This window comes from Haemaphysalis longicornis, unplaced genomic scaffold, assembly GCF_048455015.1.
Source record: "Haemaphysalis longicornis isolate Haplotype H1 unplaced genomic scaffold, Haemaphysalis longicornis Haplotype H1 scaffold_6, whole genome shotgun sequence".
Classification (NCBI taxonomy): Eukaryota; Metazoa; Arthropoda; class Arachnida; order Ixodida; family Ixodidae; genus Haemaphysalis; species Haemaphysalis longicornis.
In genome coordinates this window covers 110408870-110553048 of record NW_027526407.1, presented here as the reverse complement: position 1 = coordinate 110553048, position 144179 = coordinate 110408870, and the positions used below count along the sequence as shown (strand labels likewise).

The window sequence follows — 144179 nt, the reverse complement described above, 5'->3', positions numbered from 1 at the left end:
ATCTCGACGGAGGGCTTTTCCAGAAGTTGTTCACGTAGCCAGGATGAAGCTGTACCACTCATGGTGAGCGCCGACACCCGTTCAATAGACTTGATGGACTTCCGGCTACTGAAGTTACAATCTCCCTCCTGGAGGAGTGCCAAAGACGCCTCCAAGACTGTGAAGGACTGTCAGAACTATAGTAGAAATTGTGTTGTGTTTAGAGCCTTCCTTTTCATTGTTTCCACTTTTCTTTCGCATCGAGTCGATGCTTTTTGAAGGGGGGGGGCTAGTGCCACAGACACTATGAACGGTAACTATCCCCGCAAGGGTATGCGCCGACTACTCGCAAACCGCCATGGCCACTAGGCGGAGCCAGTGACTTGGCTAGAGGAAGAAGACGCTTTGCCTGCTTGCTCGCTACCTCCTGTGGGCTCGATTCTAATTAAAACTAGTCTCCTGTTTGGCAACCATCTGACCCTCTCGTGACAACATATATATAAATAATTATATATATATATATATATATATATATATATATATATATATATATATATATATATATATATATATATATATATATATATATATATATATATATATATATATATATATATATATATGTTTATATATGTGTGTGTTAACCACTTTCTTTTCGACTCAAAAAATTATTCAATTGTTTCTATGACCCACCACAACCTCCGCTTTGCTTTCCGAGGCTTTCTTGACTGCCGACCCTTATTTTCTGTCTTATGTCACGGAGCCCCTCATTTCCCATTTTCTGATTCCCTACATGCTTAGCGAGGGCCTCTGTTCTGGCAGTCTTGGTGCCAAAGGGAGCTTAAGAGGGTTCAACGCTGGTCGACCACTCTCGACATGTCGTAGACACCCGAGTCACGGCCCGGGGGTTAAAAAGAAGGTCCCCTTCACCCCGAGTAGTCCCAGTGGCGCTGGCTACTACCCCCACGTGCAGGAAACATAAATACCCGACATAAATACCCGAGAAAGTGCTGGGGAAACAGCCCCGCCGGTAGCGTAGTGGTTATCGCACCAGACCGGTATTCTGGAGGTCGTGGGTGCGGAAATCACACGGCGAGCATTTTGTCCCCACTTTCTTTTCGAATCAAAAAATATTTCACCTCTTTCTATGACCCAGCACAACGTCCCCTTTGCTTTCCTAGGTTTTCTTGACTGCCAACCCTTATTTTCTGTCTTATTTCACGGAGCCCCTCATTTCCCATTATGTACCACGGGTGCACTGATGTATGTATATACATATATATATATATATATATATATATATATATATATATATATATATATATATATATATATATATATATATATATATATATATATATATATATATACATACATCAGTGCACCCGTGGTACATAGTTACACGCATGTATGTGTATATTTGATCGGCCACGGGCGTGTATTGTGAATACTTGTAAATGTTCCTCCATATGTATTCAGCAATGTCTGTCATTGCCAGAATATCAAGACGACTTTATTGTTTTGAACGTGTTCGTACGCAGATGCCGATACTTTGTCATTAAACCGGAATTTGTGCGTTCTATTGTACGCGTAACTAATGCCCTTCAGTAATTAGTGCACTATGCATGCGGAATTTGTGTATTTGTGTTCCTGTATGTGCGGAGCGTCTGTATGTGTGTGTTTGTGTGCGTTCATCTCAGCATATACACTGTATTTTTATAGTTACTGCTTCTCGCGAGCCGTGTCCGTATTTTTATTGTTTCTTACTGGTCGCCAGTACGTTTAGTCCGCCACCCAAGAAGGCTTATTTTGTTCCTAGAGAGTTCTGTTGCTCGGCGGTCTCAAATCAATCAATCAATCAATCAATCGATCAATCAATCAATCAATCAATCAATCAATCAATCAATCAATCAATCAATCAATCAATCAATCAATCAATCAATGAATCAATCAATAAATCAATCCATCAATCAATCAATCAACCAATCAATCAATCAACAACCATCCAAACAACCAACGAATCACTCACTCAATCAATTATTCAATCAGTCAATCAATCACTCACTAAATAAACAAATACATAAATAAATCAATCAGTACAGGCAAAGTGTTTTGTGACATGCTTGCGTACATGCTTTGTGATATGCTTGTGTAGGAAAGGCGTACAGCTGTAATACGTTGTTCCTTCATGCAATTTTACACGCATTGATTCCGAATGCTTCTGAGTGTGTTACTTTCGGGATGGGTGGAAATTCATGTTTCTACTCACAACCGTTTGAAGGCGCGAGGCCCTTTACCTGCCAGATATAATTTTGAAGCTATTGCGAGAGGATGACTTCTCTGTCAGGCCACATGCAGTCGTCGCTCGGTGTCCCAGCGAACACTCGGAAAACTGTGCTGTCTCTCTCCCGGCGTCTCGCATTTTGCGGCATATCCAACGATGATTTGTTCCTGAATTCGCTGTGTTTGAAAACTGCGGTGGTAAAAGAGCAAGAATTGACAACACGCAGCGTTGAGTAAGCAGTAAAGCTTTTTTTCAGAAACGGCGCAAAATAGCGTATTTACTCGCGTTATGATCGCACCTTTTTAAAAAAAAAATTGGTGCAAATTTATGTGTGTGTTCGTTACGCGTGGTAAATATTTTGCGAAAAATGTTTGAGCACAGAAAGGGCAAGCAAGTTGCGCGTCAAAAGTTTTACTGTAGGTCTCATGAACATAAGAAAAATAATAAACAACAACTTAAAACACTTCCGCACACCTTCGCCAGCCGCTTTGCAAAGTGACGCAAAATGCAGTGTTTTCATAAATTACGGAACGCGGCGGTGCGGAGCTTGCTCCGGTGTGACAACATGGCGACCTGTAAGTGGCTGCCGCATTGTGCGGTACATCAAAAGAGACATAGGAAGCGACGGAGCCAGCTGAGCGCATTTCATTTCTTTGTCTTCTGAGCACATTATGTGCATTTAGTGATTTTCTTCCTCGTCAATACTGAACGCCTGCTTGCCGATATCACTAATATCAGAAAGTCTGCCGCAATAACCTAGCCAATTTGACTTTGAAAGGGAAGGAAACAGAGGTACGCATGATCATCGTCAGCTGGACTTGGCATACATACCACATTCTGCTGCGGCAAGTTCAGGGTGTGTTCATTGCGCGGGAAATTAAAAAAAAATCTAAATTTTACGACAAACTTCAGGGGCGCGATCATTATGCCAGTGCGGTCATTATGCGAGTAAATACGGTAAATCGACAAAGAAATAGAAGACATACACTGCAGACGAATGGAGAAAACACTGCGCTAGCACAATGATATGTTTGAGCACTGTAGGCACTTATACTCACGGAATTCAAATTGTGAGGCATTACGATGAACGTCCTTGATTAGTATATTTCCTGACGCCATGCTCACCCACCATCCTCCTACTTTCTTTTTTACGTAGAAATCGTGTACTTTCTACTTGCACGGCGATTTTCAAACTTTAGACACGTGCATATTTTTACATTTGGGTTATCACCGCAATTCACGCGGATGCACTGAAAGATTGGTGCCCGCTCTTCTTTTAAGGTAATGTTCAAGAGCAGACAAAGTGGCATTAAAGCAGGGGCTCATTTCACAAATTTTGTACTTCAAACGCGTGAATAGAAAGCCGTAAACTACATTCAACGCCCTCGTATCTTTCTATGAACTTGTTTATGGAGTTAAAAATAGACACCTTTGTTGATTTTGTTGAGATAGGTGTGAGCGGAAAATCTCCGTGTCCCATTCGTCTTCTTGACCAGCACGACGAGTCATGCCCAATGAGTCGTCTTTGTTTTGAATAACGCAGGGCTCAATGAACGAAATGTGGCATGAAACCGTGAACGTTCCTCTGGAATCACGACTGCAAATACGTATTTCAAGGTTGAGTGTGTTGCAGAGTTTGTTGTGCGTGTTCAGTATTGCATTTGTACAAGAGCAAAACACGAGAAACCCCTTCAGTGTTGGTCGGGGACAAGTGCAACGTTATGAGCCGTGCACAATTTATGCAATTTTGGGAGGAATTAGTCAGAGGTTTTAGGTCTGTGCACATTCAGCTCAAGACGAGATGCAGGTCATTGTTAATCGCAGTTCCAATCGTACGAGGGAAAGCGACACGTCGCATGAGGAGCATATCGGGTTTGAGCACATCGGCGATAGTAGAAAATTGAGGTAAGTCTCAGCAGTGATGGGTGGCAAATGGGTAGAAGCTCGGGTGGTAATAGCTCATAGGGACGAGGCCCGTGTTCTACAGTCAATAAATGCTGCAGGTTCGCAGCTTTAACACGGGCCGGGAATCTCTTCTTGAGGGCGGGCGTAAAAGACTGCGAACTGTACCATTATGTGAGGGTCAATTGCCACGCGACTGGTGCACACTGAACAAATAGCAGTGCCGTGTTCATTTATTCACGCAGAACGCTCCACGACGTGGGTTTGGGTATCTTGTGGAGACGGCAGAGAAGGAGAAAACTAATTACGAATATATAGGATCCTGTGTTTATACTGCTGTAACAGGCAAATCGTCGTTTACGACGTACGGTAATTATGTTTCTTCGGAATAATAAGCATATCGTATTACGCCGGTTCGGAAAGCGAGCCTTACATGCGTTGCTCTTTTATTTAGTTATTCGAAGAAAATTGAGCCTAGCCGGGCATCTGGGAGGTGTGATGATGTTGTGAAGAGGGACTTTGGCAACGTTGGAGGAATTGTCACTGTTTCGCGCGGCTTCCTAAAGTGTTTGATATCACATAGTGTGGGTTTCAGGAGTGCCATGAAAGCCACCTGGAGAGTATTTAGAATATTAATAATACAAAACCAATGATAATAAACGGGGTGCCTCTTTTAGGACGACGAAAACGAGCAGTTGTAACAGCACCTCGTACAATGGCTACCTTGGAATATTAGAAATAAACGGGCTTCTCGTCCCGGGTACGCCAGTAACCAGTTTCAGCTTTGCAATTTTCCTGTACACAAAATCATGAATGCCAGGTTTGTTCTACACCTAGTTGCGAATATCCTTGTATATTTTCAGGATATTTGTATACATAGCTCCCATTACTTGGCACGCGTATCTTGTGCGGTTCATCCGAAAGATTACGTTTGCATGAGATTCACATTTGGTAAGATTCTCCTTTGTACGAAGATATTGCCACGCTGTGAGGTAGTATGGAGAAGTGGAGGGCCATCTGGCGTTTCTGGCCGCATGGAATCGCTTATATTGTTTGCAATGACGGTTACAGTGGCAGAAATTGTGTGAATGAGAAGATGAAAGGCACTGCTGACCATTTTTTGTAGCAAGTGGTCCATTTTATCTTACTCCTCCTTGTTTTTGTCAGCTATCCAAAACGAGACGAATGCGCGAGCTTTTTTCTGGCCGAGAGTGTCGTCTGAGAGGCTGGCCGAACGTCTCCGTAGCTTCTTTTTACACACCTTCCAGCTAAGTCCTTTTTGCGTATTTATTACTTGTCATGCTCGTCAGGAAAACGATCAGATTCGCCAGCAAGAAATTTTGAATTGAGCTGTATTGAGTGTTGATACGGTCGCACTGAACCACACGTGCACAACGAAGTCCTCTCTGGGGCACAACGCGCCACAGCCAGGAGAATGAAAGAGTAAGACGAAGAGTGTAATCAGTGCGTTCTCTGAATAAGAAGGTTTGGTGTACAGCCGATGGAGGGCATACTTAAAAGCTCCGTTGCAAATATTGGCTGAACTGGTGAGTAACAAGGGAGCACGACTGCTTTAATTCAACCAAAAATGTTTTAGGACGACGCGAGGACGATTCGGGGCAGTGCAAATTTAAAACGCCTACTAAACTGATGAGTCGGCTGTCTCATAAGACAGACGATCACACAGAGTCCTTATTGTGCTTTGTCCAGAGCCAGATGTGCCAAGCGGTCATGGCTGTCCCGGCATCGCCGCCTTTGAGGCTGACTTCAAGGCGCACTTTGCAATGTATCAAGGTTGATAATAGAAAAAATATATTCCCATTGAACATTGATTGATGGGATACATACTTCAGAATGTTGTAATATTTGATAGGGTACTGTGTTACCAAGAACGTGTGGTGAATACAGGCAGCACAATATTTCCTTTTCTTACGACGTCTGACGGGCGGTATACGCATTGTTAGGTATGAGGTAGAGTACCGTCGCTACGGGAATGAGCAAAGGGTACAAAATCGGCCATACTGATCGAATTTGAGTGAATTGTGTTTATGCGCCGTCGCTGAATTATTGCGTTAGTGTGGTGGGACGTAACTGCATCTGATACACACACATTCTTTCTTCAAGAAATACAGCATAGTATATTGCAGCACAAGTTTCACTGCGATACAGTATATAAGTGGCGTTTTTTTTAAACGAGATATTCCACCTAGAGCGTAATGTACAAAAAGCGAACGTTTTTTTTTGCAAGACCTCAAAGCAACATTGTCAAAACAGTTTGGTTTTCTTTACTTTTTGCGTTCACCTTTTCGTCGACGTGTGCGGACAGATATTTATCCGATAGCTTAATACCGTCTGAAGTCATAATACGCCTGCTCTGAAAAAAAAAAATTTCTGATCCCACCCTCGAAACACTCCGAATATTCATGCAAAGCCAACTGTGATTTAGCAAATGAATTTTGCCCATTTTGATCCGTGGCGCTGCAGGACCTGGCTCGGTTTAGATACAAAAGTCTGCGTACAAGTTTACTTTGCGTTATCTCATCTATTTTGTTGCCATCTTTTTCTAGGAGAACGTTGCCTAGTTCCTCTTGCCACTGCAGTGTTACGCGACTCAGTTCCGGTGTTTGGAATTGGCTCATCTTGAAACCAAAACGCCTTATACGTCGGACTCCCCCACCCACCCCCAAGAGATTTCATTGTGGTGGCACCACTTTACTCGGCCCCGCTAGAGCTTTCATTTTTGCAACCGCGGACCCAAATTCCACAACTTCTATCACAACTGTTTCTCCCCTAGCCACCACCCATTCCTCTTTCACAAGTTCAACAATCGGCTGATGTCGGTGGTAGCGCCGTTATCAGATGACTGCGGACAATCAACAGAAGGTGGAAGGAGCGCAAACAATGAAGCCTATATAACTATGCCAGGTAATCCTAAATTAGTGGCCAGCGCGAACTGCAGACTTCTCGGTCACGGCGCATATCTGCTCCGTGTCGGGAAGTGATCGCGTGATCAGCGGACACAATGCAGCATGAGCTATCCTGCTACTATCTTGCTAGCGCATCGTCACCGCCACCTACCATGTTGTTGCAAACCGCTATCGAAACTATACCCCTCCCACACCCCAACCCCGCGAAAAAGTCACTTGGTTAGGATAAGCAGGCAAAGATTACCAGTGTCTGCCAAAAGTGTGAAAGGGAGGGAGCGATATAGATGCGCCAAATGCTCCGACGCCAGGTGGTCTGACCAGTTAGGTGCCTGACAAGCGGGTCCTGCGGTCTCAGTATGCTCCCTCCCCGCACACTTTCGCCACCTTTTCGGCCGCCGCTTACTTGCTTCCTTCGCTCGCATGTTTACGACGCTGACGCCATCACCATTGCAACCACCAGACTACAGTCGTTGCCGGCAAAGTGCCTGAACACTGAAAATGAGGCAGCCGCTTCCGAACCAGAAGCTGCCGTCGTTTCCGGCTCACATTCCACCTCCCCCAGTGGCTACTAATCCCTTCTTGATGGGGAACAACTATCGCGCACGGAACGACAACGTGGGCCAAGATTAGTTGCTCAGCGGTAAGGTTTTTTGGAGCCACATCTGTCACGGTGTTCTTCACAACTCAGCGAGCGCACACAAGCGGTGGTAGGTTTATGCGTGCAGGGATTTGAAGTGGACCAAAAACGGGTTGGATATTTCGGGGGAAGGGGGTGTGCCCGCTAAGCTGTAGGTTTCGTGTCCTTACTGATAACATGTAAGCATTGCAGGCGGGAGGTATCAACGGGGCCGTCAAACAGCCGAATTCGACCAGTCCGATGTCATCAGTGGTCAAGTGGATTGGGCTGTGTGTTACACCGGCAATGAGATTCCTATGACTTTGGAGCGAACATACAGCTGTATGGTTGTCCGATGGAATAAGCTTGCGTCTTTCAGTTTCATTCAGCTGACTGGCTATGACGTATGCTCAACCGCAAATTACAAACACATGTATATAATTTTCTGCACTCAGCGGACTGCTTCCACATTAGGAGTTTGACCTTCTTCAGAGTGGAACGGCGGTACATTTTATTGTTTGAGCACGGGCGCAAAAATCCCCTACCACTATGGGGAAAGAACAGCATGCCGCAACTGGAAGCTTTCCAAACTCAAGGTAAATGCCAAACGCCGCAACGCATAGTGAGAACTCTTTGCTTAGCGGGAAGGTTTACTACACTGCAATTGTGCTTTCTACTGTTTTAAAGATACCGTTCAACCATAGTCCCCCATACAGAGATAAGTAAATTTTATTCGAAGTTTCCTCTTCCAAGCAATTCTCTATATCTGAACTGCTTCGACCTTGCGGGTATTGGCTTCATAGTGCCAGAGAGCCAGTCTCAATTCTGAGAACGTGAGGAGCGTAATGTTTCTTCACTGCACCTACGATTATCATAATCGTGAAAACATTGGTTTCGTGACGTGCATTTCATGTGGACTACAGACATCACTAAGCGTCTCAACGCTGGCTCTAAAGATATGTCCTAAACATAATTTTGGTTTGACAAACTTAAGAGCAATGATGTACTGATGTTTCTATATTCTTTTTTTAACAGAGGGAGGTGTGGCGATTCATGAGAAATTACTATATCAAGATGAACATTACACGTGCGGAGTAATTCTTCTCACATTAAAAAAGTGTACTGGTAAGTTCGATGTGTAATACAACTGGACTATTTCCTCCATTCACCGTGTAGGCACAGATATTATTTTATGGGGCACAAATATTTTTTTATTTTTTATTTTAATTAAGCACAGAGTAGAAATCAAACCATGGACACAATCTTGCGAGTCGTTGTATCGTATTACCAGTTTCCAAAATATCTGCAAATCAAACATACCGAGCAAACGTTTATGTAAAGTGGGACCTTATGGCCTCTCTGGTACTCTGGTTCACAAACATTGTTCTGTAATAGCACCAGGACAAAATAAATAATTTTCCGACGTCATTTTGCAGGCTTCCCTCAGAAATAGGAGAGTGTTAAATGATCTTTCTATGTACAGAGCAACAAACACTATTGTGGCTAGCGAGGTGTCCTACCATTATGTATTATCGCTCAATAAAGCCTCAGAATGCTAACTCCTCCTAATGCTAGTATTTGACTGCTTCCGAAACTTAATAGGTGTATCTCTACTTGTTTGTTTTGGGTGAAACACCGCATACTCTAAAAACACCGCCTATAGAAATGTTAAATACTATAGGACTACTGATTTGATGCGGGGAACAAGGTTTTATTTCTAAAGGTGGGGAAAGGCCACGTTTTATATTCCTATTTCTATTCCTATAGTGTGTTTGGCGGTATAAACAAATTGTGCAGTTTCTTCAAGGATGACCCATCCAGTGCGGATTTGAATTAAGGTGTCTGATAGGAAGCAACAAATTGTGGCATTTCTTGCGACTATATATAAAATTTATGGCATCGTTTATTGGTGCAAACTTGTGTACGCAATTAGTTATTAATGTGTATGGCCTTGACGTGAAGCCTTTGGAAGAATATAATTATTTGACCTGGCTAGCTACCCTGGGTATCCGTAATAGGATGATAATATACGGATAAATATTTTCGCCACGTCAACCGGTAGAATTTAAAAAGGACCGCATTTATAATCTTTTTTGGACTGAAGCGGGAAGAGAAAACATAATTGGGTTTCAAAGTATATATGAATCCCACATGGTTTCATTTTGTATTTTGACATCTGCTCACGGTGTTCCAGGTGGAACGAAATCCGTGTGCGAGCTGCGAGTGAGGTCGAAAATACGTCCACCGGTACCAACCAAAGACTGCAGCTATGCATTTGAAGTAAAATGTCAACGACCATATATACAACTTTACGAAGACACCTGCCCCAAGAAATAAAGATTGAAATCTCAAGATCTCCTTGTTACATTTGCCACAGTTTCGCGCGGTGCTACCAAGAAAATGCAAAAAAAACCCTTGAGAATGCGAATTACCAGTCACGAGAAAGTGGCATTTTTATGCGCGGCTTCCGCCTGCAGTAGGAGAGCGATTGAGACAGATGAATAAACCAAAACAGTAACAACCGCGAGATTTATATGTCAACAGTGAGGGCATTGTACAAGCAGAATCAGATAAACTTAATAACATACACATAAATTTTGAAAAGTAACAGAGAGTGAACCGTTACAGAATTTGTAGAAACGAGGAGTCCCCAAAAACAAAACATTTCAAAGTGCAAAATAAGAAAGAGAAAATTTGTTGCCCAGTTAAGACCCTAAAATTCTGGTATGTTAATGCTATGTTCATTGGCTTGGTCAATTTCGTACAGCTGTCTCGGAGGTGAAGGTGGCTACCTGGGAAATGTTGAAGTTTTTTTGGATTGCCTATGCGATTAAAATCACGGCAGCTCAGCTACGCGGGTGCATTTGTGGCTCTTCAAATACACGGGCCGACAATTACGGTTTACGTACAGAGATCGAGACGGCTTGGTGTCAGCATGAGCATAACATTTATAGCTTCGCTAACGCAGACAATAAAAGATATTCGCCGCCTTCGCAATGCAGATTACAAACCCGAGGAAACAGCGGAGCTTGTAGCCTTCAGAACCATTAACTGGGTTGTTTAAAATCAGCCATTCTAAGCGGTAGATCGGACACAGACTGCGCCAAACGCACACCGTGTCCCGCAGCAAGGAGAACACCTGCACGTTCAAGCCAATGTCATCACCACGTGCAGCCAACCCTGGACGCGTGCCTCCCCACGCGAACATATGCGCTTTGACGCACTCCGCACACCTTCTCGTCTGCTCCTTGCCTAGAAGGAACTTCGCCTCATAATTATTGTCCTACCATTTCCCTCCTTTCCAGGTTACTGCGCTGAGTTTAGAGGGATGCTCTGCTATGCCGCGAAAGCGAACATCTGCGCAGCGAAGTGACTTGCCCACACCTGCTCCTCGGCCTTTTAAAGCAATGCTATCTGGTCTACCAGCCAACGGTTCTTTCGTGGCGTGAGGGGCAACAAACTCCCAAATCGGTGCAGGTGGGGGCGCGGGCGAGGACAATTGGAGGGAGGGTTTCTTTCGCAGACAACACTGTAGATGGCGCGATGAATTTCTTTAGCGTTCCTCGCGCATACGTGCCTGCTCGGAGACGACTGCGTTGGCGGTACGGGTTTGTCGTCTGCTTTAACGATGATTGTTTTAGGCCTGTTTTGCCGAAGCTTAACATTCATTGAGCGCTGCCTTGCACGGTTGAATTACTTGTTCAACAGCTCCTCGAGGTTAGCTCGAGCCCGACTGAATGAAGGAGTCTTACGGCAAACATACGTTAGGATTGATTTGCAGTGCGGGAAAACAAAATGCACAAACCACATACACAAATCTCGCCGCTGGAGGAAGGCTATGTTTTGAGCACTGCTTTTCACAAATTGGACTCTGTTTTTGAATTCGTGGATGCCAATTCGGTTGTGTAAACGGGTAATATAGAAAGTTTAAACTGGTTGTGATAAATAGCGATTATATAAATTCCTTCAGCTTTCCCTCTCTATTTTGTTGAAACGTGCGTCTCCTTCCAGATTGAAAATTAGGCCGCCTTAATAGAAGTGCTGAACTTTTCTTGTGGCCTTCAGGTGAGCGTCCACCAGGGCTGCGGAAGTCACCATTTGCATTCGTGTGCCTTGGTGGCACCGGGCACGTACCGGCACAAAGGATAAGCGACTCCCCTGCCTGGCGCTCGTTCGTGATGTGGGTCAACAATGCTTACCACGTTCACCCGGCTTGTAAGAGAAATTGCCCATAAGAAATAGAGCAGCTCCAAACAGGCACGGCCTTTTTACGGTGGCAAGCCTCGCCCATTGCTAGGCCAGTGCCATTGCTGATTCTCTACCACAGCTCAACCGGTGCAGCCCTCACCGCAAGTCCTTTTCCGAAAGGTTGCAAATCTGTTTTGCCAACTTCCTTTAGGTATAGTGGTCTATCGACGAGAGGCCTTGGGGCCTATCGACTTTGGACAGGCTACCCACATCGCGTCTTACGTTTCATGATGTGCTTGGCCACTGGTAGTATGAAACTGGTAGTATGGGGTGCAGCGATGGCGTAGAGGTAGAGCATCCACCTCGCGTGCAGAAGGACCGTGGCTCGAATTCCGGTGCTGGACAATTCCCACCGGATTAAAAAAAAGAAAAAAATCCGCGCATTGATGGAATTGCACAAAGGGGCTTGGTGTGCGGCCTGACCCCGGCGACCATTGCCGGCAATTCACTCCCTCACCAGAGAAGGATTGGCCACCCTGGTGTAGTAACGGCCACAAGCTCCCATGAATACGTCAATTAACCCTCGGCCCTCAGTCCCCAGAGGCTGCGAAGACAATGACCACGGCGGCGGTCAGACCTGTGATGCAGCAGGGAGTGCTAAGAATCCCTGGATCCGGATAGGCCGCCAATGGAATCTGAACCTGGCAACGCGTAACGCGCGAACCTTATGTAGCGAAGCGAGTCTAGAGGTGTTGTTTAGCGAGGGCTTAGCGAGGTTAGGAGGGCAGGAGAGGCATTTACGGTGCTGAAAAATGAACACGTTCTATGTTACCGGGGTCTAGAGGACAGAAGAGAACTGGGAGTGGGATTTCTAGTCAATAAAAGCATAGCTGGCAACATAGAAGAATACTATAGCAATTACGAAATGGCAGCAGCTCTTGTAATTAGGCCCAATAAGATGTACAAGCTCAAGGTGGTGCAGGGCTACGCCCCACATCCAGCTACGACGACCATGTAGTGGAACGCCTCTATGAAGATGTGGAATCGGCAATGGCTAAAGTAAAAACACAGTATACCGTAGTTATGGGGGACTTCAATGCTAAAGTAGGCAAGAATCAGGCTGGAGACAAGGCAGTTGGGAACTATGGTCTGGGCTGTAGGAAAAGCAGGTGGGACCTACTAGTTGAGTTTGCTGAACGGAATAACCTACGTGTAATGAATACTTTCTTCTGTAAACGGGAGAGTCGGAAGTGGACCTTGAGGAGCCCGAATGGGGAGCATAAAAATGAAATAGGCCTCATAATATGCGATAACCCTGGCGTCATGCAGGATGTGGAAGTGCTCGGAAGGATAAGGTGTAGTGACCACCGTATGGTAAGATCTCGAATTAGGCTAGATTTGAAGAGGAACCGCAACAAGCTAGTACGAAAGAAGCCTCTAAATGAGTTATCAGTAAGACGTAAAGCAGAAGAATTCCGGATTTCGCTGCAGAACCGGTATTCAACTCTTAACAATGAAGCCGAGCTTACGACCCAGGAAGCCAGCGACAGCCTTATACGCATTATCAAGGAGTGTGCAGTAGAAGTCGGGGGCACTATGGCTAGACAGGATACAGGTAAACCTTCACAGGAGACGAAATATCTAATTAGGAAATGGCAGACCATGACAATCTCTACCGCAGCTGACAGACTAGAACTAGCGGAGCTTTCGAAGTTAATCAATAGCGTAAGACAGCTGACATACGGAAGTATAATATAGACAGGATCGAATATGCTGTAAAGAATGGAGGTAGCCTGAAAGCAGTGAAGAGGCGTCTTGGCGCGGGGAAAATTGAGATGTATGCACTTAAAGATAAGCAAGGCAATGTCATCGCAAAAAGGGATAAAATAGTCACAGTGGCCGAGCAGTTCTATAGGGACCTGTACAGTAGCCGGGACATCCGGGATAATGCCGAACGAGACTGTAGTTCAGAGGAGATAGACATCCCACCAGTAACGACCGAAGAAATAAGGAAGGCTTTGAAAGAAATGAAAGGGGGCAAAGCACCTGGTGAGGATCAGAGAACAGCACACCTCTTAAAGGATGGCGGAGAAATTGTACTTGAAAAACTGGCAAACCTGTATACGCAATGCCTAATGACCGCAGGTGTACCGGAATCTTGGAAGAACGCGAACATCATCCTAATCAATAAGAATGGCGACATCAAGCACTTGAAAAATGACAGGCCGAGCAGCTTACTGTCAGTCGTCTACAAGGTACTTACCAAGGTAATCGCTTACAGAATTTCTGCAACCTTAAATTTCAGTCTACCTAATTATATCTACCTAATCTACCTAATTCAGTCTACCTAATTTCAGTCTTTTGTAAAGGTTATTCAACAATGGACGATATTCACACGATCATTCAGGTGATAGAGAAGTGGGCTGAGTCTTCTGAACCCCTATATACAGGGTGTCCCAGCTATCATGCACCAAGTTTTAAAAAAAGAGTAATGGCGTAACTCGAAGAAAACCTATTGGATAATGTTTTCAGTGCTGTGAAAAAGCGGTGACTAATTTTTTCGTTAATGAGACTTAACTAATTATTTCTAATTAATTATTTAACTCGATAATTACTGTCCTAATCACTGAAGTGTCAATGAGGCATTTGTAGGTATCGACAAAGGGGCATCTAACTGCGGTATTTTCAGCGACGAACTAATTGAGTACTCATTTATTCTGACTGATAAAGAAAACCCGCGAAATATGAAAAATACCACGTGATGGCGCATCCGCGCGCATTGTAAAGCAGCGTCCCCAAATAAGCTGATTCAAAGCAACGGCTTCCGGTGTTACCCACCGGAAGAGACAGCGCATCACCTTAATAAGGCGCGTGTGCAGATAAGGCACAAACTCGGTGGCGATTTCTTCTTTCTTTCTTTTGTTTATTTCATTCTGGCTAACTCAGAGGTAGCCTGTTTGAGGGCGTTGCTTTACGATGCGCGCGGACGCGCCGTCACGTGGTATTTTTCATATTTCGCGGGTTTTCTTTATTAGCCAGAATAAATGTGTACGTAATTAGTTCGTCGCGGAAAATACCGCAGTTAATTGCCTCTCGTGGGTACCTACAAGTGCCTCATTGACACTTTAGTGATTAGAGCAGTACTTCGCGAGTTAGATAGTTAATTACAAATTATTAATTAAGTCTAATTAACGAAAAAACTACTGTCCGCTTCTCCGCAATACTGCAAACATTATCCATTAGGTTTTCGTCGAGTTACGCCATTACCCTTTTTTAAAATCTTGGTGCATGATAGCTAGGACACCCTGTATAGCCTTCATAGATTATGAGAAAGCATTTGACTCGGTCGAAACCCTAGCAGTCATTCAGGCATTATGGAACCAGGGGGTAGATGAGCATACTAGAGGCTATGTACAATGGGTGCACAGCTACCATATTCCTCCATAAGGAGAGCAGTAAAATACCTATAAGGAAGGGTGACAGACAAGCAGACACAATCTCTCCAATGTTATTCACATCATGTTGTGGTAAAGTGGGGGATTTTACTGTTGGGAAAGCGCGGGAAAGTGTAACTGACGGGCGGGACCGACGACGAGAAGGAAGAAGAAGGGGCACGCGAAGGGAGAACGAGAGAGGAAACAAACGAGGCTGCTCGATCAGTGGTTCGGGCCTGCGTCTTGGACCTCCAGGACGGCGAGAAGACACGGCGTACCTCTCGTCATTGTTCCGGAGGAGTGCTCAAACAGCCCTGGTGCCCACTTGCCTCGCGGCGTAGGCCCGAGGAACTCCTCCCCCTCAGCAGTCTCGGCCAGTCACCGACGCTGACATCCGAGCCAGGGCCGGGGTTTGGTGAGACGCCGCGAGGACATTCTCCAGAGACTTGTGTTGTGCCGAACTCCCCGGGTGGGTGTGCTAAGTCCTGAGAACGATTCGCTAGTCTTTCGTTTGTGGTCTTGTTTACGTGCCTGAAATACAAGTGCTGACAACGTGCAACGGAGCGAGTCCTACGTCTGGCGCGAGATTCCTGTTGGACCTCTGATCATTACACATGTTTACAAGAAGTATTCAGAACGTTGGATTGGGAACAGGTGGGAGTAAGGGTTAATGGAGAATACCTCAGTAACCTAAGATTTGCTGATGACGTTGCCTTGCTAAGTAAGTGGTGGGCGAATTGCAAAGCATGCTTTCCGCACTAGATGAACAGAGTAGAACCGTGGGCCTGAAAATAATTATGCAGAAAACAAAAGTAATGATCAATAACCTCGGGACAGCACAGCGGTTTTAGATAGGTGGCGAGGCAGTGGAAGTGGTAAGCGAATATATCTACTTCGGCCAAGTTGTGACCCCAGATCCCAACCATGAGGCAGAGATAATTAGAAGGCTAAGAATTTGGTGGGGTGCTTGTGCTAGACTTTCTCAGATAATGAATAGCAGCCTACCAATGCCGCTGAAGAAGAACGTGTACGACAGCTGCTACTTACCGGTACTTACGAACGGGGCAGAAATCTGGAGGCTCACTAAGAGGGTTCAACTTAAATTAGGAACGACTCAGCGTGCAATTGAGCGCAAAATGATAGGTGTAACATTAAAGGACAAGACAAGCGGCTATTTATGGAATACCCCATAGAAACTCCGCGTAGCTTGCTTAGCCAATAGGAGGCGACTGCCGTGCGAAATTTCTGACGGTAATTTTGACGGTTGCCGGGATCCCCAAACATCCCCCTCGCGAGGGGCACGATCAAATGCAGCGCATTTCCGGGGGCGCACGACGTTAAGTAGTTTGCGTTACGTTAATGTTGTTGCACTTGTGGCAACTGCTGATGAGAGAGCGCTCTTCAGCAGTAATTTGAATGAGTCAACGATATAAGGCGCGTTCGTAGCGTCCCATTCTGTGTCGGCTTTGTGGCGCAGTGGGTATAGCACCATGTACATTGCATTCCGCCCGCAGGGTCGAGGGATCGAAACCGGGCGACGGATAGTATTTTTTTATATAGTAGGGAGGGGTGCGGACTACGGGCGTCAACGCGGGTGACATCGTGAGTTACTGAAATGCTCTGCATTTATTTAAAAGAGCGTAGTGGGTCAGGGAACGAACGCGTGTTAAGGATATACTAGTAGAAATTAAGAAGAAGGAATAGGCGTGGGCAGGGCTTGTAATGCGAAGGCAAGATAACCGTTGGTCATTAAGGGTAACAGAGTGGATCCCTAGAGAAGGCAAGCGTTGCAGGGGGCGGCAGAACGTTAGATGGGCAGATGAGATCAAGAAGGTTGCGGGGATAAATTGGTCACAGTTGGCACAGGACCGAGGTAATTGGAGAATATTGGGAAAGGCATATGCCCTGTAGTGGGCGTAGATAGGCTGATGATGAATGAATGAATGAATGAATGAATGAATGAATGAATGAATGAATGAATGAATGAATGAATGAATGAATGAGTATTAAAACATGGCTTCACGTGCAACAAAAACCTTCCTTTGTTTCCTGCGCCGGTCAGACCTAGTTAACATTCTTTACCCGTGCCATTTATTGGTGCGACATGTGCTACAAGACCGTGTTCATCACCTTTCCACTCTCAAGCTGGACATTTGCGTCCTAGTGAACATTGCGGGGTTGTGCTCAGCATGACTGCTACGCTAGCGCTGAACGACCCATAAACTCCGCGGTTTTGTGAACTCTGCTCAAATTCAAAGCGAACATTTCGCCAGTGGTATTACCAGTACTTATATTTTTACCCCAACTTTCTCCGGCCCACTGGCATCTCACTTGCAAGGTGCAACGTCTTTTTACCCTGGAAAAATGGTTGCGCTCTTGTGAATTTCCGGTCCAAAAGTTATGATTTTGCTGGGTGTTCTTGCCATTTACGTCGATACATTCACTGTTAGACTTACCATCTCTCGGAATATTCTAAAATAGGTTTTACAAGACCCAATGATTTTCGGTGCGGTTTACCTTTACTAAGAGAGATAACATCAATAATGATATCCGCGTTTGTTTTTGCAGATTTGATTGATGGCATCTCCTGTACTGACTCAGACCGATGCTTGCAACATTACACCGTCCAAAATGGACAATTTTTCTGGTATGAGAAATACTGAGTTATGTAAACTATCTTTGATATTTTTAAAAACAGATTGAGGAGAATGAGGAGCATTGCATTGCAGGTAATGTAGATGTCCAGATAAATACTTCATTAGCCATCCAAAAAACAGGTTTTGCTGTTCAATATATTCCAAGTTCATACAATTTATTCCAGCACCATCCAATATCCAAACGTCATCTAGTTTAAAACAGGCGTGAGATATTCGAATTCAAGTACCAACCATATTATTGTCGGCACAATACAAAATATTCCCAGTACCAGCAGGGTAGGCATGACTGTTTTTTTTTTTCGAAAATTCTAGCAGCTTTACGGCAAAGCTTTGAGCGTCTTGTGACCATTTCGGCATGTATGAGTGCGTCTTGCACCCGATGAGCATGGATACAAACTATGAAGGCCTAAAATTGCAACAGGAATGTTTTGACTACCGTGGCACTGGATGAAACACAAGAGCCATTTCTTTGAGGAAGGTTGAGATGGCCATTTTTTTTAAAGGCCGGCAGGAAAACTGTCCCAAAGGCATTACAGTGCGCAATAAAGATAGTTGTAATGCTTAGGGACACGAAACGAGCAATATGGATTAGCGAGAAAACTCGAGTAGGAAATACCACAGGTCTAATTCGGAAGAGAAACAGACTTGGTCTGCATAGGACTACAACAAACTGATAACAGGTGGACTACGAGGGCAGCTAAGTGGGCACTGAGAGGCTCGAGTAGAAGAAGGGGCGGACCATCAACTTTGGGAAGGGACGAAATAAGAAAATTCGGAGCCAAACGCCGTACAAAACTGGCAGCGCTCTACAAAAACGGGTGGAGTTCAATGGCAGATGCCTTCGTCTTCTAGCCCCCAAAACAAGCTGAGGATGATGATAATGAATAACACTTCAGTGACTTTAGTTCAACAATCATAAAATATAGCGATCTAATTTCGCGTGTTCCAAAGGAGTCTAGGAAAATAACCATACAAGTTAATTACGTGGTTGGTTGAAATTAAGGTATGACTGCACTGCTGGAACAACCCAAAAAGACACTCGGTACATTAGTAGTTTTATTCAGACCTTAGGGCCGTAAATACTTCCTAAACACCTCACCACTATCACCAGCACCCCACGATTCAGATTTGACCGAGGTATGATATGCAAGATATAAAATAAGCATATTTGATTGAAGTGTTTTCATGACACAGGATCCAGATGACGGATGCGGTCATAATGACTGTAAGTCGTCCATCTGAAATTTCTCATTAAGTGGGACTTCCACATTACAGCAGAAGTTTTTAATGTGTCGAAGAAGAACAATTTCAGCAGTCCTATGAAATCTCATGAGTTGTTGAGGTGCCCTTTGTAGCGGCATAGTGAACGTGCTTGCACATGCTTCATGTTGATTACAGCGCGAACAATAGAAGAATTACGCCTGTGATCTGCTGTACCGTCACTGCGGCTTATGTGCTGTATTTTGCCTCTTTTGTGGCATTCACAATCACGGACCGACGGTATGTTTTTCACCTGCGATCACACGCAGTAGTGCTTCTCAACGTCCGCAAAAACTCCGAAGGAACATCTTCGGTTAAATTTAAAAGAGAAAGCTATATGAGGCGGTCAGAAACCCATCTTGGGTCATGGCCAAAGCCGCGACTCGCCCCGTCAATGGAATGAAGTGCTGTCAGAAAAGAAGCAACTAGGCTGCCAGGATTGCATTCAGGGATTGCTGCGACGATTCTTCCAAGACTTTGTTGAGAACGACCCAGTGTACATTGTCGGCAATAATCTGGTGGATCATTCATTGAGAGCAGGATGTTTAATTCCTATTTGGTGCTCGTCACTAGTTTTATAGCCGGAGATACCCTATCATCAGAAAAAAAAAACTCCAATCACACCGCACATGACAATAGGCCTTATCAATGTAGTGGCGCTACACCATCTTTTGCTCATTCTCGAGCGATTTCCGTTAGAGGTAGGCGGAATTGCGGTAAGTAGGCGGAATGGCTGCCGAATATGGCATGACTGCGTCTGCAGTGATTCTGCGTACTCACGGCCTATTGTCTTGACTTCATGGCTGTTTCTCTCGGCCGACGTTAGAAAGGAACAACTGGCACTGAAAAAAATGGCTCCGATTTGCGCTCAGTAGGTAGTTTCAAAGCAAAGCTTTAAACGACACCCACAACAAATGCCGACGCGACGCCACTTGAATTCACACACGTGGCACTAAAAAGAGTGGAACTAAAGCCTCTACCAGCTGTTACCGAGAATTCGTTTGGCGCCGTCCACAACTTAGCAGCAGCGTCGCCCACGGCCAGGCTATAGCCGCGGACGCCGCCGCTGTAGGCCCGCCTTGAGTCGAGAGAAAGAAAACGGAGGGAAGCGCCTTTTAAAGGGTGAGACAGCGGATTATAGGCATCCTGATCTTCTAGCTTGGGGCTACACCACCGAGCGACAAAAGCTCAGACACCCAAACAATTCGGCATGTGAGCTCAGTGATTACCATTTATACCTATTTAAACCCGCCGCGGTGGCTCAGCGGCTAAGGCGTTGCGCTGCTGAGCACAAGGTCGGGGGTTCGATTCCCAGCCGCGGCGGCTGCTTTTCTGATTGAGGCGAAAAGCAAAAACGCCCGTGTGTACGAGATTTCGGCGCACGATAAAGATCCCCAGGTGGTCAAAATTAATCCGGAGCCCTCCACTACGGTGCGCCTCATCGCCCGCGTTGCGTCGGCGCGTTAAACGCTACAATCAATCAATCAATTATACCGATTTAAACTAGTCATTTTAGTAAGTTTGAAAATTGCGACAAATTTGAGGGAACTTTTACAATCGCAATTTTTCAGAACCAGTTGCCTCTTTCGCCTTTTGTAAAACCTCTTAAAACACAAGTGCAGTGGTGTGCACCAATTTGAAAAACGGATTCCCATTTGTGGCAAGCAGTGCGCAAGAGGTTGCGTTTGTGTAGTGTCAAGATGTGAGTATAACGTTTGTACATTTTGTTATCCTGCTCTGCACACCAATCCCTAACGTATGATTGCCACACGACCACTTAATTTTGTATGCTGCGGGATACCCTTGAAGCGCGCTCGAGCGAGTCAATCAAGCCGTGCAAAGGCAGTGCGCGATTGACGCGCAGCTGCGCCAACACAGCTCCAAAACAACTCTTGCTGAGGCAGACGATAAAGCCGTACCGAAGATGCCGTCACCGCCGAGCAGGCCCTTCCACGTGGGGTATGGTGGGTAAATTCACCGCGCCACCTGCAGCGTGCTCCGTGAGCGAAACCCTCCGGCTTCGCTTCCTCCCACCCCGCCGCCAGCTCCGCCGCGATGGGAGTTTTGTTTTCTCTCACACGACAAAAGAACCGTTGGTTGGTAGAGCTAGAAAGCTTCGTTTGAAAAACATAGATTCAGCATGCAAATAATACATAATTTAAGAATAGTGTTTTATCAAAGCCTCTTCCCTGCGTATTGTTACGCGAGAAGACGATTTTTGCACAATGGCAGGCAGACAGCTCTCCTGGTCACAGTATGTTTTTGACTCTATGTTAAGCTCTCCGCATAAGAGTTTTTTGCAGAAAAACAATGAAACGCCAACGTTTCGTACAATATTTTAAAAGCTCTTGCTAGAGAGCTCTCCATTTCAAATGTCAGCACAGCCCAAATTGTTGAGGACGTCAGCGCGGTGCCGACTTAAAACTTCTCATCAAGATGCTTGGCATAAACATCAATATGGCTACATTTATTTCAGTATCAGACTGTAGCACCACAAATAAACGCGGTGCTTTATAAAATAATTTGCACAAGACTATCGTGCACGCACGGAGTGAAGCAGTTTACAATCACCTTTTGTCATGCTTTCTGAGACCCAGTCTGGCCTCAACAAAACCATGGCAGTCATTGAGATTACTTCCCCGAGCTTGAGTAACTTGTTTAGCCAGCACGGGTATCACGTGAGTTAGCGACGGTGAGAATAGTCGAGAGAAAAAACCTGGCAGTCCAGGCAAAGTACCGTAAGTAAAAAAAATGGCTGCAGAATGAGGGAGTTATGTTGTAGCGCTACTCGACCGCTCAGGCCCAATCGGTTGCGTGGTGCGTATGATCAGTGTTTTGGCACAGAAAAGATGGGTTGGTGGGTGTAAAACCTGCTACGGGCACCAAAGAAGAAATTTAAACACCCTCAACCAAATCTTGACCCACGTCATCCTTCCCAAGAGTATTGCCTACAAAGTAGACAGGGCCGAATTCACAGATTTCCGTAATGAATCTTCTCCGCAAGCCCATGAACACGACCCCAACGGCGAAGCTGTCTTCATCTTTAAAAGTGGTCCTGCCCATTCACGGGCTGATGTGGCAGCTTTGGCCATGATCCGAAACAGAATCTGAATGAAATAATGAGTGGAAGACTCAATGTAGGAATTTATTGTCGTCCGCCAAAGCAAGAACAGTCAAGCAGCACGCGTACTTTGTCTCTCCAAGGACTGACACCGGCATATCGGCTGCTGTGTGTGTAGACGAGGCGGATAAAAGACATGCATATAACAGCGAAGAACGAGTGGGCGATGATAAATATGAACATATATACAAGTATAAACACTGTAGGAAAAAGGCACACACATTCACACCTACACGAACACACGACCACACTTCAGTTCAAACAGGGAGGGTACGCTAGGGTACGGTAGGAGTCCCTAGACAGTCAAGAAGGAACCAAAGCACGCATGCTCTTGAACCGCGCTGTAATAAAACTTTCCAGACAAGAGAAGATCACACACAAGGACGTGAAGAAGCGCGATTTATCAACAGGTGTATTTTTCATAACAGACACAAATATACATAAATAAACACTGGTGCAAATTAAGATTATAAATGAATAACAAGAAAATACCAACCAGTCAAAAACACCCCTCTCGTTTCACCACCCCTGCGCATGCGTAAGCAATTCTACCTTGGTATTTGTGAGGGTAACGGATGGCATACTTATGCCAGCGTCTATTTTAATGATGGCGAAGGCTTAGACGCTTGGTATGCCGTCAATCACACTTCTACATTCTACAATACCAGGTAACAGCATTCTACAATAACAGTTAACCAGGGCGCACATCATTCCAGTATTGCCCTTCCTAAACTCCAGCCTGAGACTTGGCGCGATCTTTTTTAAATTTTTGTGGCCCTACATACAGGCACAAATAGCAAGTAACAACTTCATTTTTTCTTATTTAAAATGCTCGTGGGCTTATGGTTGCCTCGTCTCTTTTTAGGTGTCAATGTGAATTTGGTGCAAAGGAAAACGGACGTGCAGGAAGCAAAGCTGCGTAGCGTGCGTAATGTGTACATCACCAACAAGCCGAAATATTTTGTGGCTCCTCTTTTGTGACCCTGGATGGGGATAAAGACAGGCCACAATAAACAATTCTGGGAATACATCTGCTACGACGGATATAATGAATATATGAAACCTGCGTGCGCGAACCTTACAGTTACCTATCGACACACGATAGTTGACAAAAGAAGGGTGCCCTGTGTAACGACATAAAGAGGCAATAAAACCGTATCAAACAAAATTCACCGTTTCCTTTGTAGAGAGCTTAAAACATTCTGCAGTAGTGCCAGTGCCAGGAGCGGCGCAGTACCATCTCAATCCAGCATCAGCGCACGGTCTGGGAGCAGCTTCTGCAGCGCACGCGCATGCGCAATGCAGCGCAAATGCACGCGCCTTCCAGTGATACCACACGCTCATTCTAGCGCCAGAGCGAGCACATTGGCGGGTTAGGATTATCGCATATCAGCGCCAGCGCAAGTGTTTTGCAGCAACTAGCGGTGCCGGAAAACACGTGGGCTTGTCCGGATATCAGGAGGGCGCTGGACACTGCATTGCAGCACGGTGCCTTTTGCAATAGAGATACCATTCTTGCCTGGGTTGGCCTATCAGTTAAAATTCTATTTTTACGTCGTATTCTAAAAACGCATCCCACATAAAACATGTCCATCGTCATCTTTCCCTCATTACCGCGCAGCATGCACAATTGGCACGACGCCAGAGGCAAGAAGCCACAGCCACACCTATTTCGAATGAATTTAGAAACAACTATGGCGTTGCCTGCACGGATGCTGACACATATCAGCGGATGCAGTGCATGACTCCTGTTGTAGTCATGAAAGCGCAACACCGCATTATTAAAACTATACCACAACACAACCCACTGCAATCGGGAGTAGTGGCACTTGCCCTTGCAGCGAGTAAAAAAACATGTGCTTTCATAGTCAACCCCCTCGGAGCAGGCATGTGCCTGTTTAAACAGAACAATCAATTATCGCACAACAATCAAGGTTCCCACTCAGCACACCCGTATTGTTTTATGGTGACCATGTGGGCCCTCCTCATCTCGTCTTTCTGACAACTAAAGCGTCCCTCCTTTTGCTCAAGAGCCGCTATTGAAGGGCGTCAGCTTTGATGAATTGAAAGGATGACCACGTAACACCAAATCACTTAACACTAAGGACTAAGGCGTCCACTTTACCCCCGGCACAAAAACAATCCCCGAGAAAGCATGAGCTACTGTCTTTTGGCCTCCATGAAAATGCTTTCGTGGTATGGTCGAGAGTGTTGTTCACGCGGCTCGTTCATAAGCTATGGTGGACTGAGGAGGCGACTTCATGGACACCAGGGTGCTCTCAATGAAAATATTTTTCTCACTGTCAGGAACGCTTCTTGAGAGACATCAGTTGTCAATTTAAATTGACGCTTCCAGTAACTATATCAGTCCATTCCAGGAGTTGGCAACCTGTTCCACACGTTCCCCATGCGGCCCTGAGGGAATAATAAGTGCGCCCCAGGACGTTGCAATAACCCGCTCTCTTACACTTTTCACTTTCGATTTTAAGGCCGACATGCCAGTTTTGGCTTCATATGGTATTAGTTGGAAGACAAGAACAGAGAATTGGTCGGTTCCAGTTGACACTTTCCCAATCTTTTTGACACTTATCGAAAATATTGTCAAATATTGCCAAATAATATGGCCAGTTTCTCCAACTGAAAAGTTTGCCGACCCCTGCTCCAAGGAAAAGCTCGCGCGCTTAGCCTGGGCAATCCATTCGGCGATGATTCGGTGCGCACCTCACTCCCTTGACTATTTATGTGACGATTGTGTTTTCTTTGTCTTTATAGAGGGGCAAAAATTGCTTCGACAAACCTTCTACATTGACAAAACCCGGACTCGTTCATATCTTCGGGAGAATATAAGATGTCATAAACTAGAAAAACATTATTTACTAAAATTGTGTCTCTCTTTTAATCGAGAAAAGTGCACCATGGCGTCTGAACGTAAATCATTCACGTATTTTTATTACCCAAATACTTCGCACTTGTGCTTGGTAATATTTCACTACCTCTAATCAGCCATAGCATCCACATGAATTTTTTAGAGAGTTATATTGTTTGGAGCAGCACACTACTTGCATGTCACTCATAGAGTCAATCAGTCAGCAAGTGACAGATCTTTCTTCAATGGTTCCTTTGTTTGAAAGACAGCGTCAACGTTGCAATATTTATTCGGAAATATATATAGCATTGTTTTAACCTTTTCGAGGTAGACGCATAACAAATTGCTTTATTGTGATCAAAAAGAAAAGTTATACCGGAGGCGGTTCGAGAGGTTTAGACGCGGGAACGCTAGAAATATATGTGCACGTTAACGACCATAAGCTAGCGTAGTAAATATGAAGGTACGGTGGTTAGAGGTTACTCTTATGATGCTTCATGGGCCGTTATTAAGCTGCTATAAAAGTCGTCAAGAAGATATATCTCCGCTGGACATAAAAAAGGTAAGCAAACCGCATTACCCGAAAAATATGAACGTGCTGCACTATATTTTGAGTGACATTCAAGGATGCTATCGACCATATGCTGTTTATAAAAGTAAGAAAAAATGCTCCATATATTTTCATTTCAGTGTAAAGTGTTCTGATTTGTACTTGCGCGAACCCATATATGTTGCCGAAGAAAGGTGTGTTAACGAGAAAACTTATGTTAATGAGGAAACTTGGTTTACGTGCTTTGAGACCGACCTTCTGTAAAACAAGGCTTCTGTGCTTTTACATTTTGAATAATACATTTCAAACCTTTCTAGAAGACTTTTGTTTATGTTATACCTTTTGTATTTGAAACATTCAAGAGACAGCAAAAAATACAAAGAAATCGCGAACAAATAGTTTGAGAGGCTTATACTCAAGAATAAATATCGAACAAAACAGCCTTCTAAATACAGTAGAAGATACAGGATATCCCACGGCAACTAAAACCTCAAACCTGATTCCCTAGGGCATTTCATGCATCCACATGCAACATCTCAAATTTTAGCCTGTAAGAATTCAATTCTAAGGCGTGACTTTTCACTGGTTTGCGTTTTTAAAGTGACGCGGGAAATTAATGCCACGCATCCGTAGATTTGCGGTTAGTGACTTTTCCAAGTTTTCGCTTTTGTTTAAAAATGGGTCAGAAGCCCACAACAAGAGTAATGATCCTGTTTGGTGTTTTTGTGTGGCTTCGCACGTGTCCCCCAAGAGTTAGGTGAATGTTTTTAAAATTTGGCTTTGGATTTGTGTCATGAGTTATTTTGCCATGAATATTTTCTTATTCAATAATGGGAAAGCATAACCAAACTTCGTACGCGAAGCGTATGTTGAGATTTCTATGCACATGGACAATTTATTGGCGAAGGCTTATTAAAAAAGATGCTTAGGGCGTTGATGCAAAGCAGCAGGACGTGTGCTTGTTGCGTTTGAGGATACAAATACGTCTGTAGCCTTGAAAACACTGCTCCTGAAATGAAGCTTCCACACCGATTTTATTCTAAACTGAAAAAGCATGGTGAATTTTGCGCTCCTGCCTGCAGGAACAAAGTATTTTGGGCATTGCGAACCAGTTTGGCTAGTAGAAAATAGTGGCCAAGCGTTGAAGGTGTACAAAAATTTGGTGCATTCCCGCTTCTAATGCTTTGTTCGTCTTTCTAATTTAAAAGTTTTTTTTTAAACCAAACTGTTTACTTTTTGGAGTACGTTTCACTATCGCTGGAGCATACTAATTAACACCAAGATTAACACAGCTCCGCTTGTTGGCTATAATGATTTTACCGATTTAGTAACTCGAAAAAAGGAGAAAAAATTTCCCACTCTCAATATCCGTTGGTTTACGGAAGCGATATGTGGCGTATTCGATACCGCTCTCCAAACTTGGTAGCAGAAGGAAAACACACGAAAACAATTTGTTGCTTTGGACAGCCGAGCGTTCTTTCACCACTCGGTCGAACGCTCACTTGCAAACAAAAAACCGAAGTTCAAAGACATTGTTCACTGTAAAGATATTTCGGCATCATGCTTCAACTACAAAAGCTTTTCGAGTTATTTTGCTGCCTGCATCAAAAGGAAATATGCCATTAGTGATATATAATAGTAGGCAGACCCCTCCTATGGATTCTAAAAAGCAGCCAAAATTTACTGAACGATTGCCATTTATACGCCTTGATGTCCAGGGTTTGTTGGTGCGTAGCCTTTATATTGCAACTATGTCTTTATTTTTATACACTGGACAAATGTTTAATCACATTAGGTTTAGTTTTCGCTCATATTGAACTTCGCAAGAATAATACAGTAATAAAATGTATTGGTACATTAGGACAAAGCGGCAACATCTCACACAACATCTCACAATAAAGCGGCATGAATAAATTTCGTTGCATTGTGTTGAAAAAAAGTAGGAACCGTGTCATTTTCGGAGACCATGGTTATAAAAACAAAACTTTCCCTATAAAAATGGCTAATTATATTGGTTAAACGATTGATGGCCAAAACAATGTGGCTATAATTTGTTTGTGACTAGAATAATTAGGTGAAATTACCGTCTTCAATATCTTGTTACGTATGGTTCGGTTGCACACAGCTTTATTGTTCACAAGCATGGTTGGGCTTGATGTGGTGTCTTTTAACCCCTTTTTACGTACAGAGGGCCACAGTGTTCTTGCAAAAGGAGGCACGAGGGTAAATCGGCAAAGGGTCGCCCCAAAAAAGAATACAAAAAGAATGCACAAAATAAACCCGGCAGTAAATGTTCGTTTCAGATTAAGGGTATGTGTAATGCACAACTGAGGCAACAAGCTGAACATTGTAAATTTAGTCAAATTTTAGCATCCTGAGTTGTAATCCCAAATGTTTAAAAATTTGGGCTATTCAAGAACGTTGGAGGTACTGGTTTGTAATATTGGCCATAATTTACCTTTTCAGAGTACGTACAAAATAGGGACTATTCATCTTTATTAAAGTAACCCAACCCATAGTTTTTTTTCAAAGACGTCTACATAATCAATATGTTTAAATATAGCACAATAACTGCTAAAACGTCCGCAATTTTTTAAAACAATGCGGTTTTTTTTCTGAACTTGTGATTTCTAAGAGTACCAGTGTTTGTCATATGAAACTTCCTGGCATTGATTATTTGTCACGCTGCCTAGGTCGCCGCCATATCTGACCCCATCAGCTTATCCAATACGACTAATATTACCAGAGAGGATCCTGATTTCATGCAGCCGGACAGCGTATTTATTTGGGTACCCGAACAAACCGTCGAAGTTATTTTATTTTAATGCCCTTGACACCAAGTGCTGACATGCCATATAGGTGAAGTTAGTAACTATTGCTCTACAACTAGCAAGGGAAATGCACACGTCATTATTATATCAATTTTCTCGATCAATCGTGATTGTTAAAACCTGACTTCAAGGATCAGTGCATATGCCCTGTTTTTTTTTTGCGTGTCAGATTATCTGTGTAAGTACTCTGCGTAAAAAAGTCATACTGCCATTGGACAATTTCAGTCAACGTAACACGAAACACATGCAGTTACCGTGATATTCTCCATGGGTGAGTTTTTATTTGACTAGAATTTTTGCGCTGCTGCAAGTTTTCAATGTTGAATGACAATATTGAGCACCCTTGTAACTTCAGGATTTTCTGATACCCATTTTCTATACGTTACGCTCACGTACAAAAAAAAACAGCATAGAAAATTTACGTTTTCAGAAGTTAAGGGCTAGTTTCAATGCCTAACACTAACATGCACAGTGATTAGCACAGCCGCAAATTTCATTTGGAGTATTTGAGGCATATCGTTCCCACAAAAGGTAATATAGCAAAGTTTATGCAATAAGTAAATATTCATATTCAGACGCATTAAGAACCATATTTTATTTTTGGTTTGAAAGTGATTAATAATTGTAACATTATGAGGATGTATATGTTCCAATTTTTACAGTTTTACAGCTTGTGCGGGTATGTTTGGACTGTGCTGGGAACGTGTGAAGACCAGGGTATTACATGCAAGGTCGACCAAACAAAGAAGTTCTGGGGGACTAGGCGCGTCCTCTACCGGTGGTACCAGAAAAACCAACAGAAGTATGAACACTTGTCGAAAAAGTATTTGTTCAGTGTGACAATTGTTTATAAATGTTTACAAATGTTTGTTGCAGATATTCTGAGAAATTTCTTGTCCATTTTGAACCACACAAAAAGGGCGGACACCCAACAGGAATGTACCTCAAGTCTAAAGGTAAAAAAACACTTACCGGTATCCTGTTTTGTTATTGCAGTTATTGTACGATTTGTGTAAATTTGCTGGAGGGAGTTTCCGGAAACACTTGTAATTGTAAGAATTTCTCTAAAACCGACGGCAAAAAGGTGCATTGCTCGCACCAGAAGAAGGATCCTTACGAATACCTGAATACGAAAGCTTGGGTTTATTTTTGTACAAATATGCACAATATACGTGGGCCACAAAACTTCAGATAGTTTTGCTTTAGATTCTTGGGTGTCATTCGCCGCATATAAAGCATTCATAAAATTTCTACTTTTGCGTTGACGGCAGCCTGTTTCTTTTCGGCAAGATAACTAGAAAATCGTACCTACAATGCATGTTTGGAGTGGCTCTTGTTGTCATCGCTGTTTTCTGGCGTCATACTCATCCTGTATTGGTCGCCGTGATTTATTCCTTGGCCAATTGCGAATGTTAGCCAGACCTCTTCGCTATCAGCCGAAACGAGCTTAGCTGGTAAATGAGGGTTCACTCGTATAGAGCAGGATTGACCACCCTGGAGTAGTAATGGCCACAACCTCCCATGAGGACACCAATTAACGACGGCCCTCAGTATCCAGTGGCCTCGAAGCAACTGACCACTGCGTCGGTCAGACCTGTAATGCAGCAGGTGGTGCTAAGAGTTCCTGGAACCGGACAGGCCACCATTGGTATCTCAACCTGGCAACATCTAACACGAGAGCTTCAGCTAGCCAGGCGAGTGTTGAGGCGTTCGAGGAACTATAGGGCATTACCTGGAATGTAATAAGGCTAAGTGAGGAAACCAGGTCAGGTGAAGCCTTTAGAACGCTGAAAAACGGACACGTCCTATGTTACCAGTGTCTTGTGGACAGAAAAGAACTGAGAGTGGCATTTTTAACCAATAAGATCATGGCTGGCAACATTGACGAACACTTAGTACTAATGAAAGGGTAGCTGGTATTGAATTAGGGCTTAATAAGAAGTAAAAACTGAATGCGGTAGAATGCTACGCGCCTACATCCAGCCCCGACGACCCGCCAGCTGAACGCTTCTATAAAAATCGACAATGTTTTATCACTAATGGCTAAAGTATCAACACAGTATACTGTAGTTATGGGAGACTAATTCTAATGTAGGCAATAAACTTGCAAGGACAAAGCATTTTGTAACTATGGTCTAGGCTCTAGAAAAAATGGGGGTACCTGCTAGTCGAGTTCGTAGAACAATATTCTACGCGTGATGAATACATTCTTCTGTAAACAGTAGAGCATTTGGAGGGGCGCGAATGAGGCGCAAATGATATATACTTCACAATATGCGATAACCCTGGCCTTCCGCATGATGTGGCAGTGCTCGGAAGGGTAACATGTTACGGCCACCGTGTGGTAAGATCTCGAATTTGGCTAGATTGTCGGAGGAACGCTAACAAGTAAGCCGAAGAAACGGTCAGTAAGCTCACTGTAAAACCTAACGTTGAAGAATTCAGGATAGCGCTGCAGAACCGCTGATCAGCTTTTACCTAGGAAGCAGAGTTTACGATAAACGAGGCCAGAGATAATCGTATAGGAATTATCACGGCGTGTGAAGGAGAAGTCGAGGGCACGATGGGAGTACAGAATTCTGGTAAAGCTGCATGTAGACGAAAGATTTAATTAGGAAACTGTAATCCATAACAATCTCCAGCCCAGCTAAGGAAATAAGATTAGCGGAGCATTGAAAGGTAATCAATGAGCGTACGTTTAGGCAAATAGGGTTATGGCTTCAGCAGTCTGGAATGCCTTTGGCTATCCCCGACTTCCGACCCCGTCTTAAGTGCGGCCGCTGGGAAAAGACGTTCTACGTCTTCCCGCGGTGGTCGAGGGGCGGCACTAGTTGACCGGGCTCTGAGCAGTCGTAAATACAAAACCCCGCGGTATAGTCGAGAGAGGAGTCGCCGCGGAAGTAGCTCAATGGTAGAGCACCGCACGCGTTATTCGGAGGCTGTGGGTTCGATTCCCGCTTCCGGAAAAAACGGCGCATTTTTTCTCGACTTGAATTTTCAATTATTTATTCCTGCATAAAAAAAGGCAATCATACCTCATTCGGCACTATAAAACACTGTTAAAACGCCAAACAGCACTGGAAATAAGGACTGCAACTTTTATATGTGTCCTTACGGAATCCCTCGTCCCGTACGTCTCTGTTCTACAAAATGCATTGCGAGGGTTCTGGCTTCAGCAGTCTGAAATGCGTTTGGCTATCCATGACTTCCGACCACGTCTTACGTGCGGCCGCTGGGAAAAGACGTTCTACGTCTTCCCGCGGTGGTCGAGGGGCGGCGCTAGTTGAACGGGCTCTGAGCAGTCGTAAATACAAAACCCCGCGGTATAGTCGAGAGAGGGGTCGCCGCGGAACTAGCTCAATGGTAGAGCACCGCACGCGTTATTCGGAGGCTGTGGGTTCGATTCCCGCTTCCGGAAAAAACGGCGCATTTTTTCTCGACTTGAATTTTGAATTATTTATTCCTGCATAAAAAAAGGCAAACATACCTCATTCGGAACCAACCATAAAACACCATAAAACACTGTTAAACGCCAAACAGCACTGGCAATAAGGACTGCAAGTTTGATATATAAATAGATATATATATCTATATATATATATATATATATATATATATAAAGAGAGAGAGAGAGAGAGATACATACATATTTATATTTCATTAATTATACCCTTAAAGGCCCGAATGCTTTACTTCAGGGGAGGGTCATGAAACATTGTTTAAAGAAATACAAATGAACCAAGATATTGTTAAAAACACAAAACCACGCAAAAACTTAAATGTTCTAAAGCACCAGAGTTCAATACATTGACTAAGGTAGGAACATCGCAAAATAAGTGTTACATAATTTTACAGACATTAAAATAGGTCGAAGAAGCAAACACTGATCAAGTTCAAGAATACATATTACACAAAATATACGTTACAGAAGTAGAATTTGAAGGTTGATCTTGGGTGAAAATAATTTTTTCTAGTTTATCTCTATAACGTTTATTATCAGTGCATGTGACAACGTCGTCGGGCAACGCGTTTCATAGTGTTACAGCTTTGGGAAAAAAGGATGAGCTAAATGCTGATGTACTGCCGGTAATAGGGCTTTTGGTGACTGTGATTTAAACGGGATGAAATTCTGTAATGTGGCCTCAGTAAAGAGTGCCTAGATTGGGGCCAGTGAAAGAATTTGTGGACGAGGCATAAGCGGGCAATGAAGCGGCGTAAATGAAGAGTCGGGAGAGAGAGGGATAGCTTGAGCGTGGTGACACTGATATGGTTGGAATACTTCAAGGAGATAAAACGAGCGGCACGGTTTTGAATAGCTTCATTCTGAAGGGTTAGATATGTTTGTTATGAATGCCAGACGACTGAGACGTATTCCAATTTCGCTTGTACGAAGGTTAGGTAAGCTAGTTTTTCAATTTCAGGAGAAGCAAGTTTTAGATTGCGCCGAAGGTACCCGAGCGTGCGAGAGGCTTCGGAGCAAATGGTATCGATATGCGTTGCCCACGTTAGCGATGAGGTTACGTGCATGCCGAGGTATTTGTATGAAAGGACTTAGCTGATTGGAACAGAGTTGATATGATAGGTGTGCTGAGATGTTACTTGTTTCCGTGTGAGTGACTGTGATTTGCACTTTGTTAAGTTTAATGGCATGTGTCATTTGTTACACAAGAGGAAGATATTGTCTAAGTCTGTCTGCAGGGTATTATGATCGTTAGTGGCGGAAATAGTTGTGTACAAAACGCAATCGTATGCAAAAAGTCGGTGTTTCGATGTGATATTTAAGGGCAAGTCATTTATACAAATCAAGAAAAGTGGAGGCAATACACTTGCCCCCTGCGGAACGCCGGATGTTACGTTGGTTAGATCGGACTCGTGATGATTAGCTGAGTTAAGTTGTGTGCGTCCTTTCAGATAGTGTTCGATCCATGAGAGTAAGCTAAAAGGGATGTTTAAGGTAGATAGTTTTGCAAGTAAATGATAATGGCTGACACGGTCGAAGGCTTTGCAGAAGTCTAAAAAGACAGCGTCTACTTGAAGCGTATCGTCCATTTGTTGTTGTAAATCGTGGGTGAATTCTGCAAGCTGTGTTTGACATGAGTAGTGTTTGCGAAAGCCGTGCTGGTGCGGGTAAAAATAATAAACAGATTTTAGGTGAGCCATTAGATTAGAAGTTATGATATGCTCAAGCAGCTTGGAAGGAATACTCGTTAGTGAAATAGGGCGGTAGTTGGTTGGTAGTGAGCGGTTGCCAGCTTTGAAGATAGGCACAATGTGTGCAATCTTCCAGTCGTCTGGCACGACGCCTGATTGCAATGGCTGTGTAAATAATAAATAGAGGATTAAGCTTGAGAAGTATTCGTTGTTTTTAACAGTTTACTGTTATATATAATATTCTTATATCTTATATATACCTTATAATCTTATGTCTCATAATCCCATATCTTATATTATTCTTATATATATATTGCCGCGAACCGTGCATTGGGTTTGTTTGGTTGTGTTTTGCTTTTACAGCCCAGCTGCGCCAATCTGTCTTATCCGTCTTATCTGTGTGCCAAGGGAAGCGCGTGTTTCATTCTTTCTATGCCATATGTAATATCTCTTCTGATAGTCAGAGTGTTCCGAACTGACGGGAACAGCCTAGAATAATCTTCTTTATTTTGGATGTAAATCGACGGTTCCAGAAATACTCGCGTCTAAAGATAAATTCTTGCGGAGCCGACGCCGCGGAATCCGAGTCTTTGACGCTCACTTGTGCACGTCACTTTGCTGAGTACTGCTTCGCCGCATGTGTATTCTTTGAGTTGTTATGGAAGCACAACTTCGCTCTAATAAACGTGTTTTCCTTGAAGACAACTGCGTCGTCTTTGGCTTCGTGACATCTGGTAGAGGTTCTGGGTACATGAACCCTAAACCCTCTTCAAGCAAAAAAGCAAGCCCAAGTCATGTCAGCCGCCGACTGAAAGGTCTTTAGCCAAAGTTTGGACTGCTTCGAAAAAAATTCAATAAAGAAAACGTCGTCAAACCCACCATGACCAACGCAAACACCATGACCAGCGCTTCCATTTCTGCCCTTGTTCTTCGGCAATTCAGAGAGCCCCCATCAATCCATGGGTCGCCTGTGGAGGACCACGAAGACTGGTTAGGGCAGGTCGAACGGGCCAAGAAGTTTAACCGATGGGACGGCGCGGAGACACTGAGGCAAGTGTTCTTCTAACTCGAGGACTCAGCACGGATCTGGTTCGAAAACCGTTAGAGCTCACTAGAGTATTGGAACGATTTCAGAGCACAATTTTTAAGGACATTCAGCATGGTTGTGCGGAAAGAGCGGGCCAAAGTATTGCTGAAGACGCGGACACAACAACCTAGAGAAAGCATTGTTATGCTGTTCGAGGGGATGAAGAGGCTTTGCAGGAGTGCTGACCCTTGCATGGTGGAAGAAAAGAAGTGACGCTTCTTGATGCGCAGTGTGAAGGAGGAATTGTTTGCTGGACTTGTCCGCAATCCACCCAAAAGCGTCTCCGAATTTCTGACCGAGGCCAGCACAATTGAGAAGGCCCTCGAAATGCGTGCTAAGTAGTAAGATAGCAACTTTGTTAACGCGGCCAATGCGAACTTTTTCGACAGCACGCGGATTCCGGCTGACAGCATACGCGAGACTATCCACGCTATAGTGAGAGGAGCTGCGGAAATTTCTGCCAACGCCGCCACAACCCCAAGTCGCTTCACTTACCGACGAAATTAGGGAAGAAGTGCTGCTAGCGCTGGGAACTTCAACGACGCCAGAAGCATTCCGTGAGCCGCTAAACCATAGCCTACGCGGCTGCTACCCGTCGACCTCACCTACCTGCCCCCTAGCGTCCCGACGCTCCATACCGTCATCCCCTGTCGCCGGCCCGAGCACCTGCGGTGCAACCCGCAACCCCAAGGGAGACCGACATGTGGCGAGCGCCCGACAATCGTCCGCTGTGCTACCACTGCGGAGATGCCAGCCACATCTACCGTAGCTGCGCCTACAAGAGGCTTGGTTTGCGAGGATTCTCCTTCGACGCACCATGCCCCCGACCCTGCCAGGGCCCATCTGAGATCGATGAATACCTTTCCAACAACAGCCGTCGACCAACCAGTCGCCGAACCACAGTAGCAATGCTGAGTTCGCGCGTGGAAGATTCCCCAGCCTACGTGGGAAAAACTAAAAGCAGCAACATCTGGAGCTGAAGTTGCACAACGGTGGAAAAACGAAAATCCTCCTACGACGCAACGACTCACGGAAGACAGTGATTCACGGCATGCCCGCATCTCGACGACCCGACAGAACCTTGACGAGACTCCACACCACGACGACACTACACGGTGCGACGTGTACCCAACATGACCGATACTGCTGCTGGGAAGACGACGACAACGACGACGCGGAGTGCCCGATCGTCAACACGCGCAAGCCGAGATGCGACGCCCCGACGCACCCGGAACTCGTGGAAGGCAGCGTCCGACGTCCAATTGTCAATCGACGGCTTTGACGTAGTCGCCCTCATCGACACGGGAGCCGACTAATCGGTGATGAACTGGTCATTCACGTCTAAACTGAAGAACGTTACGACAAGACGGGACGGTCCGCACATGCGCACAGAAGGAAGCCATTTCGTAACGCCAAGTGGAACGTGGACATCACGCGTCACCATAGACGGCACCACATACCCTGCTGCTTTCGTCATTTTACCTAACTGCTCCCGCGACGTAATTCTCGGAATGGTCTTTTTACCGGACAATGGCGCAATAATTGATCTGCAGACCAAGTCGATTATTTTTTTCTCTGATCACTCCACGACGCCGCGACCGAACCGCGATCACCGTGCTGCTGTAAGGATCGCCGATGATCATGTCATCCTGCCACCCCGCGCAAGCTTGATGATCGCCGTCTACTGTGAGGAGGCTGCTCCTGACATCGATCCTATCGTAGAGAGTGACCAAATGTTGATTTTCAACCGTGGTGTCTCAATCGCAAGAGGCATTGCGCGCTTCAAGCAATGCAAATCCCACGTTTTGGTCACCAATTCCACCGAGGAGTACCGGCATCTAAAGAAGGGTGCTGCAATTGCGTTCCTCAAAAAAAAACGCAAGAAGCAAGTCAAGTGATCGCGGCCTCGAACTTTGAACGCGCACACGCAGATGCTTTGAAGCTGCGGCATCCTTTCGACGTGAACCCGGCGCTGTCGGAAGAAAATCAGGACAGATTACTTGATTTGCTGCGTCGCTACGGCGAGTGTTTTTTTGTCAAACTCTAAATTACGTCAGACACCCTTAGCGAAGCACCGAATTATAACTGAAGATGGAGCCAGACCTACCCAACAGTCACCGTACCGCGTCTCTTCACACCAGCGGGAAGCCATCCGGACCCAAGTCGACATGCTCAGCGACATTATACAGCCTTCGAAAAGCCCCTAGGCTGCGCCGGTCGTACTTGTCAAAAAAAAGGCGGCGCGTTAAGTTTCTGCGTTGGTTACCTGCGACTGAACAAAATCACCAAAAACACGTGTAGCCCCTGCCATGAATCGGTGACGCTCTCGACCACCCCTGCCATGCGAAGTAGTTTTTTTGGGCTGTGCACGGTGCCAGAAACGTTTTAAAAAGTCATGGATACTGTGCTGGCTTGCCTGTAGTGGTACACTTTCCCCGTACACCTCGACGACGTTGTGGTATTCGCCCGAGCTTTCGACGAACACCTCGCAAGGTTTGAGTCTTTACTCGAGGCCATTCGTACGTCGGGGTTAATGCTGAAGCCTGACAACTTCCGCTTCGCTTACGAGAGATTTCTAGAGGACCTCCATGTCAGAGTTGCACAAGCGCTTTCGATGCTGTTGGCTTCTGACTAGCATATCATGGGCCGTGGCTTAAAATGTTCCTGATATTGTCGGTAGTGGCGCACACTGTACACAATGGCGACTCTACTCAGCCTAGAGTAAACAAGAAGCTTCGGGTGTATGCAACATTAGGTCGTAGCCGGTGTAGCACACCTTCAGTGCGCATTGGCAGACCACGCGGATGCCACAAATTGCACTTGTGGTCTATACCATAGGAGGCGCATAACTTCTCAGATGATGCCAAGCCCGTGGCTGGAGTTGCCATTAGATTGCAGCTGCTTTGCTAACCTCGTTAGGAAGCGGGATTCCAACGGTAAATTGAGGAGGTGGTCCTGTCTGGCGGCCGCATCGGAGACCCTGTTGCCCGTTATACCAACATAATCTGGTAACCACTGAAGAAAATTTTATGTCCTTCGCGCACCGCACTTGGAACTATTTCATACATAACAAACACATGTTGGTTGCGACGATCAGGCTGCCTATTTAGTAGTTGCAAGCTGGCCATAATCGGAAAGAATTACCGACCGCCGAGCAGGACTTCCGCTCATGTAAAGAAAACCTGCTGTGACAGCTGCTAGATCAATGGCGGTGGAAGATATTCGGTGGCTGAGCGTTTCTTTAATGAACCCACAGGCTGACGGAATCCATACACCGATTTCTGAAGCTGAAGTCGCGGATCCATTCGTGTACACTTGGATGTGGTCTGGATAACGGGTTTCGGTATGTTCCACGATAAAATATGCCAAGGAAGATGTGGGCAAATACGACGTTTTGCCTATTCCAGGTACGGTGGTGCACACAAACCATGCCGCGTCTAACCACGGTGGAGGAGCAGGGGCTTGGGTAGAAAAGTATTTAGACGGCAGACATGCACCACGTGAGATGCAGAAGTTGCAGCGAGTGGATGACCAAAGCATGGATAAGCGTGTGGAAGGCCAATACGAAGCACTTCTTGTCAGGAAGACGTGGTGCTGTAATTGATAGGCATTGCACTACTAAATTAGGGTATATTTTCAACTTGAATTGTCCCTGGCAGAAAAAAGCGCTGTCCCGGCGATGGCACGTGCAGAAAAAGTTCATAGTGATGAAGAATATGGTGGAACTAGATTCCAGACACACGGTATAAGACGTAAGTGGTTTAAGCACAGCTCTACGCAGTGCGTTTCGAAAACAAATTCTTCAATGCACTCTAAGTAAAAAAAGAGAGGCTACCAGGAGAAGAAACAAACGAATATTCATCAAGTTTGCGTTTTGTGTTCATTTTGGTCATTTCAGAGACACAATGATGTCACGTGTGTTCGAGATATCGGTGCACGTTAAAGATGACCAGGTGGTCAACGTTAATTTGCACCCTTTTAGTACCAGTATGGCTCATTGGCCGTGTGGTGCCACCGCGTAAACCCAAATATTCAATCAATATTTCAAAGAAACGTTCAGTACACTTATGTTCGCTGGCGTGCTTTTCTGGAGGAACTACTATTCGCTCACCTAGCCAGATTTCTAAATTACTTCTTCATTGGTACCTCCCGTATGTGTCGCCCGATTTTGATATGTTCTCAAGATATATGTATACAGTCTGTATCTAAGGAGAATAAAATTATCTGCCGCATATTCTAAAAAAATTATGAAATAAAACCGAAGCGGGAGGTGCAGAGTTTATGGCACGGAAAAGTATCTCCTGTTAAATAAGATATTTGACTCACTCAGATTTTTTTTCTTCTGGTGCGGATTGTCTTTATTCCAAATTCCTGAAAATATTGAACATCAATGCTATATTATCCCAGCAAAAAATTTTAAGCAATTTTTTGAACAAAATGCAATCCTTGCCACTTGGGAAATAGAAAAAGTGGTACCAGTCTATGGAGATAAACAGTCCTCCTTGAATTGCAGGGCAATATCTATCACTAGCATACCATGTAAAATTTTGGAACACATCATTTACAGTCATGTTGCCGCTTTTTGGCATCCAATTACTTTTGTTAACCTGCGCAGCACGGTTTCCGGAAGTAGTTTTCATGCGAAACCCGTTAAACCCATTTAATTTTATTTACTCACTAACTTCGTTCTATTCCTGACTACCCTCCATTTGCCGACTGCATTTATTTCAATTTCGCATATGCATTCCACAAAATTCCGCAAGCGTTACTGCTAATTTGGCTAAGAAATCTTGGTCTCAAAACTAGCATGCTAAACTGTAATAAATGTTTTCTAGTGCATCGCCAGCAACTTTTCACAGCTAATGACACCAATTCTTCTCTAACCCCGTTAATGTCAGGTGTACCGTGTATCCCAGGGAGCCATCTCTGGCCGGTGCTTTTCATTATCGATATGAATGAATTGCTTAAAAGTATGTCGTCATTATTACAATTATTCGCTGATTATTGTGTCATTTTTCGGGAAATATAAAACAATACTGACGTGCACGCACTCGAATCTGATATCAATTCCATATCCCGTTGATGCAATACGTAGCAGATTGTCCTAAACGCAACAAAATGGAATCAATATTTGTTTGCAGCATTACTACTAACACGCACTCATATTTTCTTTATGGTGATATACTAGAAACGGTTACTTCGTATCAATACTTTGGCGTTCATATCATTACTGGCGTATCTTGGAATCTTCACACTAAGTCGCCAACAAAACCAATCGCATGCTTGGCTAAATGAGACTAAATTTTTATTCCGCCTCCTTTTCGATAAACCTGCTTCTTTTCAAATCCCTTCTGCGTTCACAATTTGACTGTGCATCACCGATTTGGAATCCGTGTAATAAAATCAATAGTCATCAGCTTGAGATAATTCAAAACAACATCGAAAGTTTTTTTTGTCGGCGAGGAGACAGCGTATGCTGAATGGAAACTAACTTGGGTCTAACTTGTTTGACGTCACGTCGCAAATTTGCACGATTATGCTTGTTACATAATGTATTCTTACACAGCATGCTTAGCCCGCTTTACTTACTCGAACTTCATACATACCTACTCTTTTCAATCATGTTCCTAAAGTTGCCGTTCCTTCATGCAACACCAAGGCCTTTATTGTTCCTTAATCCAACATACCTCTAGCGACTGGAACCACCTTCCTTCTGATATTTTAAGAATTAGCAAGCCGGATTTGTTTCGCACCGTTGTGTCTATTATCTTTCAGGTCGGCCGATTGTGAATAACGATGCCTTGCTTTTGGCGAATTCTATTTCTTTAATGTATATGTTGCAATATTTGAATCATACTTGCAATGAACGCCAAACATTATCAAGCATACACACCTCAGACGAAATTCCGCCGCCGCCGCAGAAAGATTGCAACCTAATATTCATGTATAACCTTGTTTTGTGAAGGTTATAACTACTTCGGGTTTGCTGTTTGTACTGCAGTTTCCTCATTTTTTTTGTATAGTATTTACCCACGCCCTTTTTCACTACAAATGGCTTGAGGGTAATCAAAAGAAAATAAAAAAACCTGCATCTCAGAGCACTTTCCTAATAAATTTATGCGAGGGGAATTGAGTGCACTAAAGTATAATTAACACCCCAGAAATCGCCCCGGGCGCCAATATTTCTAGTAAATTTTTGCGTCAAAGGCCTGGAAGCAACTTCTGGAGTTTCCATGACACACTACGAAAATTGTGATTTCATGTCAAAAAACAAATGGTTGCTTCTATGTATTCCCTTCGAAATCTACTTTGCTTATATTCTCTGCTCCTGTTACAAATTCATAAAAGTTCTTGTTTAACAGCAGTTGTCTCTTCATACTCAATAAGTACTTTTATATTTAGTTTACACAATTAAACAGCTCTCACATGCCGTAGGAATGCAACTTCATTAGAATTTCGAATGCGGCTCTTCGTCGGACGCAAATACAGCTCTCCACCGATTATTTTTAACATTGTTGGACAACGTTTTGGGCAAAACGGAAAAGGTTTCGATAAGGATTTTACGAGTTTGAAATATTCTCTTGCTCTTTTTTCTTTTGAACAGACACTGGAATGACGCTGTATGAAAAGGTCCTATACCAAGATGAGAAATATACCTGTGGCGTGTTTGTAACGACCGTTTTAAACTGTGAGTATCCTGGCTACTGGCATTGCGTAGACTGAGTAGTCTCCCATAATGGCGATACTTCTGCAAGCAATAACTGAAGATTAAAAAAAAGACTGGTTCTGCGCTTAACAGGAAGTGAAAATATATACTTCACGAAACGCAACTAAAATGGTGGCTGAATAGAAAGCTAACTTGAGCGGAACCGGTGATCTGAGGAGCACCTAAGGTTTGAAAGGCACATTCCCAATAGGCGCCCCTTCATTTAGAACCCCATTCGTTACCACCGCTTAGCTTGTTCTTGTCGTCACTCGTGTATCCTGCACTTCTGCGATCCCAAGCCCACGGCCATAGGTGTAATACGCTTCCTTTTGAAGCCATGTGCGGCCTAAAATTCTCGCTGTGTAGCTCACTTTCTCAGCCACACGTGGTCACTGCGCACACTTACATTCGTTCAGGCTTCCTAGCAACGTCTCCAAGTCTGGTTGCCCCTGTTAGGCAATGAGCAGCCAGTGCATATGAATTGATGTGGGCATGATATGGAACGCATTGTCTCGGCCGCAAAATCTAGGAATAACAAAAATCCGGAACTGCCGTTGAATTTTGTTGCATATCTCTAAAAAACAATCTAGCGCTTTCTTCGCAATTTTTATACGACTGCTTTTTTTGTTGATAGACAATTATGTCAATGGACCTAATAAATTTTTTTTGGTGCATGAAACTTTCTCAATCTGATTGAAAAACTTCTTGCCCATGAAGACCCGAGCATCATAGTGGTTTGTGATTTGAAATGTTTGAAAATATACATACTCTACAAAAGACAAAAGTGTTAAGTACTTTTTTTTCTCACCAAAGTGCACTTTTCTTGTGCTCTATGATAAGCAGCGATGAGTTTGTGGCTAAAATTTTGGTTGTCTGTTAAAAAACACACTTTATTACCTTTTCGTCTCTTGCTAGCAACTATACACGATAGTTATTTGTTCGCTCTAGCGGCATTTTCCCTGCTCACAATTTCGCTTGAGGACACCAGACAATCCAGCCATTCTTCGCAAATGTTGAGAAGAAACTTTGGAAGACCAACAATCATCCAGTGAATCTAAAATTTTTCAAAATATCTCTCCGCGAGGGTGCCGTACCCCAACACTTCCTCCTTTTCAGTCCTGTCCATCAATCGCCTTTACCGTGGCTGCGGCTCCCCCCTCGGAGTTCACGGGTGCTCGAGCGTCCCATATCACGCCATACTCTCCGCCAGTCAGAGATGCCCCTCCCCTCATCCTGGAGATTTGAAAAACAGGGTGTCGATGGCTGAAGCAGTGCCGTCTATCATTTCACAATCCCAAACAATAGCTAGCGCTCCTTCCTTCTTTCGGAGAAGGTTATCTCACACCGCGAATGTTTCTCGCAAGCACGATATATGCCACACCCGCAATATACAATCTGCGCTTTGTCGGGTGCGTGGAAGAGCACGACGAGATGTATTTTGAACTCATAAAATTCGCCAGAACAAATTATAAATCCTTTCTGTTGCCTGAAACGCATCTTGTAAACCAAAAACTCACATTCGAACACCCAAGTCTCCTAAATATATCATAACCATCGAAGCTTCTCCTGTACCACTCTAATTGGTATAGGGTGGTTCCGAGATTTTGTTCTGAAAAATTGTACACGGCGAATTTGTTGATGTCTCAAAACCACATTCGAAGAACCTGTCCGTGCCTTTACTGTGGCGTCATTCTTTACCATTATTTCAATGTCTCATATTTCATAAGACCGTACGAAATTTTGTTTTGACAGTGGTAGTAAACTGAGGTCGTAATTCTTATGATCTGAAATTCGCACACGCGCTGTGCCATACAGGATCTTTCTTTCTTATAAATAACTGCGCATGGGGTATATCACGGATATTTACGGTAGAGAATGCAGCAAGTGCCGTCCATCTTGTGTTTTTTTGAATAATTGTAACAGTGTGAAGACATTTAGCAATGCCATCGTCACCGAAAGGTGAAAAGGGCCATTCTCTCGTATATCTGGCCAAAATGCTGGGCCATGCAGGGAGGCCAACACAAAGAAAGGAAAAAATACAAACAATGCATAAACAGGATGCTACGTATAACATGCTACCAAAACTTCTCAATACTTCGTTCAGCCCAAGCACCCCGACATAAGAACACCGCAAATGAATTCACAGTGGGGGAAAACGCCTTGTCCAAAAAACACAGCACAAATATCACAAAACAGCAGATAGTTTTATTATGCAGTAAAAGTGCTCACAAGCACGGGTTTAGATTATACTCATTCTTAAGGCAAGTAGGTTTCCAATTCTTGAGAGAAGTTCCTTGATTTGTAAACCTCAAGGGGAGGAAATAACATTCGTCAATGGTACGCACAAAAAAACAATTCATGTGAGAATTTGTATTGGAAAATATTGGCGTAATACAAAGCTTACATTGATGTTTTCTTTTTTGTGATTCCGAAAAAGTTACTTAACGTGGTAGCTTATGTCCGAATTCCCAACTTATGACGCTATGAAAACACAACACTTGAGACAAGTTTTGCGCCTGCATTCTAGCGAACTTATTTTATTTCTAAGCATTAGTAATGTGGGGGAATCATGTCTTGTATATTTGCCAAAGCTACATCTAACAGCCTTTCATGGTACGTGCTCCACATCCATAATGTCCTTTTTAGTCTGAGGGTCCCCCAAAACAGCAACGTATTCCAGATTCCATTTTAAGAAAGCGTTATAAGCTAACAGTTTAGTTTGTGCCGGTGCCTCTTGGCTTTCTCTTCAAGAACTACAACTTTCGTAAGGCTGCTGAACACCTAAGGGACATATGGTGTGAGCGAGATAGTTTAATATAGATGCAACCCCTAAATATTTGTATTTTTCTACCTAAGATTGTGCCATCAAAACATAAGGAAATACGCTATGTTTCTTTTGTGTTACCCTAAGCGAAAGCGTTTTTAATGATTTCCATACCCTAAAGTTTGTATTAATCGGAAAGTGCAAGAACTGAATTTTTCAAAAATGGGGGATTGTTTTGTGAAGCTATTATTTTAAAATGACGCTGTAATCCGCAATTAGAGTAATTTTGCTGCATATCCGACCTGTCCAAAAAATCCTCTACCTCCTCGTTCCGGAAAGCAAAACTTATTAGCCCTTCATGTGGATGGTGTACCTGGTAACTACTTAAGTTGATAGGGTTTCACAGACTTTGGCCAGCTTCCCGAGAAACTTACACGGAGCATAACCCCGTATTCATGTGGGCAATCTCTCCCTGGGTATGTGGTCCGGTGGAAGGACGCTGGTCGATGACTAATGGAATGAAGACAAGGTAGACGAAGTCAGAGCTGCCGCTGGACTGGGTTCGCGCCGCCAACCCGCCTCTGTCCCGGTGACTACGGTATATTTGTAACTACAACTTCTTCCTTATATATATATATATATAAATATATATATATATATATATATATATATATATATATATATATATATATATATATATATATATATATATATATATATATATATATATATATATATTTATATATATATATATATATATATTTTCGGTGAAAGCCGCACATCAGACGGCCACCCCCTTCATCACCTGTACCCTGTGGATTCGTTGGGGTTTGTTGGCTTTCTTTATCCGACTCCCCATATCTTCTGACAGTGCACCCTATTTAGGGAAACCGATGGCAATATTATATATATATATATATATATATATATATATAGACTGAAAAGATAAAAACTCACACAGAGCGCGAAAAAAATAAGGTTAGTAGAGACAGAGACAAACGAGAAAGACTTAGAAAATAAAAATAAGTTTACTGACGTTTCAGGGAGAGGACTCCCTTTCTTCAGAGTACAAAATAAGTTCGTTTCAGAGCTATATATACAGAAAATGTAGCAAGCGCGAGGGCAAGGTAAGAGGAGGGAGAGTTTGTACAAATGGATTCATGGTTGGTGGGTAGCAAAAGAATGAAGGGAGAGCGGGAAAATTAATTACAACAAGGATAATAAGAACACACAGTGACGCGGTACGAACTTGGAAAAAAAGAGAGAGAGAAGAACCAAAAGCAGAAAAAAAAATAATACATAATTAAAAAATAAAAATAATAATAAATAACAAGGTAATTTTCCTGCCCCGTGGCAACGGGGGTGAAAGAGGGGTCAAAACAAGAGAGGCCCATGCCCGTGTTTGACATGGGCAAAAAGATTAGTCACGCGGAAGACGTTCCAAAGAAGATATGCACACAAAGGGCGAACATCTGCACATTCACACCCGTTCTCGGAATCTAAGTAAGGTCATTGAAACAAGAGACACGTGGCTTCTGTTGGTGGGAGGCGGGGGTCGCGCCCAAAAGCAGTAGGACAGGCAGTTTCGACAGGGAAGAGTGTACATTGGTATACAAAGAGCGAAAAAAATAAATAAATAAAAAATAACCAGGTAATTTTTCCCTCCCTTGTGGCAACGGGGGTGAAAGACGGGTCAAAACAAGATATGCCCATGCACGTGTTTGACATGGGCAAAAAGAGTAGTCACGCGGAACAAGGAAACGAAGATATGCAAATGCACACAAAGGATGAACATCTGCCCAAACACACCCGTTCTAAGAATCCTGGTAAGGTAATTGAAACGTGAGACATGTGGCTTCTGTTGGTGGGAGGCGGGGGTCGCGCCCAAAAGCAGTAGGATAGGTAGTTTCGACTCGAAATGAGTTAACATTGATAGGGGAAAAAAGACAAGGTCAAACAAGTCATGAAAAAAAAACAGGCAGGTGCACGCGTATGACACGGCAGCAAGTGGTATTCATCTGCCCGGCGCATGGTGCCAGTTCAGTTAATGCCGAGGCGGTCAGCAACGAATATTAGAAAACAACAATACAAAAAACAAAGAGGACACGAAAACAATCACACACGCTCGCGTTCACAAATTAATTGGAAGGTGAGAATATCAAAGCTAAAAATAGTACTGCAGCCTTCTACCCAGAACACAATGTCCAGACTTGTTCATCGAATTTGCTTCAGTGAAGCCATTGTGCTAAAAAACGTCGTGCTAGCACGAAACTATACCCAACTACGAGAGCTCGCCAACTAATGGGAGAATATTATTGAGGGAAAGAAATGAACAGGCATAACACTAGCCTGAGAAATGCAGCCGAAATTTTAATCGGAGGAAAGACAGGTTAATTTCCCATAACTTTCATTTATGCCAAACGACGCTGATTTAAACTTATAGATAAGGTAAGACTCACGAACCTCGCGATCGTGATGCGTTTTAAAACTAGATTCAAGAATTGTGGCCTTCAGTTGTTCAAAAGAATGACCAGGAGTGTTAACATGCTTTGATAGAGGCAAAGAAGGGCAGGTTTTTGCATGGGAGCGGTGATTGTTAAACCTCAAACGAAAGGGTGTTTCAGTCTGGCCAATGTATTTTTTGCCGCAGAGGGTGCATTCCAGCAGGTATACGACGTTGGCGGAATCACAGTTAAAGTTCCCTTTTACATTAACATAATAGTTTGAAGCTGTGCTGGCGGCGCGCTGTGTGGTGGTCATTTGTGGGCATACCTTACACCGTGGTTTGTTACAGGGCATGCAACCAGTAGTCTGTGGTCGGCTGATGCTGGATTTAGTGAGAACGTCGCCCAAATTTTTGCTGCGTCTTACCTTACCTTATCTATAAGTTTTATATATATGTTTTATATATTTTTTATATGTTTTATATATTTTTATATATGTTTTATATATATAAGTTTTATATATAAGTTTTATATATATATATATATACCTTATATATAAGTCTTACCTTATCTATAAGTTTAAATCAGCGTCGTTTGGCATAAATGAAAGTTATGGGAAATTAACCTGTCTTTCCTCCGATTAAAATTTCGGCTGCATTTCTCAGGCTAGTGTTATGCCTGTTCATTTCTTTCCCTCAATAATATTCTCCCATTAGTTGGCGAGCTCTCGTAGTTGGGTATAGTTTCGTGCTAGCACGACGTTTTTTAGCACAATGGCTTCACTGAAGCAAATTCGATGAACAAGTCTGGACATTGTGTTCTGGGTAGAAGGCTGCAGTACCATTTTTAGCTTTGATATTCTCACCTTGCAATTAATTTGTGAACGCGAGCGTGTGTGATTGTTTTCGTGTCCTCTTTGTTTTTTGTATTGTTCTTTTCTAATATTCGTTGCTGACCGCCTCGGCATTAACTGAACTGGCACCATGCGCCGGGCAGATGAATACCACTTCCTGCCGCGTCATACGCGTGCACCTGCCTGTTTTTTTTTTCATGACTTGTTTGACCTTGTCTTTTTTCCCCTATTAATGTAAACTCATTTCGAGTCGAAACTACCTATCCTACTGCTTTTGGGCCGGACCCCCGCCTCCCACCAACAGAAGCCACGTGTCTCACGTTTCAATTACCTTACCAGGATTCTTAGAACGGGTGTGTATGGGCAGATGTTCATCCTTTGTGTGCATTTGCATATCTTCGTTTCCTTGTTCCGCGTGACTAATCTTTTTGCCCATGTCAAACACGTGCATGGGCATATCTTGTTTTGACCCGTCTTTTACCCCCGTTGCCACAAGGGAGGGAAAAATTACCTGGTTATTTTTTATTTATTTATTTATTTCGCTCTTTGTATACTAATGTACACTCTTCCCTGTCGAAACTGCCTGTCCTACTGCTTTTGGGCGCGACCCCCGCCTTCCACCAACAGAAGCCACGTGTCTCTTGTTTCAATGACCTTACTTAGATTCCGAGAACGGGTGTGAATGGGCAGATGTTCGCCCTTTGTGTGCATATCTTCTTTGGAACGTCTTCCGCGTGACTAATCTTTTTGCCCATGTCAAACACAGGCATGGGCCTATCTTGTTTTGACCCCTCTTTCACCCCCGTTGCCACGAGGCAGGAAAATTACCTTGTTATTTATTATTATTTTTATTTTTTAATTATGTATTATTTTTTTCTCTGCTTTTGGTTCTTCTCTCTCTCTTTTTTTCCAAGTTCGTACCGCGTGACTGTGTGTTCTTATTATCCTTGTTGTAATTAATTTTCCCGCTCTCCCTTCATTCTTTTGCTACCCACCAACCATGAACCTATTTGTACAAACTCTCCCTCCTCTTACCTTGCCCTCGCGCTTCCTACATTTTCTGTATATATAGCTCTGAAACGAACTTATTTTGTACTCTGAAGAAAGGGAGTCCTCTCCCTGAAACGTCAGTAAACCCTTTTTTATTTTCTAAGTCTTTCTCGTTTGTCTCTGTCTCTACTAACCTTATATATATATATATATAAATATATATATATATATAAATATATATATATATATATATTTATATATATATATATATATATATATATATAAGTGTTTGCAGCAAAAAAAAACTTCGGAAACCAAAGGGCAGGATGAGGGGGTCATTGAAACAGATAAGGAATTCCGAAAGAAAGTTGAGGAAAAATGCCCGCAAGGTGGGATCCGAACTCACGACCTCCAGAATACCGGTCAGGTGCGATGACCACAACGCTACCGGCGGGGTGATTTTCCCCTCCACTTTCTGGGGTATTCATTGTCTTGCTTGGTAACAGCGCAAATTGTCTGTTACCAAGCAAGACAATGTACCAACTCGCTCAGTCGTCTGTTTTGGGGTATTCATGTTAAGGTATTTTTGCTTCCTCTGCTTGGGGGAGGTATCCAGCGCCACTCGGGATACTCGGCGTGAAGGGCACGTTCTTTTTAACCCCCGGGCTGTGACTCAAGTGTCTACGACACGTCAAGAGTGGTCGACCAGAGGGGATAGCGAGGGCCTCCGTTCTGGCAGTCTTGGTGCCATCTGAATCTTAAGAGGGTTCAACGCTGTTAATAAAAAAATTCTCAAACACCCTCTCTAAAGCAAACAGTATCCTGGGGAAATACTAAACAATTTTAGCCAGTAAAAAATGTCCTAAAAAGGTGTTCCCGAAGCTTCATAGGTACCTTACCGCTGAATGACGTATTTAGAAGATATTTTACTGCAGGGTAAAATCGGGCCTTCAAAGCAGCAAGTCATAACAGTCGTAAGCCTCATAAAAGTCATAACAGTCATAGTTGCATGTGTTTTAGTCAAACTTAAGTCTGCTAGGGACAGGCAATAGAGTTCGAGTGAATGGTATTTATTTCCCACATTTATTACCTGGAACCTGCTGAAATTATCGCTTTCAGAGGTGACTTAGAATCTTTCTAGTAATCATCGGAAATACCACATCAGGTGTTGTCTTGCGCGTACCTTTATCCGAATACTTTGACCCCCATTCTCCAGCTCTGCGTTTGATCGTTTATTTCTTTTGCTTTTCGAATTTAGCTTCCATTTTTTAGGCAATCACACTTCCTCAGCCATTGCTCTGGAATTTTATTCGCCCCTATTTATTGCACCGCTTTGTCCAGCGCCCCACACATGGTACCAGCTTTCTCTTTTTTGTCATTTTGTTTCATAAAAAGCTCTCACTAGGAATGTTGCTGTTTGTAGCATGTAAAAGTTCAGTTGTGTCTTTTTTTCTTTATCTTCATCCTGGTCACTGGTTCCTTTTTTGACCTCTAGCTGGCCGACACCTTTTAATAATGATTTCCCCTTCCACCTGTTTGACTTCGGGCGTTTCCAAACTAGATTCTCTAGGCCGTGTGGTGTGGAAAAAAACACCGCTTTACCCCTTTTTTTCTGTATCAACCAAATCTTACATCCCTCTTACCATCTATGAGCTAAAACTATGCCCCTTGCTTCCTCCTCGACATCCCCGGTCTCACACTCCCATACCAATCCTCCGAGTTCACTGAAACGCCACGTGAAGGCATGCCAGTGTGGAATAGTGGATGGCCACAAGAGTTTTGCAATACATTTTGGTGGAAATAACCATGTGTGAAGTAGGCCTCGTGGAAAGCTAGGGATTTTTGTAGACTCTAACAATTGTTGTCGGTTCTGAACCTAACAGACATTAACTGATTGTTACAGGTGGGAAGCAGCCTTTGTGTGAACTAAGAGTCAGATCTACAAGCACAAAGTTCCCAATTCCGAAGGACTGCAAGTATGCCTTTGAAGTGAAGTGCCCCAAACGACCATACGTACATGTCTTCCAAGATTTCTGCCGGCTTCCATCCAAATGGCCATTTTAATAAAGGTACCTTATTAACGACTGTTTTAAAGTACCTACTCCCTCAGAAACGCAATGAGCAGCACTCGTTCAGAACAAATGAATCGGCAAGGTACAAAGAGAAAGCCCTACGTGTGTCATTATGCCAAGAATTGGGCCGTTCTTCTTGCTATTCTAGACTGTTAGATATCATCGGCGCCCATGAAAGAGTAAAGGGAAGCAGAGTGAAAGCTGATGGCGTGTAAACTAAGCTATGCAAAGTAGCAGACCGATACTCTACCAACTGTACCATCTTGAATTTTACCTCCGTAAAACAAAAGGTTAAGCTATTTCTTTTATTGTGGCCGTACAGGCTTGGAGGACTGACCCAACAGCTGGAACCTTGAAGGCGAATGTGCCACCTTTAGAAAATTCAAAAATTTGCAGTCCATTCAAAGAGGGCGCAGGCACATTGCGTGCGCAGGGGCCACGGGTAGGTGGTCGAATATGCTGGATTCGATGTTTGCTACGCGGCGCATGGGCTCCAACTACCTCATGGTAAAGTTTTCGTTCTGGCGCGTTTTATGCTGCCTTCCTTAGGTACGTAAAGACAGAAAGCTGTTGCATCGGACCCATTTAGCCAATCTGGCTTAAAATGGCGTGTTTTTGGGCCTTGGTTAAGCTGAAGGTCGCCGTGAGGTTGCGTGGTCCACGGTAGGTAAACAATGTCCCGTCGAATGCGCCTTGGAATACCTCATCACGCGTTTTTTTTGTGTGTCTGTCAGGGATCGCATGTAGCGACTATTGTAAACGGTGCGCTGCAAAAAACGGATGTTTGTAAAAATGGTCTAACCGTGGCAGGCACGGCGCACATGACCGGTGTAACATAAACAAGCGTTACAACACACATCCAGTTTCAAATAGATGTGGTGTGTAATCCTTGCGCCATTAGCACCAAAACCGTATCAATCTTCATTGTTATCATCATCATGTAGCGTGTAATACAAGTTGTTTGGGGTTAACCTAATTAATATTTGGCATATTAAGCAGTTTTCCCTATATCGTAGTCATATATCAACACCCTACCCTTAGCCACCACTTCCGCCAACTACACAGTCTAAAAACTTCATCTCCCTCAACTTCCAAGCTCCTCCGCAGCACAATTTGACCATCAGCTATTGTACACTGTAAAGCAAATATACAAAACGGCTTCAAGAGGGCGGTACATGAGGTCTTATACATCCGCAGTTCGCAGCCAGACAAGGCTTTGCTTTTCCGTCGCTTAGTTTGATGTTACCGACAATGAGGCATCATCAATCGGCAATGGAGCGAACTCTTCGCTGAACTGATTGAGTGAACAAATTTATTTCGCCCCAGACGGCGATGGGCAAAGAAAGGTACCCGAATCATCTGCAGCATCCTTCGCCCCACCCTCAGGTTGTGTAGAAAAAACATAAACCAAGAGAGGTAGTCCTCATGGTGAAAATCGCTAAGCCGGGCCTGCGAAATAATTGGAGCTGAGTCCTCCGCGACTTCAGACGCAGCAATTGTCCAAATGGCTCTAATAAACAGCCACCGCATACGTGGGTTTCAGTGACACTTTTCAGTATAGAAAGAAGGCATACATAATTGCAGATAGACCACAAATACTTTGTTTTTCCCTGCGGCCAGGTGACAGCTGTTACAGGCCTTGCAGCGCAGCAGCAGAGTGGTGGTTTTAATATGAAAAGATATAATGGTTGTCTAGCTATTATGTCACCACTTTTTCGCCTAGCCGAGAAGGCACTCGAACTTGAACAACTAGAGCTAGAATGATGCAATATTGCGAAATTGGTGTCCGCAAATAAAAAAGCTTATTATTATATTTCCTACCAACAGTGCAAGGCACAGTTTACGAGCTCCGACTTTATGTCAAGGGTAGCCTAGTAGAGGGGGCCCGGGTGGTCAGGCATGCTGCGGTATGCCTGACTAGAGTACTCTCCCGCCTTCCCAAGTGCGGGCTCAGGCCTTAATATTGGTACCTTACATCCCATCCCTACCTCATTGTCCTTCCAACCTGTAGCAATGACAATGTGCTGCCCCAGGCAAAGAGACAATTTTTTTTCCGCAATTTTCTACCACTAATCCAAAGTGGGTGCACTGGAGGAGCGCTGAGGAACCTAACTGCCGACCAGTTGTGCAAAATTCGCAACTGATAAAGTGCCAGTCTGGGTCGTTCATAGCGACATTTTATTACAGTAATGCCTAAATGTGTGGCGACACCGCTAGCGCGATAGCTTCGAAGGGTATTCAAGGAAACGGAGTTGTCGCGACAGGAACGCCATGACCGGCGTGTGCGCGCTGCGGAGGGGAAAAAAGTCCCCGACACCGTGGACACTGAGTGCGCTGGTACGTTTGCCACTCGTCGATGGATTGGTCTATAAACTGTCATCATCATCATCACCACGAACATATCTACGCCCCCTGCAGGGCAAAGGCCTCTCCCATTATTCTCCAATTACACCAGTCCTGTGCTAACTGCGACCAACTTATCCCCCCAAACGTCTTGATCTCATCTGCGCATCTAACTTTCTTCCACCCTCTGAAACGCTTGCCTTCTCTAGCGATCCACTCTGTTACCCTTAATGACCAACGTTTATCTTGCCTTCGCGTTACATGCCCGCCTCACGTCCATTTCTTCGTCATTTTTACTACTATGTCCTTAACACGCTTTTGTTCCCTGATCCACTCCGCTCTATTTTTGTCTCTTACTGTTACACCTATCATCTTCCGCTCCATTGCCCGCTGAAACGTTCTCAACTTAAAGTGAGCCCTCTTAGTGGTCCTCCAAGTTTCTGCACTGTAAGTGAGTACCGGTACCGGTACTGGTAGTATAAACTGTAATTCAAGGAAATACAAAATAGTGCGCCCAGTGTGGCACCCCAAGTCCACTGCGCATGAGCAAACAGGAGCACACCAGCTACACAGAGGTTGGGTTCAAGGGAAGATTTCCTGTGTTCCGGTTGTCTTGCCGACGTAATTTGCGCCAAAAGACAAAGATTCAGAGGGCAAGGAAAGACGCATTGTTTGCGAACCAGCCAAATCTATCAACACTATGATATTAGGAAAACAGAAAACGAAAGAAAAAATTACAGAAGGATCAGTTCGCAGTAATAATACTAAAACGGCAACTTTAATTTTGTACAGTACATTCCCGTATACAATGTTGTGAATAGCTTTCACTGTACATCGAAGAGTACTTTCGAGGGAATATACACAAAGCAAAAGAACTATACGATTCATTCTAAATATATTTAGACGTGATCATACCTTCCCACACTATGCCCAGGGACGAATAATTCATATAAAAATGTATAGGTGTCGTTTGTTGTAAATGAGTTTTGTCTAATTAGATGGAAATTTTGAGGGCTTCTTTTATACAAATAAAAATCCGTAGACACCATAACACTTTAGGAATGAAAGCTTTGTAAAGAATAAAAGAGAAGTAAATATGGTATTTATTTATTTTAAAAGAAATCGCGAAAATTCTCTATTTTTATTAATCTCCAGTAGGTATTACGGAGAGCTCGCCCGCTTTCCTTGCCTTTAGAAAATCAACCAAAATGAATTACCTCCTACATTCGTAATTTTTGTGTATATTTTGTTTTTATTCCCTTCAATCCTAAAGAACACGTACTTTTTTGGATTTAATGGTTGAGTCGTGTTGATGATGAATATGTTGACTACTAATGGAATTTAATTGATGAATGTTAACTACTAATTGATGTGGACTATTAATTCATTTGAATTGATGAATGCTGTATCGCGTTTCATAATCCCCTATGTGTTCTTTGTATGCATGTAACTTTTGCGTTAAGTTTGAACGGTTGATATTTCGTTAGATGTAATATTTGTTAAGTGTGTGTTGAGTGCTTGAGAGTTGCGTTTTCAATTATCTTGGGCCCCTTTTGTCTGATGCGGGTATTGGTTGCTAGCAAAAGCTAGTCAGGTGGTTTTGAGGGCCGCGTCGTGCTTTGGCCCCAAGGCAAACTACTCTTCAGCGTAGTTAGTCAATAAATAATCAAATACGTCAATAAATAAATCTGAAATTATGTAGTGTCGTGCTTTTGCTTCAAAGCGCTTAGGCAGGCATAAATTTTCTTACCACTTCCGTAGCCAGTATTTTTTATGTGCTGTTATGCGTTATCACAGGGAAGAACATTTGCCAAAAGAACAATATGTTTTGCTGAAACCAAAACGTACTAAAAAAATCGTACCTGCCGTCAATTCTCAAACCACACCTGTGTCTTCATCCTTCACCGTTAGGTACTGCAACTGAAAAAAAAAAACCACCAAGCGATAAGATTAGATGTTCTAACAAGTTACAGCGTACGTAATATTTTTAAAAGAAATAAAAGTAACGTATAAATACTTTTTCTCAAAGGATAATACTGGTAGTCAACCCCCCCAAAAATGCAACTTCCTCGTAGATGCAAGCGACACTCCAGCTCACCAAAAGCGGCGCCACTCCTCGTCACTTACCTAATGAAATAATCTAATCCTCGTTTTTTGCAAGGTGAGGGTTGCTAAACGGGTGTGTAAACAAACAGTAACAGCGAACTACCTTATTTCCAACCAGATTTAAACTACAAAACGAGCAGCCGCCAGACAAGGCGTTGAGTCCCTTGCCGCATTTGTAGCCCTGTTTCGGTTTAGGATAGTGTGCAACAAGCAGCCCAAATCGCCGTCTGAACGCCGTAAGAGAAAGCTGAGCGAACTTCAAAAAACGAGAAGTCGGCTTTCGCAACGTTAGCGGCTTTTCGGGCCATTGCTCTAAAGATAATAGTGCGGAGAAGGATGAAAAAGTGAAGAGTGTACGCTAACAAAACAGCCCAAAAGGCGCTGGTTGCAATCAGATCTCTTTTCCGTTCGCGTGCGCTACGGCAACTGCACCAGCCCAGCGTCAGTAGTTCGTGTAGCAGCGAAAATCTGATCAGGTTCTTCGCGAACTATCGGGGAACAACACAGGGTCCCTACGAACACTTGTAACAAGGAATCTTCGAAACTTGGTTTTATCACGTGGAAGCTCTCCAAATTTTACGACTAGTGTACCGTATATGTGTAGTACACCAGAAGTAAAATGAATTATTAGAAATTATAGCCGTGAACACTCAGCAGAAATTAAATCTGATCATAATTTTCTTATATTTTCTATCGCATCTATGCCTTGTGGTGAAAACCGTCGCTTGTTTTCTTCGTTCGGCGAGCGGGATGATTTGTAGTAATTTATTATTAACCCTTTGAGGGTCACGGCCGTGCATCTATGGCATCGGCAAACACTTTCAAAATGGTCAATGACGTACATGTACGCCATTCCTTGTATCTTTAAAAAGCGCGCGTTTTTTGCCATCTTCTTTTGCTTGGGATGTGCTGCCACACTTCGGAAATATGTCCAATGTTTTTTCTTGTGCCTAAGTCTTTTCTTTTTCTTTTTTTATGATTTACTTCAGCGGCGCCCTAGCTATCCCTTGCGGATCCGATAACGAGAGGGCGCTCTGAGCATCACCCACGAGGCACCCGGGCGCCTCTCGCTTCTTGCGCCTCCCACAGACCAAGGCCGCCTGCGAAACTGATGAGGCTCTTTTCTCTCTTTTTTGTTATTTTATGAGCGCTGCGCCGTCTGTCGCTGCCGCATCCGGCCGGGCGCGCCCGCTCACGCCAGTGCGCGCATGGCGGCTAGTTTCGGTATCGCCCTCCGGGCGCTTCCCGCTATTTGCGCCCGCGAAACTGATGTCCAACTGATTTTGATTTACTCAAAAGGTGCCGGCTTGTTACCCTCTCGTTTTTATTTATAATATTTTTGTATTACTCATGAATAAACCACATATATGCAACATGACAAAAGATTTTTTTGTCACTTTATCATCACCCAAAAAAATTACGAAAATTATTTCTCGAAATCGATTCATCCGAAGACATAAATCAGCAATAAAAAACTCGACCCAAGGGTTAGCAACAAAACCACCTCGTCAGAATTAACGCGGAAGGCCGAATACTCCATGTACAAGTAGGGTTTTAAGCTGAAGTGCAGAGAAAAAAGCTACATGTATGTTTCAAATATTATAAGCCGCCTCCCTAAAGTACTGTTTATTTCATGCTGACATGCAAGCCGAAGATCTTGGGTAACACTACAGTCAAAATGTTTCTCGGTACCTTTTTATAACCAATAAGTTGTTAATGGCTCCAGTTTGGTAAATTTTTGTTCAGGTGAACAGTTCCTTCTCAACAGAAACGCTTTCTGCAACGCCAACTCATCGGGAGCGAGAAGTAGAAGATGGCTGCCTTCTTCTGCTGCATGAAAGCTTTACGTTAAACATTTTTCCACTATTTCCTGCTAATACCATGGGTGTATTTTAGGGCATGGTGTACTCCCCTGATTGATTTTCGTCTTTTTCCTATTTCATTTAACTGAAGCGATTAGCTCCTTTACTCACATGGCTGATATTGTAATCTGTCGTGCTTGTCTATCCAGTGTCCGCAAAAATAGATCCGAACGGCTCCAACGCATGAACTAATCATTCAATTTTTATAAAGATTAGACTGCGTCACCAATGCTTTGGGAGCGGATATTTTTGTGCTGAGTTATGCGTCAGGCAGACATGTCGCCCAACAGTTTGGATTCTTAAAATAAGCAAATTAATGTTGTTGTTTTCAACAGCCTCGAAGGTGAAGTTTTTGGTACATTTTGAGCCACACACCACAATGGTTCGGTGATTAAGCCGCTGTGTTGCTGAGCCCAACGAAGCGGATGCCATCGCTGCCACTGTAGCTGCTATTGTGCTGGAAGCTAGAAGCAAAACCGCAAGTTCGCCTAGATTCAGATGGGTGTAAAGATCGCCAGGGGGTGAAAATTATGCTCGGCTGTCAACTGCGGGCTCCTCGCTGCAGAGGTGTAATCTCTGGGTGTTGAACTCCATCATCACTATCAAAGCTATTATGACTGACCCTGGATCCCTGCTTATATGCGTTTTGTGGGCCAGAAGATATTTCTTCGGACATATACACTGTTTTGTCTCTAAAATTAACACGTCTTATCTCTATTCCAGGGGTGCGGTATTGTATCCACTCCGCCTTAAAAGACGCTGTTGAGCCGCTGAGATGCCCCTGGCCTATGCCAATTCCCAAATCTCGAGTAAACTTTTCTGTTTGCGTTTAAATACGTGCCAACACCCCCCATGTTCGACGTAATGAATGACTGTCGCTTTCATGAAGCACTTGCAATTTTAGGGAACTTTATGGCGATAATAAACCACCAGCATTAGGGTGTATTGCGTTTGACCAATATAACGATACAGACGCATACCAGGGAAGTGTATCTTCTTGCGCCTAAGCTCGAGTGAAAACTGGGCTTGAACATTCAGTTGTGTGATGTGTATAACAAGAGTCCGGAATCTAGATAAAATTGCCCCCAGAAGCAACGGCATTCTTCTGTCGGCATGCATTATTGATAATAAATGACGTCGGTGTTTAAAAAAAATGAGTGGAATGTTTATCCTGTTTCTAAAAATATTACACGCCAGTTATTCAACCACAAATCCAACATTTTTAAGGTTTCGGCCAAACATTTTGAAACTAAACATAGATCTCCCGTCTGCACGCAGCACCCACAGACCTCAAGCTTGAACACGTACCGTTTTGTGGTGTAACCATCGCATGCGACACGTCCATGCGCGTTCCTCGACCATTCCTGCCCAAAACACATCGTCGCCACATGTTTGACGGCTTCACAACATGGCCCACCCCGCATTCGGGCATCTCAAAAAATAATTGCGTCCCGCTAGGTTTGGCCACGTATGAACGCTGACATTGGAGACTGGGTACGATTCCCCACACCGGGTCAGCGTTCAAAAATCTAACGGCAACCTTTTCCCTCTGCCTAGCCATTCCTCAGGCACGATAAACACTTTTCCGTCGTTCATGTTGACCTCGTTGGCCCACTACCTCCTTGCCAAGGTTGCTGGTACATCCTGACCGGTGTTGACCGCTTCACACGTTGGCCCGAAACCTGCCCTCTTTCCGACGTCACGCCCTCCATAGTAGCTTCAGCCTTTGTCTATAGCTGGGAGTTGCGCTACGAGTGCCCTTCCACAGTCGTCACCAATCGCGGCCGCCAGCTGAAGTCGTCCCTGTTAACCGAACTACTGCGTCTTCCCGGAACGACTCATCTGCGAACAGCGTCGTACCACCCGCCGTCAAATGGCCTTGTGGAGCGTTTTCATCCACACCTAAAGGCTGCACTCACTGCACACGGCTGTCCTACCAAGTGGGTCCAACAACTACTGTTTCTTATTGCCAGGAACTGTGATCTGGCTTAAAATTGGCGCCCGCGTGCGGGGACCAGCACGTGGAAAAGTAGCGGGAATCTCGGCGTGATGTCACGCGGAGGAGACAGACGAAGACGAGAAAGAAGGAAGATTCTCGGTCGCCATGTTAAAGCTTGTTCTGCCCTGTACTTACTGTAAATACAGTTTGCTTTTCTTGATTTCCGTTCGCCTTTGAGATTCTTTAACAACTGGTGCCGAAACCCGGGAGGTGTGGAACGCCCTACAGTAAAAGAGACAGCGGAAAAGCTTGGGGTGTCCAGCAGGAGGTTAGCGGTGTGACTGGTGTTAGGAAGCAAGGATGAACCGACTGAAGGAGAAGCGTACTGCTCGGCGGCAACAGAATACTCGCCTTATCAATGAAGCAAAAGTCGTCTTGGATACGGCAGACATCGGCGAGCTAGCGGCGTTGCGTGAAAGACTGCAGGCCAACAACGACGAATTGGAAAGGCTTAATGTTTTGTTCGAAGAGCACCTCAAGGACTAAGAGTTCGCAGCGGAAATGGAGGCTGTACTGAAATACGAAGACCGTGGTAAAGGTATGCTCGCTCACTTAAAGTCAAGAGAACCAATGCTTCAATCAAGCCTCGTGTCACCTATCCCAAGAAACCCGTCACATACGAGGGTGGATCAACGCGAGGAACTAGTGCGAGGCAGTTCCGTCAAGCTTCTGACACTCAAACTGCAGTCCTTCGATGGGGAGATATGCCAGTGGCCTAGTTTCTGGAAGCATTACCAGGCGTCTATTCATACCAACGACTGTCTAACTAAGCGAGAAACTTTCCAGTACCTACGTACGCATCTCAACGGCAAGGCAGCTGCGTCTATCGCGGGCCTTCAAGCGACGAGTGAATGCTACGATGATGCCGTCGACAATCTTAAAAGGCGCTTTGGTGACACTCGACGCATCGTTCAAGAGCATCTGGCTTGCTTGAGGACTCTGCCTTCGGTGCAAGCATCGGACGACGTGAAGGGTTTGCGCAAGCTTAAGGACTACGTGCACTGCCACATGAGGGGACTTAAAGTCCTAAACATCAGTTCGGCTACCTATGCGACGATGCTGATGGACATCATACTGGAAGGTTTATCAAGCGACGTCGTCATTCGCTATCATCGACTGGTGGCGACTTCTATGTCCTCATCCACGTCGTGCACTGAACAACAAGACGAAGGCGGGAAGTCGCTATCCCCGGCAACTTGCGAAACAGGCACGGCAGAGCGTGAGATGCAAGGTCTTTTTGAATATCTGCTGGTAGAGGTAGAGAGTCGAGAGCGAAGTGGGTTGGTTGATCGCCAAGATAAAAGAAGTCCTCGATGTGAATTTGACCGCAAACAATTGACGCAACTACCAACTGCACCCGTACTGCATACTGTCGCTCCACAGGAAAACAAGCCCTGCTTTTTTGCTGCTCTCCGAAGCATTCTACCGAGAACTGTGATGTAACTATCACCAAAGAAAAAAACCTGAAGAAGCTCGCCAAAGAGACCCGTTGCTTTCGGTGCACTAGGCGTGGGCATCGTTCAGAGGATTGTCGCCCGAAAGTAAAGTGCAGCAAGTGTCAAGGGAGGCATGTTTTATCTACGTGCGACCCAACGTGGCAACCCAAGAATGCTGAAGTCACCAAAAGTGTGAACGCTAACAGCCATCATACAAGGACGTGTTCATAGTTGACTAACGAGGTACTTCTGCAGATGTTCCGTACTTTGGTTGTCGGAAGTTAGCGTTGCGCGTACATTCGTGCAATATCAGACTGTGGAAGACAGACAACGTTTATTCGGGAGGACATTTCCAAGACCGTATTCCTGAAGAAGCTTGTAACTACGAGTCTCCAGTTGAATACGTTCGGACAGGCGGCTGCAACTTCACAGCGTCGGCGCCTCGTGGAAGTACGTCTTCGCAGTCAGTACGACGGTACGGAGCATCTTATACAAGCCATTGAAGTCCCATTCATTTGCAAGATGTCTAAGTGCCGGGTGAACATGACTTCGTGAAGACACTGGAAGACAGTGGTCACAACATCGCCGACAAACTTTATATACCGGGCATGGCAGCCGTACCTGGTATTGGGCTGCTTGTGGGCTTTGATCACCTCTGGCAGCTGATGACTGGAGAGATAAAGCTCTACTATGGTAATGCAGGCATGGTGGCTCTTGACTCCGTCTTCGGGTGGATGTTTCAAGGACCTCTCTCATTGAGTACATCAGTTAACTTGACGATAACACCTGCGTTCTACGAGTGAGTGCGTCAGCGGAACCAGGAGACTGCATCATGCAGAAGTTCTGAGAGTTTGAGAGCATAGGTATTGTGGACCAGGACAATACTATAAATGAGGCCTCGAACGTTCTTTGTGAGTTCAAGCGTAGCGTCACGTTTCAGGAGGGCCGCTCCGACGTTGTACTCCCATGGAAAGATAATGGTGGTCGCTTGGACGAGAATAAGACGCAAGCTAGGAAGAGACATCTTCCTCTCCGGACAAAATTGCGGCGCCATCCTGAATCCGGGCAGCAATACGACTCCGCCATTCGGTTCTACATGACTTTAGGACACGCAGAACGGGTAGAGGGAATCGGACCGTCATCCTTTCCGGTGTACAACATGCCGCATCATGGAGTGATTCGCAGGAGTACACGACTACCAAGGTCCGAGTGGTTTTCGACGCATCGTCACAAGGGCCACAGTGCACGTCCCTCAATGAACACCTGGAAAAAGGTCCAAGGCTTCTGGCGGACTTGCGCCCACTGTTGATAAAATTTTGGTTGCATCCCATCGCTCTGACCGTAGATATCGAAAAGGCGTTCCTGCAAATCTGCATTCGAGAGCAAGACAGAGATGCACTGCGATTTCTGTGGTTCAAGCAAGTTCCCTCGAACGAGAGTCCTAACCCTGAAGTGGAAGAACTGGGGATGACGAGAGTACCGTTTGGTACCACAGCAAGGCCATTTTTGCTGAACGCCACCTTACAACATCACCTGAGACTTGTCACCGGCTCCTTTAGAGACACGGCTGCCCCCTAATCGCGAAGTGTTTTACGTGGACGGCTTGCTCGTGGGCGCCGACACCGACGAATAGGCGCAACGTGCTTTCACTGAAGCTAACGCTATACTAGAGTTAGCAGGTATGCGTGTTAGGAAGTGGACCTCTAACTCGACACACCTACAGCAGCTGTTAGAGCAGGAAGAAGGCATCACTTCTACCGACGGAACACTCAAGATTCCTGGCATGGTATGGGAGCCCCGCAGAAATCTCAAGACAATAGCTTCAAAGCTTGTACTTAGTTTTTTTTACAAAGATCGAAACTCCAAAATATCAGTGCTCCTTATAGTGGCACGAATTTTCGATCCTCTCGGAATAATCGCACCATTCACAGTTCAAGCCAAGATATTCCAAGAGATATGGAAACGGGATGTCTCTTGGGATGAGGATCTTCAACTTGACATGGGCGTGCAATGGCGACGTTGGAGATCGGACCTGCAGGAACATGGCAGCGTCAAAATTCCTCGCTGGGTACATTTATCCCCACAGACTACGGCCGCTCAACTGTACATATTTTGTGACGCGAGCCCAAAGGCATATGGAGCATGCGCCTATTTAAGGCTTCAAGACAACAGCAATTGCGGGAAAACAGAACTGGTGATGGCCAAGTCAAGAGTCGCTCCTATGAAGACGTTGACATTGCCGTGACTCGAGCTTCTCGGCGCCGTCCTCGGGGCCCGGATGTCAAATTTCATGGAAGCATCTCTTGCCAAAGTACCGTGCAACGTCGAAACTATATTTTGGACAGACTCCTGCATCACTATGCATTGAATTACGGTTAATCTATCACAATGGAAATAATTTGTCAAAAAATCGAGTCGCTGAAATTCAAAGACTGACGGCTAGGACACACTGGTGGCATTGTCCTGGAAATTTTAATACTGCCGATCATCTCACTCGCGGGGTGTCATCGCACATTCTGAAAACGGATGAACGATAGTGGCATGGACCCACGTGGTTACTGAAAGACCCAACAGATTGGCCTATAGAAGAGTCAGAGATTGGGTTGAAAGGCGTCGACGAAGAAAGAGAAAGATGTGTGCAAATCGGCTTTGTGAGAACTTTGAATCATATCTTGCACTTGGCGCGGTATTCCACCCTGTGGCGAATTCTCCGAATCACCGCTTGGATTCTGCGATTTATCAGAAATTGTAGACATGTTGCCAACCGGATATCTACATCTATCTCAGTGTGAGAGATTAAGGATGCGGAATCGTACTGGATCCACGTTGTTAACGAGACAGTTACGGTGAGGAGATCGAGCCGCTCTTGAATCAAGCTCCTCTGGGCTGCCGATCAAGCATTCGAACGCTCAGTCCGTTTCTTGACTCAACGGGATTTATGCGTGTGCGAGGCGGGCTAGAGTTCTCTCAAGAAGAACAGGAAGTCAAGCACCCTCTCTCACTGCCACCTTCTCACGCGTTCACCGAACTTGTCATTCACGATTGCCACCAACGAACCCTTTATGGCGGGACTCAAGACACATTGACCGAGCTAAGATAGAGATTATGGGTCCAGCGCGAAAAACAAATTGCAAAAAAGGTAATCGGCAGATGCAATGCTTGCCTAAGGACACGACTAAGGCTAGCCAGCGCACCTGTAGCCCCTTTACCTGGTGATAGAGTGCACCGCTCGGATGCCTTCAAGGTAGTAGGGATAAACTTCCCTGGACCTCTTTATGCTCGCTCTGAAGGTTCATCTGCGAAAGTATACATTGCATTGTTTTCATGTGCAGTTTGAGAGCCCTGCATTGGGAGTTGGTTTCGAGACTGTCGAGTGAAGCGTTCCTTCTAGCCCTACGAAGATTCACGTCTCGCTGTGTACTCCCAGCTGTCTTCTACACGGACAACGCACGAACTTTCAAAAAGGCATCCAAAGATATTGCATCGTCGAAAGAGGCGTTTCTGGACGTAACGTATAAAGATTACTGTGCTCAAACACGCGTGCAATGGAAGTGTATTGTAGAAAGAGCGGCGTGGTGAGGCGGATTTTGGGAGCTTATGGTGCGAACCGTAAAATCCTGTTTACGGCGAATCCTGGGGAAAGCTGCACTCATGACTGAAGAACGGACGACTGTACTTCAAGAGGCAGAGGCGGTAATTAATTACCGGCCGCTCACGTACCTTTTTGCAGCACGAAATGACCCAAAGGTACTCACGCCCGCACACTTCCTAATAGGAAGGAGGCTTGTTACGGTACCTGCGGGTCAACCACCAACAGCGGGATCAACAAGAGGCGAAGTCACGCGAAAGTGCCTCCATCGTAAACGGCTTGCGGAACAGTTCTAGGGGAGACGGCGCAAGGAATATTTGTTGCAGTTGCGCTCTTTCCACCATGCGAAAAATGTGCCCACCCACGAGCCTAAAGTTGGAGATTTGGTGCTTGTGCACGATGCAAAAGATCCTCGACAAATGTGGAACACTGGTCGGGTTATACAAGTTATCATGGGACGCGACCACAACGTCCGAGTGCATTGTGAGGATTTCTAGAGGAGCTACATTGCGACGACCGGTGTAGCTACTGTACCCAATAGAGGTTACTGCCGCGTAGACGGAGATTACAACCCTCAGTGCTGGGTCCGGGAGGACATTTTTTATTGCCAGGAACTTTGATCTGGTTTGAAATTGGCGCCCGCGTGCGGGGCCCAGCACGTAGAAAAATAGCGGGAATCTCGCTCCGATGGCACGCGGAGGAGACAAACAAAGACGACAAAGAAGAAGGAAGATTCCCGGTCGCCATGTTAAAGCTTGTTCTGCCCTATACTTACTATATATACAGTTTGCTCTTCATGCTTTCCGTTCGCCTTTGAGATTCTTCAACAATTACCTATAACGCTCCTTGGCATCCGGTGCGTATACAAAGTGGGCCTCTCATGCACGGATGATGAGCTCGTCTATAGTACATCTCTGCGTTTGCCTGCAGACTTGTTGGACGAGTCTTCACACCCCGTCCCTACCAGCGAGTACCTCGATCAACAACGAAAGGTTTTTCGGCAACTTCGGGCTCAACCCACGCGCCTTTCAAAGCACCACACGGCTTACACACACCCAGGCCTTAAAACTGCCAGGCATTTGTTCTTCGTAACAGACCCGTCCGAGGACCACTGTGGCCTCATTACCTTGGTTCGTACCTGGTCGTGGACCGCCGCACGTCGACATTCGTACTAGAGATCAACCACTCTCAAGACAGTGTCGCAATAAAACGACTGAAACCCGCGTACTTTGAGCCGATTGAAGTCACTTCGTTGGAACCTGCTCTGCCCCCTTTAGCAAGACCACTTCGACGTGTCTGCGGGAAACACGAATGAGTTTTTCGCTCGTCACTCCCGCTCCTCTCTCGGGGGGGAGCCCTGCCACAGCAGCTCCCGCGACATCGCTATATCAAGTTCCACACCGCGCGAGGCAGCCCAAGTGACATGGCGTGACAGGTGTGGCTGCACGAGCGCTGGAATTCACGGGGTCTCGCAGAGTTCCTACAAAAAGTGAATCTGTCTTCTCTTGCGACGAACGGTCGTCTTGCCTAAGGCTCCTTTCTTTACCCCACATAGCGCCTAGAAACGAAACAGAGACATCTTCGTTTCAGGGCCTTCGAGACCAGGGCGTGAAGGGAGTGCGAAGAATAACCATGCGTCAAAGTGACACCAAAATCCGTAGAAAACACTTGATCTTGACATTTCACTGCTCAATGCTCCCCGAGTCGGTGAATGCAAGCTGCATACAATGTCCAGTACGACCTTACATACCAAACCATTCCCACTGCTTAAAGTGGCAGTGGTTGGGGCATGGTACAAACTCTTGCCGCGGAAAAACGACCTGTGCCAAATGCGCCGCACAGGATCACCCGACAAGTAATTGCAACTCCAGCACCATCACGTTTGTAAACTGCGGGGGACCATACGCGGCGTACTCCCGCAATTGTGAGACATTCTAATAATCAAAGAGGTTCGCCTCTTTCCCACTGGGTAGGTACACCGACGCAGCTCGTCGGGGGGGGGGCGGAGCGTCGTCTGGTTTCGACGGGGAACCAATACCGCGAGTTGGAATTGGTTCCTCAGGTTGCCTCAGGCAGGCCTCAGGCAGCGAACCCGTCACCACGCCACTTGCTGAGACAGCAGTGGTTGTGGTGCCAAATGCTTCCGCCGGGACCATCGCCGCTCCCGCCGCTTCCTCCCCGTCTTCCAGTGCATAGGAGGGTGCCGTGGCAATTGATACTGAGGGCCCCGCATCAGCTCCCACCGCACCACACCGCCCGTGTGAACTCTGGCGACCCCGACGCCCACGGTGGTGGCCACTCAAACGAAGGCCCCTCGATGGGGGGCGAAGTCCAAGGGGACCGGTCTGTCGGGTACCCTTTTGACATCTGACGAGGCGATTAATATCGTGCCGTCCGTGCCTGCATCGCAGCGCAAGGAGCTGACCCCGACGTCCAAGCAACAGAGGCCCAAAAGCACCTTCCGGGAGTACAAGCCCCGAAAGAGGGCACACACACACACACACACACACACACACACACACACACACACACGCGCGCGCGCGCTTGCACACACACACACACACACACAAACTCCAGTCATCCTAAAATGTAAATAATTGGTACAGAAAACATCCTTCAGTGGAATTGCAGAAGCCTCGGTAAAAATATTGATGATGTGTATGAGATGCTGCATGCCAATCAGACAAGTATCATGTGTCTATAAAAAACATCAAAATTCCAACCAACAAATTTCTTAAACAGGTAGATGGTATTCAGAAAGCACAGGGTTGGCTGCACACACTCTGCCGGTGGTGTCACCATTGTCACCCGGAAATCATTAGCATGCCACCCTCTCTCTTTAAACAGTGTTGTTGAGGCTGTAGCAATCCGTACGATATTATTTAACGGGTTGCTAATGGTATGCCTGATCTGCATCTCCTGATTTTGCACTTGTGAGCTCTCATTTTGAGGCGCTGGTTGACCAGCGACCCGACCATACATCCTCATAGGAGACCCTAATGCGCACAACTCTATTTGGGGCTCCTCCCGAACGGATGCCCGAGGTCGCCTGATAGAGAAGTTTCTTGCATCCTCTGGAGCATGCCCTCTCAACAAAAAAACAGCTTACATACCATAACTTAGGACACAATACATACTTACATCTCGACTTGGGTATTTGTTCCTTAGTTCTTTTTCCATTTATTCAGTGGGGTTTGGGCACGGACGTATATGATAGAGAACACTACCACACTTCACTATCGTATATAGGTAAAGGCCCAAGCGCTCCATCTCCCCTCAGCAGGTTTAATGAATCAAAAGCAAACTGGAACACCATCACAGAAATATTTGAACTACACCACACATCCATACAACACATACACGTGGATGAAGCAACCCTTCTCATCACGGCGCACATCCTCGACGCCGCCGAAAAGTCCATTCCCCACGCCTTCGGTAACCCCACGGAACCAAAGGAGGCCGTGGTGGAATGAGGATTGTAGGCGGACGCGTGAGGCCCAGAACGGGGCGTGGGGTATCCTCCGTTGTTACCCCACATAGCACAATCTCGTCTCCTTTAAACGGGCAAAAGCCCTTGGGAAGCGTGTGTGCCGTGAGACGAAAAGGGAGAGTTTGCGCGCCTTTCTTACGTCCATCAACTCATACACAGACACAATGTATGGACAGGAATACCCAAACTTAATGGACAACAGACACACAGCCTGCCCCTTGTCAGCACAACACGGGGCAAAGTTGAAGACCAGGCTAACGCGTTCTCGCAACACTTCCAACATGTGTGCAGCTCTGCACACAACGCAATCATTTTTATGAAACACAAAACATCTGCAGAAAAGAACCCCTTACATGACCAAGAAAAATAGAAAGGGGCTTACAATGGCGAATTTACACTTCATGAGTTAGGGCTGCCCTGAGAACATGTAAGACTTCAGCTGCGGGTGCAGGCTACATTACATACAGAAGAATAGAACACGTACATGCAGACGCACTAGAAACACTTCTCCACTTATAAAATAGGATAAGGCTTTCGGGGCCTTCTCCCGATCCCTCCCATGCCTTGTAGGGCTGCCATAGTAATAGCCTTTCTTCAAGATGGAGAGGATCCCAGACTACTCGCAAGTTATCGTCCCATCGCACTGACAAGTCTGCCTGTGCAAGCTTCTTGAGAAGATGATTAACAGAAGACTTGTGTAGTGTTTGGAGCACAACGGTCTTCTCGAGAGCTGCCAGGCAGGCGTCATGGTTGGGCGATCCACGAATGATCGACTTCGGGCCTAAGAGTCATATATAAAAGATGCCTTTGTTTACAAAGAATATTGCACGTCCATATTTTTGACATTAAAAAGCATATGACACGGCGTGGTGCTATGGCGTCCTAATGACTTGAAATATTTTGGAATATCTGGAAATGTGTTGAACATACTTGAAAGCTACTTGTCTAACAGAACATTTCGCGTGAGAGTAGGTTCTGTGCTTTCCAGAGTTCATGTACAAAAAAAAACGGTGTGCATCAGGGTAGAGTATGGAGCTGCACATATCTTATTGTGAACATGAACTCACTTCGAACAATATTTTTTTCTATGTATGTAGACAATATTCAGATATCTTTCAAATCCTGTAATCTGTCCCTGTGCGAACGGAGAGTCAGCTTGTCGTAATAAACTCCCTCGCTGGGCAGATCAAAATGAATTTAAACTGAATCCTACAAAAAGTACCTGCGTCGTATTTTAAAAGAGGCGTAGGATCCACGCGGTTCATTACAATTAAATTTAGGGCAACTCAATTTCTGTAAAAATTAACATAATTTTTAGGTGTTTTTCTAGATAAAAGTATCACGTTTATTGGCCACATCAAACATATCAAACATTAATGCTTGAAAACAGTCAACATTCTTAAACTCGGGTCCCACTAGTCCTACGGTGCGGACAAACAACTCCTTTTGCGTGTTTTTTTCCAGTTTGGTGGGTTTTACCTTGGACTACGGGGGTGTGGTATGTGGGTCGGTAACAAGAAGAGCACTCGAAATGCTCGACCCAATACTGCACTTGGGGCTTCTCCTTTCGTGTGGTGCATTCCGTACTAGCCCTGTCTAGAGTCTTTATGCAGAGCGTGACCAACGGACAAACAACTCCTTTTGCGTGTTTTTTTCTAGTTTGGTGGGTTTTACCTTGGACTACGGGGGTGTGGTATGTGGGTCGGTAACAAGAAGAGCACTCGAAATTCTCGACCCAATACTGCACTTGGGGCTTCTCCTTTCGTGTGGTGCATTCCGTACTAGCCCTGTCTAGAGTCTTTATGCAGAGCGTGACCAATGGTGCTTATGCGAACCTATACTGACTTGTTATATGCTTTTAAAGTTTCATCGAGGTATGACCATCCTAATAAACCTATTCCTAATTATGCCTCCACCACATCCCAGATTTCTTTCAAATTGCCCAACCTTCTCTGCACCTTTCTCACTGAGAGTCAAAGAGCTGGTGTCTGAACTGATGGTTGCCTTTTTAGATACCTGTAAAATATCCTGTAGCATCTTTTACCCCCATGGAAAGTTCGTCCTGTGTAATGCGACTTGTGATTTTTAAAAATTTGAAAAAAATCGAGTTCCAGGAAGCGCAATTCTGCAGCACTTCCTGTTTCTATAGGATAAATATCGCTGTGCTAAATTTTACACCGATTCCTCGAAAACATCATCCACCATGTCCTGTGGTGCGCATGGTCCCAATTTTATTTCAAGTAGAACCTTGAATATAAATCCTAGTATCATTACGGCGGAAGCATACGCCATTTTTCTTGTTGCAAATCATGTCATTCAACATAACAACCTAAGGCTGTCATTTATACCGGCTCGTTGAGTGTGGTGCAAGCATTGCCATCCACAAAGTCTTCCACAAACAATGTCATCAATCTAATCCTCAAGACCCTTATTTTTGCATATGCATAGAATCTTGAACTGACTGTTTGTTGGGTCCCGGGCCTCTAGGGAATCTCGGGAAATGAGACAGCATATAATTTTGCCTCTGCTGCACTCACAAACACGGTACACCCTACACCGACCTGAAATTACACATAAAACAACTACGTAAAACATGGCAAAAACATTGGAGTGAACAGACACACAACAAACTGCACATTGTAAAACCACACGTGTGACGATACACAACACATTCACACTACAGACACACCGAAGTGGCCTTAGCTAATTAACGGAGAGGCCACACACACGTAACACACTCCCACGTGCTCACTGGATCTCGAAGACCCATGTGCAGCGGGTGTCAACAAGGCCTATCCCTAATCCACATACTCATTCAATGCAAGGCAATGGACATAACACGGCAAAAACACTTCCGACATCTATACACATAACATATTCCACCACACCCATCATACTTCCCAGAATGTGGGCCTATGTTTTTAATCAAACGTCTTTTTGAGTTTCTTACCGACATACCATTTTTACATCTCATTACTTATCCTACATCTTGACAACCTGACCCTTTACACCAGTCGTCTTCATTACGCTGTGTTTTATTTTTGTTGATTTTTGCCTACATATTGTACTTTTACTTTCACATCGCTCTCATAAAATCACTTTTGTTTGGTGCGGTTGGCCCTTATTTGGCGCTGCGCAATTCAAATCCAAACATCATCAACGTCATGCTTCTCAAAGTGTCGATTCTTGTAACAAAGGGATATCCGCTCCTCAAAATGCCTTGAATTCCCGTTCGCCGTTTGCCAACTGCGTCTGAAACACGCGGCCATTGTGCGTTTCTCTGCGAGAGACGCATAACCCTCATGTTCCTTTGTGGCACGGCAACCTTCGCACTCGGCTTCCTCAGTGATTATGAACTACATCCTTTGAAACACTTTCTGCGTGGAAGCAGACGCTTTGTCGCAGCCAAAAACAGCTTTGCGGTATATTATAAAACGATTGACTCAAGTGATTGGTAATAGGTAATGTTGGTATCCTATTTATTTGGTGCTAACGGGCCCCGTGTTTATAAAAAAGCCTGGGAGCTACTATGAACAGCTCTTTTTTGCCTACAATATGTTGGCTGTTTTGGAATCACAGAACATGAAATATAAACACTACAATGATTCCGACGACCTTAGTATACTGCATTTTTGGAGGTCGCACTATGTTTTAGTGATTGCACTGAATATACTGCACAGGCCTAACGAGAAAACAAAATTGGAGAGTAGGCAAGGCTTAGGGGAGAATAAATAATATTTCTGAAACACAAATAATTCATGGGCAAAGACATTGCAATTCGTGGCACCTTTAGCAAGAAAACAGCGCCAAAAAGCAGATGCTCTGCCAAACGGTACCAGACAAAATTGTGAATTAGCACTACGCTTTTTCTAAATGAAGCTTTTACGAACAGAAAATCGGCACAGTCGTGTTTATATGACGTTACCTGAGCAGTATTTCCGACGTCTCTGAACTGAATGAGGGATAACTCAAAAGTGTCTTGACATAAACAACGAAAATTTAAGTAAAATAGGCAGAACATCTTTATTTTTACAATATGCCCCAAACCTTGATTGCGGTAAAACAAAAAAAATTGTTGGCGAGTGGATATCCTCTCTTCTTTCTATGGTCTTTCCCCAAGACGACTCGGAAGAAAACAAGTGTTTGTAAGGCGCTTCACCGAGGTAGAATTTTTTCTTAACCAGATTAGGTGGAACTATTAGATGGTCCTAAATTTAGAACTCGAACATATATAGGGCTATTCCTCTAGTTTGAAAGCGCTATTACATATTCGTAAAGTGTTGTAGTGCAATCACGCTCCGTGAGTTTTTTGTGTGAGTGTTTTCGTAACTTCTGCCTATGCAACAAAAAAATGAAATAAACTCAAGAGAATCTCATTATTTTTGTATTGCCGAAAGCCCTGTGTGGACATTAACTATTGTTTGAGCTGTGTACCCTCCGCATGCTGAGAAAGCCTTCCTGATACAAACTGAACGCCCGCTATCGCGTGTTACCGAACAGCAACTCAAATATGGCAGTTGGTGCTTATCTTCTGCCGTCTTTGGCTGCAAAAATGCAAAACCCATTTACATGCTACAGGTGTCGCGAGATGCAATGGGCATCATCAGTACTTAGCGCAGACGTCTTTGCAGATGAACGTTTTACTCGGTGAAACTTTTGTATTTAGGACGACATGGGCCCCATAAACAGGCCCAAGAATAGAACCATCGTTTGCAAGCGCTTTACTTATAGCGGTTGCGTCAGCTGTAATTAATTTTGCCATATTCAATGTGTATTCTTCTGAACCTGTATATGACAAAAAAGGACTGTGAAAAACTACCAGGAATTTTAACGGCTGTTTGAAATATATAAAATGACTTTTTGCAGATACAATGTTGATGTAGCCAGCACGTATCTACCTGCGAAATTGCGTACACTGGTTCCACAGAAAATTTCACCACATCGCGGTTCAAAAATCCACAAAACATATTACACACCTTGTTGGTCCTTTGTGTAAGGAACCAAAAAAACAGCGTACTGTGTGAACTTTTTTTCGAACGTACGGTGAAAGTCTAGCGCATAAACGCAGATTTCTATCTTGAACTGCAAAGTCTGGGAAACAATGGGTATTGCGCAGCGACAAGACAATGGCCTTTGCTCCGTCTTGAGATGCTTTGTTCAACCCCCACAAAAATCTTCCTGGAAGAGGTAAAAGTTCTACAAATACTCAAGACAGTTGGGTTCAATATTAGGGAGATACCGCGTCTAAGAAAGGTGTAGGCGTATTTTTTAAAAAGAAAAGCGGTTGTCGCTAGAGTGCAATGAAATATGTAGCAATGTCTTTACCTCTCCACTGCAATCTTCACTTTGTTTTATATATAGTGAACTACGAAAATAAAAATATTATTCGCTGAAACGATTAGGTTGTGGTTTTATTTTGTGACTGGTATATTGATGATTATTTAGTTTTGACTTTCTAGGGCAAAAAAACCTATAATATATTATGTTGCTTCTTGGGGCATTGCCTTTCTGCCTAGAGATATAATGCGCAAACAAAAAATCCCTGAAAGTTTGAAAACGCTACCTTAAGGCGCAAACAAAAGTCCAAAAATGATGCGCACAATTGTGCAAGAATATTCCACATAAAGTGGAGTACTCTATGCATAAAAAACAATTCAGCAATTATTAGAGTTACGACACGTTTCGAAGGAAAGTGCTCGAAACAAAATGGATATTAACTTTTAAAAATGCAAGATTTTGTTCTGCCGTGAGGGTGACAAGCTTTCCCTAGAGAGGGGACGAGCCAGAAACTTCTTCACTAACACCGCTCGAATATTGTAATAAAGCAAAGCTAGACACAGGTAATGGATTGTGTTATAATTTTTAGAAACTTTCTTTACGAACGTCTGTTTCGACCAGCCCAACATTTCTAGATTATCCGTAGGTTTTCGAGAGTACAAACAAGCTTCATCAACAAAACCTCATAAGACATAAATGGGCTTTCAGCAAAACAGGTTTTCGTTGATAGCGCCAACAAAAAAGATTGGCCTAGACGATTTCGTGTTACCACACAGCAAGGTAGCCAAAAAAGACCACCTTGATATGTACACAATAGTAACACCTCTGCGAAGAAGAGGTGGCTCCACGGTAATCTTTACGCTAAGATTGAAACCATGTTCAGCGCAACACCTTTCACACAACAAGGTTTCTTCGAACATCACAGGTGTAAAATGTATCACCATGAAAACTGAATTGTATACACCCAGAGAAGGTGTGATACGTTGTCGCTCTTCGCAATTGCGTCTGAGAAGAGGTATCTTGGGAAGGTGGCTGAGAGGGCCAAACCAGCAACAAACGGAGAGACAAGGGCCCCGAAATCAACTTCCCCAAGAAACCGATAATGCTGCAGCGGAAGCAGTGGGACGGAGAACCTGAAGGTTACCAAACGAAGCTAAAGTTATTACTCCAATAGACCGCGAGGTGTCTACAGCCGCACTCACACGGGCAACTATGCCCGGATAGCGTTACTCAAAAATGTGGTGTGGAAACGGTACCATGTGGAAGACGAATAAAACGTCACGAATTCACTCCCATTAGAACATGACGGTGCACTGAACGCAAAAAAAGAAATTCGATAATTTTCACGAAGTGCATTTGCATTTCTGTCATACCAAGAACGCTTAGGTGGTTCAAAAGTGTTTTTTATATACTAATAGTGGTCAGTGACTGACATTGTACGTGGTGAGTATGCTAAGACAATCCTAATTGTGTTCTATTTGCACTACGTTATGACATTTGTTTTATAAGTGCCACAACTGTGGTTCCCTTTCTTGCGATGATTATCTTACTGTAACAACCAATAAAAAGTTACAGGTCGAAGTACAAAAAGTGAAATTATTTATACGGCTGTCGAAGTTAAACCACAAACTTCTCGTTAATAAATAACAAAAAGGAAGCCTACTGGTTAAAAAGAGCGATATTAGATCTAGCTCTTGATGAAAGGTTCAAGGGTATTTAACTTATCCCCGAGAGAAAATAATTTCGAAATGCAAGGATAGCATGGGCGGAATCATAATCAAGATGTTTGGTTCTAACAGAAAAAGTGGCGCTAGAACGTCTTTTGCCAAAAGCTGTGGTGATTGGTGGCTACACATTTTGCCAGACGTACGTCTCACCACCGACAAGCATTCACTAGCGCACTGATAGAGCGTGTTCACTTGAACTTCTCACTTATATTGCAGGAGACATACACAGAACCGTGTTTGAGTAAATTCGTCACCATGTTCAAGTACATCGCCCTTCAGAAGTTCGGAGAGTGTGGCTATCTTCTCCTCTTGAACGACATTACATTGTTTTTACGGCCGTGTAAAAAAATAGACTGTCTTTAACAAATTTTTGCCTAATTATGTCTTATCTGTACCTTTCATAGAATCATTTGTACGAGTCATTCAACCCTCTCTTGTAATGTCGTATGAAAAGGTGCTACACCTTGAGTAACTACATTTATGTTTTAGTAATCGTTAAAAAAGATCACTTTTTATAGAGTTTTTATTGTAACAAAACACCTGTTTCTATTATTATTACGAAAAATGTGTCCCAAAATAATACAACCTGGACGAGTGTCAAAATTTTTCCGCACACGACTAACCGAACCGCCGCTTATTGAGTCTAGTGCATGTTCTGCTCACGGGATACTTTAGCCTGTAATGCTAATACCATAATTATTACAATACCCGTTACATTCAGTAAAATTAATTTTTGTTAAGGCGTTTTGTCGTTTCGCCTTGCAAATGCCTTTTGTACATCTTTGTACACCGACTGACATCAAACAGTTTGTCCACATGGCTTGTAATTGAAAACTTCACTTCCTGTGTCCCCTGGTGAGCGCGTGCTGATACCGATCTGTGACTGGCGCACAAAAGTGTCGCAGCCAATTTTTATAAATTTTTTCTAAAACAACTGCTAATAGGCCCTACCCCCCTAAACTTACATATTTTTAAAAGTTATCCATGCCAAATCTGTTTGGAAGCCTCACATTTGAATCCAAAAAAATTAGTAGGTAGAACTTCGGCTACGATAGGTATCTGCGATGAATAAAGATTTTGTTCGAGTTCGACACACACCCCAGTAGGAAAAAACGGTCGGTAATTCACATCCAGAAGTGTTCTGTGGATGTTTGAAAAAGGTAATTTAAAAGGGCAATAGAGACAATGTGCCAGTCTGACTCTTTATAAATACTGTTCTTTCGCAATCACTTCAATACAATTTTATCGCTAACTTACAAAAACTAGTGACGACCGCAAAGAAAACACACAAAGCAGTTTCAAATCTCCAGACAATTTTCAGACTTCCTAAGACGTCGCATAGTCTGTTCCATTGATTTGCGGCCGCAGAGCAAACCCATATCAACACGCAATAAATTGTAACTGTAATGTCGCTTGTTGTTATATATGACCGTATCACTTGATTGGTAACGGGTAGGTAAACCTTTCAGCCATGGTGGGGTCAATTGACGCCATCACAAAAAACGTTTACGCCATCACACAAAACTGATAATTTCTTGGGGAATTGTCCTCCAATGATGTCTCAGTTTCGTGCCAGAATACAGGAGCAGGCTATTGAATTTCCCCTAAGGCGGCTTCCTCCGGTGGCATCGCTTGGCCCCGGGGGCTTGTTTCGACGCCTTGTTATGCCCTAACCACATGGACGCGACATAACGCGTCAGGCAAGTGGCGGCGTCGTTCGGTGGCCATGCGCGGACACGCTGTAAAGGGCGAGTAACCCCGTCAAACCGGCGAAGTTACGCGCCAGCCGCTGCATCGGTGTGCGGCGCTGGACACGTTTTTTTAACCATGCCATTCGGTTGAAGTCATTTATGAGCAGGTATTATCGATTGTCAAACTGCAGTTATCAAGACCGTAGCTTTATATAACATATATATACATATATTTGCGGGCATACATAGACGTGTTTTTAAATGTATTTCAGCCCGCACGGGGCACCTTGAGTATTCGTGGTGACGGTGTTGGCGACACCGCTGACCCCGAGCCCCCATACTCACGCCGTAACCGACCGTGGCAATGATTTTTCAGGTGAAGGGTAGAAACCTCAAACTGTGGCCGTCCGAGTTGTGGTCAAGCTTCGGCGGATGGACTCCCTGTCTGTTTACCACGCAGGGAGCTCCATGATCTCTTTGACCATGGGGGTAAATTCAAAGAAGAAAGTACCATCGTTCCCTGCTTTATACTATGGCGCATGGTATTATCTAAACCCCTTCTTCAAAATTATTCGGCCTCGAAAAGGGCCCGCACCGAAGCAATATTTAAACCCCCACCGAACGTCGTCTTCAATAACCCAGACAACTTTGCTAGCTTCCTAGTCATGCAGACAGTTGACAAAGCCACCCCAATATCTTCAAAATTTGTGTTCCTGATCGCCACGTTTATTGAAGGTATAGTTTGAAAAAACTATGACTCAAAGAAACTTGCATCTGGTGACATGCCTATTGAGGTCAGAACTAAGGAAAAATCTGCTAACCTTCTGAAACAAACATGCATAGGTGTCTTACAGATCACTGTAACACATTACCGAACCCTCAACAGCTGCCAAGGTGTGCTCTCGGAAACTTAACTCATACATAAAACTGAGGCAGATATTCTTGAGGGCTTGCGTGAGCAAGGAGTGACTGGTGTTAGACGTCTCACAATGAGGCGCGATTGAAATGAGATTAAAACCAAACATATCATCTTGACTTTCGATTGTAGTACGCTCCCCGAATCTGCCCAAGGCGGGTTTCTCCACTTTTAGATAAGGGCGTACACCCCAAGCGCGCGGCGTTGCTTCAAATGTCAAAGATACGGGCAAAGTAGCAACAACTGTCGAGGGCAAACACATGTGCAAAATGCTCGAATCACGACCACCAGACCGATGAGTGTAACGCAACGCAATTTCACTGTGTTAACTGTGAAGCATCCCACCCCGCGTCTTCCTGTTCTTGCAAAAAATTCAAAAATGAGAAAGAAATCATAAGCCTCAAAGTGACCCACAACCTGTCTTGCCCAGAAGCTCGAAAAACACATTCTATGCTTCCCTCGTGAAGTTACGCTGACGCTGCTCACCGAGGGGTGGGGTGGCGTCAGGTTTCCGTGGCGACCCAGTGCAGCAACGCTGTCCTGGTCCCAACCACGCCCCCCACTGGGCTGGCTTCTGCTTCCCAAACTTTTGTACCACAGCCTGTGGATTCTGCTGCGGCTGAGGTGGCAACGAACACTGTAGGTGGAGATGGCTTGCATTCCTCTCCTACTGCGCTGTCGCCTTGGGCACAGTAGGCAGCGAGATGGGGAGCCTTGCATCCACATCTACACGCACAACACCACTACAGCCGGCATTGGCCCACGCGGCAAACACGGGTTCAACTCCCCGAGTTCCACGGCCAAAGGAGGGAGATCCTGCATTTACTCCTTTGCTGTCGGATGAAGAGATGGATGGAACACCCCCCCCAGCTCGGTCAGCTGTTCAGCCAAACGAGCAGCGCGGCAACATCGGCCGCGGGAAAAAACCAGCTCTGCGCATAACTGGCCTTAATGCGGGCTCAGTAACGTAGATAACACCACCCGTCTGCTAAACGCCAATACACGCTGCACTCTCTCTTTAAACACTTATAGTAGTAGAATGGATTACACAATGAAACGCAGGGGCTTAATTAAAAACCTAAACGACATATACGAAATTCTTCATAAAAACCTATCAAGCATTTTATGTCTTCAGGAAGCACAATTACAATCGAAACAAACAAACTTTCTGAAGCGCTGTTTGTGTTTAGGAATTATAGAAACGACTGTTCTCTTTCCTCTGGTGGTGTAGCTACAGTTATACAACATTCTATTCCCTGTCAATTTGTCCCTTTGTCCACAACTCCCTAAGTGGTTGCTGTAAGTGTAATAATCACCGACAGGGTAATAACGATAGCTTCAATATATATTCCCCCTAACTTTTCCCTTTTCAGTCCACAATTTTAATTCCTAATTAACCAGCTACCGGATCCATTCCTACTGGTGGGTAACTTTATTGCCCACAGAAACCCGTGGTGATCTGAACTCGAAGATGGCCGGGGCCGTTTAATAGAACGATTCTTGCTCTCATCTCGTGCGTGTATATTTAATAAAAAGAAACCAACATACTACAGCCCAACACACAACACGTACTCCCACATCGACTTAGCAATAGGTTCATCCATCCTCTTTCCTTTGTTCGAGTGGAATGTGGACTCCAACCCCTATGGAAGTGACCACATCCCTGTCACTCCTAAATGTCTAGATACACTCTCTGACAGTTCAATTTACCATAAAAGGTCCAAAAAATTTGTGCAGACAGAGTGGCTTTTAAGCAAGGATCACATCTGTCCTACACATTCATACAACACTTACATATCGATGAACCTTGTAGAAGTGTCACCGCCCACATTATAGAGGCTGCCAATAGTTCAATTCCTCAAACCTCCCGCACTCTTCAAAATTCCAGCGGGCCCTGGTGGAACGAGAAATGTCTAAACGCGCGCAAAGCGCAAAACAAGGCCTGGAGAAACACCCGAAGGTACCCAAAACGGCACAGATTGTAATTGCTTTCAAGCGTGCCAAGGCAGTTGGAAGGCGTGTTAGAAGGCGTATTAACTCTTACAGTGACACAAGCAAGGTGTGTAACCGAATAAAAAGTTCAAAGGGCACGAAATAACCTTGCCTCTTGTTAGCACCACTGATAACACATTAGAAGACCAGGCGAACACATTAGCCAAACACTTTGAACTTATATCAAGCTCTTCACATTACACAGACCGATTTATTAGGTAGAAAATACCTGCTGAACGTAAATCCATTAGTGACATCAAGAAATAGTCACAAGACTTATTACAACAGTCCAGTTTACATCAACGAGCTTAGGGTTGCCTTTGCGGCTTGTAAGACATCAGCACCAGGTGCATACCAAATCACATACACAATGATTCAACACCACCACGCAGACACATTCGAAACACTCCTTTAGCTGTTTAACAAGATTTGGAGTACAGGACATGTTCCACGGGCGTAGAAAGAGGCAATTGTGTTACCATTGCTTAAACCAGCGAAAGATGCCCCTTCTCCTTCTAGCTATCGGCCAATAGCACTTACTAGTTGTTTAAGTAAACTGTTCTAGAAGATTGTCAATAGAAGGCTCATGTACTTTTTTAGAATACCACGGTATTCTAGATAGCTGCCAGGCAGGTTTCCGTTCGGGAAGATATACAACCGACCAGCTTGTGGCCTTCGCATCGTATGTAAAAATGCTTTTGTTCACAGGCAGCACAGTATGTCTATTTTGTTTGATTTGGAGAAGGCGTAAGATACTGCATGGCGCTATGGCATCCTGCGTGACCTCAAAACGTAGGGTGTATCTGGAAATATGCGCAACACTAGAGAAAGCTACCTATCTGAGCAAACTTTTCGCGTAAGGGTCGGGGCATCACTTTCTAGAATACACACTCAAGAAAACGGGGCCCCGCAGGGTGGAGTACTGAGTTGTTCATATTTCATTGTCAAATTGAACTCACTCAAAAAGGCACCGCCACCCACAGTTTTCTTCTCAGCCTGCGTTGATGATATCTAAATCAGCTATAACGGATTACAAGACTTATGTCTTGTAATCCGTCAATCTGCGAGAAGGAGTTAAAACTTAGTGCCGATAAACTTGAAAAGTGGGCCGATGAAAGTGATTTTAAAATTAATCCTGAAAAGAGATCATGTGTACTGTTTTCTCAGCAGCGTGGAGTCCAGCCTGACCCTGAAATCCGTATTATTAATTTAGTGATTCCCGTCAGATATGAACACAAGTTTCTGGGTATTCTTCTGGACAAAAGGCTCACATTTTCCCCCACATTAAACAACTCAAAATTAAGTGCACTAAAACCATGAACATTGTTAAAACACTATCCCACCCTTCATAAGGTGCACATAAGATATGTATTGCTCTGTCTCTTCAATAATTTATTGCGATCGCGCATACACTACAGTAGTATGGTGTATGGTTCTGCGTCGACAACAGCTTTAAAAATGCTCGACCCAGTGTTGCATTTAGGGCTCCGCCTTGCGTCTGGGGCTTTCCGGACAAGCCCTATACAAAGCCTGTAGGATGAAACCGACCAGTGGTGCTTAGAGCAACAACGCACATACGTGGCACTTTTGTACTACGTGAAAGCAACGTCGATGAGGAATCGCCCGTTCAATGGTATTGTTCAAAACACATCTGAAAGGTTATTTTTGAGCCATCCTTTACTCCCTCTGCCTTTTTCTCTCCGAGTGAGAGCAGAGGCAGAGGACCTTGGTGTCACCCTGCCCCACACCTACAAAACAAACATCACTGAGTTTATTGCACCTTGGAATCTGCTCCCTGTCCTCTGTGACGTGTCTTTCAGGGAAAATGACAAAAGACACGCACCAAAGAAACTCATTCTGCAACACTTTCTACACTTACAATACAAGTACCCATGCACTGCTTTTTAAACGGATGCCTCAAGGCCTTCCCCGGCAGTGGCATGTGCAGCACATGGTGCCCACTTTTCCAGCACAAGAACGCTGAACAGGAACACAAGTATATTTACGGCAGAGGCACATGCTATTTTTATAACTGTGGAGCACATAACACAAACGAAAACACAACAATCTATTATATTCACAGACTCCTTAGGCGTTGTAACAGCATTATGCTCTGGCAAAAAAGTAGAAATGCGATATTGAGCAAGGTCATTAAAGAAATCATGTCAGCGTATGCTTTAAAACAGACCATAATAGTGTGCTGGGTGCCTGCACACTGCGGAATTACTGGCAATTAAATCGCTGACAAGAGCACAGCCGCAGCAGCACTGCGCGGTGAAATCGATGTTACTCAGCTGTTCTCTCTTGGCATAAAACCGTTCATTCATAAGGCACTACGAAAATGCTGGCAGGAACACTGGGACACACAGACAGAAAACAAACTCCACACTATAAAACCCCAAATTGGCAGCTACTACACAGAAAAACATAACAGAAAAACAGAAGAGTACGTGAGCAGACTACGTATAGGTCATACATATGCCACTAATTCCCATCTTTTAAATGGAGCCCCACCGCCACGGTGCAACAGTTGCGGACATCGTCTGTCAGTAATGCATGCTCTCATTCAATGTCTGCATTTCCACAGTGCGAGAAAGAATCATTTCCGCGAACTGTACACACACGTCATTCCACTTCACCTATCATTGTTTTAGGCAACAAACCCTTCATTCCAATTAAACGTGGCTTTGCTTACCTTGGAGACAGTGTACTTTAAAAGGCATCTCATATCATATATATGTTAGCAAAGCCCCTCAGTGGGGGTAGCTTTCACTGAACAGTCATTGTTTACTCTAACGTCATAACCATCTGGCTCACTCCAGAGTTTTTTTTAATAAGGGGCTCTATACACCCCGCAGTAGTGTATCACATTCCTATTTTACTTACAATTTTAGACCAGAAACGACACAGCCATGGTGGTGGCACTCTTTGGCTTTCCTTGTCCTTGCTCCAGAATACAATCATAAAATGTATTTCACCATCAAATCAGAAGAAAACAAGACGAAAAAGAACGAAGATGCACTTCGCACAACTTTGCTTGCGGCATTATTTAACCTTGATGTTATGTACCTTCTGCACCTTTATGAAAGTGTAAGCAAAGCAAATTTCAGGGCCGCCTTGATACTGTGTTCGCCGTCAAACGTCAGTCGTAGGTTAAAAGGTAAGGTACTCTGGCACGTTTTTTTCCCTTGTAAAACAAGGTGCTAAAACCGTAATTGAAAAAAAAAACAGTGAGGTACTGTAAAAGTTCCAACTATGGACTTCTAAAACAAAACGCCGGAACCCAAGCGCCCACCTGCTCGGCAACGCCGAAAGACGACGCGGGGCAAATAAATTGGTACCCTCACAGAGGCTGCCAACACATATTTACGGGTGTGTTTTGTATTGGTCATATTTGATAGATTTTAGCCGTGGTAACGCCTGTTTCTTGCTCACAGATCTTTGATCTGCGGAGATTATTCTAGTACTATGAGCAACGTATCTACAGCCCCCAAATTTCTGTGAAGAAAAGCTATCGCTCCTTCTTGTTCTCCCCTACGCAAGCCACGTTGATAAAACTTGGTCGTCAAGCACCAATCTTGCAGACAAGCCCTATTATGCTAATACTAAACGCGACGTAGCCAGAGCTCTCTTATTAAATGCACAAAAATTCATCGCAAACGACAGATCCCCTGATTAAAGCCAAACTAGCTACAAATAAATAAGCGCTTTTGAACCGAAATAGCTTGTATTGGTATGAAGTCAGCCGATTACCATGAGTAAAAAGCAATTGATACTATTGTACTGTAAGGAAGACCCAACACCACGAGAAGGACTGGAAACCCGACCGCTGCTGCCCGCTTTCCGCTGCTTTGTCGCGCTGCGTCGCCGCCGATATCTGGACAGCAGACGTCGGCGTTGCTCGCGCATCAGCTCGCGTCGCCGTGCATTTTACAGGGAAGCTGATACCCTCTGGTTGGTCGGAAAATTTTATGTCATAAACAGAGACATCAGGCAAGCCCCAGCAGTTCTTGCTTAAGATGCCGAGCGAATGCGTCTGGGTAAGCATGGATGAAGCATGGAGCCCAGAATTCCTGTAAAATACCCACAAAACGACCATCGCATCCGCATCATGCATGAAAAGGTGCCTGTGAACAACTGAGCCCCTGCCCCCTCGCCATTTATTCCGGGTAAATTGTGGGCTTCCAGTTGCTGTCGAAAAGGGGTTTTGCGTCATTCGAGGGCCAAAGCATTCATCAGGCTAAGCAGGACCCACCATCTGCCGCAAGAGAAGCCACGCGCAAGTAACAATCCCGCAGAGACGAAGAGCAGCATTTCATAACTATATCAACCTCGCAGGGTGAGACGGCCTCCATGTTTTTTGATGACGTGCGCAGACACGCGTCGATGCAGAGCGACGTCGACGCGAGATAACGCGGGCATGTGGTTGGGTTTTTATAACATCCGCATGTTGCCTGGAGCGAACGGATAACGCGTTGGCAAACAAAAGAGGTGTGGCCCCTCATTCTCCGCTCCCCGCATGTACCGGACGCCTTACCAGCGTTGCGGATACGTCAAGGTCGAATTGGGCTGGTCCCCGCGAAGTACGCACGTGAAATGGCACGGGCACAAAACGGATACAAAAATTCTAGCCGAACATGGCGACGGGTGATTTGCTCTTAACATTGCACATCTTCTGTGGTATCCCGGAGTATCGTTTGGTTTTACTGCGCTACGAAAGGCGAAAAAACTTTGAACGTACCGGCGAAAGTTTTTAAACCAAATTCAATAAACCACTGCGCTGCAATTAAGACGCCTACTGCCTCCTCCTACACGTTCAGAAAACCACGCGCAAGGCGGCACGACTTCTGCAGCTGCGGGGTTGGGCCCCCATACACTAGCGCCATTTACGTGGGCGAGCAAAAAGTGCGCGAAGCACCCAACAAGATGTGGTCGCATCGCCAGGCACAGTGTCACCACCTAAGCTAGAGTGTACTAGAAGTTTTAGAGTGGCATGACCGGCGGCACAGAGAGGTTCTCCTTTCGCGCAGAAAGTAGCGGCGGCACTGTAGTCGACCACTGAAAGCGGCGCTGGCTGCGCGTGCTGCTTTACGCGCACAGTGCTTGAAGCTTGTTATGCGGGACGTCAAACTCCTTACATATATTGTAGCTATAGTGGACTGTGGGTAGCGAAATGAAAAATAAACGCTGCGGGACACTTTTCGCCAATTTTGTCCGTTCCGCTCGATAACAACGAAAAGATTTCGGTTTCTTTTTTAGTGCAGCATTGGTAGCGGATTGCAATGACATTATCGCTATTACAACCTCCCACGAGAAAAGATTTTTTGTAAAATGGCCTATAGTGAAAGAGTTCATGATTGCTTTATGATCCTGCCCGTATTATAGATGGACATAATTTGTATACACAAATGAAATAAAAAAAACTATGAAGCCTAGCGTACACATTTTTATTACATTGTTGAATGCAAAGAAAATGAAATGTAACGCAGAAAATTGTACACAAAGTCTATTCACCAAATACAGGTACAAGAACGTTAGCATAGAGATTGAACTGGGACAAGAATACTTTGCTTATCATTCTGGGCCACCGCATGGGACTTGTTTACAACTTTTATTTAGAAAGGTATCCGTGTCACAACCTAAAACCCAACTAAGTGAATGTTTTTCTGCGATGGTCGCAAGCAATGCCACTCAGGCATTTCTTTTTATATAAGGGCCAGCACATCCACAACGCTCTTTTTGTGGAACTCTTTGCCGCTAAAGTAACCGGTAAAAATGTTTTCAGGATCGCTAATAAACTTAAAAAGATGCACTGAGGACTACAGAAGTCTTCCAAAATATAAGAGTTAGTGAACACAGCTACACAAGTAGCTTCTCCTGGCATGCAGGAAGAAGCTGGCCCTTGAAGATGTGGCTCTTAGTTTTCCGGACGCACTTCCTTGCCACGTAACGTGCTACATAGTAGGTTATTTTTTCTCGCTCGAGTCGGTCCTCTTCAGGGTTTACGAATTCTTCGGATCAACTGCATCTGCAGTTTCCATGGTGGCTTCAGATTTCCATACGTTCGTTTTGTGGATGAGTGCATCAATCAAGTATTGCTGTTTGTAGAAACAAAAAGTCTGGTCGTCCACTGTAAGCAGTAAACTGATCAAATCCTGATGTGCATTTTGTCCGATTAAGGTTTTGTCAAAGTCACAATAACTTAGGCAGTTTACAGTTGCCGAGAACTAAAAAGTTCGCGTGTGTACACTGAAAATGTCCGCCACACTATATTAATATATCTGATTTTTACTAAGTGCAGGTTGAAGAAAGGCACCCGAATAAACTACACTTTTATTTTCTCAGTGCAATGCCTCGCACACGCCAAACGCGTCGTCGAAGAAGCAACGGTATGGGTAGCTGATAAGTGCTGTGCGTTTTTTATTGAATAAAATGAAAAGGAAAAAATGTCCACTAACTACAATGCAAGCATAACGAGTAGGGCTACCCCTGAAGAAGAATTTTAATATTCACGTTCGAGGCAGGAACGCAAAACAATAGTAAACTTTCTACCGCTCATAGGGTGTCCGCTCCAGCGCTTTTGCTTCATGCGCATGCAGAGTAAAGCGGGAGAGGGGAAAACTTTCCCGGTGACATAATGACAAAGTTTCGCTCGATTTCGGAATCTCAAAATATATGTGAAATCGAAACTTTCCCTGGGCTTTCACTTACATCCCTTTTTCCACCCATTTGCTCGAAAGGTTTTTCCTTAGGACCACGGATATCTCAAAATCTTGACAGAGAAGACACAAGCCGAGGTTCGCTACAGGCAGCTGGAATTCGAACGCTTAGATCACTCTACGCGCCAAACGCGTTAGTGATAGGCACATTTACACGAAATACGCGCTGTTCAAAGCCTATCTCCCCGTTACCGAAATGCGGTATGTCGCTTACATCGTTTTGATATACCTACATTTGGACAACGCAGCTCATCAGGCGGATGACCAGAAACCCGCTGAAGTGCCTACAACGGAAGAAACAACAATCATGCAGCGTCTGCTTCCGAACAACAAAGAAAGTAACGCTGGCGACCAACAACTGATGTGATGCATTGAGCAGCGTAAGAATGCTTTTTTGGGATGCAGATGCGAACGCAAAAAGGCTAGTATCGCTTAGTTAATTCTTTAGCAGTATAAATAGTTTTTCCGGCGAATTGTTTTCTCTTTATTGCGAAAGCACCCAGTTACAGTAGAGCTTTTGTGAGCAGCAGTAGCTCATATTTCAGTGACCTGGAAACAAACTTTTACAGGTTCATTTAAATCGAAACTCCTCTTATCTTGAAACTTTCATATAATATTACGACTTTGAGTTAACGAGAGGGTACTGTATAACAAAAGCGTTTTTAGAACAAGCACCAGGAATTGTGAAAGTATCGTTGAGAAACACCGTCGATAATTTTATGTTGGGTGGTACGGTTTAAAATTTTCACAAGCAAAATTATAACGTTCTGCGCTTGCTTTCTAAATCACCTGCCTAAAGGCGTGGGTTAGACTTCTTACAACGGCGGCCGCTTGTGTGATGGAAAAGAAAAGCTAGAAACGGCCGTGTTTTCGAGATTTCGGCACAGATTACAGATTCTCAGGTGGCCAAAATAATCCTGAGCCCTCCACAACGGCGCGCCTCATCGATTGTGTAGCGTCGGCGCGTTACACCTTATACAACAATACATCAGCTGCACCAAGTGCCAAACACCGGGACGGGCAGCGCAAATCTCGCCGCGCGCCAGCTGGGAGCTGGTTCCTGGAAGCGGCGGCTGTTCAGTCGTCGAGGACAACAGTGCCGCCGCTATACAGGTTTATTTTCAGCGCGAAAGTCGACCCGGCGGAACAATGGTTGAGGCTGCAGCTCAGGCGACTCTAAAACTTCTGGTACACTTTACCTAAGCTATTTCTTACACCGTTGCCACAGTCTCACTCTGGAACGGGGCCGTCTCACTTTCTATGTTCCGTTTGGGCCATTTTTTGTCACTTTGCTTATGACTCTTGCACTCACCTCTCGGTTGGAAAAGGTGATGGAAGGGATGTGGCTGGACATACTGGAGTCTACAATGTGTAAGCGAATGTGTGAACAATCACCTCAAAATTTGTTAGAGTGAGCACAAACATGGTTTGCAAACCGACGTTGGTTTATATATTGCTTTAATGGCCGCTCGTTCGGGCCAATGTCGAGCTTGATGGTACAGTGGGGACGCCGTGCACACATGTACACAGGCAGTTGTAGTATTTCATTCCATAATGCCGATGGTTTCTGAACATTTGTTATCGTAACAAAATGCAGTGACACATTTGCACGGTACGTCACAGGCCCTATTTTAAGAGTGCGGCGTGCATTGTGTTCCCCCCCTGCGGTCCCTTTACTTCCCGAGAACCTTGTAAGCGACTTTGGTTTATATTTGGTTTATATCAACTGCTAGACAAGTTAACCATAAGAGATATTACGAGCAGTTTCACAAGACTGTAGTGTGTGATGTGGGGCCATGCGCGCCTGTGTCTATGTTGGGCTGCGCATGTAATGGCACAAAACAAGTATTCCGCCCTCGAAATTTTCCCTCACCCCTGGAGCACCTTCAACTCAATATGGGTTGTTTTTCGTTTTTTTTTTCGTGCTCAGGGCTGCCAGTTGCGATATATGTAGTAGTTGGTTGCTGCTGGTGGCCCTATACATCCCCCCACCCCCCAAGCTTACCTTTTGTCCTGTTTATGCCGATGGGAGAAAACTACCTTGACGATAAATAAAGACATGGCATATTACAATGTACAATGTACTTTGCAATGTATTTCGTAGTCTGAATGTACAAGTGCGTTTTTATATGCACAAAACACGAGTTTAAAACTGGAGGAAGTGTACCTATTACTTGAACGATGCATTTACGTTTGATATGGTAGTTTCACACTTCAACCTAGCAGATCTCTCTGGGATTTCCGAATATGATTCCCAAACCATGACGCTTAAATGGCAGTAAAGAAAGAAAAAAGCAACACACTGCTGGGATTTGAACCAGCGGATCTGATTGAGCGGACGTATAGCATCAGCCCACTGCGCCACAGCATAATTTCTTTCTTAATGAATGCAAATTTTAGAAACTATCATAGACGATAATTAACAGACAGTGTAAACACTACCAGGCAGCAAAGGGCAAGCGCGTTAGTCAAACAAAGGTCGGCACCATTTCAAAACTCAGGCAAGAAAACGTACGCATTCAAAGACCGCTCCCACTCAGGTGGATCACCCTGGACCACAAAAACGCCGCACCAACGCCGCCTGTCCCCGAAAAATGCACTTGGTTGGGCTAGGGGGTTTCGCATGCCTTGAAGTCATGTGGCACTTCGCGAAGCTAAAAAATCCTAGGAGAACAAAAACGCCAAACGGCACTCGATTAACATCAGCAAATGGCAAGAAGCGAATAGTGGATGTGGTTGTCGTGACAAAAAGCTCCCTCGCAGGTTCTTTTCAAGAATTCTGTGGCGATGGGGACCTGCCACAAAGCCAATAATTATACGAGGCGCTTTACAACGAAACAAACAAATATTCTTAAGAAACTGCAGCACACATCGAAACACACATCATTACAACCGAAACACATCACACCGCAAAGGTAAATTAGACAGACATAACCTTACGGCATACTAAACTGAACCTAAAGAAAGTACCAAGAAACGTTCCCACTGAAGATTCAGACTGATGAGGCGTAGTCAGGACGTCGTGAGGGCTGGTGATGATGTGAGGGGTGTCGTTGTTGGGCTACAATTACGGCGTCACTCTTGCCGGGACGTGGACGAGGAACATGCACCGTGATCTTTGCTGACAACGGTCTGGTCGGTGCCCGTTCACGATCGAGCGCCAGTAGAAGTGCGTCGGAGGCACCCATTCACTGCCGGTCGCCGACGGGCAGCTGGCGGCGGTTCGTCCAAGCGCGGATCACGTTGATTTCACGTGCCTACACAATTCACAAGTCGTGAATCGGCTCCAGGATGCCAAGGCACCAGGTAGACCTCTTTCGAGCTCGGGTCCTGAAAACATGACAAGCTTCGAGTCTTGAACCTCTACGTCTCGGTCCTTCAACCTGCTGTGTCCGCTCCTTCCTGCGTTCTACTTTTTCTCCCTTGCCACCTTAGTTCTTCGGCTGCGGTCGTCTCTTATTGGTCCACGTCAACCCCTCGCGTGACATGGCGCTTCTTTTTTTGAAGGGCAATCCCATGAAGGATGAGGGCAATCCCTTCATGGTTATGTGTCCGCGCTTGCGTCACCGTATTCTTTGAAATGCGCACGTCACACAGGAGTGTTCTCAATTTCCTTTTTTAGTGTCCGTTGCAAATATTCCCAGAAAAACACCGCGTCATGGCCCATACAAAACAATGGTCAATACTCTCTGGTTGATTGCACAAGCAGCAATTGTTGCACCAAAGGATCGACATTTATTTATTGCGCAGCCATGTTTTAGCTGCAAGTGTTTTCGGAATGAAGTTTAAAGAAAAACGTTTTTGTACTTGGGGGAACGCTCATACACTTTGCAGGGTCCAAAACATTACTGTTATGACCCCGGAAGTAGGGCTGGCGATCAAGAGGCACAGGAAACAGATTATAAATAAATTGTTCGTCATAGGCTTTTTTGAAAGACTAAGCAGGTACTCCAGAGAAAACTGCTCAGTGAAAAAATTGAAAGCATCCCCAACTTCCTTTACAAAAACCCCATGGTGGCTGCTTGTTAACCTCACCCGCAGAAGCAAGGTGATAAGGTAAATGGTCCCGTATGCATCATTGAAATACAGTAAGTAAAAGTGTATCATCCGCCAACTGCCAAGAAAAACCGATACACAAGTTGGTGCACAAACAAATGCATTAACCCAACATCACCAGTCTCTAAAGGAAGAAACAAATTATTCCTGCTCATTGGCTCCCAATAAGATGCCCACACGAAGGTTGCAAATACTCCGTGACATTTATACCCAACCTTTGTGTCACATCAGTGTTTTCTACATCATTTGAGAGACTCCTGGCTGGTGAACTTGACATTTCTTGAAAAACCGCTGTGCAGTAAGGTTCCCTAATGCCCCAACCATAGCCGACATCCGGCAACAGAACGGTTCCGGCTGCGACGGTGGTAGCGCAATGCGGAAATTGTAATAGCCCTGCTTTTGTATTGCGAACAACGCCAACCCCTTTGGTCGATATTGACTTCTTATAACCTAGTAAAGGTTTCGTAACCACTCTTTTGCTACCATCTGAGCCTATACGTTCTCCAAGCATTGCTGGTTGTTCACGAAAATGCGGTTTGCAACTCTGGGAAAGGATGTGGCCAAAGCGAACGGACGGCGCGTAGTAACCCAAAACACGGATCCCATGAGTTTAGCTGTAGACACTTCATGGACGTTACTATGCTTATTACACTTTTGGAACTAAAAAAACAGTGCCGCATTTATTAGGGCACTATTGTTGTGGGGATGCAGTTTTCGCTTCACGATCGATTCGTCGTCGGCAGCATCGTTCAGCAAGCCAATCACAAAACGGGGATTTTCGATCGTCCATCGTGTTCGTGTTGACGTCGGTGTCATGTGAAAAGGCAGTTGCCAACCCGGAAGACGGCGTCTCCGTCGTCTTGTAATCGTCGTTTCGGCCTAGCCAACGTGCCTTTACGAGAAGCGTGATAAAAGACAAAGACGTTGATGTAGAGCAAAACGAAAGCGCTAATTAACCAAAAGCGGCGCAGCGACCTGTCGACGCTGAGCAGACAATGCTTCCTTCCACCAGAAGTGAGTAAAAAAAACCTCCAATTCAGACATTTCTGCTTCGTGACGCGCATAGGAAACTTGATCACGTTCACCGAAGAAGATGGCGGAGCCCACAAACAGACAGGAACGGGTGAAAACGCGAAAACAAACTTTGCAGTATGAGCTTTCCGCTGCACGTTAGAGCCTTATACTTGGTACAGACAACGTCGACCAGCCAACCTAATGATTGCGCTAGTTTATTTAGTGTGCTCAGAATTCTTTTCAAGGCCCAATAACACATTAAACATTATGCTGTAGGGCTGCCCCATACGACGTTTCTCCCGAACATACTATATCACTGCAGCACATATTTAAAACGCTATAATAAAATGTCGTTTGTTTTGGTCAAGAACCTCTTTAGTGGCTTGAATTTGGTGTTTCATCGTCCTGGTCTCTGTAACTGAAACTGAATGGGGACTATTTCTAACTTTCACAACTTGTACTACAATTTGGTGAACGATGCTCAACTCATTTTTTTTAGGGCACGCAAGTAAATTTTATTTCAACAGTTGTAAAGCATAATTCTTTTTACTCGCATTGCAACTGAGTTTATTACTGCTTTATATTCTAGTTTTAAAGAAAATGTTTCAGCCACCTGTTTGAATTTTAATCACCAGTATTGAGTCAGCTCAACGTCCATGACCTATTTTCTGCGTATATAGAACAAGCGTTTTGATTTATGCAATGTCAAAGTGCAGTTTTTATAACAATGAGAAAGTACTGTTACTGTTCTTTGATATATCTCCCCTTGCTTTTTCATGGGTTCAGAAACATTTTGAATCGCGATTGTTAGATTCAACTGCAGCTGGACGCGTGCAACAATGCAACCTAAAGTTCCTTTCGGAGGTGAAACCATATGGAGCGGTGGTTGCTACCTCTCGCTCATTTTAAAAACCATACAGGTTTTCTGTGCTAGATTTCACCTATTACTTCATTATGACATCACTGGGAGTCTACACTTGGTTGGTAGCTGTTGCCCTGCTTGGTAAGTCATCAGAATATCTTGTTGTTCCAGTTAATTGAGCGTTTTTACACGTAAGGTTATACTATCAAAATATATCTTTTTTGCATTTCTGATTTCTTAAAAATATTCAGAGCTTATTATAATGAATTAAGTGTGATGGTAAAAGTACACTTGAATAACTATTTTTTTTTGCTTTGGTGGAAATACTTCTGTGTAGAGTAATAATTTCTTCAAATTAAGAACGATTGGCGCCTTCACATTTATTTTGTCATCCTATTGGTTCACCTTTTTCTTTAATAAAGAACACCGGGACCTAATGAGAAAGTGTTGACACACAGCACCTAGACACGTGAAGAAAGTTTTACATCGTCCCAGGAGGTAGAAGCACTGAGTATTGTAGCATAAAATCTCCGTAGAAATTTGACGTCTCGTGTACAAAAATGTAAAGTTTTTTTTTTCTTCAAAGGCAAAAACTACAATGATACCCCAGTTCTTTTGCTTGAAACGTGTTGCAGAACGAGGAGCTACGACCAAGAAACTTGTGTTTCGGGAACACCATCCACGGGTTATTTTGGCGCGTTAAAAAAGTACAGCTGCATTTTTGCACAGTTAAAGAATACTGCAACGTGGCGGCAGATGACACAACAATACAGCAGCAAAACGATGTCTTTACACAATGCGGCGAACATTTTATATGCGGCAAAAACTGAGCCTGGTGATAATGCTGATGATGATGTCCTCAAAGATTTTAGCTACATACCCACAAGGGGGGATTGGCCAGGGCTAAATCGGCTGTTAAATACGTGGGTGCTTCAAAATACAAAATTATTTGCGGAAAAAGGCTGGGCTGGCTGCGCCCCACACACAGCTGCTTCTTTTTTGCCATAGCCATTGAAGGTGGGCCTTTGCCCAACGGCGATTATCCGCTACGTCCCGTGACATAACCCCTCCGGTAGAGGAGGACCGCTCCGATCGAAGACGAGACACGCTGGGGACTGGATGCGGGATATAAATGTGATGAAAATATACATAGACGAATCGCTTGCCTCCGTGCTGGCGATGATGAGTATAATGTTGCAAGACCCCTCAAAAACGATGTCTTCAGTCGTGCCGAAGCGTCCAAGGTCAAGGAGTCATGTCAGACGGACGGGCAGGGAGCACAGCATCTTCGGCTTGCGTGGGCTTGGCTCGTTTCGAATTGTCTTTATTCAGGTCTCTCGGATAGGAACGCAGGGCGGAAGACATCGTCGTGTTCTCGTCTCGACTGGGTTAAGGCTGCCCGGGCGGCTTCATAAACCTTGATGACTGCATCCACGCCAATGCGACGCGATGCTGGGAAAAAGGATGGGGATGAAACCAACACACCTTACCAACTCTCACGTGGCGACAGATGACACGAACAATGCAGCAATAAAAAGACATCATCATATATAACTCATATAACCATGTCATAAATCAGTGGCTCTCTCTTCGGGTTTCATCATTACGCTTGCCAGTATATCTTGCAATCTCGGCATTTTGTATACATGCAGGAAAGCCTGAGAGCCTACTAGTAGCATCACTGTTCTATTTGGCGCAACTTTTTAAGTCAACTAATACACTGTTATGAAACTATGGTATTTTTCCGACATATTTCAGTTAATTGGGAGTCTATAGTCGTAAACAATGATGCAGGTGTTTTTTATTCCAAACATCTGTCTGGTCTGTACACTAGTTTACAACACGAAAAAAAAGGTGATGTATAGATTCTTTAAACAACGTGTAATTCCAAACCATAAACGGCACCTAAGCAAGATCAGCGTGAGTATAAAAAACATAAGAAATGGCTAGAATAAACTGATATTTACGGCTGTGTAGGGCAGGACAACGTCCTATATTCGACCTCAATATACGCTACCTAGTTGTGGGCAACAAAAAAAGAGATAATCGCACGAAGTTGACCAATTTGAAAGTTTATCATCTGCCTTTTAAAAGGATAAAGCATTCTGCGCCACAAAAAAAAAGATTACACTAATTTTATAGAACAGATATTGCCTTTTACGGTACCGAAATAACATTCGGACAGTGTTGCAGTTTTTATTTGATCAGGCAGACACAAAAAACACAAAAAATATATTTTTTCTGTTCGTATATCTTCAGTAAGAGTTTCTGTCCGCGTGCATATAAAGGTGAGCATGTGAATGATTAGGTGGCATTCGTCAGTCGAAAAATATGAACGCAGGGTGTTCAGCCGTATAGCTTTAAATCTAAAAATGCAGTATTCTTTTTCAAGTGGAAAAGCAAAAGAGACAGAAATTTAAATGAAGCGAATTTAGGGTATAACAGCCTTGAAATACATGTACGTAAATCTAGATGACCTTGATTCTGACATTTTCATAGCGAAGCGTTTTGAGGCTGGGTTACCATAAACTAAAATGCGGTGGTGCCGTGTACGGAGAAATCTCACCAGTGGCAATTTTATACTAAGGGTAAAACAGCAGTTGAATGGGATATATACATGAGACGAGAGATATTTGTTGCATTTATAGTTGATGCAGTTACACTTCCACAGCTACCCACACTCGTAATTAGCGACGGCGCATTTAACCGAGTGAAAAAAACTCCACCAGATTATGCGCAACATGCTACTGCATCAAGCACATCTGCAGTAACAACAGCGGTAAACAGAAAGAACAGCGCTAACGTGTCAGCTGCAAGAGTGGGCCGTATAATAATTGAAATGGAATCAAAGGCGACGAAAACCCCTGGCCACATATTTAAGCTTCACTGGTTCACCATCTGTTTCGTGTTCGCATTGTATTATTGCAGAAATATCATGCAAGAAATAGGCGTTTTACTTCAACAAAACCTTATTTTGTTGTTTATATTTTGTTACTTTTGTTACTTTTGTGAGCTCCGGCATTATTTGTGGACAGCAAATATTTTGTAGGGAACACTTAGGTTCATTAGCCGCATATAAAACAGAAATCCTTATGTTGCCGACAATGGAAAGCCGTTGACAGGTCGGAATCCATTATAGCGATGTGCGCCATGCAGCAATACCGTACTCCACTCTTTAAGTTTCCTCATCTCTAATCCTACGCTGCCTATAGAGGAAAACAAGGCTGCCAGCGGTAATTTACAAAAAAAGCAAGTTTCCTACGTCTAGCTTCTATACATATCCACATATACGCAAATAAATCTTAGCGTTTGCTAGGTAACCTTGCACATTTTGAACTTGAAAGTAATTTGACTTCTCCAGGCGATAATACCACATTTTTTTATTTTCAACGCGGTCGGATAATTCGGGTCCATTCAAGTGTCGTAGCACAACTTTAAAAGACCGGAGTACATTAATCCAAAATGTTTGCGTTGGCACGACCGTTGAGGATGAAGAAAGAATCGTAAATACGCAATCATGGCGTGGCAGCAAAAGCCTTGGGATTATGGAGAGTAAATAAAGAGCTTGCACATACAGAGCATGTGGAGAGACCTATGTCGCCAAAAAATGCTTCGGGGTGCGCGCTTGGGTTTCGCGTTACACAAGCACTCACTCTGTGTGTTTTATTTTCATGTATTCACTTGGATCCATGGTTGAGCGTTATAAAGCTGGCTCTTTAACATGGCCTGGGGGTCATGAGTGAGAACTTGGGCACTGAAATATTCTCAAGAAAAATAACGTGCGAACTCAAGCTTTACATTGTGTGTAATAAATATACACCTGAAAAAACAGCAGCTCTTAAATTTTCGAGACGACTTTTTCTTACAAATACTCGTGGCGACTCAATTTTCTCTGTTCGAGAACAAATTATATGGCCATTCTCTACTTTCTATTTTTTTGCGATTTGAATAACTTAAGTAAAAATTGCTAAAAAAACAATTGCGAAGTTATTCTAAGAAAACACAAGACACTTCCTTGCAAGGCTACACTCTGGACCACCCAATATATTTTAACGTGCGAATTATAACGTTTGGGCTTATTCTACAATATACGAGCGATTTTGTGACTCGTGTCAGGGGCCCCAAGTCACTTTGCGATTGTAGGTGACACATGGGTACGAATAAAAATTGTTCGCGTTCACACAACTTGGAGTGCTTAATCAGATTTATTAAACCGTGAGTTTCTTTAGGATTAGTATATTACATTCGAGAATATCGTCGCGTTTCACAACTCTAAAACCTTGTTTTTTACACAGAATGCGTGCTAGGAGCCATGAGACATGGGGACCTAGTGCAGCAACCGATCTGTTCCATACTTCGGACATGGGGACCTAGGGCAGCAACCAAACTGTTCCATACTTCGGTGCTATTTTGTGAAGCTAGGTAGCGCACCCGGTTCTATTGTCTTTGGCAACGTCTTTATGCACGGAACTTTGGTAAATAGCATTGATTGCCGCTGAAATAAATATTTACATGATGCACACTGCCATAAATCTTGATATGTGTGGAGCACGAAAGCAATATTATACAACTGTTCTATCGAAATGGTAAGAATGACGAGAGCGTAAATTTGGGCTTGTTGGTGATGCATTCTTGCAGGCTAAGCGCGACGCAGGCAGAGGACGAGACAAGAGATGAGACAAGGACGACCGCTCGTCCTCGTGTCATCTTTTGTCTTGTCCTGCGTCTGCCTCGCGCTTAGCTTACAAGAAAGTAAGAATAAATTCTTCATTGGTTATAGAACTCAGCGCAGCCTATCTGCACCTGGGCTCTGAGGAGCGCTGTAATAAAATATTCCGTAGCAGCTCTGAACACATGTATTTCTTTAACTCACGCCCTAAACTTGACACACCAGCGTTTTCACATTCCGCCGCTATCAAAATGTAGCCACCGAAAACGGGATCAAACCCTCTTTCTAAGGCTCAGCTGCACAACGCGTAAAAGTTCTTCCCAAGCCGCGTTGCTTCATGTTGACCTAGAGTGGGTAATAATATTTTCAATTTACGCTTGGTGCTACGTCATGAATTTATTTTGTTACACGAAAACTCTCCGGATCTCGAACACATGTTTATTAATGAAAGAGCCGACATTTTGAAGGAACAGAAGCTGTACAACAAAGAAGAATCTTGGATTCTATTCAACAGCCAAAGCACGTGAACTGTTATCGCAAATCTCGTACAACACCGTTTAGGTTGGTTAGTGATACTGTGAAAGCTCGCTCTCTCAAGCGCAAGAGAACGCCATCTCAGTTCACAATTTTCAAAGTTACAACTGCTGAAAGTATAAAAGAATGATAATGCATTTATTTTGCGAAGGTGCAGGATATTTCAACAGTTGGAAGCTTCAAGAGGCTTGTGATTGCGGTGTACCTTTTATCGCTGAAAGGGACCGCGTACACACTCGTCTGCGACAACTGAATGGGGCGGATGGCCTCCTCTATCCGCCAAAACAAAAAAAAAACACACGAAGTGGTTAATCCTGCCATAACATCAACACTAAATCCAAACGGCGTCCTTGTCCTTGTCTTCCTTCTAAGTGCCAGCGACAGGCTCGGTCTTGATATCTGAAACGATAAAATATTCTATCAGTGCGCAACACGTTCTTTTCAACCTATTCTTCAATAAAATACACGTTTTCTCACCTCTGCCATGAACGCTTCAGATGGGGTTACCCGTATTTATTTTCTCTCCTTGTTCTTTCTAACGATCTGAAGCTGCGGCACCATCGTGTTTAGTCTGCACATGCGCTACTGTGGCTGTGTATTAGTGCCGAAGTTTTAGGGTGAACTCTTCTAGTTAATATACTCTATATTCAAGACCAGCCTGAGTAAAATAAATATATTTTCATATATATTCTTTCACAAAGCTGGGCGAGATGAAGTTGCACAGTTTGGATTATCCCTATTTTTTTGAAAAATTATTTCAATGAACTGGGTGAGATGAAGTAGCAACGGTTGCATTATCGTTAGGTAGAAAACATTGAAGTTTATCAATTCGCACTTACTGCAATATATTAGTGTTTTGTGATACAAATTTAGGTCTAAGCCCTGAGCCAATGCATGCATAAAGCAGCCTGCAATATTGGCCAAATATATTGCAGGTAAACACGAAGAATAATATTTCCACGTATGTGAAAGTTGTCGGGCGCACAAAATTTATAAACTTGTGTATTGCGCCAAGAGAAACCTAATTGTAACCTATTGTTTCTTGTACGATTTTTGTATGTCGATATTGGTTGGTGATGCCGCGCGTTTTTCGAAAGAACGCAAGAACGCAATGAAACAAACTCTGCTAGCTCGTGTATTTGTTTTTATTTTCGCACACCTGTATTTCGGGTGAAGATAAAATTACCCTGTAAACGACTTTTACTAGAAAATCTGTATTCAGTTCAATCTTGTTTCCTAAACAACTCACGTGGCATGATAATACCTAATATTCCCAGTACCTACGAAGGTTGAATGCTCTTCAGAAGTTAGGGAGATCTTGTCCAGTTCGAAAATATTATAAAGATAGAACGAGCTGCTGTTAAATACAACCTGGGAGGGAGGAAGTTTTTTAAATCGTTCTATAAAATGTTGACGAGAAGATGACCGCGACTTACTCACCTGCACGCTGAACGGGTGTTCAACGGATGCAAAAAATGTATGTTTTTAAGGTTAACGGTAAACTCCTAATAGTGTACTCATTGAAATACTTATTGCCTGAATGCATAAACGATGGATAAAAACGCACCACTTGCGTTATTTTCAGATGGTCAAATGGTTTCACTTCGAGGCTTTTCCTAAACGGGCGTTACCGCTTATTAGTGGGGGAAAAGTCATCCTGATTGTTACAGGCTTTAAGTTACATTGTTGTGTAGGATATTCCCAGTAGCGCTTTCTAGAAGTAAAGTTGAGCTAATTTTTTGTCTACCGACAACACAAACTTTTAACTTATCGAAGATATCAACGGATTTATATGTAAGACATGTACGACAACTGCTACAATCTATGTCAGAACGAAAAGTTTATCTTTGCCATGTTTCTCCCGTAATGAAACGTTCCTAAAGAACGCAAAAGCTTCTTTATCAATTTTGGCTAGCAAAGTGTTGGGCTCCTTGGCAGCCAGTAACTATAAACGCTTTTACTGCTCTAGTAATTGGTGCAGGTGAGCCACGTATTATAACTAAAATTATAGAGACGTTAGTTGACATAAAGCAGACCCCCCAAAATGTCAGTTTGGGCGTTTGCAATTTATGCCCGGAAATAACCGAGATGAGAACAAACGCTATTACACACTGCATCGGTGATTACAAGTGGAACGCTGGCAATGCATTTTGTTGGAAAAGCAGCTATAACTTGCGAATAACAGTGGAATTCGGTAGTTGTCAAATCATATCTGGGAGAAGCCAGGCTGGCTTTCAAATAGCTTTGAAAAACAATCACGCCTACACATGCCACTAAGCGTACACAAAGGGCCATCGACCTAATATTTCTGTTCATCAAAGTTTTCTAAGGGTATATTCTCGTTTTCTCGCCCTTCATTTTTGCTAGTGCTTAATAGAGCACGAATGCTTTATTACGTAAAAATAATTTCGATTTTAGTTTTACTGCTATGACTCGTTGTTTTAACCAATTTATTTTCTAGGTACATGCTGCAAGGGATACGGGGATTTTCAATGCTATGATATTCTCATTCATGTAAGTGTTTTTTTCTTTCTTATACAAAGATTAGTCAGATAACGAGCAAAAACATAATGCGAATTTAAAAGATGAGGGAAAAAATGGAAAAATATACCTCACGAAAAACACGCTCTAGGACAAACATTGCTCTGGAACACTATTTGAACTATTGAAAAGGGTATAAAAATTTTATTGATTCATTAAAAAAAAAAATTAAACCCGCCGCGGTGGCTCAGTGGCTAAGGCGTTGCGCTGCTGAGCACGAGGTCGCGGGTTTCGATTCCCGGCCGCGGCGGCCGCTTTTCTGATGGAGGCGAAAAGCAAAAACGCCCGTGTGTACGAGATTTCGGCGCACGTTAAAGATCCCCAGGTGGTCAAAATTAATCCGGAGCCCTCCACTACGGCGCGCCTCATCGCCTGCGTTGCGTCGGCGCGTTAAACCCAACAATCAATCAATCAAAACAAAAAATTAACCAATAGTTAACACGGATTTTTTGTATTTTCTCCTTGGATCGGTACTTGTAATTCAATATGCACCGGATGAAATTTTGCATATGTTACTTAAAGTGCACTATAACGAATCACTGGTATTCTGGTGTTCCTCGGAAAAAAAAGGTATAGGAATAACGGATGTGACTCAGAGTGGAGTTCGTAAATTATGTAGAAAATTGTAGAGAAATATTTGTACTTCTAGAGCTGAATATTGGTCCCTCTAATGATCGATAATGTAAAATAACGAATCACTGGTATTCTGGTATTCCTCGGAAAAAAGAGGTATAGGAATAACGGATGTGACTCAGAGTGGAGTTCGTAAATTATGTAGAAAATTGTAGAGAAATATTTGTACTTCTAGAGCTGAATATTTGTCCCTCTAATGATCGATAATGTACTTTTCAAACAGTGTGTAAGATAGAGCGTAGAAATCATGACAATTTCATCTGCTGTATCAGATATTGAGTAATAACGGACACAAGAGTGATGTATTGGATTCTTTACAAAAGAAAATTCCGGTCACTCTTTGGAGCTATGCACAATCACCGCGCTAAGAACCTAAAAATATGTACCGGAGTAGTTTGAAAAAACAAGCATGAGACATGTAACATGTGGCAATAACAAAATTTGTGAAAATTATCAGGGTAAGCAATAGTTTTTTTTCATTTCACCTATGTAGACCAAAGTGCCCAACAAATCATACTGGAATCTTGCTTATGAGCCGCGCAATGTTTCTCTGAGTTGTTGTTCTATGTCTCTCCCTCTAGCTTTTTTTTTTAATAAAAAGTACCCCCAGGTCAATTTATTAGGGCACTGCTGTTGTGTTGTGGTTAGGTCAGTGTCCTGTTACCGAGGCTCCCTCGTGTACATTCTTTTTCTTGATTTGGCCTAATACAAAAATTACTACGCTGTGGAGCTGTGGGGCTTCAACTGTGTATGGGGAACATAAAATTTTGTCTGGTCAGGCCCATAATGCTGGTTTTTATAGATCGGGCCGAAGAAGTTTTATGATCAAGCAAAAAAAAAATTACACCATCTTCCCGTGGGGAACCCTGATGAGGAGGCGAAGCATCGTGGCAGTTCCGTGTGGTTCCATTGTGTTGCCGTTATGTTGAGTGATCTGGTTTTCACTAACGCCAGAGGGAATTCCGCGTCCGGGTCCACACCGTTGGCAAGGGCACGCAAGTGCTGTTGTGTTACGGTGAGTAGGCGGTGGTTCTCGAGGCGCCGAAACTCGTCCATCATGTTCTTGTCGATGTTGTCTCTGTGGTAGAATCGGTAGTCTCCGTCAGCGTTGGTGAGGTAAAGGATTTTGACGTTGGTGCACCGGCTGAGAGCAATGTACACGCCCTCCTCTATGCACCTTTGTCTTCTCCTTCTTCTTCAGCGGTTCCCCTGCGGGAAGATGACGACGGTGGTTGAACGCGAAGCTGTGTCGTGATGGATTGTTTGGTTGGCCAATCCCTAGGGCATCTTGCCACAATCAGCATCAGGGGCGTGCAGACGGGGCTGGTTGAGCTGAAAGACACGTGGCGCTTCCCGCCACAGCTATCCCCAAAGGAAATTAAACATCTTCCTCTAAAGTTTTCAGTTCGTCGTTTCCGGTGACGTTGAGCTTCGCGTGACTTCGTTGTATCAGTAGCTTCTTGACATAGTTTGAATGAGTCAAGGACATAAGGCGCGCTCGCAGCAGTTGCTCCTGTCCCGGATTTGTAGCGAACGCTCAAAAAAGACATGGATATTACGCCTTTCTGTATCCGATTTTTGCCATTCGACTATCCTGGTGAGACGCCTCATGACATGTCCGTGGTGGTCGGTTTGTACAGTCTGTGGTGATGCCGCTTATGTGATAGGCATGCTGAGTCACCCAGATCAACTAATTCCGATTTCCGAGAAACTGTAGCATTCGTACATAGTGTGTACAGTTCGCTTGACCAACCACCTGACTGGTTCCCTCTTTTGAACGCTTGTGTGTGTTTGCCTGAATTTCTATGTATATGTGCTTCTCATAACTTCAGTGTATTCTTTTGTTTGCTTGTATCCCTCGTACTGCAACGTCTGAGCGTATTCTCCCCCGTAATAAAGAAAAAAAAAGGATTTGTGGCGTAGTGGGAAGCGCACCGCGTACCTGCCGTTGCGGCCAGAGAGTCGTTGGTTCAAAACCGGGTGCCGCTAAATATTTCTTTTCTTCATAGTGTAGTATCGCGCAGCTGTGGAGTAAGGAGGTGAGTTGCGCATGCGCAGTGTGAGTGCGGACGCCGACGCGGGACATGCCGAGACCATAAGATGCTCCGCATCTAAAATACTAACAGTACTACCCTGTCTCGATTTGTTGGAATGGTTGTGACCATTCAAACGTCCTTTTCAACACTTGTTTATTTTAAGCCGCCGGCTGACCGAGAGACAGACATACAAGCACGAAGCCCAAAATTGTCCCATTGAAATAGCTCAAGGAAGGTCTTCGTGTGAAAGGACCCAGAGAATAGACGCACGGGGTGTTTCCTTGCCAGGAGGCCGCGCACAAAAGCAGCGCACGTCGGGTAACAGCGTATGAACACCCTAGCCTCCCTGCCGTGTCTCCCAGCAGGGCTCACCTCTCGAGTACCCCTACTTCCAGCATCGTAGTGACATAGTCTCACAACCAACCTCAATTGTAGTCGGGCTATGGCGGTATAAAGGAAACTGCTTCGGTGACATACCGAACCTCTTGAATATGCGCCGAGCATATAGTTTAAACTACCACCAACTATGGGTCAGCACTACAAGTATGTAAGTCTGGAGGAAGAACAAGCGCTGCGCAAGCACTCCGTTGTCGCTGCTTCAGAACATGTGAAATGGCTAGGGTTCAACTCCGACTATCGCGCCGAAGCCGCCACCCGAAAACGTGCACAAAGAGCAGAAGGCCTGAAATATGGTGCTCATCGATCTACAGAGGGAAGAAGGTCGGAGCGCGAAGAAGCTACATTGACCCCCAGCTTCGCTGTTTCTGTAGCCTTGCATCGCTTGTGCATACTGCGACATTTTATTTCTTTGTTATTGACAGTTGCTTCTTAGCCTGGTTTATTTTAGGGTGTGTTTGTTGTTTCGCAGTGTAAATTTCGCTTTTTGAAAAAGAACCTGTCATTTTTGTGTAATTCAAGTAGTAACGTATTATCGGTGAGATGTACTGGCCTAGGATAATGAGCTGAACAGTTTTGGTTTAGGTTTTTTTCATCTTAAAGTTTTAGGAAATACATATTTGTGGAGTAGGACATAATGCGACGAATTTAAGATCTAATACGTCTAAAAATTGATAAAGAGTAAAATGCGGGTTGGCTGACATCGTCATAAAAAAAGGCGGGGTATATATTCCAGGTCGATACAGGCCTCTTGGGATTTACCCTGCAGTCTTCTGAGGGGAGGTTGTAAACAAAGAAAGTCTTTTTGCCTCTCTTCTCTTCGCCCGACCTTTTTTCACTCCTAGTGCAAGAACAAAATAAAATTAATAATTTTGCTTGAAGCGGCAAAACCAGAAATGTTAATTTTAAGAGCATGACAGCATTGAACTTTATTCTAAACCTCTCTTACAAATTTTTTCTATGGTAGTGCACAATTGTTAGGTTTCCGTTATTTCTTTATTGTAGGCATATTTTAAAAGAATTTGAGAAACTTAATTTCAGGGAATTTTTGACCCGAACTAGACTTCTTGAGATGCGCGCAGGAGAGGAAGTCTCCGTAAATCCCTTTACCGCCTGGGTATGTGAACCTGCTACAAAAATGTGACAAATCCCTTTAAAAGCAGCCATTTCGGCCATTTTTAACCCAATCTACGTGCAAGGCGCCAAGACGTCTCAGCCAATTCGGGACATCACATGCCAAGAACTTGGTACATCTATCACTGTTCACGAGCTGATTTTTACTTTGACGGTAGGATTTCCGAAAAAAAAACACAATGGCGGGGAGCAGGTATTTGTCTTCCTCCATGTGTATTGAGACAGTTTTGAGCGGTTTCTCCTCCTTTCCGCTTGCGGAAATTTGCGTGAGATCGCTTTTGAAGTTCAAGCTCACTCCTGGCAGCACAACAATGTGTTATAGAAATAAAGCAATGCCGCTTAGCTCACCGAGAAACGCGCTTAGTCTTCAAATATTATTTCGAAGGTACAGTCGCTCACAGCTATAAAAACTTTTAGTCTTGGTATCTAATAATATCTTCATCTATTTTATCCCGTGTTGGCCTGCGTGCCGTCAGAGACTGCACGCAGGCCAAGAAGCACTACGGGAAGGTGATCGACCTAGTGTTGTCCATCCAGACGCGCAGTGAGAGCACTTTTTAGCTGGCGATGGAGCCGCTCAACGATGCCGTTGGCACATGGATGGCACGCCGTGGTATGGCAGTGTTTTGTGCCAAGCAAGCGGCTGAGGGAAGTAAACAGAGTACATTCGAACTGCCTGCCTCGATCCGTGGTAACAATGCCTTGGCATCCGAAACGGCAAACCCAGGCCAAAACGAAGGCTTTTGCGACCGTTTCTGCCGTGATGTCCGGAATCGGTACGGCTTCGGGCCAAGGGGTGAAGCGGTCAACCATTGTCAGAATGTAGCGGCAATCACGAGAGTGAGGAAATGGCCCGACCAAATCCAGGTGCACGTGGTCAAAGCGACAGCTAGGTGGCAAAAAAGGCTGCGCGGGAGTTTTCGTGCGGCGGATCACCTTGGCTGTCTGACAAGCGAGGCACGAATGGGCCCATTGGCGGACATCCGCATTGATGCTCGGCCAGACGTACCGCTGTGTAACGAGGCGCTGAGTGGCTCGGATGCTGGGGTGGCAGATGTCGTGGAGCGAGTGAAAAACAGCACGACGAAAGGCAGCCGGAACGAAGGGTCGAGGCGCCGCCGCTGACATGTCACACCACAGTGAGCCAGGAACGAACGGATGAGGCATAAGTTGTAGACGGAGGGAACCCGGGTGGTCCCGGAGTGCTTTCAGCTCAGAGACTTCAACTTGCGCCTGAGCTAGGCGTTCCCAGTCCACAGCAGATGCAGCACTGCCGATGGAGGTAATGCGTGAAAGTGCGTCAGCAGCCTCGTTCTCGGTACCTTTGATGTGCCGAATGTCCGTCGTGAATTCCGAAATATAGGCGAGATGACGGAGCTCCCGTGCGACGTATTTGGAGGAGTTCGTACGGAAAACGTACGCCAGAGGCTTATGGTCCCTGAGAACGTGAAAAGGTTGGCCCTCCAAAAAGTGCCGGAATTCTGGATGGTGGCGTAAATGGCGAGCAGCTCACGACCAAAAACGCTGTAGCGTGTCTCGGCAGGTTGGAGCTTCCGAGAGAAGAAACCCAGCGGGTGCCACTCGGAGTCGATCCTCTGCTGGAGAACAGCGTCAATTGCAACGCTGGAAGCATCCACCCTGATGCGAGTGGGGACGTCGATTCTAGGGTGGATGAGAAGCACCGAATCGGCGACGGCTTGTTTAGCAGCGTTGAAAGCCGACTGAGCTTCGGGAGACCAGGAAATCGCGGATGAGGCGCTCTTGGTTGTGTGCAGAAGCTCAGTCAGTGGATGCAGAAGTTTGGCAGAGTAGTGTATAAAGCGTCGCGAGAAATTCACCAGGCCCAGGAACTCACGAAGCTGGCGGAGGCTGGTAGGTTCGGGGAAGTCCTTCACGGCTTGAACGTGAGAGGGTAAAGGGCGAATTCCTTGCGCCGAGATGTGATGGCCCAGGAACTCCAGCTCGGAAGCCCCCAAGACGCATTTCTGGGCGTTGACAACCAGGCCAAATTGTTGGAGGCGCTCAAAAAGTTCTCGGAGGCGACGCTCGTGATCTTGGGGAGTGCGACTCGCGACGAGGATGTCGTCAATGTACGCAAATAGAGCCGGAAGGCCGCGCGTCACCTCGGCAATGAACCTTTGAAATGTTTGAGCTGCGTTGCGTAGCCCAAAGGGCATGCGCACATACTCAAACAAGCCGAAAGTTGTAGTGATGGCCGTCTTCGGGATATCGGCAGGCTCGACGGGGATTTGGTGGTACGCCTTGACAAGGTCCACTTTGCTAAAGATTGTGCACCCTTCCAAGTGGCTGGTGAAATCATGGATGTGGGGTAAGGGGTAGCTGTCGTGGACAGTCTGAGCGTTGAGCGCCCGGTAATCGCCGCACGGGCGCCAGTCTCCACTTTTCTTTGGAACCATATGCAGTGAAGAGGCGTGGTTACTGGACGATGGGCCGATAATACCGAGTTCCAGCATGTGGTCGAATTTACGTTTAGCAGTCGCCAGACGCTCACCGAAGAGGCGGCGCGGCCGAGCTGCGACTGGTGGACCACGCGTGAGGATGTGGTGGGTGACGCTGTGCTTGGGCGGCTGCTTTAAGTTGCAAGGTCTCGTAACCTCAGGGAAGTCTTCGAGAATTCCTGCGTACGGGCATGAGGGAAGCAGCGTGCGGATGCTAGTTGGAGCGACAGTAGACAGTACGCCCAGGATGGAAACGCGTGTCTTGCTGTCAGTCAGGCGATGGTGACGCATGCTGACGTCGAGGTCAAAATGGGTGAGGAAATTGGAGCCGAGGATGGGCTGATTGACGTCGGCTACTACGAAGAGCCACCGGAAGGCGCGCCGCAACCCAAGGTCGAGGGTGAGGGACCGCAGACCATACGTGGCGATAGAGGTAGAGTTCGCTGCACGAAGCGTAGGTCCAGGTGACTTAGAAGTACGCTTATCCTTGGTGGTTGGTAATACACTGACCTCAGCACCCGTGTCCACAAGGAAGCGCAGACCAGAAATGCGATCCGTGACCAGAAAAAGGCGGCCAGGTTGTAAGGCGAGGTCACATGCTGCCATCAGTGATCTCGCGTCGCGTTTCCCGACCAGCTGCATGGGGAAGTGCAGTGACGGGCGCGGTGCTGGAAAGTGCGATGGTACCAGCAGATAGACGACCTTCGAGGGCTGCGCGAGAAAGAACCACCTGGGGAAGGCGAACGACGGCTAGGACGTTGGGAGGAGCCGCATCGGCGATCAGGGGATCTCCGAAGCGCTTCAATAGCAGCGGCACGTTTATCGATCCGAGACTCTAAGCGGGACACGGCCGATAACTCTGCTGTCGAAGCGAGGCTGGCGACGGACGGAGAAGTCGCATCGTGAACTCTATCAGCAAGCTCGGCGGCGCGGTCGAGGCTCAAGTCCCCTGCAGCAGCTAAAACAATGCGAGTGGACTGTGGCAAGCGCTGCATAAAGAGCTCCTTTAAAAGCGCACCGTTCGAGTCCACGTTGCCCGCGCCCACGAGCTGTCGCATGGTGTTGAGTAGTTGGGAAGGGCGACGATCTCCAAGCTCTTCGTGGGTGAGCAGGTGCCGGAGGCGCGCGCTCTCAGACGCCGTAGTTTGGTCCAGAATACTGTGCTTGAGCCGCTGGTACGGAGCATCGTTCAAAGGTGCACCGATGACGTCTGCCACTTCACCAGCCACCTCAGGAGGCAGGTTGCAAAGCAAGTGGCGAAACCTAGTAGTCTCCGAGGTGACGCGGTGCAGATCGAAGACGGCTTCGACCTGGGCGAACCAAACGTGCGGGTTCTTACGCACAAAAGTGGGTAGACGGAGCTGTAAGACTGCGACGTCCGGCGGGCGCGAGGAAGCGTCAGGCAAACGAGGGTCCGATGGCGCGAGGTTGCTGGGGTCGGTCATGTCTTAGTCCGGAGTCACGACTGTCGGGAACCTCGGGTTAGCAGTGCAGCGCAAGAGAGACAGTACCAGCGTGGCAGGCTTTTGGAATCGACCTTCCAGTGCGTGCTCATGCACCCAGCACGCGCTGCTCGTCTCTTTATTGTCGTCGTCTTTAATAGCCAGCACCTTGGCGCCGGATAAGAGCGCTGACAAAAGGGCGCTACAGTATTATATAAACATTGCAATGCCAAAATACCGTTCGTTCAGGCGGGATTAATTACTCCCATCTTCCCTGTACTTTTTTATAATGTCACAATCTGCAATGACCCACCTAAAATTTGAGCCTTTTAAAGATTCCCAACGCAATTCCATAAAAAAGCAGAACAGTGAGCTGAGGTGCACACCAAAATCCACTCATCGAGGCAATTGTTTAAGGTAAAAGAGTGCCGCGCCATGTTGGTTTTGCGATCCCAGACAGAGCATTACACTTTTTGTTTTAGTTAAGTGCACCGCTAAGAACGCGGCTTAGTCCACTTATGCCTTGTGTTTTGTTCACTAAACAAGCGAACTTGCACAGACTAGAAAGAAATATATTGGGTGTAAAATAGTTCAATATAAAATGCTGTTGTGCAAGCTATATTATCCCGTCCTAGATTGTTTTAGGACAGAATCACCTGAAGTCCTGGGCACTTCTTCATCTGTGTGTTGCTCTGACCGCAGCGTTAGAGGTTTGACTTTTATGATACGGGACGCCGGTGCAGATTCTTAGCACAAAATGGAGACCACTTCATGTACAAGAAATACCTTCAGCTGGTAATTGTACATGAAAAAAAAGTTGTGCAGCATTGCTTTTTAGATCGCACTGCGTCTTCCAAATTTTAGTTCCATTTGTTCTACAACGAAGGCTTTCAGGGCATCAGGGAAACCACGATTGTTAGGTGCAACTATTTTTAGGACTTCTTGAATGAAAACACTACTTAAAATGAGCAGAATTTTTCCACCTGCCATGGCACTTCACCGCAGCCTCATTTAAAACGGGTAATCAAATTATTGGCCTTGACTGTGCACGTCTGTACAGTAAAATTGACAGCTTGGCTAGTTGGTTTTGATTCATCGTAAGTAGCGCTTGAAACGGGACACCGAAGAGAATACGCACAAGACGGCGCCAAATGCACGTCTGTACAACCCAATACTACGTTACTGTGTGAGCTCTGAAGCAGCCGGTGGTGTTCCGTACTTATAGGTGCGAACAGGCCACCCTTGGTATTTTAGCACAGAACGTTCACTATCGAACTGCCTATCGTGAAAACTTCAGTTGTCCTAATCGAAAAGAATAAAGGCTTTAGCTAAGGTATCTCGCAATATGTGAGTTAGGAGAGCGTGGGAAGGTTTCAGGAAGAGCACAGCTTCAACTTTGTGTGAAATCGAGGACCTTCAGTAAAAAGTAGCATGTTCTTAGATTATTCTATTATCAAGAAATGGGCGGCAATATGGAATATTCAGCAGCGATGAAGCCCTTCCGCCAGTAGTGGTGGGCCTTAAGCAAAAAAACTCTTACATAGTACAAATCCATGTACAAGACACATTTCGTTGTGGCAGTAGTGCACATCGACTGCAGTTATAACCCATTATCAATGCGAGAACTGCAAACCAATCTCTGTGTGTGCTCCAAATCTCTATGAAAAAGCTGTATACAGAGAAAAAACTCTATAGGCAAAATTGCTCTAATTGTGTATGAAAAATAACGTGGTCAATTGTCAATAGAAATGTATCACATGATACTATGGTTAGCAATTGTTATACACCTATGGCCCACCCAACTACCATGAAGACAAATTAAATTTTTTATTGAAATGATCACCAAAGTGACAGCCAAATTTATTTGCAATATGTTAAAGTGCACAGCTGGTGACTTATAGTAATCAAGAGCTAGGGACGTCAAAATTCGAGTAAGATTTCAAATCACAATAATCTAACTGTTAAGAAGTAAAACGCAAGCTTGCAGCAGTATGAAACGAAGAAGTATTCTAAATAGCGGTGACAAGTTGTCTGTGTTTTAATGTTTAAATTAAATTGCCCTAAATAAAAATATACACCTGATAACAGCGTTAGTAAATGAGTAAATTGTTTATTAATAAAGGCAGGATATGACCTGTTTGAATTTTACTAAACGCCAGGAACCCTTACGCAAGATTGAAATGCGAAGGAGTCCATAGTGCTTTCGCACATCCCTCAAAAATTTACTGTATGACATGTTTCTAACGATAACACGTAAAAATTTTGCAAGTTTATTAAATTGAAAGATCTTTAGAACATACATGCAAAATAGCTAAAGGGAAAGGTATATTGCAAATACTTACAACTGAGCCTGAATTTTACGCGCGAAATAGAGGAGATCCTAACCGTTGAAAATGAGTTTGGTTTTAAAAATGAGTTCAGTGGATACACGTAAATTATATTATAGTTTTAGAGTTACTGACTTCACCTATACAGGAGATGATTCACAGTTTTGGTTTAGGTGTTCTTCACCTTGAAGATTTAGGAAATGCATCTGTGCCGAAAAGGTCATAACGCGACGAATGTAAGATACAATACCTCTTAAAAGGAGGAAAAGTTTGCCAAACACCGTTCTACCAGACTGCTTAAGTATTTCAGAATAAAATTTACAGAAAAGGCTGCCAAATATTGTTCGAATTGTTTAGGACTAGAGGTGGCCAAAAGCTCGAAATTACATGCATAAATATTTGATGTGAAGCATGGTGGTAAGAACCGTAATATGAAATGGAGAGAGCACTCCGGGTTTTATTCAGAGCGTACAATAGTTAGCATGAGATAAATCACCCTGCATTTGTAGCAACAGCGGGAACGCGCTTCACTTTGGTAAGTCCACTGAATATTTTATCCCAACCCTATTCACATTGTGAAAAATTACAATGTGCGATGTATGATGAATTGTTTCAAAAGACATTTCGGAACTAAGTGAAAGCCTTTGAATACCTTTCCAGATCTGTAGCGCTTAGAAGCATTAAAAAAATCGTAGACACGAAGAGGCACACAAAATAATTAGAGGGCTAATACAAGAGGTGTGCGCACAAGGTAGTACGTTCTAAGCCACACGGAGGAATATACATTTTTATATAAGAGAACAAGAAAAATAAACATCACATCGCCAAAATTTGTTTAAGCGGCCTGGAATGGTGGTTCTGAAATACAACGAATCGAAGCTCCGTATTATGGAGAATTAAGTGCTTTGTCTTTCATTGTCTTTCATTGTATTTCATTGCCTTTCATTGTCTTTCATTGCAAGGTAAGTGCATAACGTACTCAGGCAATCGAAAAATAGTTTTTTCCAAGGCCTGTTAAGTACAGTACCTTTCTCCGGTACATGCTCATATACTGCTCTTCGATGGTTTTCAGGGTATTGTTTTATTTCTTTCACACCAATTTTCACCCGCTTGTTGGTTACTAAGGGGGCGCCCGATATGAACTTGGTACGCTGAGTACTGTCCCATGGCCCACCTTATTGTTTTACCCTTCCGTTATTTTTTAAAACAATTTCTTGCTTTGACCAATGCTGCAAGTTTTGTTCTTAGTGAGACTTCTTGTTTTAAAATGATAGTCAATTTTCTTGCTGTGTCTTCTATTTTTCTCTGCGGTTGGTAATTGTTGAACGCACAGCAAGTACAAAGGCTGAAGGTAGCTCACATTGGTTCTCCTGATTTGCTCAAAGAACATTTGCTCATCTAGGCTTGAAACGCAGACGTTGGAAATACTGGTTTTACAAGCATATCGGAATCAGGGCCGATGGTTGGACGCCGCCTTCAATACCGGAACCACACTAATATCGTGAGAGCTAGTAGTCACATTATCTACTACAAACATGACGGCAGCCTACCGAAATATTCAATCCGTGCTAAGTACAAAATTTAGAAGTTCATTGAAACTATGACAGTATCGGAAGGGCGCACTTTGAGGATGTCTTAGTCTAGAAATATTGAAAAAAAATCACGGAATAAATTAATAAATTGGGAGACAAATGGTTGATAAACACATAGCAACCGTAGGAATGCGTGGCTTCAAACCGAAAAAAAGTGCTAGCCTGAAATAAAAACAAATCAAAGAAAAAACAAAAAAATAGATAATTTCTCCACATTATGCTTTCTCAAAACCCAAACACGTGACTTCAATCAGGACCATGTTTTTAGCATTCGATGGAGGTTTTCTATAAAAATGCTAGGCCAGTAGCAATTTTCTAATATTACTATCACACTGATTTCGAAAGGGCTATTTGAATGTACAATATTTATTTATTAAAAAGAGGTATCTGGCAAGGAATGGCCTTTCACCAGTGATTGTATCAAAATCATGTAATCAATACACTGATTTCATTGAAACACTCCCTTATGTTTGCTTCTCATGACTAAAGTATAGCTCGTACTATAAAGACCGCAGTGTAGTATGTGCGCTGTACATAAAGGAAACTTGCAAGAAGTAATGTTTATATTACTCTCTTCTCATATAAAAGTTCTGAATAATGCTTTCCTGGTAATAAATTACTTTCCATCTCAGACGGAATTGTGCGGTTTGATCAATTATATGCCAATGTGATCAATTGTGTAGCAATTGTGTAGGTAATTATCTAGCAGTTAAACGGATTATTTTCTTTTTTCTGCGTCGACCCACTACACAGTCTTGTAGGTATATTTGTGAAACATTTTTTGGGTGGTTCCATGGCATACTCAACGATGGAGCCCCTTGTTGGGTAAGCATATTCTGTGCATATTATTTTTTTTCAGTTAACATTGCTACTGTTAATGGCTGTTATAAACGAAGCTTTTTGAAACTGTTCAAGGGCTTCCAGTAAGGGTTATACTTTTTTTATTGGTTTAGTGTTTTTGTAGTAGCTAAGCGCTGCGGAGAATAGTTAGTGCTCTTAGAAAAAAGCGTATTGTGAATGTTTTCGCAGAGAGGAGGAGGTCCTGCCAACGTTGGAAGGTGCTATCGAGGTTTCTGCAGAAGAATACAAGGTATCGAGTTTGAATGTTTTGCAATATTTTATAAAAATTCGGAGATACACTTTAGCCTAGAGCAAACGGTGAACCCACTGGTCACCAAGCGTATTACTGGTTTTAAATATCCACTTTGAGCTTTCGAAAAGCACAACAGCTATCGCAATTCTAAGGCTCCGCACCCTCTACCCTTGTTTTCTGAGAACTTCTTTTGTGAAGCTGCTGCTTACTAGTGCAAACGATGTGAATAGCCCAGGCATTACAGAAATTGGGAACAGTTACCGTGTGGGGTTAAAATTCGAAGGGTGCATATTTAAAAAAAAGGTGTCACAAGTATTATGTCTTTCTGCGTTCGTCTCTTACATCAACATCATTTTAGAGAAATCAGATTGGATTGGAAAAACATTTATTGTGCCTTGGGTAAAGTCCAAGTTTGGACTTCAGACTTGGCCAGTGTCGTCCTCGCGGTCACCACCAGGGTTAGAGAAATCAGAGAAACATTCGAACCCTATTGGTGCTGATCTTAAAAATACTCGCGATGATGTACAAAAAACGCGTTAAAAATCGTGTCCCCGCACTCATAACCTCTTCAGTCAAGGGCTTAAAAAACCACAGACACATTAATCGCAAACATACGACTTAACAAGAATCTAAAAAATATTATTGGGATCTCTGTTTATAACGAAAAGTCGGAACAGGGATGGAGATGTTGTTCAAACAAAGAATGGGCGGTTATTGTTTATTTAAATGGCAGGAAGTTTATGTTACAAAAATACGACAAAAATATGAAACCCATCGGCACCGTTGTCAACAATAGTTTGCCTGCCATTCAAAAATGCATTAAACGTAACATCCCTTCATTCTGAACGTCTGCTCTTTACTGGTAAAAAATTTAAAACAGCCACAAACAAATTAGCCCTCTCCATATCAGCAGACAGGCACCGGAGGAATAATAATGTATTCTCCATTTATAATAAATTTGAATAGGCATGTTCATGATGTTTAAACAAAGTTAGGGTTATTCTTCAAGATGACTGCATTTAAAAGCCAAATTGCTGACTTACAAAACCTTTATTTGGATATCTAATGAAAGACTGAATAATTTCCGCAAGTGAATCATTGCACTGTATGTATGAATGTATGTATGTATGCCAGTATGTATGTATGCATGTGTGAATGTGTGTATGTATACACATTTATCTATTGATTTTGTATTTAGCACATTCACACGTTAGAAAAGTGTCAATTATGCATGATTAATGTTGCCCTCAGGCGTACTTCCGCACAGTAACCTTTATTTTTGTTTCCACAGGTCCTCGACCTCCACGCCCTCAAACGTGCGATGGAAGGTACCCTGGGGTAAGTACAGTTATTGTTCGAAGAAATACAGTCTGTGTTATAGCATAAACTTTTACATCATATTTCACTATACTGGCTCAATCGAAGCATATTGTTTGTATAACCAGGACAGTTACTTAAAGTTTGCAGATATATTAGGATTTTCTGGCAATTGGCATCATTAGCAAGCAATCTTTGTCTTTCTGGAACATATTCACTTTGCAGAATTCATAACTTATATACTGTAGAGATTTATAGCGTTGGCTTTTTGCCCATGTACTAAAAGCTGAGCATCATGCCATAAATGGAATTGACTATTTTACCTCCTCCCATTTGTTTCGATTTTTATGCTTTAGCTTGGCCCCTCCACTGATATTATACATTGGGAGAACATTTGACACGCGGAATTGCCTAAACATAACGTTTATATTCCCAGGTGTTTTGTAATTTATTTAGAACAAATCCACACGCGTTCATACGACTCTATCTCTATCTCCCTCTCTCTGTCTGCATATATATATATATATATATATATATATATATATATATATATATATATATATATATATATATATATATATATATATATATATATATATATATATATATATATATATATATATATATATAATATATATATATATATATATAGGAAAACATCTAACAAGGTAAAAACCATGATTATTGCCTACATCTTAGCAAGAAGACTTGCCTTCGTCAGAGCAAGACCCTACTGAAACGTTGACAACAATTCAACTTTGGCACCTTGTTCAAAGATTTCTTTTCTTGTGTTCTTTGCCATCTTCAAAATTTTATTGCTCAAAGTATATATATATAAATATACATCAATATAGATAGATACTTATATATATATATATATATATATATATATATATATATATATATATATATATATATATATATATATATATATATACTTGCCCTGAGGAAAGCAAGTTCTCTTTGCTGAAACGTAGGCCACAATCGTGCTTTTACCTTGTTCGAAGTTTTTCTTCTTTTGTGTTCTCTACCATCTTCAAAGTTCTACTACTCCCTGGATTTCGTGTACGAAGATGACGGAGCAAGGTAAGCCCCCTCTCCTCTCCCTGGCACACATAGCTCTCATCGGTGAAAGCCACTTTAAGTACATTCACGACCACTTCCCTTCCGGACAACATTCACCATACATCAGCTTTCAAAGCGGCGCCACAACCCATGACATCAGAAAACTGATTGACGCCGCCCCACGCAACATCACTCACTTCGTTCTGCACTTTGGCACTAACGACTTAAAGAACGACACCGCAGAAAGCACCATCGAGGCCATGAAAACTCTTGTTCACGATGTTCAGACCAACAGGCCCAAAGCAAAGATAACCCTGACAACAGTACTTCCCAGGATCGAAAACAAACACAAGCCAGACATACCCCAGACACACAGACTTCTAGCTCACTCACAAAGGTCAAAGAAAAAAAAAAAAAAAAAAAAGGCCCTGAGGAAAGCAAGTTCTCTTTGCTGAAACGTAGGCCACAATCGTGCTTTTACCTTGTTCGAAGTTTTTCTTCTTTTATATATATATATATATATATATATATCAGCAGGTAATTGGCGTATTTGGGCCATTACTACACCAGGGTGGCCAATCCTGCTCTGGTGAGAGAGTGCGTTACCGGCAATGGTCGGCTGGGTCAGGCCGCACCGAAAGCCCCATTCTGCAATACCATCAATTCGCGAATTTTTTAAAAATCTAGTGGGAATTGTCTGGCACCGGGATTCAAACCACGGTCCTTGTGCACGCGAGGCAGATTCTCTACGTCTACGCCACCGCTGCACCAAGGCAAGATAACCGTTGTTTATTAAGGGTAACAGAGTGTATTCCTAGAGAAGGCAAGGGTTTCAGGGGCGGCAGAAAGTTAGATGGGCAAATAAGATCATGAAGTTGGCGTGGATACATTGGTCGCAGTTAGCACAGGACCGGGGTAATTGGAGAATAATAGGAGAGGCTTTTGCACTGCAGTGGGCGAAGATTCCCTGGTGATGATGATCATGATGGTGAGGGCTTGTGCAGATCGACGGTGACGCAGCTCTTGCCTTAGGAACTGCGACTCTCAGTTCTCCTCCCTGTCGCTGCTGGTCAGGCGACACATGGTCAGGCTGATCGGGCGACACATGGGAAAAAAACACCCGCATTTCCCAGAAGGGGAGCATGGGGAAGTGCGAATGCACGGATGATGCTATGAGGGGGAGTTATGTTGAACTGTGTTGGCATTCGCCTGTTAGTTGCATTTAACTCCCCCGCGTGATCAAGTGGGGATTCACACACCCCGTTAGTCGTTCTCTGGAAATCTTGGTGAATTAAAGTGTATGTTCGAGGAGATCACACACACACGCAAGTAAAGTGAAACGACCGTATTCTTTATTCAGCACTTGTTGGTGTTGCCGTTGTAGTTGACGGTCATTATGACCGCCTTGTGGTCACTGAAATGTACGGTCAATAGTTGTTGCAAGACCGCGCGTATCAGACAGTTCCTCGCAAAGGCCAGGTCGATGTAGCTGCCGTTGATGGTGGTGGGAGCCTCTAGCGGTAGGCACGTCATGGAGTGGTTGGCGAGCACGTATTCCATCAACCACTCGCCGCCCTTTCGCACGTCCACGTTAAAGTCCCCAACAACCACGACCGGGTCCGAGGGCTTTACGCGCCTGGCCCCACTCTCCATCGCCGCGTCCACGTATTCGACGACGTCGTCGCGCGAGATGTTTGGCGCGAGGTAGAGGGTGACGACCACGATTCCATCGCCCGAGTACGCGTCGGTGTAGACGGCACTGTACGGCGACTCGTCCCTGGCCGGCGAGGTGGACACGGCGTGCGACACGAGGTTCGCGTAGACGTGACCGACGAGGTAGACGCCGCAGTACTCGCCCCGACTTCCGCTCCTGGCGAAGCAGCAGTCGTCGATGGCGTCGGTGGCCTGGGGGCATGGCTCGGGGCGGGGTGATGCGAAAGAATTCTTCTTGGCCAATCGCCCTAAGTGGGCATGTGCTAAAGAAATTAGGAACTCTTCTTGGCCAATCGCCCTAAGTGGGTATGTGGTGCGGACGGACGGACGGTGGTGGACGCGTGATTCAGGGTCGCTTAAGAAGTGCATTCGCACTTAAAAGTGAGTGGCGACGTGGGGAGGACGAACAGCGGCTGGTGAACGACGTCTGTTCAGAAGACTCAGCGGGCAAATTTTGCGGGGTTTGCGGCAGACGATTCAACGGGTGGTGGGGGCTAGCGTAAAAAAATGTTAGCGGGCGCCTGCACAGCCCAACGACAGTAGCGGGCTACATGTGCGTGTGTCCTGCACGCGAAAGTCACGATTCCATTGTCTTTGGTACACTTGGGCAATCACCTGGCCCAATAGCCGGCGAAATAAAACGATGAAGGAAATACAGTGCACGAGGCAAAATCTGCTGCTGATTGGGTGTTTGGACAACGAAAGTGTCCGGACCACCAAGGAAAGGAAGAATAGATGTGGGCTGTAAACCGACTCGCTTCCGACATCTCACTGTCTCCTCTAATAACAACGGGACGCTAAAGAAACCTCCATAACTACACCAGTTATGATGCTTCCAAACATTATGTGCAGAAACAGAAACTACATGAAGCAATGTGTGATACATCCGCAGGCACTAAAGGTGTGTTGAGCGGACCAGAAAATTTACCAAAGCCTGAAAGAAATTAAAAACAAATGAAACTGGTAAATGTATTGTACTTAGCTCGTGCGCATACAAACTTTGGCGTATCTGTGCGGGACTCATACGTTTTATTTATTAAAAATTTTGCCATAGCAAGAGTTCGTCGACAATTCGCTTTCCTCGCCGCAAAGGGGTGCGCCTCACTTTATTACCACTTTATACGTCGTACACACAGGTGTTCTTATAATCTGTGGCTGAGGTGAAAATAACCAGAATGCCTAATGATAAGAACCACGTCCATTCATACTTTTGGATTTTTACCTTTGGAAAGTGCAAAAATTCAGTGCTGTTTTTATGGTGTTTCTAATTCATTTTCATTGCCGCAATCTATTTCGAATCTCCAAAATAGCCCTGCTGTTCATTACCCTTAATATTTTATATACGGTTTTATGTACGTCTAAAAGTTCGCAGACCCACAAGCTGAAGATTTTAATGAATGATTCTAATATTTTTGGCATTTTTTAGCCTGGATACGCACCAGGGTGCCAATACTCCTGTTCAAAGATGGCTGACACAAAAGGAACTAGAAATTACAAGGACGGCACTCCGTGTATAGTAAGCCTTTCTTGTTTTTTTGTTAACATGGGCAGAAATTCTACTTCCAAAATATGATATTCTCTGCTGGGTTAGTAAAAATATCTAAATTTGAGATCATGATAAAAATTATTTTTCAATTTTTCCCAGGTACAGAGAATAAACATTGTGTGCCACAAAATCTTCAGAGCAATTGCAAATATGTTTTGCTTCCATTAAAAAGATCATAAAGTGGATCATTTTATTCATAGTTTAACGATACCTTTATTGACTATTTCGTGCTTAATCAGATGTATATTTCAAGCCAGAAGGCTTTCTAAATAATAACTGAACCTATACTGTGTATGAAAATTTTTCACACACATCGAAACTCAAACATAATGCAGAATAGCGGAAACATTTTAAGAACCTAACTGATAGGTAACATGGGCATAGGGATTTAAATGACCCTCTTTTTATCAAACTGAACATCGCATCGACAGAGGGTTGTGTCTGTCTACATTTACATTACTGTATTCTTGATATTGCAAATTGGAACAAACATTTAGGGAATAGGTTTGCCCAAAATGCTTAAATTCACAAAGTGTCCGCCCAACCCCAGAAGCAATAATTTTATTTCATAAATTTAACATTGATCCATCATCATGAGAGATGTTGGACGATTCGTGGGTATAGGGTCATCGGATAAACATAAATAAGGCGCAGTTGCCTGGCATTATACGAGGAAAAGTCAATTCGGGAAATCCTTTGCCTAAATTCCCAACTTAGCGGTCTTTTAGAAGTGCAGGATAAGGAGAGCCCGAAAACGCTCCCGATCTAGCGAGGAACGAGGCCACTCTAAGCGGCCGGTTAAGAGGGCAAAGCATGGTTTCCACTCAATGAAGTTTTCGTTCGTGTGCCTTTCGATCTCAAAGGGTACATGCAGTTGTGCTAAATAGGTAACAAGAGGGATACTACGGAGTCCTCTTGAGCTTTCCTTCTGTTACTGACACTGCGGCATTAGTTATCAGATGGGTGTTTATCAGTTCTTTCTTAATGAGACATCAATACATTGGACGCTGGTTCTTTCTATTAATATGTCGGTTTTTAGACGCGCATTGTCATATTTCCGTTTCCTGCAATTAGGAAATGCTGTAATAAATTTCAAAAAACAGAGTTTTAGGTTTTTTTACAACAGTGTACTTGGAAAACAGTGAACCCAAAATACTTCTACAGACTTTTCATCATATTGAGTTTTAATACCAAAACCGCCCAAGCATGAAAGCCAAACAAAAGCAAAAATACAAGCTTCAAAACCACCCTTAAGGCGTATTACGTAGTGCCTTTGGCTGTGTTTCATTGGCTACAGCGCAGTATGTTGATTAGATTTCTAGCTTGTGTTTCTAAAGTAGGAAAGTTATATTAAAAAACTGCACAACACACACTTATCCACATTCTTGCTTCTATCAACCGCTTCTGTCATACCACTAATTTCCCTCTCTAAAAAGGCAGCATATAAATTCTACGCAAAAAATGGCGGGATATTCTTCTCTTTCAATAGGATATTGATTGATACAATTCAGAATAGCCATTCTGTTGTAAAACGCAGCGTAAACCGCTGTTACGATTTCAAAACAAGTGACGTGATTACGTTGTTATTCATTTGAAAGCCACCTTTATGTACACCGTGAAGGGTATGGGTTGCAGAAACAAACAAGCTTAGAGGTTTTACTAAAACTGCAGCAGTTAGCCTAAAGTTAGCTTTAGCCTAACTTTAATAAAACTGTAGGCGCACTTTATGTTAAAGGTTTTCCTACATCATTTTCGAACTATTTATCATTTATTTATTCCAAATCCTCGACAAGTTTGTGTGTGATGTGCTAGTTTTGGTTGAAGGTTAAACCATTCATAGACAAGATTCGGGTGTAGCCAGCCGCAGTTCCTGGCACATGGACCATCGATGTTTAGGAAGAAGGAGGCGTGACAACACAATAGGATATTTTGCGTACCCAGAACTGTTGATCTCTTGAGTGCGGGGAAACATATTAGTTGGAACTGGATTTCGGGGAAACATAATTTCACTACGTCGTGTTTTTAAATGGTGGAATGCTTTTTTTGTCTAAAGAAACATGGCATTGATAAAACACCAACTAAATAACGGCAAGTTGGTTTGGTCTTTATGCGAATTGATTTCAATTACTAGAATAGGTTAGAACATGCACACATATACAGCAAGAAAAGGTATTAAACAGTTTACATTGTTTTGAGATATCATCTTTTCACGAAGCACAAGCTATACAACCATTTGTTAAAAGACCATGGCAGCATATTTTTTGTGAGTGAATGTGGCATTTATTTTGTAGCGCCTAGGTTTTTGTGCCAGCTTTTAGGGCATAATCTTCCCAGTCAAGAAGAGTATATTGTGACTTTTATTATTTATTTGTAAGTTCGCACTGTCATCACAAGCAATTACAATAATAAAGTGACTCTTTCAGAATTTGAATTCCGAGAGAAAACCACTAGGAGCAGCTGGCATTTGCAAACAGGGGGTATGCATTGAATATGATGATATGGGTGAGTTTTAGTATTAGTTCCTTTATTTGTAAAAGGAGCGAAAACAACTACAGAAGATTAAATTGTAAAGATGGCATCAGGAAGAAGCTGTGAATTTTTTAAACGTTTTAAAGCTAATATTTTATTGGAGTTTTCATCAAGCTGCTTCTGATATGCCCCCTAATGCGTCGTCGAATGTGAGCCTAATTTTTGTATTTATCCTGTAAATCGTCTTTCGAAACTGCTCTCAGCGATTTTTCGGTCCTGCTGTTATTTTGGTGTTCAAGCTTCAGAGAAATGCTCAAACTAAATACACTGTTAAAAAAAAAAACGTAAACAAACAGCAGTGCATAAATTCTGAAACTAACGAAAAAATTGTTAGAAATTACATTGGCTTTTCAATTTACGAAGCCGTAAGTTTTTTATTTGCTTCACCGAACCAGTAAAAAATAGTTATAACTATATAATAAGTAAGTAAATAAATATCTAAAAGATTTTTAAAACGACAATTACCAAACGATAAATATTTGTTTCCGTAAATACCGATTGGAACTCGTTTTATTGCGGCCTGAGGAGTTCTGATGGCTCCGCGCAAGAAAACGTTTTTACCTCCAAAAGCCTATTTTTTTTATTACTCAAGGGCTTCTCAGAAACGCCCTGTTTATGTTACTGCTTTGTTATCTTGATCCTACAACCATAGTTGCTCCATTTTTATCGCGAACTATTTCTACGGTTTTAATATCCTTCTCTTACGTCTCCAAATCAAGCATTGCCGTTTTTGAACGTTACGATTTCCAGATAACATACTCTGCACACTTACATTTCAGACAGAACACTAGAGATTCCAAGTCTAGTGGGCAAGAATATTTGCTTAAGTTATGAAAATTTCCATTTCAAATGTTTTATAAGTATATTTATTCTATAGTTCGTATACATTTCTCCAGTCAGAAAACATCGTATATACGCTAATTATGCATAATTGGCATAATGCACGAGCTTACAATGTTCCTGTTCGGGGGAAATTTTACTGTATACTTAAAATGCTTGTGCGCGACGAATTGGACCCTTCGAGCATATATTCTCACATGGGTATTCATAAGGCGAGTGTCAGCCTAACTCTGTAGCTTGAAATTTTTTATGCTTAGAGTTCTACTTTATTTGAATAAAAAATCGCGAAGACTGGCCTTCCACAATAGTGGAAGATAGATGTTCCATCTTGATGTTTTATAGGGCGCGTATGAAGATGCAGAAGTGAATAGCTCCACTCGTAAAGCCATTGAAGCCAAAGAAATAGAGCAGCGCCTCAAGAGACTTTCATGAAATGATGATGCAGCACGTGCCATTAACTGTAAAGTGCAGCGCCACAGGATCATGTGCCCTGCTGTAGAGGCAAAACCAGCCGTCTTGAGGGATGAAGATACTGGAAGAAGTTAACAGTGGGCCTACGTGTTATCAGGCGAACAGAATGAGTTTCACGGGTTATTTGCAAACAGTATGAGCTTCGCAGGGTTCTTTCTAGGTGGCTGTTTAACAGAAATTTCTGCTGTAGGTGAATGGAAGACCTAAGTAGGTCTTCGATTTCGCAATTGAATTTTCCAAATATCTCCTCTAACTTTGATGGGTGGCATCGAGGACATTTCGGTCTTTGTTGACAAGTGTACAGTTTGCGTTGTGTTTGTGTAGAAGACACTACAACCAATCGTGGGTAAAAGGCAAATAAAGATTGAACTACGGTTTCACTTCATGCGCGCGTGCTGCAATGTCATTTTAAGAGTGTAGTAGGAGGAGCTGAACAAGAAGTCTATGAAAGAGGTAAAGACCAAGCTTATCTAAAAATCTGCCTTCTCAAGTGACACCACTACATATTGTTCCAATCTGTTGGGTATTGTTTCAAAATGAACAAAAACAATAAAATAATACTCGACGATGAACCATAGTAAAGGCCGGTTTTCATCGGCGACAAATGGTATCGACTATACCACCTGCTTTAGAGACGTCGCTGTACGAGGTGTGCCATTGGTGTCACAGATATTTCCAAAGGTGTCAAACAAACGCATGGTTTATTTGCAAGTGTTCAACATAAAATACTACTTGAAAACTTTGGCGATGATACCTAAACTAGAGTGGTTGTTAATTCCTTCTAAAAAAACTATTTTTCTGAAGGGCGTGCCTGTGGAGAAGACATCGCCAAATAAATATTACTTAACATAAAGCTACGAATTTAATTTTGAGGGAGCTTAGGGCGCAGTGTTTGAGGAAACCGTAAGAGACGGGCTTCTTCTATGGTAAAAATGAGGAGTTCTGATTTACTGACAGTGCAATTGTCTTTGTGATGACGAATATTGATGCACAACCAGATGTGCACTTACCAGCCATTGGATCCTGCGACGTCCACAACTGCTAGGATTTGTTATGCTAGTGGCATCTTCTGGTGACGACTTTTTTGAAGATTGCTTGCAAATGCAGAACGGTCGGGTAGGCTCCTACCAGTCGTCGTTTCGATTTAATTTGCCGGTGCGACCGGCTATGAAGAGCGCATCACTTCGGCAGTGCTGGTCGTAAGCAGAAGGGCGGGCGATAAGAGTGACATGTGACACAGGGCAATACCACCTAGGCCGTTGCATAAATTTGCTATAGGTTTGACTAAAGGCATTGCACGCATTTTGAACGTGTTCCTTGAGTTTTTTTACGATTTCCTACCAGGGCGAAGTAGTTTCAGTGAGAAAAAATTGTTATCAATATATTTCTAAGAACCCTTAAGGAATAAAACTGCTTACTGATTTCCAATATTTAGAAACTTTTGGGTCAGTTCAAAAAGACTTCTAGCATCTGGGGCAGTCATTTTCGTACAAATTATGGCCAGAACTGTAGAACAGCCCTTGTGTGACAGAAGCGATTCTATGGCAACAATGTATTATAAAAAATGCACTTACAAATAGGTAACGCTTATAGCCCTCTGTTTATTAAAACAACTATTGACCACGCAGCGTCATAGTTTATTTGTTTTCACCTAAAGCATAAGCAGCTATTCTTCAGTTATGGCACGGAAAAGGTTACCAGGCCACATAAGCTTCATAGCCAGTATTAATTACTGCATTTCATACCTGCCATCTTGGCAGCAACAGAAATAAACAAGAAACCAGCAATTACAAAAAAAACAAATCTAGGCATTTTGTTTGTTTCATCCTTCAATATGCCCTTTCAAGATCATCATCGCTATCATCAGCCTGATTGTATTCACTAAACAATGAAAACCTCTTCTAAAGGTCATCGGTCACGTCTAGCGAGTTCTAGCCATGTCCCCCCTTTTCGAGAAATTTTCACAGCGCATAACTCTATCGAATCTTTGGTGGACCCGTACTGTGTTCAGGGTCTATTTGGAGCCAGTAGGTCAAAATGATAGCCCATTTTTTTTTCTGCACGCACTTGATGTGACCGCCCATTCTCGTTCTCTTCACCTAACTTGAGCTCGAATGTTTCCCATATTAGTTTGTTCACAAATCCAAATATCTGGTTTCTTGTCCCTAAGCCTGACCCGGAGCATTCTTCTTTCCATAGCTCGTTGTCTCGATCTAAGTTTCCTTTCGCGTCTTGAAGTGAGACACCATGTTTCTTCCTCGTTCGTGAATAATGCAAGAAGGCATACAGCAACATTTTGAGTGACAGAGGAAGCTTACTAATCTACATATTAAAGTGTCTACCAAGATCAGCCAATCCAGCGGGGTTTCTCCTGGTGATTCGCTTTCGTGATTGGCGTCAACACCTAACAACGTCCCAAGATAGGCATAATAACTTACGGTTTCCAATATTTTGTTCACTTTCTTGAAGACAAGTTCCTTGACATGCTTAGTGGACACACAACTCGGTTTATTTTTTCATTTTTAATCGTGCAACCGAGATTTGTGACCACAAAAAAAAACATTTTCTGGAAATACCGACTGCTTTGACTAAACAAGACAATTTCTTCTGCCAACCTTAAGGGCTCTTAAATATTCCACATTCATTCGTACTCATTTTTGTGTGGAAACATTTTCTGAACACGCCCTCAGGACGGGGTTAAAAAATTGCGCAGATAATGTGTCCAATTGTGACGCCATTCTCTAATGAAGTTTACAAGTTTTTTTATGAAGCCGTATAGTTCCGCTGTATCCTTTATATATATCATTCAGAAATATGATAAGAACTTGTCGGCTCCGGGATCACGTAACACCTAAATTACTGCTGAAGCGTGCACTCACTCAACTGTTTTTTTACCTCCAGTGCCAAATACAATAGTGCTTTATCCTGAAAACATTCCTCGATTACCGAAAGCAAAAAAAACATACCTTGCGGGGATGGAATTATTTGGTATTTTAGTAGTATGAGTGATAAAGTAAAGCATAAACAAAAACAGTTTATTCTTGTGACCTGCATCACATCAAAGAAGCCAGAGCTATCGCCATAACCTCCACAACACGTCAAAGACATGTTGCTGTTGCAATACATTAAAGCAAACTGGATGAAATTTGCGGCTACGTAGGACAGCTAGGATTCTCGAACAAGCTACATTTGCAAACGAACATCACTGATGCGGTCGTAGAGAGCTAATTGCAACATGTTTTGGCTTGATAATTTCAATAAGGGCTGCGAATAAACACCAGAATTAAAAAAACGGTGGTTCGTTGGTGCCACTTCCAAATATCCGGGCTGCCATGTGCCACGCAAACTAAAAAAAACACAATTTTTATACAGGCGCACGGCCAGTTGAAATTGTGACAGTTTCCTCAGCTTCAGAAGAACGCAATTGAAGACGACACACGGGCGCACTGATTACTAAATGCGCATAATGAGTGTATACTACCCAGGTTCCGCAAATTCCACACGGGCTGCTTCCGGGCTGCGCCGTTAGAGTTCTCTGGTCGTAGCTGCAGCTATGTAGTCCCGCCTGCCATCTTAGTGAGAACCTCATGGTACAATTCTTGAACAACACACTAAAATTCCTGGCTGTTCAACAGCTCACGAGCTGACACCATATCTCGATCATGCACGGGCATGTTGTTCTAGTGTGTTTTGGTTTGAACGGTATTGACAAATACCGTTATTGACAAATTGATATTGACAAATAGTTCGAGACGTTAGGCAGCATCTTCAGATTCTTCAGGGGTTACGCTCTGATAAGCCTGTCCTGCCTCGTGCCGCGTAGTCACAACTCTGCCTTGCACTCGCGGATCGCCGACGTGTTCTTGGTAAATATGCGTACCCTTTTTCTTTTTGATTTATTCACGATGTTTCTCGTCTGCCTGGAATAACAGTGGCCCCGCTTTTGTATTTTATGAGGAAGATGAAACGGTAGCAAACCGTAGCATCTGCGCATTTTGCAAAAATCACTCTTTTTGTCAGCATATTCCTAAATTTCGCCGTCCTACTTTTTGAACATCCTTGGAGACAATTCTGTGGACATGTCCTCAACAGACGAGTGTCGAAATTCAAGAACTTCCCCTCTACAGTCACCAAGTATCGGCCTCTTCGGCCTCCTCGGCGCTGATCAAATATTCAGCGTATTTTACAGAAGGAACAATTCTGCGCTAGCTCTCAAGCTGGAAAACATTCTTGTCCTGGTAGTGCGCCGACATGCGTGGTTCTTATAGATTATCAATATATCAAAGGCGCTCATTTATGTCTTCTAAAACCTGTTGATTATTTCTTTCAATGCCACCCGCGATATAATCAATAAAGTGCGAGTAAATATTCCACTGTTATCACATTTTGTGTTTCTGTAAGCAAAGTCGATCCTCGGATAGCCGTCGGGAACGCCGTTTTCTCTTTCGTTTTCCACTGTACTTTCGCTGCCGTGTCGACTTTTGGAGAGGCAAGCGTCGTTAATTGTTATCTAGCGAGAACCAAGTGCGGCAGCCCACACCAGAAAAATATTGTATTTCTTTAATAATGCAGTGATTGCCACAAAGATGTTGACTGACAACTCTTGATGACTTGGTTTTCTGGTAACTCACTAAAAGTAATTATAGGCTCCTCTTAAACCCGCACTACGTCATGCCGAGGGATTAGTTCTTCGCTGTTCCCAGGTCAGATGAATTTAGCTTAGTCACGTGAGCCAGTAAATATTATCATCGTGAAAATTTTTATCACGCCTCGCTGTTTTGTCACGTTGAGTATAGGTTAGGAACAAGGGCTGCTCATCTTTTTAAACCTCAATCACGAACACCCCGAAGAAGCAAAGTCAGGAGCCCTTCCGCCGCGACTAGCAGCGGCGCTGACATTCTACGACCAAGGAGAACAACCCTGGGCCGTCCAGCAAGCCCAAGAGGTGACAATGAGGCAGGATTCCGACACATCGCATGTGGGGGAGAAGATGCCTGGCCAAGACGTCCCCCCGACGGTGACCTAGGCCCGGTCGACTAGCGTGCGTGCACGCGAGTTATGCAGGCACATAACAAAGTTTATTCCACTCCCCTCTAGTACGAACAACTGACACTCCCACATGACTGCAACGTCCTACACTGTTTAGCTTGTTTGAAATTGTCGGGCTTAAAAATCTTCTTGTAAGAATCAACGTTCCTTGAACTCTGAGGCGGAAACAGACCTATACTGCTAAGGAAAGGGCTTTTTGATATCTTTGACTTTTCCACATTACTCGGTGTCTGGTTGAACCTCTACCGTAAAATTTTCAGTGGTATATACTCCCACTTACACTACTATTCATGCATGTTGCCGCTAATTTAGAGCATCGACTTTTCGCGATTTTCGTGTCTGCGCAGTGACGTTGGCGTGTTCCTCACAGATATTTTACAGACCATTGCAGGCGAATTCGAAAGAGTAAACATTCCGATAACCATACTTGATTCCCCAATACCGAGACGAGTGGCCTCACAACGCTTTACGAAGTAAATACAAGAGTTCCTTGCACCGCTGACATTGCCAAGCTCCACTCCAAATATACTCCTGGCGCCACACAGTCTTCACTTGTGTTGTGGACATCGTGATATGTGAAAAACAGTATACGCACCCTAGCTTACTTTTTCCTAGTGCAAGGCTTGAGCAGCAGGAGCTTGATTAGGTCGAGTAGGCGCAAGTTATTGAAAAAAAGTTCCGCCAAGGATACGACGAAAACAATTGTTTCGTAAATTTAGAGCTCCCGTCGGGAAACACCAATGTGTCACGGGAGTACCACAAATGCTTGAGAAAGCATCTAAATTCGTATAAGAACGCATAATCCCAGTAATAAAGAGTACTAGCTCTGGCGCGTCTAAGATAAGCGCTCAGTCAATCTTTCGACCAGAAACAAAAACAAGCTTCTATGTTCAAATAACAAGGTTGAGGAAACTTGCATTCAAGAAGCACATGACCTCCAGCGTTTGCGATAGCCTTCTTCATATAACAAAAAAGGAATGCGCCAGCAAAGAGAAAACAGGTTCACAGCAGGAGTGTACATATTACCACTTATTGCTACTGCTTATATGCAAGCCCTAGAAAGGTGCCTCAAAGGCGCATTGTTAATTTGGTTTTCAGTGCACCATATAAAACGGTGAATTTATCCCAGGTGATTACCACGGCGAAGTAAAGCTTGCTCAAGTTCAAGTAATGTGCAATAAATGTTTATAAAACCCCACTTAGTTGAAAACCTAATTCTATCGGGCAGAGCATGAGAACCGAATTCCGCTGTTAACAATATTAATAATACAATGAAGTAATGCAATATAACGAATTGTTATAGAAATATAACAATACGAAGTCCGCTGTTAACCCCCCCCCCCCCCCCACACACACCCACACTATTTTGTCGGCCTCATCCCGACGAGATAGAAGCAAAGAAAACACTGGTGTATTTGACAAACATTCAAAAGAAAACTAGTCACCGACAATGAATCCACCTGTACATCTTGTACTCAGCCCATCTCACCATGATTCAAGTCTGTTGGGCCGCTTCGGCTGCCACTCTCAGTATACCAGTGGAGCACGTCTTATATTCCGTTTGGGTGGTTTGTAATTAAAAATCTAAAATATTTATTGGGAAAATGTCATCTCAGGGCCGCTTTTGCACGTATAAAATAAACCTCGCGGTGTTCGCTTATAAAAGGGGTGCTTAGACTCGCCGGCAAACAGCTTTTGTTTCCATTTTTCACCAAAAGTAAGAAACGGTGCATAGACCTGGCGGGGCAAGATGTGGGAGGGCTATATTGGCAAAACCACGATATAGTAGAGGAGTGAAGACGCAACAAAGACTCAAACCTCCTTGAAACGGCTAGGGCATATTATTCGGAGGCGAGAATGTATTCCTTATACCGATTTTTGGAACATACCCAGCGCTAGATTTAGCTGCGTCGAATGGAGGAAACACCCTGCAGAAACCTACAAAACAAGTTCGCGTTACTTCCGAACCAAAAACGTTTGTCGACAAAGATCTTACAACCTCCCTTCTCTAAGATGCAGTATCCAAAATTCAAAAAAATTATACGAAGCTCATTTTAATGCGCAAGAATTGAAAGTAGGGTATTTCTACCCAAACTTCACGACCAACACGACGTTTTGGATCCACGATTGCAAGCTGATTTTCTTCTTCTTCGCTTCCGCAAGGACATTTACGTCATTATTGTTGCTATACCTTTTTGCTTCTATTTTTTGGCGTAATATTCGTTGCGCATCTTCTTTGAGGGGAGCGCGCTATGACGTGTCTCTCCTTGCGGGAAGTGCTGCGCGATAAGACTCTCTCGTTCGGTGGAAGTGTTGGATCGATAAGGGTGAACTCTGGAGTATTTTTAGCGATTGCTCACCACACTCCCCAAGTGGGTATGCTAGGCTTGACAAACGTAGGCAGGCCACGCTTGGCGGTAGGTGCGAGGCGTTCACGCACAAGCGCTTGTCATTTTAAGGGTTTTTTTACCTGCCGTTGGTGGCAGCAATCTTGGACAATCTCCCTCTCCTGGCCTGAAAAATGTGCAAAGGGGAACACTGGGCGGTGAACGAGAGGCTCGCGCTCACGGTCGAGCAGCCCCCTGTTCCCGACAGTTTCTTGGTGTAATTATCTGCGGGCCGAGAAATGTGATGATTTTCTAAAAAAATTTATTTAAAAAAAAATAAAAAGCTTCTAATGTTTTTGTGTTTTTTCTGAACTGTAGCGCCAGTGATGTTTCATTAAAAATATTCATAAGGTAATCAAAGAGGTAGACTATCAAAATCTTCTAGGATTTGTTGTGATGCATTTATGTGTCAGTTTGGTATTGGAGAGATTCCGAATATGCAGGCAGGAGTTTTTCTCGCGTCTATGTCAAATATTTCCATGTTTGCGCAGTCTTGTGACATTAAATAGTTTAGTATAGCGGGTACCCCGCTAATGGTTTTGTGGTGGGTGGTCTTTTCCGACCGGGACGAGGCACGATTCCTTTCGCAGGTACGGCGGCCCGCCTCGCGGAGCCCGCACATTCGTTCCAGTGAGCAGCGACCTCCGTGCCCTCCTGTCCCCTCGCGCGCATGCACCATCGTGCCCCGATACCACACCGCCGTAGCGTTGGCGCACGCTATCCGCTATGCTAAACTATCATTTCACGTCGCCGATGGCGTGATAAGGGCTTGTCTTTTAACCGATCTAATACCATGTTCACGGCAAATATTTTTTTGAAATATTACAACCACGTTTATGGACATTGCACCACAATAGAGCTCTTCCAAAATCCTTGTTTTTGTTGACAATTATACAAGCATTTTCTTATCCACTAAAGTAAAATCGAATATGTGGGTGTGGGCATAAATAGGGGTTGCAATGTTTTGTATTTTTCTTCACATAAAGCAGTACAAAGAAAGCATGAAGTCCGGAATAGTATAGAATCTTCTACATGTTAACAAGTTATATTATCTTTCATCTATACAGTATTTGGTTATTAAATTTCCAGTATGAGACGCGTTATATATATATAAAATATTAGAAATGTTCGCGTGGCGTTGTCTAGATAAAAATTTAAAACACAACCTAATTTTCTGCCTGTTCACTACGTCTGGTGTTCTTATTTTCAGAAGTGGCTGGTAGTCTAGCAGCTGCCCGTGTTTTTTCAGGAAAGTATCAAAAATGCCCAGACAGGCTACACAGAAAAGTAAGTATTAAATTAGAACTTGCTAAAAACTTGACTTGAAACGTATTTTAAACATCAAATTTTCTTGAGTTAGGTGACACAAAATACCGTTTTTGGTTGCCCTAAAACGGTCGCAAGACACGTATCCATGCCGAATAAAACAATTTCTTTTCTTTGTTTAGAGAATCAATTTTCTCGGGCACAAAACTCGGCCTACGTGCCTCTACGCAAAAGTCTCGTGTAGTAATTTTCAACTCCCGTACTATTATCCCGCGTTTGCTTTGGAGAGTTTTTTTAAAACAGGGTGCTACGGACTAGAGATAACGAACAGAACACCCTAGCTATGCCGGAACGTAGCATTTCTTCCCAAACAGTGGCAGATGCAATGGCATTGCAAGCTCGAACAAGAAAAAATTTACTTCTACAAATGTCCAAACAAATTCGCGTACCCGCAAGTGGCAGTATTCCAGTCGTCTATTTATTTTTTGGCAGCGTCAAGCATGCCTTGTTATCCTATTACCTTTTATATCCACTTTAAAAGTTTCAAAAGGAAATGCCAAGTTTTTGAACGTCTAAAAAAGTTGCGGAAGGAAGCCGAGAGTGGTTCTCAAAACAGAAATACAGACAAGTATAATGACTGAGAACTAGGCAATTAGGAGTCAGAAAGTGAAATATTTTTACTTTAAGGATAACCACACAGACAGGAACAATTCAACAAATTAAAGCAAGCAAATCACACATTCTAACTAACAGGAAGGAATAACAAGGGTTTTTGCAATTTTGCATAGCCATATGTACATACCTTTCTATTTGTTTTTTTTACTTATTTATTTATTTTTGTTTGTTTTTTATTTTTTATTTATTTATTTTTTTATTTTATTTATTTATTTATTTATTTATTTGTTTATTTATTTATTTATTTATTTATTTATTTATTTATTTACTTTAAAATACTGCAGCCCATGTAAGGGTATAGCAGGAGGGTGGAGGATGTACAACTTTTTGCGCATGCGTGGGTGTATAGCAATCGTACATAAAACCATAGAAAACCAAAAGCTATACAAACACATTCTCGCTGAACATCAACAAGGTATGCGTATTTGTAGATTTAAATAACATTTTCACGCTTGTTTAATATCATGGTCGAAGACATAGTGCATGAGCACATCAAAACGCATGCACATATTAGATATAGACCAGGCGGAAATCACCAAAAATACAATAACCATGTTGAGGAAAAAAAGGAAAAAGCATCATTTAGTTCTCTTGAAGAGCAAGTAACATTTCTTCTATGCGAGAAAACATACGTGGTCTGGCACAGAGTTTCAAAGTTTTATTGTGTGTGGAAAGAAACTAATTTAAATGTGTCAGTACATGGGTGGTAAGGGGAAACGTTAGAGTGATAATTACTTCTAGTTGTTGACGGCTTAGCTAGTTTCACTTACCCGGCAGAGGACAGGCAATACTTAGAGTGAATGATGCAGTGGAAAAAAATGAGTGATTCTATGCGTAGGCGCGCAGTAAGTTCGGTTAGTTTCAATAATAAAAGGCCTGAAGTTGGTGAAACATTGCGTTGATATCAGCGGCAGATAAATCGGACGGCTTTTTTTTTTGTATCACTCCAATAGGTTTAAGTCGCATTGTTTGTGCGGGTTCCATACGACCGAAGCGTATTACTGTTTAATACGCGAGTAGCTTTGTGTCTGGCGGACATGGGTCAGCGTACGTTTCAGATAACCAAGTTTCTTTTGAGTTGCAGCCGAGATATAATCCATGTGCTTAGAACAAGATGAGCTACGTGTAAAGTAAACACCAAGATATATAAATTGCGGAACATTTTGCTGTTGGATATTTTCTGAAGACTATGGGAAATTGAACGGGGATGCACTATTGGTAAAAAAAATGACTCCCGTTTTTTTCAAATTCATGGTTACCTGCCATGATTTGCACAATGCTCAAAATGCAAAAAAATGATTCGGTTACACGATGGTGATCTTCTGGCCATGTAATTGCTCCGTACATGATTTATTGAATCGCGTAGAATTTAATGCCATTACGTAAGTCATTTATGTATAATAAAAATAGTAATGGCCCCAGCACTGACTCCTGACAAACACCGTACGACACGCTGGATAAGAGTGACTCGGCCCAAATAAATTCGGCAAACTACTTGCGATTGGTTAGAAAGGTTTAGAGCCTGTTAAGGACTTTTGTGTTATTCAATATTACTTGTAATATATAGATGACGTTTGTGTTGGAACTACATCGGAAGCTTCAGAAAAGTAAATAAATATGGCATCGGTTTGGGTTCCAAGATAAATATTGTGAGTGATGCCATGCCCAAGTTCCATTATTTAGTTATGGTACTGAAACCTCGCCTGGACTAGTGGGGAAAGTTGGGCAATAAGTTATACTTTTCTAGATATTGTAATATGTGTTTGTATATTATAGGCTCCAGCATTTTACACGAGTAAGTTGTTAGTGATATGGTCCTGTAAAATCGTTTCTTCTCTCCGGAATAATATAAGGCCTTCACTTTAGCTATTTTCCATGAACTAGGGACTCTGCTTGTTACAAGTGATTTATTGAAGATAATATTTAGATAGCCGCATGTCCATACAGAGTATCTTACAAAAAGCATGTAATAATGCCATCAGGGCCTTGGAATGTCTTCGTGTTAAGGTTAAGTATAAGATTTAGTACGCATTCATCACTGACCGTGATATCACTCATGGCTATAGAAGGTGTAGGACACAAGAATGTTGGAGAGTGGCCTTTATCTCGTCTGATCACTGCATGAAAGAAAGTATTAAATGTGCTTGAGGTTTTTACTGGATAATTTTTTGTTTCTGTTTTATTTCAGTTTAAATGAGCTTGATGCTGTTTCATAGGCAATATAGATTACCAAAATTTGCGGGCGTAATAAAGCAAGTTATGTATCGCCACTCTGAAAAAAATTTTTACAGATTTTATTTTGTTTCTAAGTTTTTGTTTTGCTTTTTAGAATGTGTTGACGCTTAGGGGCGGCTGGGGTATTTAAAACATCTTAGTTTATGCACGCAGCTTGACAACTGAAGAATTTCCCAATTTATCCAAGGGGAAATCGAACTTCTCAACTTTAGTAGCAACCAAACGCCGCGTACAAGATGTAACCAGATTTTCGAAGGTGCTGACCAGCGAGTCAATCTCGCTATTGATATTAGACTGCATATGCTTAATCCTCGTGCACTGGTTTCAGCAAAAAAAACTATCAGAAATAAAATTGCACCGCATTTAAAACTTTCACCTCCACAGATATAGTGCTACACTAATGCCTGCTTTCGCGCCCTTTCAGATGTGACCACAAACGGCTACGAGTATGCACACCTCTTACTACACCATTTTAAATGTGATAGTCATTGTTGGCGTAATAAAAAGAATAAAAAAATTGCCACATCTTGCAATAGTTGTGCAAGGCTAGAGAAACAGTGGAGCTGTTGGCCGTTGCAGAATTTTCCGCACTGGGATCATCTGTCCATAAGGAGGACCGACTTAAAAGGCCTTGTAAAATCCAGCTAGGCTTGGCCTCGCCTAGCACGTCTATATTAGCTATAACATTTCAAAACCTGACGAAACCTGTAGAAGCCTACAAACAACTTAGAAAAAGTTCACAAAACCGGGACAAGGCAGGTCTAATACCAGCTCAGTTGTTTCTCCCTCCTCGCATCACTGAGTTTATTGCATTTCAATAATTTATAACTACATCAGCATGGACGTGAATGAAGTGAATTCTCACCAAAACTGCGGTGTTTACTTCCTAAATCATCTTAAAATAAAATATTCTGCATATTATCAAGGTGCACTTGATACCGATTCACTGCTTTCAAACTTCCAGGCCATTACACTGCACGACTGTCATTACTACTGCAAAATAAAAGGCAGATGGTACTTTGGGATATACATGAGCAACGCGACATGTCAGGTACGTTTCTGTATAAATATATGCTTAAATACCTTTTATTGCCCAACAAAATAAATTTTATTTTAGATTTCACTGTTCTAGTTTTATCAATTCAGCGGTAGTGTGCACTTGCAGCATTTATTAGATTGCTTTCTCAGACGACCAAAGTTTATGGTTCTGCTCGACCTTTGAGTTACGTCTAAATAAACATCGCATTAAGCAACGAAATATCTAAACGGAAGTCGGTTCCGGCGAATTCTGCTTTTTATTGTAAGCCATTTGTATGAATTAAGGTTGTAGATAATTGGTTTTTTATTTTCGGGAAGTCTGTATTATTACTTTTAAATACGTGTTAGTGTCCTCACCAGGTACAATTCAAAGAAGCTAGGCCACATTTATGTCTGCTTATTGAGGTTGGCAAGAAATTTTACAGTATTGTAAAACGTAATTTGCTCATGCTTTTAACCAAACGTACCCGCACCTAGCAGGAAGATATCGAGTGATTACACTTGTGACATGTACGAAACATAGTGGCCGAGGCAGAACCCTTTTTTTTCCAATTTCGAGATGTAGCCAAATGGTTGTGATTATCATATCACGTACTAGCGCAATGATTGCGAAGGAAATAGTTCTTAAGTATTTCCCTAATGATACAGTTCTAGTGTGTTGAATAAATAAACGAAGGTTGGTTCGAATCATTTATTCTGCGTACTTCCGTCTGAGGCTCCAGCACCAGCTCCCTCGGTGGGCTTTAAAATACGTTTAAATGAGAGTTTCCTAAGTATTCGGACGATATTAGGAAGAAAATATTCCGATGAAAAAAGCAAAGAATACACAGGAACCACGTTGCCATTACTACTGCACTGTTCAGCGATAAGACAGTTTATTCGGCGGAAATCGCATCAATACTGCTGTGTTAGGCACGCACACACCGGTCTCCGCTGTTCTGTCACTAATGCAGGGCACACTTTCTCATTATAGCAATTTTATAACAATGAAGTAAACCTCGTATCACACACGGCCCTCCATTCGTTTCCACACCTTAGCAGCACCTCGAAAGGAATGGACGTGTTAGGCAAATTGCGGCACGGAGGATAACTGTACAATAATTTTTATTCAAATCCTCCGGAATTATTTTGCCACTACAAAGCGCATACTACATTTGTGGCAGTATCCAATGCAACGTTTATATATTTGAAACCGGTCAATGCGTTGACCTCCCTACACCATAAACTTGTTAAATTGTCAACATTTAAACCAAGCAATACTTCTAAAAACAAGTGCTAGGGTTATATCATTGTGAAATATAACCAGTGGCGAAACCATGTATTTAGGATTTAATTCACTCTGTGAAGGTGGTTGAAAACGAGTGTTCTTAGCCCATTATATAGAAATAGCGGAAAATCTCCGTACAATTTTCCGTGGACAAGCCCGGTGAAGCCACTTTTTGTCTAGCGACCATTCTTTTTCACACCAAGAGCACGCACAGAACACGCCCAAAATTGCAAGGGAAGAAAAAGCACTCATGCTGTCACCGATGACGCAGCAAACGCGCAGTGAACTGGGTTGCAGCCTGCGCCACCTTTTATTATCATCGTGGCACATGCCCTTCTTTTAATTCCCTTAGTTTCATCCTCCGGTTCGCACCCCTCCTCGTAAACAAAACGAACGATTAGACGCTTTCACCTTGCAATCGCAAGAGGCGCTGGGCGCCTCTTTCTATCATTTTCAGATGACATGCATGCGTAATCTTTTCTTATTGTCATCTTACACTTCCTTAAAACTAACACGCAATTTGTCACAACGAGTGCACAATCGCACCTGGTACTGTCATACCGTGACTAATTTCAAGTTTTGGATGTGCGCTATCTAAGATGAGCTGCTTTCTATCTTGACCCCAGAGCAATAACAGCCGCTTAAACAGTGATTTGTTGCTCTTTACCCATGAACGCGGTTTTTGCAGAAAGGTTGGTGTTCAATCGTTTCGAAAATAATTCAGATGATTTTAGCCCAGCGCGTGTTGCAACCATTGTAGCATGTGTACTTCTCAAACTTGTGTTTCCAAGAAAGCTGCTACACCACAAATTAAACTTGCTTTTCGTGAAACATTGTATTTTTGACTACTCCCTAGTAAAGCAAATACCACAGCTGATATACTGTAATTTTTGTTTTCCACAGCACCCGGAAACTAAACAAACCGGATGGTGCTGTATGGGAGAATGCCAACGAAGCAATATATGCGGAGGCTTGGCGCCCAGGCTTTTTTAACAAGCTCCCAACAGATGTGTCCGGCCAGAAACCGGAGTGTCGGCCGGTATATGCATATTAACGGTAATAAACGTAGTTACATATTGCAGCGTGGTTTTTTATATAGCGGAAAAACTGGTGTATAATATTTCTTAGTAATTTGAAGCTAAGGCCTAATCAATACCATAAACTTTTTTCTCTCACTGTACTGTTCTCTGCAAATGTGTTGCACGAAACACAGTGATTCGCGTCATAATTGCGCCGTATACAGCTATGACATCATGGTTAGCAATACCTTGCAATAATTCGCAATAAATTGTGGTTACCAATAAACCACAACAAAAAGAAGCGTTGAATCAAAAACAATGTATTGTGCATAGTAGAAAACAGAAATTTGAAAGGGTAAGTGTCTGCTCTGCGTGCATCTGATCAAACACTCTGCCTATAAAAGTATGCAACAGTATATATGAACCGTAAAAAAGCGCCGAGTGCCGCACCATTACCGACTTTATCCCCAAACCAAGATTGCAGCGCCACATGAAGATAGAAGAACAAGAGGACTCTGCATTTTAGTTTGATATAAAGGAGTCCGGAATGTACAGGAGGTTTCAACCTTTGGTAAACTGCCAAGCCTTCTCTGTAAATTTTGTCTAAAATTGTATAGATCCGAATGTATAACAAATCGTCGAACAAACGAAACAAAACTTGTTATTTGTCATACGACAGTTTCTGGCCGGTATCCACTACAATGAACAACGCCTCGGCAGGTTTATGTCTGTAGTTTATTTCTGGATTTCCGAAGCACTAATTCGACTCTGTTGGACTCCAACATTGTTGTGATTAAATCTACGACCACATCTCCGAAAACAGTTCTCGTATCTCAGCAATGGCACTGGAAGTATTCGGTGACCGGCAAAGTTTCCATTTGTTTGTGGGTGCTTGATATAAATAAAAAAAGAGCATCAGAGATATGAACAAAGGAATAACTTGGCAGACACGAGCATTCGTGTGCCTAATGTTACTTTGGTTCTCGTTTTCACGTCGATGTTTTTACGGGGTTCACCACCTTCTTTTCATCTTTAATGCGGTGTCCTCCTTGGTATAAAGCCCATATGCTAGGACGTCACGTTTAAGGTTATGAATTCATGTATTCACCTCAGATCTAAGTTCTTTTCCGAAGCATCGAATCCTGTTGATAGCATATTTGTCACATACGAAAGACCAAGCTGAGTATTGGCACCTAATATATAACGGTATATACAGTCCAGGCTAGGTGCGAGATGGATCAAACGGAAGTTCCGTTTTCTCTTCAGGATAGCTAGCACCGCATTGTTGTGGTTATAAATTATACTTAACAATAAAAATGATGCTTCGTGTAATGTTCACAACAATCTTTAAGGAAAGAAAACCAATCAGCTTCGAAATTTTCCAAAGTGTGCTTCACAGCTTGAGCTTGGCGTGCCTCAAAATAAGCCAAAGAGCACGTATCCCGCAATACCTCCCGGGAAGATATTTCAATATCACCAGGTGTCTAACCAGAAGGTACAAAAATAAGCTAAACGATATAAACCCAATTGTGTGCGTGCGTGCGTGCGAGTATGCGTGTGTGCATGGGTGTGTGGGCGTGTGCATGCGTGTGTGTGTGTGTGTGTGCGAATGAATGCGTGTGTGCTTGATTGCGTGTAACGTGTGCAGGTGCGTGTGCGTGTGTGCTAGCGTATGTGTGTGTGCGTGTGCATGTGCGTCTGCGTGTGCGGGTGTGTGTGCGTGTGCATGTGCGTCTGCGTGTGCGGGTGTGTGCATGTGTGTGTGTGCCCGTGTGTGCGTGCATGAGTCTGTGCTTGTGTGTGCGTGTGTGCGCGCGTGTGAGTGCGTGTGTCTGCGAAGGAAACTTTGACAGCCGCCTAAATGCAGCCATACGGCTGCATTTAGTAGATGTCAAAGCGTCCTTCCCAGAAACTCACTCCACCTTGGGGATTTCCCCTAAAACTGGTCGATAACACCTGTGTGCGTGTGTGCCTGTCCGTGCGTGTAGGCGTATTCGTGTGGGTGCGTGTTTGTGCGTTTGTGTGTGCGTACGTGCGTGAGTGCGTGTGCGTGCGCGTGTGGGTGTGTGCGTCTGTGTGTGTGTGCGAGTGTGCGTGTGTGTCATTATGTGTGCGCGTGCGTTTGTTTGTGCGTGTGTATGCGTGTGTTTGTGTGCATGTTTCTGTGCGTGTGTATGTTTGTGTGTGTGCGTGCGTGCGTGTGTGGGTGAGTGTGCGTGTGCGGGAACATGTGTCTTTGTAGGTGTGTGGCTGTGCGTGTGTAGGTAAGTGTGCGTGTCATTCTGTGTATGTGTGCGTGTGTGCGTATGTGTGCCTGTCCGTGTGTGCGTGTATGTGCGTGTGTGTGTGCGTATGTTCGCGTGTATGCTTGTGCGCATTTGTGCGTGTGGGCGTGTGTGTGAGTAGGTTCGCGTGCGTGCGTGTGTGCGTGTGTGCGCCTGTGTGTGCGTGTGTGCTTGTGTGTGGGTGTGTTTGTGTGTGCGCGTTTTTGTGCTTGTGTGTTTGTGCGTGTGTACATGTGTGCGTTTGCGCGCATGTGCTGTTTGTACGTGTGCGAATGTGCCTGCGGGCGTGCGTGTGCGCGCGTGCATGCGCGCGCATACAAATGTGTGTGCGCGCACGTGTGTGTGTGTGTGTTTGTTTGTGTGTGTGCGTGTGTTTGAGTGCTTCTGTGTGCTTGTGTGTGCGTGTGTGTGTGCGTGCGTGCGTGCGCGTTCGCGTGTCTGTGAGTGTGGGCCTGTGCGTGTGGGTGCGCGGGCGTGCGTGTGTGTGCGTGTGCATGTGCGTGCGTGCGTGCGTGTGCGTGTGCGTGCGTGTGCAAGCGCGGCCACGTGTGCGTATGTGTGGGTGCGTGTGTGTGCGCGCGAGTGCGTGCATGCGTGCGTGTGTGAGTGTTTTTGTGTTTGTGTGTGTATTTGTGTGGGTGTGTTTGTTTATTGTCCAGGAAACACTGGACGCTTAGTGGCGGCAGTTCGAAGCGATCGGAACACGCACATAGCAGTCGCGCGCTCTTCTCAAGCTCCATGTTCATGATGTCAACTGCCTGGTGGCTATGCTTTCATTTTCGTCTTTCCTCTCACGCGTACGAGGGCCAATCCCGTTGAATGGTGAACTGTGATTGCTTTAAGTTTCACCAACAGTGATCAATCTGCCAACATAATAAAAGTTCTGAGTATTTTCCCTCTTCGCTGCTATAACATCTAGCGTGGATATTACCGTGTGCCTGGTGTATAGTTTTTCAACTTTTACTGCTGTGTTACACAACAAAACAGATAAATAAACACCAATAGTCATTTATGCCCAAGAAGGAAAGGGGAAAAAGTTCAGTCATTCTTTATATTGATGTGGGTTTGTTATTTTTTATACAGAGATAATATATAGAAAAAAAGCTGTCAGAACAGCAGAACGGGAAATTGACCTGGCTTCTCGGTGCACTCACAGGGGATCTCGGGAGAGAGGGAACAGCCAGAACCAGGATCTGCAAAGCCGTATCGGACAGCACTGTAAGGGATAGACCAATATATTCTCTACAGGAGCTTAATAAGTAGCAATCGCCATCGTCCATTTCGTTGACGTTTTTCGACAGCACATCTATGTTGGGCCAATCATCTTGCAGCGCATCCTTGCCTCGTTAGACCTCCACTTTATCGTCAGCTGGTGTGGCGGCGGTCTTCACGTGAGGACTGAGAATATATTCGTCATCTTCTTCGACGTGGTAGCCTGGTGGAGCGCCCTTCCCAACAAGACGATAAATAAAAATTCGAGAGCTCCTCATGTGACGAACGCCCATATGGAAGCTTGGACGACACGGCGCGGTCAACGACGATCACGCGCTCACATGCCCTCGGCATTTGTTTTTGCTGCTAACGTTAATGCGTGCAGCTCGTTGGAGGCGCCTCGCCGCACCGGGGTCGCCGGTTGGTCGTCCCGAGCCTTGCGCTCACGTGCGCTCAAGGTGTTCTGTGTGCGCCGGATGACACTTTCTCGGCCTAAACAGCGCTGCTGGTAGAAAATCATCCTCTGGTGGGATCCAAAAAAAACTACCCCCAGAATAACGGTCTGCTGCAATACCAACGAGGCTACCGGTGAGGCTCGTGTTCCCTCAACTCCCATGGGTGTCTATAATAAACTAACTGTTTCCTTCCACTCTGAGAATTGGGGTTGAGGCAGACATTTTTTAAGCCTCGGGCCGTGAAGCGTGTGTATACGACGTGTTGTGAGCCGTCAATCAGCGTTAAACACTGTTAGGCTGGCTATGGCACCAAGACTATGGTGACGCGTTTGTTTTGAGTGCCACCGACAAGGCAAGAAAGAGAAGTCGAGTGTGGGACCAATCTCATTAAGGGGCCGCCATCACTTCCAATTTGCAGATAAAGAAGAAGGATACGGCCACACTGGGGGTTTACGTTGGCCACGAGTGGTATGTGGGAGCCTGCCACCAATGAAGAGTGGTTAGCCTGGTGTGGAACGGAAGGTGAAGCTTTGTTGAAGTAGAAGGAGGAGGTTCGAGGAAAGCGACGCCCACGTAACACAGCTAGAGCTCGTCTGGTTCTCGTGACCCGAACTCAAAGAAGGTCTACATGACGCCTTGCCATGCTGCGGCCAACGTCCGGTCCTGCAGAATTTTGTCAAGTGGGAGGTCACGAAACTTCGTCGTGCCCTGCTCCTGATAGACCCGTGATCTGCTGGCCATCGCCCAGCGGTAGTTGCCAGTTGTATGCGCGGTCGGGTTTGAGTACTACATTCCCAACAGGAGCTACGATGGGGCTACCTCAGCCACTTCGCCGTACGCGGAACGTAGCTAGTGTCCGTTCCGCGCCGCAACGCACCGCATCGCATCGAATCGCAGCATAAACAACCCGGCACCCGGACAACTCCACCCCGTCAGGTAAATTTTATCTGTGACGTCTTGTAATGAACTCAAGTGATCGTAGTTCTTGGTGATTTTAATAACTGTCAGTTTGTCTTATGTCTCTGCATTAGTTTCCCGATCGAGATTTATGGAGAATACGTTTAGTCATGACGTGTCAGAGCGCGTACGCCGGTGTTTTGACTATTCGGATAGCCGCAGTCCCACTGAGTAAACCTGCTACTAACCAGCGTGAGTTTCCTTAAAAATTGACGTCGGCATCAGGACAACAGCGTTTGTACATTGAAATGATAGGGCTCCACTGATGCTGTTGAATCGGTGTACAATGAACGTGTAGGAGTTGCTAGAAGGCAGTTTCTCGGGTTACGTGGCTGAAATTTGCGGCCATGCGTTGATGAAGCTTTTTCGAGGGCGCTAAATTTGTGTTCAGAGCGCGATCCTGCCGGCGTGCGAATCGAGCTGGAAGAAAATATTTTCGAGTTGAAGCTCTGGTTAGCAGAAATTTTGGAGAAAAAAGACTTTGGGAAAGCTGCTACTGACGCGGCATCCGCGAAAGGCACAGTTTGTAATGTAAATCCCAGTAACTTCATCTGCATTTTCAACTAATCTCGCAATATTCTAGGTGCTTCCTTTAAGTGCTTGAAACAAGTTGCCACCGTACAGTTCTGGCCGAAAGAGAATGGGCCAGAGCCATTAGCTTGTGTCTACCAGAAGTGCACCTAACCCTTTCAGGTACACAGGGCACCTTTGTCTCAAAAACTAAAACCGGTGTATCTAAGAGATTACGACGTAATGGAACATATAACTTACGCATGCGTCTATTTTGGGCTGGATATAGCCTTAAAGTATATTTCCTGTGCAACACCGGCGTAGACGTTCCTACAAAAGGGGTGATTCTGAAGCAGGAGCTCAGCGTTTTTTACCTGGAAAAGTAAGTGCAGTTTCTTTTTTTGGGGGGTTGTTATCTATCAAAAACGAACAGTTACAATTTAGTTAGATATTGTTATTCCCAAGATAACGAAAGCGATTGGTAAATAAGCGTGCGTTGTACATTAGTTTTACAAAAACTAACTTAGGTTATGGATCCCTATGTACCATGGCAGTCGAAACCTCAGCAGTCATTCAGGTCTTACGGAACAAGGGTGTAGATGAGCATTATGTAATAATACTAGACGATATCTACAATAGGTCCACAGCTACCATCATGCTCCATAAGGAGAGCAGTAAAATACCTATAAGAAAGGGCGTCAGAGAAGGAGACACAATCTCTCCAATGTTATTCACAGCAGGTTTACAAGAAGTGTTTCGAACGTTAAATTGGGAACAGGTGGGAGTAAGGGTAATAGAGTAACCTCACATTTGCTGATGACGTCGCCTTGTATATAACTCGGGGGACGAATTGCAAAACATGCTTTCCGCACTGGACGAACAGTGCAGAACCGTGGGCCTGAAAATAAACATGCAGAAAACCAAAGTAATGATCAATAACCTCGGGACAGCACAGCGGTTTGAGATAGGTGGCGAGGCAGTGGAAGTGGTAAGCGAACATGTCTACTTAGGCAAAGTTGTGGCCCCGGATCCCAGCCATCAGGCAGAGACAGTTAGAAGATATAAGAATGGGGTGAAGTGCATGCGGCAGACATTCTCAGATAATGAATAGCAGCCTAACATTGTCCCTGAAGAAGAAAGACTATGGCAGCTTTATCTTACCGGTACTTACCTACGGTGCGAGAAATGTGGAGGCTCACTAAGAGGGTTCAATGTAAATGGAGAACGAATCAGCGGGAAATGGAGCGGAAGATGAGAGGTTGTAACATTAAGAGACAAGAAGTGAGCGGAGTGGGTCAGGGAACAACCGCATTTTAAGGACATATTAGTAGAAATTACGAAGACGAAATGGACGTGGGCAGGGCATGTAATGCGAAGCCAAGATAATCTTTGGTCATTAAGGGCAACAGAGTGAGTACCCACAGAAGGCAAGCGTTGCAGGGGCGACGACAGAAAGTTAGAGGGCTAGTGAGTTCAAGACGTTTTCTGGGATAAATTGGTCGCACTTAGCAGAGGACCGGGTAATTGGGAAATATGGGAGAGGCCTTTGCCCTGCAGTGGGCGTAGATAGGCTGGTGATGGTACAATGTCGGAACTTCGGTTCTCTGAATTCACTGGTGTTAACGCTAGTGGTACCGTATGGCCTTACCAAATGCCGCGAAAAATTTTATGGTAGTTTTGTCTTTTTCTCTGCATTTCCTTGAGTTTGAACTTTTACCTTTTCTTA

General features: G+C 43.9%; 2 protein-coding genes and 1 long non-coding RNA gene across 5 annotated transcripts in view; all 3 read left to right on the top strand.

The window, feature by feature from the left end:
* LOC144141885 (uncharacterized) overlaps positions 1 to 10048 on the top strand; it is a 38479-nt gene extending 28431 nt beyond the window's left edge. For both annotated transcript variants that reach the window (XM_077673360.1, XM_077673359.1), the window contains exons 4-5: positions 8744 to 8833; positions 9903 to 10048. In XM_077673360.1, coding sequence (XP_077529486.1) covers positions 8744 to 8833; positions 9903 to 10045 — 233 coding nt within the window. In that variant the 3' untranslated portion in view covers positions 10046 to 10048. The remainder of the gene's footprint in view (positions 1 to 8743; positions 8834 to 9902) is intronic.
* A 15576-nt stretch (positions 10049 to 25624) lies between these two features.
* LOC144141884 (uncharacterized) lies at positions 25625 to 41544 on the top strand. The gene is made up of 4 exons (XR_013316734.1): positions 25625 to 25796; positions 29278 to 29417; positions 29492 to 29571; positions 41458 to 41544. It is a non-coding gene; the product is annotated as an uncharacterized LOC144141884 (long non-coding RNA).
* Positions 41545 to 91765: 50221 nt separating this feature from the next.
* On the top strand, positions 91766 to 137094 carry LOC144141883 (uncharacterized). Of its 2 annotated transcripts, XM_077673357.1 has the most exons (10): positions 91766 to 91902; positions 99426 to 99478; positions 112278 to 112349; positions 112554 to 112614; positions 113909 to 113955; positions 118139 to 118228; positions 120682 to 120760; positions 130745 to 130821; positions 134675 to 134761; positions 136919 to 137094. In XM_077673357.1, the coding sequence occupies exons 1-10, from the start codon at positions 91854 to 91856 to the stop codon at positions 137006 to 137008; spliced, it is 705 nt and encodes a 234-aa protein (XP_077529483.1). In that variant the 5' UTR covers positions 91766 to 91853; the 3' UTR covers positions 137009 to 137094. The 2 variants fall into 2 exon arrangements, with proteins under 2 accessions (XP_077529483.1, XP_077529484.1); XM_077673358.1 differs by lacking the exon at positions 112278 to 112349.
* The last annotated feature ends 7085 nt before the right edge of the window (positions 137095 to 144179 follow it).

Excerpts from the sequence above, each read along its gene's own strand:
- LOC144141883 (XM_077673357.1), top strand. The coding sequence starts at position 91,854 with ATGACATCACTGGGAGTCTACACTTGGTTGGTAGCTGTTGCCCTGCTT. Across the intron at positions 112,615-113,908 it reads TTTCTGCAGAAGAATACAAG|GTCCTCGACCTCCACGCCCT; the intron begins GTATCGAGTTTG and ends TTGTTTCCACAG. Across the intron at positions 130,822-134,674 it reads CAGACAGGCTACACAGAAAA|GCCATTACACTGCACGACTG; the intron begins GTAAGTATTAAA and ends TCAAACTTCCAG.